Consider the following 144,179-nt stretch of genomic DNA (forward strand, 5'->3'; position numbering starts at 1 on the left):
AAAGGAGAAACTTGAAAGTAAAAAAAAAACTACGAATGTGACTAGGGAGTCTTTAGGCGTCCCCTTCGTCGTCCTCCTGCGGAACCGGCTCGGGAATGATGTCCTCTTGATCTGAAATGATTAAATAAGGAATGAGCTATACTAGCCCAGTAAAGACATCACGATATCTCACCGTCACGGAGGTAAAGGTGGGTAGAAAACACAAAAAGACCAATGGAGCATAATTTACAATAAATCCTTTTATTAATAATAAAACCTTTACCATTCACTTACCTCGGTGAAATTCATAAAACAATATACGAAAGCAATAACATCATCATCATCATGAAAACATATATATATGAACTGTATAACATAATACCTATCAAACTTTTCGTAATTCAATCGTTACACAACATATTTTCCTAATTCACCAGCCCACTAGTATCCATGGGGATCCATAGGGGTCCCGCTACCCGTTAATCCTTAACACTTGAAATCCATTCCAGGACCGTCCCCATACCCCGTCCGGTATGGGCGCCAAACCATAGACCTCATTACCCCGTCCGGTGTGAGGGTGAAACGGGCCGTCCCCATACCCCGTCAGGTATGGGCGCCAAAACACGTAAGATCTCCATACCCCGTCTGGTATGGGAGACCACAATCCCGGTAGAGTTCCATACGGACCCGGTCCGTCCACCATCTCCCAGGATATCTAGTCAGGCTGACCACATTATACCATTACCCATTTACATAATTTTTCATTCTCTTTTTCCTCAGTCAGCATCATTAATCCACATACAAGCAAGCAAACAGTAATTTATGCTAAACAGACAACATACAGTATCAATATCCCGGTCATTTAATCCATAATCAATAAAATAGTAAAATATGCACACGAAACTATAAAATGAAAACATCGAACCTCATGCTGCATTTAAAACTGTAAAACAGGCCAAATAACAGTTAACCGACAAATACACTAGACTTGGGCTCCATTAGCGACCTTAAGCAATTTCACACATTCGTTGATTCATGAAATACCGTTTTATCATTTATTGAACTTTAAAACCGTGATAGGAAATAAGGTGAGGGGTCCTTACACGTTTCGGGGTCCAAACACGGCTTCACAGTGCGCCTACAGGCTGTCCCTAATTTTTCCTGAATTTTTCTCGGGGAACTGAAACGCACTACTGGTACCTGCACGTGTTCCAAAAAATCCCAAATTAGGCCTAGGGCCCCTTTCGGCCAATATCGCAACTCCGGCACGGCGGCTCCGCCGTGCTCCGGCGACGGCACCGCTGCTGGCGGCGGTGATTCGCCTCGGGTTGGCTGTTTTCGGCCGTTTCCGGCCGAATTCGGCCACACTCGCATCGGTCCCTGCAAGAAAACAACCCTAGGGCCCTCGGGGGGCCAAAAATTCACGAAAAAACGGAGCTTACCGGCGGCGGTGCTCTCGGGTGCGGCGGCTCTCCGGCGAGGTTCGTGTTTTGGTGATTCGGCTCTGGTCAACCTGTAGAGAAAAGAATGGTGATCACGGTGATATAAAAATTGCATCAAACGGAGGTCGGGAAGGGCCTCATCGGAGGCAAAAATTGAGAAGGGGCGCGGCAGCGCCGCTGGGCTTCGGCCGTGTATTCCGGCCGTTTGGCCAGGATTTTGGCTCCGATTTGGCCACAGGAGGAATCAGCGTGGAAAAACGAGTCGGGGGTACGAAATTTACCTCGATCGGCGGTCCGAAATTTCCCCGGTGCGGCAGCGGGTGGCAGCGGCCGGCTTCTGGTTCGTCTTCTCCGGCGAGCGGCAGGCGGCTAGGGTTTGTGGTCTGGTGTGGGGGTTCTATTTATAACTCTTTGCCTTTTGATCTCAGCCGTCCATTTTGTTTTAATCTGGGCCGTCCGTTTTTAATTGAATCTGGCCCGTCCGTGCGATTGCATCTGGGCCGTCCGATCGCACGCTTGATCTGGGCCATCCGATCTCGCCTACGCGGATCGCCAACATGGCCCATTCTGGAACGACGTAGTCTTGCCACGTGGCAGGTCCCGGTTGGCCGGGACTGCTGACCGGGCCTGCTGACATGGCTTTTTCTTTTTTTTTTTCGGCCCCTTTCGGGGCGCTACAACTCTCCCCCCCTTAAAGAAATTTGGTCCCCAAATTTGCCTCATTACTCTTGATCAAACAGATGGGGATATTGGGCCCTAAATTCTGATTCCAGTTCCCAGGTGGCCTCCCTGGGCGTGTGGTTCTGCCACACGACTTTTACAAATGATATTTCCCGGTTGCGGAGTATTCTGCTCTCTCGGTCCGTGATACCGACCGGTACTTCTTCATAAGACAAGTCCTCTCGGAGTGGAAGCGGTTCATGAGCCAAGACATGAGAAGGGTCCGGATTGTACTTACGTAGCATAGATACGTGAAACACATTATGAACCCGGGAGAGCTCAGGAGGCAGTGCAAGTCTGTAGGCCGTGGTACCAATCTTGTCTAAGATTTCAAAGGGTCCAATATATCTGGGGTTTAATTTTCCCCTCCTGCCGAACCTACTAATCCCCTTGAAGGGGGTGACTTTAAGAAACACCCGGTCGCCTTTCTCAAAGGCCATGTCTCCTCCGGGTATCACCATAACTCTTCTGCCTACTCTGAGCTGTCTGGATGTTCTTCTTGATCTTAACTATCTTGGACGTGGTTTCTTCTACCAAATCTGGGCCAAACAATCTTCTATCGCCCACTTCTTCCCAACAGATCGGTGACCTGTACGGACGCCCGTATAGCACCTCGTATGGGGCCATGTCGATGCTTGCTTGGTAACTGTTGTTGTAAGCAAACTCTATCAGGGGTAGGTGGTCGTCCCAATGGCCCCCGGAGTCAAGGACACAAGCTCGGAGCATATCCTCCAGCGTACGAATTGTCCTATCTGATTGTCCATCGGTTTGGGGGTGGAAAGCAGTACTAAGAGACAGCTTTGTTCCCATAGCTTGCTGGAAACTATTCCAAAATCGAGAAGTGAATCTGGGATCCCTGTCGGATACCACTGTCACTGGAACTCCATGCAGTCTGACTACCTCCCGGATATACATTCTTGCCAACTTGTCCAAAGGATCAGTCATTCTGATGGCCAGAAAGTGGGAAGACTTAGTGAGTCGGTCAACAATTACCCATATAGCATCATGTCCCGATCGTGCCTTGGGTAGTCCCGATACGAAGTCCATGGTGATATGTTCCCACTTCCACTCTGGAATCGGTAAAGGCTGAAGTAACCCACCCGGGCGTTGATGTTCTGCTTTGACCTGCTGACATACCAAGCACTTAGATACAAAGTCGGCTATATCTCTCTTCATCCCATTCCACGAGAACCGAGGTCGCATAGTTTGGTACATTTTCGTACTTCCTGGATGCATGGCGAACCTTGAACTATGGGACTCTGTCATGATGTCTCTTCTTAACTCACTGTCGTCTGGGACACACACTCTGTCCTTGAAACGAATCAATCCGTCGGCAGAGATCTGAAATTCTGAGCTCACTCCCTGTTCTGCATTCTTCTTGCGCGTTACTAGGGCGGGGTCGACTGACTGGGCTTCATTTATTCTTTGGATTAACTCGGGTTGGACTGCTAGGTGGCCCAAACATGTGACTCTCTTCAGGTCTCGCAGGCGAACCTGCTGTGTAGCCCCAATGGACCTATATTCTGAAACCATCAGATGGGCTAGGGTGCCTGCACTTTTCCTGCTGAGGGCATCGGCCACCACGTTGCCCTTACCTGGATGGTATAGGATGTCACAATCATAGTCCTTGAGGAGTTCCATCCACCTTCTCTGACGCATATTGAGATCCTTCTGAGTGAAGATATGCTTCAAACTTTTATGATCGGTGTAGATCTGAAAGGTCTCTCCATACAAATAATGGCGCCAGGTTTTCAAGGCGTGTATGATTGCGGCAAGCTCCAAGTCATGGGTAGGATAGTTCTTCTCATGATTCTTTAGCTGTCTAGACCCATATGCTATAACCGTTCCATGCTGCATTAGGACACAACCCAGGCCCAGATAGGAGGCATCACTATAAACTGTGTACTCTCCTGATCCACTCGGTAGAGCCAGCACTGGTGCAGTAGTCAGTCGCTTCTTCAACTCTGAAAAGCTCCTCTCGCAGTTCTCATTCCATTCAAACCTTGCATTCTTCTTTGTGAGTTGGGTCAGAGGAGCTGTTAGACTAGAGAACCCTTCGACAAACCAGCGGTAATAACCTGCCATCCCTAGGAAACTGCGAATTTCCTTAACTGTTGTCAGCCTTTCCCAACCAAGTACCGCTTCAACCTTTTCGGGGTTCACTAACACCCCTTCCTTCGATATAACATGCCCTAAGAAGGCGGTTTGTTCGAGCCAAAATCCACACTTGCTCAACTTCGCATACAACTTCTTTTCCCTGAGTACCTGCAGGACTTGGGCAAGATGATGAGCATGTTCTTCCCTACTTTTTGAGTTGACTAAGATATCATCGATGAACACGATGACAAATTGATCCAAGAATTCTCTGAAGATTCTATTCATTAGATCCATAAAGATGGCCGGGGCATTGGTTAGCCCAAACGGCATAACCAGGAACTCATAGTGTCCGTACCTGGTTCGGAATGTCGTCTTGGGGATGTCTTCGGCTCTCACTTTTACCTGATGGTAACCTGATCGTAGATCTATTTTGGAAAAGACCTGTGCACCCTGCAACTGATCGAAATGGTCATCAATCCGGGGAAGAGGGTACTTGTTCTTAATTGTTACCTTGTTTATCCTTCTATAATCAATGCACAGTCTCAACGTTCCATCCCCTTTCTTTACAAAAGTAACCCCGGCACCCCATGGGGAAATGCTATGTCTAATGAAGCCACTGTTTTGTAGCTCAGTGATTTGTTTCCTTAGCTCTTCCATCTCGATGCGGCTCATTTGGTAAGGAGCTACCGAGATGGGCTGGGTTCCTGACTGTAAGTCTATGGTGAACTCGACCTCTCTGTCCCCTGGTAGACCGGGCAGTTCATCCGGAAATACGTCTGGAAAGTCTCAGACTACTGGAATCTCTTGGATACAAACTTCTTTCTTGGGTTTACCTAGTTAGAGAAAATACAATATTAAGGCATTGGGAATTAAGAAGAAAAGAATTTGCCAATAGGGGAAATCAGTACCGAATAATTTTATTAACTTGTAAATGGCTCCTCGTTGGGAGGATTAAATACAATCTTTTTGTTAAAGCAGTCTATGGTGGTGTGATACACCGCTAGCTAATCCATTCCTAGGATTACATCAAAATTTCCTGTGTCTAACCCTATCAGGTCTACCCTCAATTTCCTATCTGCTATCTCCACGGCACATGCCCTGTAGACAACCTCTCCTAGCAATGTCTCCCCCCCAGCGGTAGATACAAGCAATAATGAATTAAGTCTATCAAGTGATACACAAATTTTGGAAGCAATAACATGTGAAATAAAAGAATGTGATGCACCAGTATCAAACAAAACATGAGCAATGTGGCCAGAGATAGTATACATACCGTGTACCACGTCCGGGTCTGCGTCGGCATCCTTCTGGGTAAGGTTGTAAACTTTGCCCTGGATTGGAGGCCTCCCTTGATTCTGGTTCCTAGGGCACTCCCTCGCATAGTGCTGGGCACTGCCGCATATGCGACAGGTGTTGTTGAGGTGGTAGCAGGGTCGGTCCCCATGATCCCTGCCGCAGTACTGGTAGATCTCCCCACGTGCTGCCCCCATAGCCTGAGGAGGGGCCTGGACGGCAGGTCTGGGCCTCTTACTGGGTTGGATAGTCATGGTAGGCGCTGGCCTGCGGAGCGGGGCTGAGGGTCGGGAACTTCTCGCTAGCTGAGAACGGGTGTCGAAGCTCCTTTCTATGATCTGTGCCTTTGCCAGGACTGCCGAATATGTCTCGAGCTCCATCACCAATAAGTGCTGTCTGATCGCCGGGCGGAGACCCCACTGGAATTTCCTGGCCTTTCGGCCCTCATCCAACAATGTCTCCGGGGCATGTCGGCCCAGCTCTAGGAACTTGCGGGCATACTCCGACACTGTCATATTACCCTGGACCAATTGAGCAAATTCCATTTCCTTTAAATGTTGGATGTGTTTAGGGAGATACTCCGCATGGAAGGCCGCTAGGAACTGCTCCCAAGTAACTGGTACAGGCAGGGTGGCCCGCTTGAGCTCCCACCAGCGTACTGCTTCCCCTACCAGCATGTAGGAGGCAATGGCAGCCCTCTGCTCAGGAACTACTCCCAAGGTCTCAAAAGCTCTCTCAGTCTCTGCCAGCCAGTATTGGGCCTCTTCGAAAGAGGATCCCCCTGAAAAAGTAGAAGGGTTCAGTCTCCTGTACCTCTCTATGAAGCCGGGGTCGATCAAGGAGGGAGCGGGGTCCCGAGGTAGAGGGACTGGGGCCGGCTGAGGGTGAACTGGGGGACCCTGTGGTGGTGCCTGCTGATGTGGTGGGGGCACTGGAATGTGCTGTGGCGGCACCTGTTGGTACTGTGGCTGTGGTACCGGGTCGTACCGCAGCTGTGGTGCCGGGTGGTACCATGGAGGAACAGGCTCCTGCCGGGGTGGCTCGGGATCAGCCTGCTGTAGCGGGGGCTCAACCTGCGCTAGCGGAGGAGGTCACGGTAACTCCCTTCTCTCCTCTTGCCTTCGCTGGGCAGCTGCGAGAGCCTCCACCATCTCGAATAGTCTATCTAAATCCTCCCGAAGTGAATTATCTGGGGCCGCTCGGTTTCGTGGGGGCCTTCCTCTCCTCATTTCCGTGTACCTGCATTCACAAGGAATGATTGAGTAACGATATATCGGTGAGTATTTCTCTAAGGCACTATTGTGTAAGGGATAGGTCCGAGGAAACGCGGCTCTGATACCAACTGTAGCAGCCCCGGAAATTTAAAATGGAAATTATATTATAAATATCAAATGCGGAAGCGAAGTCAAAATTTGAATAACATCCCTTACACTAAAACTAAAAACGTGCTCACAAAATATAAAAGATTAAACTACCTAAAGGAGAAACTTGAAAGTAAAAAAAAAACTATGAATGTGACTAGGGAGTCTTTAGGCGTCCCCTTCGTCGTCCTCCTGCGGAACCGGCTCGGGAACGATGTCCTCTTGATCTGAAATGATTAAATAAGGAATGAGCTACACTAGCCCAGTAAAGACATCACGATATCTCACCGTCACGGAGGTAAAGGTGGGTAGAAAACACAAAAAGACCAATGGAGCATAATTTACAACAAATCCTTTTATTAATAATAAAACCTTTACCATTCACTTACCTCGGTGAAATTCATAAAACAATATACAAAAGCAATAACATCATCATCATCATGAAAACATATATATATGAACTGTATAACATAATACCTATCAAACTTTTCGTAATTCAATCGTTACACAACATATTTTCCTAATTCACCAGCCCACTAGTATCCATGGGGATCCATAGGGGTCCCGCTACCCGTCAATCCTTAACACTTGAAATCCATTCCAGGGCCATCCCCATACCCCGTCCGGTATGGGCGCCAAACCATAGACCTCATTACCCCGTCCGGTGTGAGGGTGAAACGGGTCGTCCCCATACCCCGTCCGGTATGGGCGCCAAAACACATAAGATCTCCATACCCCGTCCGGTATGGGAGACCACAATCCCGGTAGGGTTCCATACAGACCCGGTCCGTCCACCATCTCTCAGGATATCTAGTTAGGCTGACCACATTATACCATTACCCATTTACATAATTTTTCATTCTCTTTTTCCTCAGTCAGCATCATTAATCCACATACAAGCAAGCAAACAGTAATTTATGCTAAACAGACAACATACAGCATCAATATCCCGGTCATTTAATCCATAATCAATAAAACAGTAAAATATGCACACGAAACTATAAAATGAAAACATCGAACCTCATGCTGCATTTAAAACTGTAAAACAGGCCAAATAACAGTTAACCGACAAATACACTAGACTTGGGCTCCATTAGCGACCTTAAGCAATTTCACACATTCGTTGATTCATGAAATACCGTTTTATCATTTATTGAACTTTAAAACCGTGATAGGAAATAAGGTGAGGGGTCCTTACACGTTTCGGGGTCCGAACACGGCTTCACAGTGCGCCTACAGGCTGTCCCTAATTTTCCCTGAATTTTTCTCGGGGAACTGAAACGCACTACTGGTACCTGCACGTGTTCCAAAAAATCCCAAATTAGGCCCAGGGCCCCTTTCGGCCAATATCGCAACTCCGGCACGGCGGCTCCGCCGTGCTCCGGCGACGGTACCGCTGCTGGCGGCGGCGATTCGCCTCGGGTTGGCTGTTTTCGGCCGTTTCTGGCCGAATTCGGCCACACTCGCATCGCTCCCTGCGAGAAAACAACCCTAGGGCCCTCGGGGGGCCAAAAAATCACGAAAAAACGGAGCTTACCGGCGGCGGTGCTCTCGGGTGCGGCGGCTCTCCGGCGAGGTTCGTGTTTTGGTGATTCAGCTCTGGTCAACCTGTAGAGAAAAGAATGGTGATCACGGTGATATAAAAATTGCATCAAACGGAGGCCGGGAAGGGTCTCATCGGAGGCAAAAACCGAGAAGGGGCGCGGCGACGCCGCTGGGCTTCGGCCGTGTATTTCGGCCGTTTGGCCAGGATTTTGGCTCCGATTTGGCCACAGGAGGAATCAGCGTGGAAAAACGAGTCGGTGGTACGAAATTTACCTCGATCGGCGGTCAGAAATTTCCCCTGTGCGGCGGCGGGTGGCGGCGGCCGGCTTCTGGTTCGTCTTCTCCGGCGAGCGGCAGGCGGCAGGCGGCTAGGGTTTGTGGTCTAGTGTGGGGGTTCTATTTATAACCCTTTGCCTTTTAATCTCAGCCGTCCATTTTGTTTTAATCTGGGCCGTTCGTTTTTGATTGAATCTGGGCCGTCCATGCGATTGCATCTGGGCCGTCCGATCGCACGCTTGATCTGGACCGTCCGATCACGCCTACGCGGATCGCCAATGTGGCCCGTTCTGGAACGATGTGGTCTTGCCACGTGGCAGGTCCCGGTTGGTCGGGACTTCTGACCGGGCCTGCTGACGTGGCTTTTTTTTTTTTTTTTTCGGCCCCTTTCCCGGCGCTACAAGGAATATATTTATTAGAAAAATATAAAGCAATTATTGAAATAAATAAGATCTATTTTTCTCTCTAATAATTGAATAAATAGGAATATGGATGTTGATCCTACTGTGTATTCCATTCCCATTGTTTGCAACTTTCTAGAAGTTTTTTCTATCGAATTACCCGGTTTGCCGCCTCCGCAAGAGGTAGAGTTTTCTATCGAACTAACTTGGAACCTAACTAATTTTGAAACCTGCCTATCGGATAAGTCATACTGAGCTCACAAAACTGGAAGACCAGCTTTCTGAGCTTCTTGGCCAGATGTTTATTTACCCTAGTCACTCCCCGTAGGGCACTCCAGTATTATTTATGAAAAAGAAGGATGGCTTCCTCAAACTGTGCATGGATTACTAAGAACTCAACCAAGTAATAGTAAAGAGCAAGTATCCTCTACCTCGAATTGATGATCTTTTCGACCAATTACAATGAGTCACAATCTTCTCCAAGATGGACCTTAAATCGGGATACTACCAGCTGAGAGTCAAAGAAGAAGATATTCTAAAGACTGCCTTCCGGTGTAGATACAGCCTATACAAGTTCAAGGTGATATCGTTTGGGTTAACTAATGCCCCTTCTACCTTCATGGATATAATGAATAGGGTTTTTCGGCATGCACTAGATCAGTACGTCATCGTGTTCATTAATGACATCCTAGTGTACTCCAAGAGTCTGAAAGAACAAGCAGTCTACCTATCTAAAGTGTTGGGAACACTTCATTGGAACTAACTATTTGCTAAACTTAGCAAATGCTCCTTCTGGTTGGATCGAGTTTCCTTTCCTGGTCATGTTATTTCAAACGAATGAATTTCTGTGGATCTGGCCAAGGTTAAAACGATGATCAACTGGAATCCACCCACCAATATGGTTGAGGTACGTAGTTTCTTTGACTTGGTAGGTTACTATCGGTGACTCATCGATGGATTTTTTAAGATTGTTGCTCTATTGACTCGATTCACTCGAAAGGGCATACCATTTATCTGGAATTATGAATGTGGTGAAAGCTTTATGGAATTAAAGCATCATCTTACTTCTGCTATGGTGTTGATCCTTCACAACAACACTAGAAGATTTTAGGTCTACTATGACGCATCTCATATTGGCTCGAGATGCGTTTTAATGCAACATGATATAGTGATCGCTTATGGATCCAGATAGTTGAAACTCCATGAGTGGAACTACCCTACTCATGATGTGGAGTTTGAGGCTATCATCTTTACCATGAAGATATGGTGTCATTACCTGTTTGGTCATACCTTTGAGATTTACATTGACCACAAAAGCTTAAAGTACATCTTCTCACAGAGAGAGTTGAACATGAGACAGAGACACTGGATGGACCTCCTGAAGGACTATAACTACAAGATCATCTACCATCCCGGTAGAGGAAATGTAGCCGCTGATGCACTGAACTGAAAAAAATCTGTAGTGTTGGCCCAAATCATAGCCTCCAGTTGGAAGTTCGTAGATGCTATGCAGTCATTCCACTTTAACTACTATGGCAATGGTATTTATCTCGCTCAGATTTGAGCCTTGCCTGATCTTTTTCTGAAGATTTGGGAAGCTCAGTCCACAAACCAGGAAATCACTAAGAATTTGAGTAAGTTCTCTTCTGACGAGTTTCCTTATTTCAAGCTCTCAGATGATGGATTGTTTAGATTTTAGGACTGAATTTGGGTCTCTGTCCCTATCAGGACGAATGTTCTCAAGGCTGCCCATGCCTCCAAACTATCCATCCACCCCAGAAGTACCAAGATGTACCAGGACCTGAATCGTCAATACTGGTGGTCGAAAATGAAGAAGGACATTGTCGACTATGTCTCCCAATGCCTTATTTTCCAAAGGATTAAGGTAGAACACTAGAGACCCCATGATTTGTTACAGGACCTCCCGATTCTGGAATAGAAGTGGGAGTATGTAACTAAGGATTCTATCACTAGACTACCTAAGGCCTATTCTGGTCGTAATATTATTTGGGTCATCATTGGCAGACTAACCAAGACTGCTCATTTTTTGCCCATCAAGACCAATAACTCCACCAGCAAATTAGCCTGCCTTTATGCCTATGAAATTGTTCGACTCCATGGTATTTCCTTATCCATTGCGTCCAATCAAGATGCTCGATTCACCTCCCACTTTTTAGACAGCTTTTAAGAAGCTCTTGGGTCTGCATTGTACTTCAGCATTGCTTATCATCCCCAAACTGATGGTCAGTCAGAACATACTATGCAAACATTGAAAGACATGTTGCGTGCTTGCATCTTTGACTTTGATGATAACTGGTATGAGTATCTTCCCCTGTGTGAATTTTTTTATAATAACAGTTATCATTCCTGCATCAGCATGGCTCCATATGAAGTCTTGTATGGTAGGCCCTGCCGTTCTCCCACTTATTAGAGCGAAGTTGGAAACCAGCGTCATTTGGGACCAGACTTCATCCAGGAGACTATTGAGAAGGTCGCGATCATCTGTAGGAACTTGTCTACCACCTAGAGTCGCTAGAAGAGTTACGTTGATAATCATAGGAGACCCCTGGAATTTGTCGTTGGAGACCAAGTCTTTCTTAAGGTTTTCCCCTATAAGAAAAAAATGCAGTTGGGGAAAAGAGGGAGGTTGAGCCCCCATTATGTGGGACCTTTTCAGATCATGGAGTGTATTAGACCTGTGGTATACTGCCTTACTCTATCTCGAGAGTTTGCAAGTCTACATGATGTTTTTCACATCGCTATGCTCAAAAGGTACTACCCTGACCCTTCTCATATCATTCCTCTCGATAAAGCACAAGTACAAGCCGATATGATTTATTAGGAACTCCCTGTGAAAATTTTTGATTGGATCAACAAAGTTTTACGTAACAAGACAATCCCTATGGTGAAGGTGCAGTGGCAGCACCATACTCCAAAAGAGGCAACGTGAGAATTGGAAAGCAAGTTGAGATAGAAGTTTCTGGACCTATTCGAGACAAAATTGGGAGACCAAATTTTTTAACGTGGGGCGATGTAATACCCTGCTCCCCACCATGATAAATTGTATTTGGAAAACCTCTATTTATTTGGGCCTTAAAGCCACCTAAACTCATTTAAATTCATTTCGCAGCTTTATCGCAATTCGTAATTTCAATTTTATGCCCAACTTTATCGCAATTCGTAATTTCAATTTTATGTTGATTTGGTTATTTTATTTTGATTTTATATGTTATTATTTTTATTATTATTATTTTAAAATAATTAATTTTTCAGGAGAAAACACAAAAATGGGGGAATATCCTGCGGGAGAGGGTCACCCACACGGGCACTGTGCGCTGTGTGCGTGTGTGCGTGCATGACCAAGCACAGGACTTGCGTGCACATCTTGTCATGGATACAGACAGGTGCTGCACACTATGCGCGCATCATCCGTGTAGTAGGCCTGTGCGGAGAGGCCTGCACGCTTGGGGCTTCCGCACGCTATAGGCCCTGCGCATGGCAGGGTAGGGTAGCGCCTGCAGGCAAGGCTCGCAGTGCGCGCTGGCTGGGTTAGGTGCACTTCCACCTCAGGTAGTGTGCCAGAGTTTCTACCGTCAATTTTTCTACTAAAGATTTTAGCTTAAAATCAAGATTACCAGCAAATGCACAGGAAATAAAAGAGTGAGTAGTACCTATATCAATTAAAGACTTGACAAAATTATCATGGATAGAAAGCATACCCTGGATGAGAACAAGAGTGGGGAGAGCATCGGGTTCATCTAGGTGGTACATGTGACCCTGAGCTACAGGCCTAATATGACATCTCATATGTTAATTAAGGCAAATGGGTGCTAGATACAGATTTAAAATAACGAGTGCATGATAAAATTTTATGCAGCGGAACAATTAATGTAAATTTCTTACAAATATATATATGAGTTTCAATTACATACATATAACTGAGGCTTAAAGTGGCTACAAAATACAAAAAAAAAGACAAAACACAAAAGAATGCCACTTCTTTCACTATGTTATTGGACTCATCAGAGTGCGGAAACAATCACGCACTCAAATTTTATGGATCCATGGGATCTTCATAGACTTCCAAGGGTAGGTCAGCCTGCAGTTCCTCATTTTATTCATCATCTAGAGGGGATTGAAAGAGTGAGTTCCATATGCTCAGTAAAGAAAACATTATCAAATTAACATCGTAAGGTTTTAAAGATTAATTATTTAACTTAAAAGCTTACCATTTGGCCACTTCGTAGACCGACCTTATATTATAAAAAAAAATTATTTATTGAGAAAATAATACATTAATATGAACAAACCAAATAAACATCATGCCAGATAATAAAAAAAATCAAATAAATTATGAAATGCTCAGATTTTTGTGTCATGCTTCGCGAAGTTGTTATAATTTCCATCTCTACAAGCGTATACAGATTTTCAACTACCCAAGTGGAATAATCAGATCAAATACAGATACGACAATTTGCTCAGGCCTATTTTCGGCTGACCAAACCATGGTACGATCTACGTCCACCGCCTACCAACCATAATGACCCTATCAGATATCTACAGTCACGATAGTATTTAGCCAAGGGTGACCCCTTACAGATACTCGCATTATCACTCTCGTTAGAGGGTACGCTATCATCCACTAGGAACGATCCTCTTACATCTTTCCATACTAGATGGGGGAGGGAGAAATAGATACCTCAATGGGCTAGGGGAACAGATGTCCCTCAAAGATTAAAAAGCCTAACAAGACACTTGATGCAATATGCATGTCAATACAGATATATATTTTGGACAATTCATGCTTTATTCTACTTTTCTCTTTTTTTTCTTTTTTTTCTTTTTTTTTACAATGCAATAATACCGACTTTATATTATATTTTATTACATGCAAATCATCAAGTGTCTATATTCACACAGCATGTTTGAAAAAAATAACAATTCGATTTATCTGAACTATAAACAAAAAGGCATACAAGCAGGCAAAATCACAATCGTCATGTTTAATAATTTTATTTTATCTAAAAATATCTCTTAAGATGTTGAAAAAAATACTAAATTCCTTACCGAAACTTTAATATTTTCTCCTTCACCGTTCCTCTTTTCTTTTCCTCATTCTCTCACTAGATTACTCTCTCTCACTCCCTCTAAGTTTAAAAAATGGAAGAATGGAAGTGTGAGGAAGAATGGGGTGGGAAGGCCTATTTATAGAAAATTAGAATGTCATATTCGTGCCAAGTGGTGAAATCTGGTGAAGAGAGAGGAGAAAAAGATTTTCGGCACAAAAAAAAGAATAGGGCCTCCTCCACCGGTGGTGGTGATGTGCCACCCGAGGCGATAGCAGTGCACTACCCAAGGCCACAATGTCCTGGCCGGTGTACTATAGGCTAGCCTGCAGGCGCACAGGCCTCCTACCGTGTGCGCAAGCTCCAAGCGCACAAGGCCTATTTGCACAAGCCTGCTATGTAGATAGCGTGCGTATAGTGTGCGGCTCCTGTCTGCATGCAAGGTGACAAAACGAATGGCCCGCCTGCATGCGACAAGATGCGCACAGAACCTGTCCATGCGCCATGTGCGTTATGTGCACGTCCCGTGCATGCGTGCGTACAGATAGGATTTGCACATTGTGCGCATGTCCTATAACTATAGTGCGCGACATCTGCACGGGCAGCTCTACTTCCCCGTGGGATTTCTTCCCGTTTCCTCGTTTTTCTAATTTTTTCCAATTTTCTAAAATTCATTTAAATAAGTTAAATGTAAAATTAAATAATAAAAATTAAAATTAAATAAAACAAAAAATAATTAAAAATTAACCAGATTTATGAATTATGATAAACAATACACGAAGTAATTTAAATGAGTCTAACATGGTTAAAGGCCCGAACAAATAGGGTTTTCCAAATTAATTAAGCACAAAAATGGGCAAGGTGTTACACAAGGAATCCATAAGCTTCAAGAATCTCGCAGAATTGACACCCGATCTTATAGGACAAAAGATTCCCATCCCCTCAAGGACTCCTGGGACCTTGAGTGGAAAAGAACCAGGAAAGACGACTGAAATTCAAAATAATCAAGATTCAAGATTCAAAATTCAAGATTTAAGATTCAAGATTCAAGAAGGATATGTATCCAAGAGAAAGATAGGAAAAAGAATCTCGTCAACGTAGGATTCTCCCACCTGTTAATAGTCCTCCTTACATACAACTTTCTCTCTTGATATTTGGATGTACAAGTCCTTTTAGGACCGATACACAATTTGGACAATGAGAATTCCAAGAAGTATATGGCTTCATGTAATTCAACTAGAAAGAAATAAGAATTTATGAGGGGGTCTGATTCCTTCTCCAAATGGCATTAGGGTTGTGACATCAAGAGAAAAAACCTCCAAAGGAAGAATGCAAATTCTACACAGAATCGTCTTTGGATTTTATGGCACAAGAATTAAAGAAGAAAACAGAAACATCAAGGGAGAAGGATTTCTTCTCCTATCCAAAGTCCTCATTGGAATTCTACTTAAAGAAGGAATTTGATTTCTATTTAAAGGACTTTTATTTTTACTTAAAGAAGGAATTTGATTTCTATTTAAAGAAGGACTTTGATATCTACTTAAGGAAAGAGGATTCTTTGAACCTCTTCAACACCAACACTTGTAATAAATTAGTTAAATATTAGAGAGTCCAATCCGATTGCAACAAAGAGTGATAATTCGGCCACAACACTACTTTTTCCTCAAGAGAGAAAAATTTATGTTTTAATTAAATTTTAGTCTTTTAATTAATATTTTAATGTTTTCCTTGATGGGTAAGATTAAGAATTTGATTAATGTTTTTAATTCCATTTTTAGTAGAAATGATGATGAAAGCCTACATAAAGGCCACACCTTAGGTTGTATTCATTCATTTCAGTTCAAGTTAAATATAATATTCAAGTTTGCTTTAGTTTTGGCTATTGTAAGTGCTCTTTGAGAGGTTGACTTCAACCATTTTACTGAGTGAAGTATTGATTTTACTTATAAAGATAATCCCTAGTGGTGTTTTATCAATATATTTCTGAGTTGATTATAACTTATCAAGTTAATTCTTGCAGCGTTCTAATAAATTCAATCAATCTATTTAATAAACCTTAGTTTGCATTCACAGGTTGAATGTGGGTTAAGTAAGTAGAGTTTATTTAGGAATTTAATTTTCTATATACTATATATGTGGGGTTTTAGATTGCATGTCTTGGTCCCAAGTTCCACATCATTTGGTATCCGAGCTTATACTCAAAATAAATCTTACCATCTCACATTGCATTTAATGTTTCCATCAGTTATACATTACATAGTGTCTGCATCTTTTCATAGAAAACTAAAAACAAAAAATAAATATTTATCATATTCATAGTACCTATCCCACACCACTTTCATCTGTGTATTTGCATTTCACTGCATCTAGATTGTTTTACAATCTCCTTTTCCCTGGAATTTTTTTTTTCTTTAACGTGTCAAGCTTGAGTACCTTGATTCATGAGGAGTCAATTCTGATGCTCAACTTGAGGGGAGAAGATTGAGAGGTACATAAAACACAAGTAAATGCAAGGGAGTATTGTTTCCACTAATCTTTTCTTACAAGTTTCTCACAATGACTTATCCTGAAGAACTTAATAGAATAAAGTTCTATATATAAGGACTCCGGGAACTACTTAATGAATGGAAAGAAACAAGGAAAATATATCCTACATTTTCGAAGGAGGAGGTCCCTTCATGTGATGATATAGAGGAAAGCCTATCCAATCAAAAGGAAATCCATGATCCTACCAAGATCGAGCATCCTATCGAGGAGGATAAAAGAGAAGGGGAGGAAACCGACAATCAGAAAACATCATGTTTATTAATTAACCCTTCTTCTTCCAATAATAATGCTTTACAAGATTTTAGAAATTTCTCTCAAAAAAATTTGTTGCCTAAGGAAAGTTCATATTCGAGAATGAATTATGTCAAAGAAAAAGGGAATGATGTAACACCCTGCTCATCACTGTGCTTACTGATTTAGAAACTCTATTTATTCGAGTCTTTGGTCACGTTAAAATTAATTTACACTACTCGTAAATCTGATTAATTTTTATTTAATTTGCTTATATTTAAATTTATTTTATTTTATTTTATTTTAAATTTTATTATTTAATTTTTATTTAGCTTATTTGAATTAATTATGAAAAATTTGAGAAAAATCAGAAAATGATGAAGTAGGAAGAAAATCTGGCCAAAAAAATCCCAGGGGGAGACAAGTTGCTCGCGTGGGTGCTGGGCACTGTGTGCGTGCGAATGCGTGCAAATTAGCCACGAGATGTGCGCAGAGCGCGCGTGTCCTATCTGTACACATGCACGCACGCATGGGACGTGCACATAGCGCTCACATCCCGCGGCTACTGTGCGTGCATTCGCACGCGCACAGTGCCCAGCACACTGTGCATGCATCGTCCGCACAGCAGGCCTGCGCGAATAGGCCCTGTGCGCCTGGGGCCTGTGTGCATCAGCGCAGGCCTGGGCACTGCCACCTCAGGCAATGTGCTGTTGTTGCCTCGGGCAGCACGCTACTGCTACCTCGGGCAGTGCACCATCGTTGTTGGTAGAGGAGGCCCTCCTCCCTTGTTTTTCATGCCGAGCATTTTTTCTTCTCTCTCTTCATCAGATCTTGCTACTTGATGCGAATCTTACGGTTTCAAAGCTCTATAAATTTCCCTTCCCCTTCCCTTCCTCTCCACACTCTATTCTTCCATTTTTTAAAGATTTAAAGAGAGAGAGAGATAGTAGTCTAGTGAGAAAAAAAGAGAAAGAAAGGAGAACGGTGAAGGAAAAAATATTGAAGTTTCAATAAGGAATCTAGTATTTCTTTTGATGTCTTAAGCAGTATTTTTGGATAAGCTAATTTAATATGATTGTGATTTTTCCTGTTTTGTATGCGTTTATATTCAGATGAGTCGAATTGTTCTTGTTTTCAAGCATACTATGTGAATTACAGACACTTGATGAATTTGCATGTAATAAATATAATATGTAATCAGTAATAGTAAAAAGTATAAAAAGAAAAGAAAAAAAAAAGTAGAATGAAGCCTGTATAGTCCGAAATGTATCTGTATTGACATGTATGTTGCTTCAAGTGTCTCGTTAGGCTTTTTATCTCTGAGGGGTATTTGTTCCCCTTGTCCTTCAGGATATCTATTTCCTCCTCCCCTATCTATTATGGAAAGACGTAAGAGAACCGCTCCTAGTGGATGACGGCGTACCTTCTGACGAGAGTGGTATCGCGCTATCTGTAGACGTCACTCGTGGCTAAGTAATGTTGTGACTGTAGATATCTGTTAAGGCCACTATGACTAATACGATCATGGTCATAGATCGTACCATAGTTTGGCTAGCTGGAAATGGGTCTAAGTAAATTGCCGTATTTGTATATGATATGGTCATTCCACTTGGGTAGTTGAAAATCTATATTTGCCCTCAGAGATGGAAGTTGCAACAATTTCGCGAAGTATGACATGAAAATTTGAACGTTTCATGATTTATTTTATTTTCTCTAATATCTAGCATGATGTATGTTTGGTTTTCTGTATTAACGTACTGTTTTCTTAACAAATAAATAGTTTTTCATAATGTGAGATAGGTAAATATGGAGGTTAAATAGTAAGCTCTTAAGTCAAAATAATTAACTTTTGAAATCTTATGATATTAATTTCATACTGTTTTTCTTACTGAGCATATAAAACTCACCATTTCCATGCCCCCCTAGTGAGGAAGAAAGTGAGGAACCGCAGGCTAACCTACCCTTGAAAGTCTATGATGATCCTGGGAATCCACAAGTCTGAGTGCATAACTGTTCCCGCACTCTGATGAGTCCAATAACATAATGAAAGAAGTGGTCTTTATGTTTTGTTTTATATTTTGCAGCCACTTCTGGCCTCAGTATATGTATGTATTGGAACTTATATGTATTTATAAGGGTTTTGTAATAATTTTGTTATGCTACATAAATATTATCATGTACTCGTTATTCTGAATCTGTATCTGACACCCATTTGCCTTAATTAGCACTTGGGATGTCACAAATCCTCTTAGCAACCTGATTACATATAAGAAAATAATTAGTATGGAATTCCTAGAGCACAACATTTTCATTAACAAATTATTCAACACATTATATTTTTTTAATGTTAGAGATATGGAAGACATTGTTTGGTTTTAAAGATTTGTGAGGGTAGAAATAGAAGAAAAGCCAAAATGAGAAATTTACAAACCCATATATTACTAATATAAAGTTAATAATTATCCTCAATAATATTGTTAAAAATAGTGATGTGATGTCCCGGATACCTAATGGGTAAAAAGGAACCAAGTACTCAAGTAGTTACGAGTGGAAAATGAAAATTTTGACATTCAAGCGAATTAGAAAATCCCTTACAATCTTGTAAGTTCAGTTTCTTACAACAAGGCCATAATATGGCAATTAAATATAAGCTAGGATCCTTACAGGAAACTTCATTAGAGTACAGAGTAACTATTGTACTCGAATTATGTCCTAAAGTATTATCAAGAGTCTAGAACTACGTCTAGCTGGACTCCAAGAGGTGACTCAAAGAGTGAACCCTCAACTTTCTCAACACCTGGGGGCATAGAGTAGGGGTGAGTTCCATGAAAACTCAATAAGGGAAACAATACTTGAAATCATAAGACTAAGGTTTAAAGGGTAAGCAATTCAAATAAAACTTTTATACCTCTTACCTTGGGATTTTGTCTCAAAATAGAGTCATTTAATCATATGGAAAACCATTTTATTTATACAAATTCAGATGCACAAGTATTCAACAATGTTAAAGACACCATAAATTGACACTTATGTAGACACACCATATCCCATATATTCAAACGAGTAATATGCTAGATAAACAGAGAAGTTTAGTGAAATGATGGTCAGAGGGATGTCAAAAGGTATGAACAATGCATCATGCAATGGAAATATCATCATATAGATTAAGGATGATGCTTTAAACCTCATTTGATTTTATTTTGTCTTTTGCTAACCTTCCCGCGAAGCCATTGCAACATATATCCATTAAGGGAATAAAGAATCCCCGACTACTGCTGTGAATCACCGACCCATCCTTGAGTCCTTATTATTCCCCATCTAGACTTTTACCATGGCAATCCATTTGCCATGGTGGTCCTATATATACCTAACACATATCCTCTTTCATCATAAGGAATGTCAATCATCACAGGGAGCCATTCACCAACACTTATTTAGAGGAGGAAGAAACAGAAACCCCTCAGAGATAAGAGTCGAACGGATTTCTTCCTTCTTTTTACTTGTTTAATTCATGTTCACAATAATTTCATATTCTTTAATATGTACACTACTTGTTTAATGCAATCGTTTCCCAATACACAGGGATTCCATAACTTATCTAGTCCGTAAGCCCCTCTTTCATATATCCGACCTAAAGGCTCATGTCTGGCCCAAAAGCTCATTTCACGTATCCAGCTTGAAGGCCCATTTTACTAAGACTTGACCTTCTGGTCATCCTCTTGAACCAAGGTCCACTAGAATAACCCTCTTCACCATTACCAAGGTAAGGTGAAGGGTCGAACCCACATGCAAATTTCTAATCTTCATGTATTACGCTCAATATTCCTGTGATTAAACAATATCAAATAATATGGAGATATTAAATGTCAAATCAACAGGTCAATCATGTAAAACATCACTTTACACAAGATTTCATGTATCTCAAATGATGTAACAAACTCTCATGCATCATGCCTCAAGTTTCGAAACCCGGTGGGAGTCCAACCCATTTGGCCAAAAATCCATTATCTCCAGTCTTGACCATCAGGATATTTTTCACAGTCGGGACTCCTTAAAATACCCCTTTTTGCTCTTATTAAGAGTAAGGCAAAGGATCAATACCCATAAAACTTTTATTTTTGTCACTCGGTTGAAACAAAGTATAAAATCACCGAATTTATCAACCAACACAAATCAAAATATGTCACCAAGCAAGCATTCATAACTATTTTATGTTATCATTAATTTTTTTATCAAAAAAGAGCACTTAACGGCGTAGAAATAAGTACTAATGAATTCCTTACCGTAGCTAGGTTGAATTAGCCTTTTGGTAGCAAAGGAAAAGCTTCTAGAAATTCACTAAACGTGTTTGTGAAACTCCAAACTTTTCTTTATTTTCTTTCACTTTACTCTTCTTAAAAGCCTAATTTTTCTTTCTTTAAAAGCCTCTATTCTTTCTTTCTCTAAATTGTAGAAAAGTGAAAAAGAAAGAATGGTGTGAAAAAAATGGAGAGGAAAAGGTTTAAATAGAAAAAAGGAAGGTTAGATTTGTGCCACTTAGCAGAAATCAATGAAATAAAGTGAAAGGATGGATTTGAGGCTCACCAAACATGGCCAAAAGAAGAAAAGAAAGGCCAAGAGTGGCCATTAACTGACAGGACAAGGCTGTCCCATTAGTGATAGTGCGTTATAGTGCTACACAGGTTCACAGGCGGTCATGTCATGCATTGTACATGCGCAAGCATTGCATTGCTATGCACTGTGCCCGCGTATGGTGCACACAATCACGTGCGCCGGGTGAGCACAGTGCGCATGGGTCTGCTCATGCAGGTTATGGCTAAAGAGCTTCAACTCGCAGGTTGTAGCTAGTGAGCCATTTATTTCCTCATTGTCTTTTCTCCTAAAATGGATTAATTCAGATAAAATTTTTAGAAAAAGTAACTAAAATAAGAAGGGCTCATAACTACAACGAAAATTTCATATAGTAGTAGGGCCAAAATATCATAGTTTTGAAATCTGTTAATTGCTGAAAAATTAGGGTGTTACAAGCGAGATCTGGAGTAACATAAGAAAGGTAGCCACATCAAGGTACCAATATTGTTGTATAAGTTAAGATCCTAAAATTAATAAGCCATTTGAAGTAGATAATTTTGCTTTGTGGTTTAAAGAAAATTGTGACATCCCAAATGCTAATAAAGATATAAGGGTGCCAGATACAGAAACAGATTATGAGTGCATGATAAAATTATATGCAGCAGAGTAAATTATTACAAATTCCTTACCAAAATATATGAGTTCCAATTACACATACATAACTGAGGCTAGACGTGGCAAAATACAAAATATCAAGATACTAAAAATACAAAAGGGTCACTTCTATCATTATGCGATTGGACTCATCAGAGTGCATGACTAAATAAAAAAATGTCACTTCTATCATTATGCGATTGGACTCATCAGAGTGCATGACTAGTCATGCACTCAAGGGTTGTGGATTCACGAAATCCTCATAGACTTCAAGAGGTAGGTCAGCGACCGATTTTTCACTATCTTCCTCATCTGAGGGGGCATGGAAAAGGTGAGTTCCATATACTCAGTAAGAAAAATAATATTTAAATAACATCGTAAGATTTTAAATGTTAAGATTTTAAAGGTGAATAATTATATTATAAATACTTACCATCAGGTCACGTCAGGGGGAATCTTATTTTATGATAATATTTTATTTATTAAAGGAAACATTATGTCATAGTCACAACAATCAAAATTAAATATCATACTTGGCAATAGAGAAAATCAAATAAATTATGAAATACTCAAATTTTCGTGTCATGTGTCACGAAGTCATTCCAACTTCCATCTCTAATGGTACATACGGATTTCTGACTACCCATGTGGAATGATCAGATTAGATACAGATAACGGCAATTTACTCATACATATTTTCGACTTACCAAACTATGGTATGATCTATGACTACGGTCGTAGCAACCACAGTGGTCCTATCAGATATTCTATAGTCACGACAATACTTAGCCAAAGGTGACCCCTAACAGATATTCGCGTCACTACTCTCGTCAGAAGGTACTCCCTCATTCACAAAGAGTGGTTCTCTTACATCTTTCCAGACCAGATTGTGGAGGGAAAAAACAGATACCCCGGATGGGAATAGGGAAAGAGACATTTCTCAGAGATAAAAAATCTAACGAGACACTTGATGCATTATGCATGTCAATACAAATACATAACTCGGACCATTCATGTTCATTCTACTTTTCTTTTCTTTTTTTTGTTCTTTTATTTTTCAGATAACCCTACCGATTTCATATTATTTTAATTACATATAAATCATCAAATATCTATAACTTACATAGCATGCTTGAAATCAAGAACAATTTAACTTATTAAACCTACTAACATAGAACATACAAAACAAGCAAAATCACAGAATTATCAATTTAATCTTTTTTTTTGTCTAAAAATACCCCATAAGACGTTTAAAAAAATACTAAATTCCTTACCGAAACTTTGATAATTTTTTTTACACTGTTCTTCTTATCTTCCTCTCATTCTCTCTCTAGAGTGCTCTTTCTCTCTCTTTCTCTAATTCTTGAAAGGTGGAAGAATGGAAGTGAGGAGAAAATGGGAGGAAGGACCCCTATTTATAAAAAACGTGATCTGTTAGATTTGCGTCAAGTGATGAAATTTCGTGAAGAGAGAGAATAAAAAGATGTTTGGCACGAAAAATAGAGAAAAAAGACCTCCTCCACCGGCGGTGCAGGGCTGGTCCTACGTGCGTGTCTTCTAATTTAATGTTCTCTTTGCCATGGTAGAAGAATTTCATGTTCTCTTTGCTAACCAGAGTTGGTCTTTACTTTTAAAGCCTCCTAATTTAATCTAGTTATAAATAAATAGGCCTTTTGCATCAAAAGACATCCAGATGATAGTATTAAACACAATAAAGCTTACCTGGTAGGAGAAAGATTCAATTAAATAGAGGGGATTGACTGTAAAGATGTTTAACCTAGTCGTTAAGTAGAAAATTATTCACTTAAATTTATTGATTGTGGGCTCTTTTCCTTAGGAAATTCAAAAATGTGATGTCTTAAATTCTTTCATATATGATCTTAAAGAGGAAGTACACATGACACAACATACTAGATTCACTGATAAAATATTTCCCAATCTTTTTATTATCTTCACAAAGCTCTTCAAACCCTAAAACACACACTCAAGACCTAGTTTAATTACCTTAGTCAAATTTTACGAAAAGAAAAAATGGCTTTGTTGCCTTAAAGATTTACTACTAAATTTATCTTCAAAAGATTCTTAATTATTATTTTTATTTTAATTTATGACCCTTATGTCACCTGCGTTACTACCATCACTTCTAGAATGTTTCCATCGCCAAGTATTTTAGAGAACTCTACTATTTCTTTAGAATGGATATCTTGTATAAAATGGGTGATATCATACTGTCTAAATATAAATATTTTTTATATGTATTTAAAAGAAAAAATAATAAAATAAAGATTATTCAAGCTTGTAACCACTCTTATTATAGTAAAAATGAGTGAATAATTTTCTTTTTTGGAATAATGCATACAGGTAGTAAGAGTCTTATAATATGCCACTTTCACCAAGCTTAATCTTTCATTTTCTATTTATAAATTATACCAGTTCATCGATAATCCTATTACTAATATGAGACCGATATCAAAGAACTTATTTAGTATGTCATGCAGATCTTAATTTTTCACATTTGATTTATTCCATTCTCACTATGTCTACTATGTTTTTCTAATGCAAATTTAGGTTGCTATCCTGATTATTGCCACTCCAACAAATGGTTTTACTATCTACTTAGTACCTAATTTCATTTCATGACAAGCAAGAAACTAATCAAACTTTCCTCACTATTCAATTAAAAGTGAGTGGAAAGCCACACAAATGCCACTACTAAAATACTTTAGCTACTCTCATTATTTCATGGACTTGTGCTCTTTTTACCATCTCCTATTATTTGGTGTGATAATGTCGACATTGTGTATTGAATTTATAATCTATCTTTTCATGCGAGAGTGAAACATATTAAAATTGATTATTATTTATGTCGTTTTATCTAAAGTTTAGATTATTAATATTTTCGTTAAAACCTTTTTCAAGTCAATGTAAACATATTAAAATTGATTATTTTCATGTAGTTTTATTTAAGGTTTAGATTATTAATATTTTCATTGAAACCTTTTCCAAGTCCATGTTAATCAAGTTCATAAACAAACAAAGATTTTATCTCACACCACTCTCAACTTGGGCAGATAGTTGTTAAGAATATAAGTTGACACATTATCTTGACAAACCTTCTTATGTACTTGTACCGTAAATCTTCATTGATTGTACTTGATTCTTCTCTCTTATAATTCAAATTGTAACATATGTTTATAAATAGGTATATCATAAGGAGAATAATTAGTCTGTTAATCTGATAAAACAAGGGTTATTCTGTAAAAATAAATAAACAAATAAATAATACGTGCAAGTACATAAATGCAGAGATGAAGTAGGAGACAGCGGAGAAACATCAACGTCATTATCAGATTCAGCCATGCAATACATTTTTTGTTTTGCAGAATATTTTTTTTTTTTTTAAGAAAAAAGGAAGAGAGAAAAATGCATTCAGCTACCTTTCCCTGGGCCCCCGCCCTGTCTATATAAATGACTATGAGGTCGCGTAACGAAGATGTTAGCTATAATCTGAAAGAAGAGGAGGAGACTAATAATAATAATAATAATAAGAAGAAGAAGAAGAAGAAGAAGAAGAATAGAGGAGGAGAGAGGAGAGAGGGTCGGGAGGGATTGTACAGTGATGGCAGGGCAATCTCGGAAATGGATGATTCTAGTAGCGACAATTTGGATTCAGGCGTTTACAGGAACGAATTTCGATTTCTCTGCGTACTCATCGAATCTGAAATCCGTGCTAAGAATTTCTCAGGTACAATTGAATTATCTGGCGGTAGCTTCAGATTTGGGGAAGGTTTTCGGATGGTCGTCAGGTCTAGCGTTGATGTGTTTGCCGTTGTGGCTTGTTCTTTTCATAGCGGCTTTCATGGGGCTGTTTGGTTACGGTGTTCAATGGCTCGTTATTTCGAATATCATCTCCTTGCCTTATATCCTGGTACGCCTCAATTACTTCTCTCTCATTTCATTTTTCTGATTTAATTTGTTTCGCCATTGATGCATTGCCAAGCATATCTGTTTTTCATGGCCTTGAAAACAGGAGCTGTTTTGATTGGGTGAACCTGAAATTCGTTTAAACAAAATTAAATGAAGTTCACATGAAAATATTAGATTTTTTATCAGGCCACCAGAAACATGTACACGTGTCAATACCAGCTCACAATAAATATTTTGCCACACTCTTTGTCAGCCGTTGATTAATGCTAGATCTAGAAATTTTGTCATCAATAAAATATTATTTTTAGAAAGGGATGGGCAGACACTGAAATCTTCAATATGTTATCTCCAAAAAGAAAACTATAAATTATAAATTATAATAAATTAATTTCATTATTTTAAATAAATATTATATTTCCCTTCAATTAATTAATTACAGACAAAAAGTTAAAATTAAAGTGAGAGTATGGTAAAAAAATTTTGGGTTAGAAATTTTTAAATTTTTTTCTAATGATTAAACTTCTTTTATTCTCTTTAAGAACCTCTTTATTTCTTTTTCAAATAAATTTTTTTTTCTCATCTTTAAAAGAAAGATAACTTTATATTGTTCAAAATAAGAAAAACTAAATAGTAATTATTTCAAACTAACTAGTTGTAATTAGGCCCCAAACTTAAAGATTTATCCGTAGATTATCCTAAACTTTATTCATAATGATTATTACTTTTTCTGTTTTTGTTCTAGAAAACAACTTGAGTCTGCAATACGATTTTGGTAAAAAGAGTTCTCTTTTCCCTTAGTTATGTAAGAATTGGGAAAAAGAGTTATTTGCACAAAAAAAAAAAAGTAAAAAAATATAGAAAGCATCATGTTTTCCCTTTCGGGTTTATTCTTTTTTTTTTTTTTTGTCTAAAGAATTTTATTTTTACGACTTTATCTTTGGTAGAGGGAGATAAAAATTGGGTATTTCGAAATGTTTATTTTTGAGCTTTCGTGTAAAACACTCATAATAGAATCAAACTTCTTATCTTTAACTCCCCAAATAAAAAAACTTACCCACAATTATACCGTGAATTTATAATTTATTTTATTTGATTTTTTATTATAATTCATAATTTATAGTTTTCAACAGTTCATAATTTAATCTATTATTGTTATATATAAAATTATTACGTCCTTAGTTGTTACCTCATATTTTATGTTCCCTTTAATTTTGAATTTTTAACATTAAAATTTTTTCATGTCCTCCCAAATCTTTAAAGAGCTACTTTCTTTTTAATCTAATATTGTCAAGAAAACCATATAATTTAAAGTACTATAAGAAGAATGGTTGAGGCAAAAACTCAACTGCAATTATATCTCATTAGATAATATAACCTTTACTTTTATGTAAATTTTTCTGTTGCAATTTAGTCTCAATTTTTTTCAATCATAATTTGGTCTTGATAAAATTGTTTCAAGAATGTGGTCTTTTTCTTTAGTTTTTATAGCAAATAGTTTTCTTTATTTTGTTTGAATGATACAAAAAATAATTTAAAAACTATAGTACTTCCCATTAAGAATTAAGAATTGACTTTTTTTAAAAAAAAATTCACTATACAACTTATATATATTGTTATGAATTTTACAATGTAGAAAGAAAAATATAGAGAAAATAGAAAGAAAAAGAAAATAGAAAAGGAATCTTAGCACGATTTCTAATTGAATAAAAAATACGAAACATGAAAGCAAAATCTCAATGGCAAATTTGTAGTTAAATGGAAAATAGAAACGAAATAACTTGTAAAATTAAATCGGAAAAGATTGATAAATGCTAAAGTACATATTCTACAGATTGATTATAATTTTGTTAAAATGTTTAGTTGATTGTCTGTAAAGACTTGAAACTTAAAATGAAATAAAGATATGAATTGAATGCAGACACGGAATAATAGAGTTAGTATTTATATTCCTTACACAATAGTTTAAAATACCCAATAAGGATACAGAAATATCTATTCTAAAAAAACAAATGAAAATCAAAGAAATAAACGAAGAGTAAACAATTGAGCATCTTAGAACGACTTTCACTAGCTTTTGAATGACTCCGGGTGGTGAGTTATTCACAACCCTCTTGTTGATCGGGATCTGGGTCGTGATTTTTTTGATCTAAAATAGTTAATAAAAGGTGAATTACACTAACCTAGTAAGAATATCACACTACTCACCGATACAAAAACTGACGTTGGTAAAATTAATAGAAACAACTAATGGAGCTTTTAATTTAGGTAAATTTATTTATCATATGGAAAAATCATTTATTGCATATATTTACTGTTGCGAGATTTTCAAAATCGACCTATAGAGATACAATAATTCAAATAACACTTATTTTCAAGTGAGTAATAACAATGACTTTTTCTTTTTATTTACTTACTAGTATCCTTAGAGACCCATAGGGATGTCCCACTACGCGTGAACCCATATCTAACATTGTCAAGTAATCGACCATTTCTATACCCCGTTCGGTATAAATGCAAAAAATATCATCTCTCAATACTCCGTCCGATGTGAGAGTGAATCAGGTCGTCCTCATACCCCGTCCGTTATGAATGCCAAAAATATTATTCCTCGATACCACATCCGGTATGAGACAACGTTCATTAATTTTTCGTTTCTTATGTACCCGATCCGTCCACCATCTCCTAAGATATCCAGTAAGACTACCATTCATTAATTTACATGAGCAATCAATTTTTCGTTTGCATATCAATTACCAATTTCACAAATCAACCGTAAATTATGCAAGATAAGTCATATATATATATATCCAGAAGGCACAATTGAATCATTTAACTATTCTAGTATATCATCATGTATTTAAAGCTATAAATTCAACAATCAATTAAACAAGATAACAAATAAATGACTAACTAGTTTCCGACTCCATTGGTAACCTGTAATTATTCTCAAAGTTTTTTAAATTACACAAAATACCATATTACCAATTATTAAACTTCAATTCCATAACAAAGAATAAGGTGAAGGATTTTTATCTGAATCGGTGTCCGAAATACCGAACTTTTTACTACACCTACTGACGGTTCTCGAGTTTCTTAAATTTTCCTGCGGAGATTAAAATACGTTTCACATACTTAAAAATATCCAAAAAAATCTAAAATCGGTGTTAAAAATCTTTTTCGGCCAATTTTGGAATTCTGGCACGGTGGCACCACCGTACTCCGGTGAAGGCACCGTCGCCCGCTGCGGTGGTTTACCTCGACCTGGTCATTTTCAGATAGTTTTGGCCGATTTTATACTCATCTCTATGAGAAAACATGTTAGAGGACCTTGGTTGGCTGAAAAAAATAAAAATAAAAACAAAAACCTACCGGCAGCGGAATTTTTCGGTGCGGCAGTTTCGCCAGCTCACCTTCGTGGTTGGGTATTTTTCTTCGGTCAACCTGTATAAAATAAAACAGTAGACACAATAGTGAAAAAACCGTACGAAATAGAAAACGGAAAGAGACTCATTGAAGGTAGTTTCGAATTTTTTCCGCAGTTTCTGGCTCATCCACTGTTTCTTTTGCTTCGATTGGCCATGGGGTGCTCAGAATCAAATTTTGAGCGGATAAGAGAATTTTTTATCTTTTTTTGGTGGTCAGAGGTAGCTCCAGCGCGATAACAGGCGACGGTCAGCTCCCTTCTCCAGGGACTAGTTCTTCTTCTCTGACGGGGGAGCTGACGGCTAGGGTTTGCGTTCGGTGTGATGCGAGATATTTATACCCATCTTGCTTAAATCTGGGCCGTTGATCGTATTTGATCTCGACTGTCTAATCGTATTCAAAGAGAAAATAAATATGACTGTTCATCGCAATATGATCTTGATTGTCCGATCTCGTTTAAAGAGAGAACGAATCTGAACCGTTCATCGCGACCATCTGATTGCGCCTGAGGAGGGAACGAATCCAGACCGTTCACGCACGCGGGAACGCTTCCGGACCGTCTGATCGTGAGCACGCAAATTGCCAGTGTGACCTCCTGCGTGGCACCGAATCAATGTGTCTTGTCACGCGGCGTGCTTCGATTTGTCGGAGCTGCTGACTGAGCGATCTACATGGCGAAATTTTTCTTAATTCTATTTTGATCTCTTAATTTTCGATTTTTTTTTCAAAAATACTATCTTTAATAAATCAAAATTCATCATCAATGTATAATACACACAAAAAGAAATCTTATATTTTTAATAATATTCGAGCTCTTAAATCTTTAAATATAATATAAAAATTTTAACTATTATATTATCATAAAAGTTTTAATCACTATATTATTATTTGTTGGTTCTTCTTAAATCTTATAGTTATTCAGATAAAGTTTCTGATTGAAAGGTTTTAGTTTCATAATAATTTTTTGAATTAAATGGTAAGTAGAGTTTTTAATTATGTAATTTTAATTTTACTCAAATATTCAGTTAATAAAATTTTAAATTTTTAGGAAATGCTATTTTAATTACGATAAAGATTTTGATTAAGCAGTCAATATAATTTTTAATTAAATTCTTTCGATTAATATAGGATTTTTAATTGGATAATTATATTATTATTGATTTATTTTTCATTTTGGATTGTTTTATTTACAATTTAAATAAATATATTCATAAAGCAAACCTGACTTTTGGTGTCAGGGGCTACTTCTCCATTTTCATGAAAAGTGAAAGTTGAATGTCCAAATCTTAACTAGGACAAAATATGTTGTAATAAAAGGAAAAAGAATATTTATACATTTAAACATTTGCTTTACAAAAAAACTCAGACCAAGACAAATGCTTTTAATGAAAAGTGCTGCGAGTATACATATATATATATATATATAGAATATGATTGTGTTTTTATTTCAAATTAGAATAATAAATTGTGACTCGTGACATATTATTATTCTAATTCTATTTAAAATATTTTACTGTATCTATTTTTATTATTTTTAATAGAATTTTCATGTCTAACTTAAAGATAAGAAGTAAACGTTTATCATCAATGAATTCAAGGTAGAATATTAATAATTTAAACACAATAAGTTACATGCTAATCTATTGTTTATATAAAAAGGAGAATGAAATTGTCACATTATAATTTTTTCAAAAAAAATATTTTTAATGTTAAATTAAGCTAAACATGATAACTTACGCATGCAGGTGTGTAGTTTTTGTTTTGGTTTACATGAGATGAGTTAGTCAAAGAAACTTAGTAGCTCTTACATAGTTCCTTTAGTGCCATCACAGGAGTATATTTAGGAGGAGAGTACTTTTTGGAGAATACCTATATTACATAAAAGGGTGCATGGATGCCAGTCTCTAGCTCTGCTCTTCTTGTGATTTAGCTTATCTTAAACCAGCTCCAGAACTTAACATACATGACATAGATTAGTTGACACTCTTAAAAAATGGAGGTTCGGTTCTTGTTTAAATTATTTTATTTAACTAATTAGTTAAACATTTAAGAAAAAAGAAATAAGTTAATCAATTATATATACTCTAACAATATATTTATTAGTCTGAAAGCATGAATTACATATCACTCCACATTTTCAGAAGTTTGATCTAATCAGATTCAGACTACAAACGATTGTTTTTATCTTTTTGTGCTAAAATTGATACCACTTCGACCTAAACTTAAGAATACTTTGGTATCGTTGAATTTGAATTTTATTAGGAATGAAAATTTGGACCATAGTTTTCTTGTCCTCTGGAATTATTTCAATTCTTTTCTCTTTTGCAGGTTTTTCTATGCTGTTTATTAGCTGGATTAAGCATATGTTGGTTCAACACCATTTGTTTTGTCCTTTGCATACGAAACTTTCCTGCCAACCGAGCTCTAGCTTTGTCTCTCACAGTAAGCTTCAATGGTGTAAGTGCGGCACTATACACCCTTGCTTACAATGCAATGAATCCATCATCTAATTCCCTTTATCTTCTCTTGAATGCCTTTGTTCCTGTCATTGTTTCTGTTGCTGCTCTCATCCCAATTCTTCGCCAGCCATCCTTGGATCCACTTTTTCCTGATGGAGTTCGCCGTGACTCCGTTTTATTTCTCCTCTTGAATGTCATAGCTGTACTAACCGGAATTTATCTTCTTCTCTTCAGTGCAAAAACCTCTGATGCAACTACAGCTCGTTTTCTTTTTGCTGGAGCAATTTTCCTTCTTGTTTTTCCCTTGTGTGTCCCTGGTTTTGTTTATGCTCGAGCATGGTTTCATCGTACTGTCCATTCTAGTTTTCGGCTTGAAGGCTCTGGCTTTATTCTTGTAGATGTTGATGATCTCGAAATTCATAAAGGGTTGCTATCACGTGAAGCTAGTTACAATAATGGACTGAATAACCTTCCCTTAATGAGTGAAAATGGATCTGCAATAGGCATCAATGAACAGAAAAGTGTAATGGAAATGAATGAAGGGTGTTGCAAGACAATGATCGGGAGGGGTCAATTGGCAATGCTTGGGGAAGAGCATACACTACAATTACTTGTAGGCAGATTAGACTTTTGGTTGTATTATATTGCTTACTTCTGCGGTGGCACAATAGGTCTTGTGTACAGCAACAATCTAGGACAAATTTCACAATCACTTGGACAAGGCTCCAACACAACAGCCCTTATCACCCTTTATTCTTCTTTCTCATTCTTTGGCCGCTTACTTTCAGCAGCACCAGATTACATACGTGCGTAAGTTATTTTCCTATCACAATCTATGAAGAGTTTGTTGGAGTTTGCTCGTAAGCTGCATTCTTTTTTAGCTGTACCTTATTGTCGATTGAATTTATTTGTTTGTATATATCCAGGAAGGCCTACTTTGCAAGAACAGGGTGGCTGACAATTGCACTTCTGCCAACACCAGTTGCTTTCTTCCTGCTAGCAGCCTCAGGCGAAGCAGCAGCATTACAGGCAGCCACGGCATTGATAGGTCTCAGCTCTGGTTTCATATTTGCAGCAGCTGTTTCGATCACATCAGAACTTTTTGGACCAAACAGTGTGGGTGTCAATCACAACATTCTGATCACAAACATTCCTATTGGTTCACTCGTTTATGGCTTCCTTGCTGCATTGGTTTACGACATGAATGCAACGCCTGCAGGGATAGGAGGCAGCATGATAACAGATGCCGCAGTTTGCATGGGGAGGCAGTGCTATTTCGTGACATTTGTGGGGTGGGGATGCTTGTCTATGCTTGGACTTGCCTCCAGTGTGTTGTTATTCCTTAGAACTAGACCTGCTTATCACCGTTTTGAACAAGATCGTATTGCAGTACAACAATACTAATTACTGTTAAGTACCAATTGCTGAGACAAGAGTTTGATCAACATAGCGATAAGAGAGGATAGGTTGAGATTTTGGGGAACTCATTGTGTGTGTATATGATCTTCACTTTTTATTTATAATGTTATGCAATTTACTTAATTTTTTATTTCAATTTAAAAAGTGAAGATAAAATTTATTAATTAAATGACTGCATTAACTGAAAAAAAAAGAGAATTACTGAAAGATTTTGGCTATTACTAGTCTGTTCAAGACTATGCAATAAGGTATAAAGACAAGTTTTAAAAATATAATTTGCATTTTGATGTCAACACCCAATGAAATTTAGTGTGAAATGCTTAACATCAAAGAGTCCATTTGGTTTGAAATGCTTAGATATGAAAAATCTATCTTGTAAAGACTGTGGATTGTCCTGTAGATATTTAAAAGTAATGTAAATATAATTTTAAACAAAATGATACTTTGGTAAAAAATTTGTTAGAGAAGGTGATGTTAATATATAATATTATATTGTGTTTACTATTTATGTTATAAATGTAAATGTCTAAAATATAAAGGAAATGAATATATATTAAAATAGCGGAAGCAAATAATAATTAAAGTTTACGTTTCTTACACAATAATTTGGAATACCCAATAAAGTTACGAAAATGTCTCTAAAAAGAGTTAAAATAACAGAAACAAAAATGAAGCTAAAACCCCATGGAGTTAACCTCCACTGACAATTTTGATGGGGTCCGGGAGGTAATCTTTACTTGCAATCCTCCTACTGTTCAGAATCTGAATCTTGATCTTTTTGACCTAAAATAGTTAAATAGGGGGATCAGCTACACTAGTTTAATAAGAATATCACACTAATCATTGATATGAAAAATTGAATGTTGGTAAAAATTATAAAACAATTAATGGAGTCATTTGCTTTCTTAACTAAATTCATTTAGCACAAAATTATTTATTCCATATTTACCGTTACAAGTTTTCAAAATCGACCTATAAGGACAATAACTTAAATAACATTATGATTTCATACGCAAGTAAGCAAAAAGATCAAACTTTCTTTTTTACCTACTTACTGATACCTTGGGGGTCCATAGGAATGTCCCCCTATGCGTGAACTTACTATCCAAATTTGTCAATTAACCGGCCGTCCTCATACCCCATCCGGTAATGGGTGTAAAACATTATCGTTTCGATACCTCGTCCGATATGGAGGTGAACCATATCTCTCAAACTCTTTTAGTATGAGACTTCTCAACCCTGTCCGACTGAGGTAATGCCCACAGTAGGGTTCCCTATGTACTGGGTGGTTCGTCCACCCTTTCTCAAGGTATCTAGTGAGCTTTTCATACATAGATTTATACCATTAACCAATTACCAGTTATATGCCAATATTTCATATTTACAGATCAACTGTAAGTCATGCAAATAGACGATACGTACATCAAGAAATATGATTGAGACATTCATTGAAAAAGAAATCAACAGTTGAGGGTTATGCAGTTAGGTAAACTAAGTAATTGAGAAATCAATTTAAACTAGTAATTTAATGCACACAATATAATAGTAAACATTTTAAGCAGTAGAGGAGAAAATAAATAGTAAACTATGGCAAATATGCATTGACTGGTTCTGTCTCTACTAGTGACCTGTAATTATTTTTAAGATTTTCTAATTTTTACAAAATATAATATTATCGATTATTAGCTTTTAATTTACCGTAACAGGGAGAAGGATGAGGGATTCTTACTTTGAATCGGTGTCTGAAATACCGTACTTTTCATTGTTCCTTCTGGCGGTCATCAGTTTTCCTAGATTTTTCTTGTAGAAATTAAAACACTAGTCACAAATCCAAAAATATCCCAAAAGGCCAAAATAGGTATTTTAAAACCTTTTTGGTCGATTTTAGGATTCCAGCACGGTGCCGCCGCCATGCTCCGATGCCGATTCCGCCGCCCACAGCGGTGGCTCCCCTCGACCTAGCCATGTTTCGGCCGGTTTAGGCTGGTTTAGGCTGGTTTTATACGTAAACCTGTAAAAAAATTAGTTAGGAGGCCTTGGTTGGCCGAAAAAGGCAAAAACAACCGAAACCTACCAGTTGGGGTTCTTTGGGTGCGGCAGCTCCATCTATCCTCCTTCGCGACTGAGGTCCCTCTTTGGCTAATCTGCACCAGAAAAGGACAGTGAACATGGTGGTAAAAAAATCACGCGAAACGAAAATGGGAAGGGGGTCATCGGTGAGGGTTTTGGGTTTTGACCGCAGCAACTCGGTCAATCTTTGTCCATAGTTTTTGGCTCACTCGTCGACCCTTTGACTCCAATATTGGCTGGGGAGACTCGGGATTGAATTCCAAGTAGGAAGGAGGAAAACTTACTTGTTTTGGAATTGACGATGGCTCTTGTGTGGCAGCAAAAACGGTCGGTTTCTCTTCTAGCCGCCCTTCTTTTTTTTCTCCGGTGAGGACTGGTGTGGCTAGGGTTAGAGTTCCCTGAAATGCGATATTTAAATACCTTCTCCGAGTCAATCTGGATCGCCCGTACGGAGACATGTGGCCCTCTCCCGTCCGTTGGACCCTTCTTATTCAAAGAATGAATTTGGATTGCACGATCGGATTAAATCTGACTGTTTGATTGCACCTGAAAGAAAAATGTATCTAAGTCGTTTGTGCACGCAGGATGTGATTTGGACCGTCGAATCACTCAGGCACACAGATTGCCCGCGTGGAGTCGATGTCAGGTCCCCGCCACGCGGCGTGTTTTGGTTCGCCTCCTATTTTTAAATTTTCTTTCAAAAATACTTCTCTTATTCTAATTTCACCCAATTTTCCTAAAATTATTTTCAATTCTGTCCCTAATTCATTTTTTCTTAACAATTTAATAAAAACTAAATTAAAATAAAATTTAATTATATATATATATTCTATAAGTTAGAAAAAATTATCTCAAACCAAATTTCAGAACCGAGAGTTATAATAAATTAATTAATAATAAATATTAAAATAAATAATTATTGTCCCAAGTGGTTATGACACCCAAGAGGAGTAAATTAGTCTTCAAATTTAAATGACTTAAAGAAAAATCAAGCACCTAAGAATAAATGAAATAGGTGAGCTAAAATTCACTCATGATAATTAGCAAATTCATCAAGTTGTAAACTTAAAATTCATTTACAACTTGCAAGTAAATGCAATATATAAATTAAAGAGTTGAAATCACAAACTTGATTTATAGACATTTAATAATAAATAATGCACTTACACCCTTTAATGAAATCACAAATTCACTATATAATATATTCTTTCTACTCAGACACACATATAAAAGCTTTATCCATCTCTTATGAAGTCCAAAGAATTTATTTCAAGATTTTTCTTTCCAAAAGTAGATATTCAAAAAAAAATCTTAAGGAATTTTAGATTTGATTCAAGAAAAAATTAATCATAAACACTCTTGATTTCCAAATAGTTTTATTTTATTTTTTTTGTTTCAAAGCAACGAAAACGAATGATATTTTGTAAATACCCAGAACTTAAAGGAAAATAAATTCATAAATTAAATACAAAGGTGATTAATAGAGTTAGAGTTTACATTTCTTATACAATAATTTTAAATACCCAATAGCACTACGAAAATATCCATTTTAAAAGATAAACGAAAATTAAAGAAATAAAATAAAAAACGAATAACTAAACACCTTAGGAAAACCTTCACTAGTACTTGAAGGGAGTCCGGATAGTGAACTACTCACAACCCTCTTACTGATTGAGATTTGGATTTTGGTCTTCTTGATATGAAATAGTTAATGAAAAAGTGAGCTATACTAACCCAGTAAGAGATCACACAAATCACATATACGAAAAATTGAAGATTGGTAAAAAAAATTAAAAAAAAAAACTAATGGAGCCCTTGCTTTATTTAAATACATTTGAAACTTGAAGACATTTGTTGAATACTTACTATAACGAGTTTTTCAAAGACAACCTATGAAGACCCACGTCTATATCACTTTTAACTTTCACGCATAAGAAAATGAGAAACAATAATTTTCCTTTCTTACCTGCTTACTGGTAACTCTGGGGGTCTATAAGGATGTCCCTCCCCCCCCCCCCCCCCCAACTCGTAAACATAATATCCAATTTTGTAATTGACTGACCGTTCTCGTACCCCTTCCAATAATGAGCGCCAAATATTCCATCACCTTGATACCTCGTTTGGTATGAAGGTGAACCATATCTCCCAAACCTTTCCGGTAAGGGACTTCCCAGCCCCGTTCGACTGATGTAACATTCACGGTAGGGTGCCCTATGTACCAAGCCCATCCGCCCTTTCCGTAGATAACCAGCAAGTCTCAGTTTACCATAACGGAGAATAGGATGAAGGATCCTTATCCGAATCAGTATTTCGAGATGTTGAGCTGTCTACTACGCCTCCTAAGGGTACTGGGTTCCCTGAATTTTTCTTATAAAATTCAAAATACTCGTTGCGTACCTAAATATACCCCAAAAAATAAAAAATCAGTATCCAAAACTCATTCAAACCAATTTTGGAGTTCTGAAATGGTGGCGCCGCCATGCTCCGGTGCCGGCTCTGCCGCCGCAGAAGCCGGTGATCCGCATCGGTCTGGCCAGTTTTTGCCAGTTTTGGTTAGTTTTAGTCGATTTTGGTCTTATCCTTATAGAAAAACATGTTAGGAGCTTCAGTTTACCAGGAAATCACAAAAAGATCAAACCTACTGGCAGGGGGGACCTCCGAGTGCGGCGGCTCCGTCGGTCCTTCTTTACGGCTGAGGTTCTTTCTTTGGCTACCTTGCACAGAAATAGACAGTGAACACCATAATTGAAAAATCATGTGAAACAGGAATCAGAAAAGGGCTCATCGGAGGAATTTTAGAGTTTTAGCCGTGGCCACTTCGTCAGGCTTTGCCCGTAGTTTTCGACTCACCCGCTGTTCTTCTTTCTCTGATTTGGCCACAATGGTACTCGCAATTAGATTCCAAGCAGGTAGGGAGAATTTTTACATTTTTTTGGCTGTTGGCAGTGGCTCCGGTGCAGCAGTGGTGGGTGGTCGACTTCCTTATCCGGTGTCTTGTTCTTTTTCTTCGGCAGGGGCTAATGGTTAGGGTTTAGGTTCCCATGTGATGCGAAATATTTATAACCATCCCATGTTGATCTAGACTGTCCATCACGATCGATCTCGTTCGTTCGATCGCACCTAAGGAGGAAATGAACCTTGACTGTTCATTGCGATTTATCTCGACCGTCCGATTGTACCTAAGGGAAAAAAGAATCCGGACCGTCCACGCACACGGGATCGATCCTGGGCCGTCTGATTGTGGGGCACGTAGATCGCCACCTCCCATGTGGCACCAACGTCAATGCGCCTTGCCATGTGGCGCCCTCCAGTTCGTCGAGACTATTGACTAAACGGTCCTACGTGGCCAAACTTTCTCTATTTACACTTTAACCCCTTATTTTCAATTTTTCTTTCAAAAATACTCAAAGAATCTAAATTTTCACCCTTTTTTTTCCAAAATTATTTTCAATCTCGTTCCTAATTCATTTTTTTCCAAAATTTTACTTAAATAAAAATAAAATAAAGTAATAAATTATTTTAAATTAATAATTAAAAAATAAAAATTTTGTCTCAGGTTATTCTTCGGGCCTGGGTATTACAACTATCCCCCTTAAGAAAATTTGATCCCTCAAATTAGTCACTCTCTCACTCAATCGAATAGCTGGGGGTACTGGGCCTAGAAGCTTGATTCCAGTTCTCAAGTGGTCTCTTTCTGCATATGGTTCTGCCATAAGACCTTGATGAATAAAATTTCTCGGTTGTGGAGTACTCTTCTAGGCTATAATACTTACCGGTACCTCCTCACATGATAGATCCTCCTGGTGTAAAAGGGGTTCATAGGACATGATGTGTGAGAGGTCTGGGTTGTACTTGTGCAACATAGATACGTGGAACACATTATAAACCCTGGATAGCTCTGAAGTTAGTGCCAGTTTGTAGGCAGTCATACCAATCCGGTCTAAGATCTCAAATGGTCTGATGAATCGGGGATTTAATTTTCCCATCTTACTAAACTTACTGATCCCTTTGAAAAAAGTAACCTTAAGAAAAATTCGGTCTCCTTTCTCAAATTTTAAATCTCTCCTCCGGGAGTTTGCATAACTTTTTCGCCTACTCTGAGCTGTTTGGATATTCTTCATAATCTTAACTATCTTGGCTGTAGTTTACTCCATAAGATCTGGATCAAATAATTTTCTATCACCCACCTCTTCCTAACAGATCGATGATCTGCATGGATGGCCATACAATGCCTCATACGGAGCCACGCTGATACTTGTCTGATAGCTGTTATTGTAGGCGAACTCTATCAGACGTAGGTGATCATCCCAATGGCCCTTGAAGTCTAGAACATAGGTTCGGAGCATATCCTCAAGTGTATGAATCGTCATCTCTTATTGTCCATCGATTTGAGGGTGGAATGCGGTACTAAGGGACAGTTTCGTTCCTATAACTTGCTGAAAACTAGACAAAAATTGAGAAGTGAAATTGAGGTCTCTGTCGGATACCACTGACAATAGAACTCCATATAACTTGACTATCTCTCGGATATACATTCTTGATAGCTTGTCTAAGGAGTCGGTCATCTTGATAGCCAAGAAGTAAGAAGACTTAGTGAGCTGGTCGATAATTACCCAAATGGCATCATGTCCTGTACTTGCCTTAGGCAACTCTATTATGAAATCCATTATGTTCCCACTTCTACTCCGGGATCGATAATGGCTAAAATAACCAGTCTAGGCATTCATGCTCTGCCTTAACTTATTGGCATACTAGACACTTGAAAACAAAGTCGGTTACCTCTCTTTTCATCCTGCTCCACCTAAATCGGGGTCGCATACTTTAATATATTTTAGTATTTTTGGAATGTATATGAACTTGGAGCTGTGAGCCTCTGTCATGATGTCCCTTTTTAGTTCACTGTCATCTGGAATACACACCATGTCCTGAAACCTGAGCAATCCATTGGTAGAGACTCGAAATTTTGGATGTACTCCCTATTCTGCATCTTTCTTCAGGGCAGTTATGGTAGAATTGGTTAATTGGGCTTCTCTTATTCTATGGATCAATTCGGGTTGGACAGTCAGGTGGGCCAATCATGTAACTCTCTTTAAGTCCTGAAGTCATATATCTTGTGCGGCCCCTATTACCCTGCATTTAGAAACTATTAGGTAAGCTAACATACCTGCACTTTTTTTATTGAGCTTGTCAGCTACTACATTGCCCTTGCCTAAGTGATACAAGATATTATAATCATAATTCTTCAAGAATTCTATCCAATGTCTTTGACATATGTTTAGATCTTTCTGAGTGAATATATGCTTTAAGCTCTTATAGTTAGTAAAAATTCAAAAGTCTCCCAATACAAGTAGTGGCGCTAGGTCTTCAGGGCATGGATAATGATAACAAGTTCCAAGTTGTGGGTGGGTAATTTTTCTCATGACTCTTTAACTAGGCTATGACCTTGCCATGCTGCATTAGAACATAACCCAACCTTAGTAGGAGGCATCACTGTACACTGTATATCCACCTGTCCCACTCGGTAAAGCTAACACGGGTGCAGTAGTCAACTACTTCTTGAGTTCTGTAAAGCTCCTTTCGCAATTCACATTCCATTCAAACTTAACATTTTTCTTTGTGAGTTGGGTCAAAGGAGCGACTAGGTTGAAAAATCCTTCTACAAACCTGTGGTAATAACTTGACATTCCTAAAAAGCTACAAACTCCTTAACTGAGGTCAATTTCTCCCATCCAAGTACTACCTCAACTTTTTTGTGGCTCACTGATACTCCATCCCTTGATATGATGTGTCCTAGAAAGGTAGTCTGCTTGAGATAGAACCCACACTTGCTCAATTTTACATACAGTTTCTTCTGCCTAAGAACCTACAAAACCTGAGTCAGGTGGTGAGCATGTTCATCTATGCTCTTCGAATAAATCAGGATATCATCGATAAATACAATGATAAACTGATTCAAGAATTGTCTGAAAATCTTGTTCATCAAGTTCATAAAAATGGCTAGTTCATTATTTAGTCTAAAGGGCATGATTAGGAAGTCATAATGTCTGTACCTGGTTTTGAAAGCTATCTTGGGAATGTCCTCTGCCCTGATCTTTATCTGGTGGTAACCCGAATACAGATTTATTTTGGAGAAGACTTGAACACCCTGCAACTGGTTAAAAAGGTCATCAATTCTGGGGAAGGGGTATTTGTTCTTGATCGTGACCCTGTTCAATCCCTTGTAGTCAATACATAATCTTAATGTCCCATCCTCTTTCTTTGCAAATGTGACTCCAGCACCCCAAAAAGACACACTATGTCGAATGAACCCACTATCATGCAATTTATTGATATGTTTTTTTAGTTCTTCTATCTTAACACAGCTCATGCAGTAAGGGCTGGGTGCCGAGTTGAAGATCTCAGTAAATTCAACTTCTCTATCCACCAGTAATCCTGATATTTCATCAGGGAACACATCTAAAGAATCTTGGACCACAGGAATTGCTTGTTCTGTATCACATCTGGGTTGACTACAATATCCTGCTGGGTGAGGGTATAGATTATGCCCTAGACTATAGGTTTAGCCTGATTTTTGATTCCGTAGACCCTCTCTCGTGTACTGCTGGGCACTTATGCAGATGTGGCAGGTGTTATTGAGGCGATACCATAGTCCTTGTCGTGGTTCTTGCAAGTTCTATTGAAGATGACCTAAATTATGTTGGGGAAGGACCGGGTGACCCTGTGGTGGCACCTAATTGTATGGTAGGCCACCAGATTGTACTATGGCGGTGCCAGATGATAAGGTGGAGGGGCAGGGTTGTATCGAAATGACACTGAATCCTCTCGTTATAGGGGTGGCTCATACTGTAGTGGTGGTAGAGGGTCAAACACCTCTCTCATCTCTTCCCTAACCCTCTGGCAGAGATGAGTCTCTAACATCTCGAAGAAGCATCGACATCCTCTTGAAACGACCTATCTCAGGCTGCCTTGTTCAGTAGGGGCCCTCCTCTCCTCATGTCCTTGTACTTACTTTTCACAACGAAGGCTTAAGAGTGATAGTTTCTATTTTGATGTTTTTAAGTATTTGTATAAGGAATACTTTCGAGGAACGCGGCTTTGATACCAATTATAAAGGCTTGAAACTTAAAGAAAAATAAATTCATAAATTAAATGCAGAAGCGATTAATAGAGTTAGGTTCACATTCCTTACACAATAATTTTTAATGCCCAATAGGACTACAGAAATGTCTCTTCTAAAAGATAAATGAAAATTAAAGAAATAAAATATAAAACGAATAACTAAGTATCCCAGGACAACCTTCACTAGCACTTGAAGGGAGTCCGGATAGTGAACTACTCACAACCCACTTGTTGATCAGGATCTGGATCTTGATCCTCTTGATCTAAAATAATTAATGAAATGGTGAACTATACTAGACTAGTAAGAATATCACACTAATCACAGATATGAAAAACTAAAGATTGGTAAAAAAATAAAAAAAATAGCTAATGGAGCTCTTGCTTTATTTAAATACATTTGAAACTTGAAGACATTTGTTTAATACTTACTATAACGAGTTTTCAAAGACAACCTATGAAGACCCATGTCTATATCATTTGTCACTTTCACGCATAAGAGAACGAGAAATAATAACTTTCCTTTCTTACCTGCTTACTGGTACCCCTAGAGGTCTATAGGGGTGTCCCTCCTACTCGTGAACCTAATATCCAATTTTACAATTGACCAGTCGTCTCCATACCTCGTTTGGTAATGGGCACCAAATATTTTATCGCCTCGATACCCCGTCCAGTATGAGAATAAACTATATCTTCCAAACATTTCCGGTAAGAACTTCCTAGTCCTGTCCTACTGAGGTAACGTTCACGGTAGGATTCCTTATGTAGCGGGCCTGTCTACCCTTTTCTTGGATAACCAACAAGTCTTTCACATACAGATTTTCATCAATAAACAACCAACAAACTCAAACTAATATCTCATATCACATTCACAGATCAATTAAACTACATTCATATTGACGGTATATAATTAAAATAACTAGATAAGTCAATAAGACTATTGAACTATAAATTAAAATATGTACTATATGAAAATCAAGCAAGTAAGACAGTAGAGGAAAATAAATAGGAAATCAAGATAATTGTGAACTAAGCGGTTCCGACTCCATTAGTAACCTGTAATTATTTTTAGGGTTTTCTAATTTTTTACAAAAATATAAAATTATACATCGTTAAGCCTCAATTTATGATAACAGAGAATAGGTGAGGGATCTTTATCTCGATCGGTGTTTCGAGATATCGAGCTATCTACTAGGCTTCCTAATGGGTATTGGGTCCTTTGAATTTTTTCTGTAGATTTAAAACACTCGTCACAACCTAAAAATACCCCCCAAAAATAAAAAATCGATGTCCAAAACTCATTTTAGCAAATTTTGGGGTTCCGACACGGCAGTGCCGCCGTGCTCTGGTACTGGTTTTGCCACCCATAGTAGCGGTTTGCCTCAACTTGGCCAGTTTTGGCCATATCCTTGCAGAAAAACATGTTAAGGCCTCTGTTAGTCAGAAAATTACAAAAAGATCGAACCTACCAGCGTGGGAGACCTCCGGGTGTGGTGGCTCTGTCGGTCTTCCTTTGCGGTTGAGGTTCTTTCTTTGGATACCCTACATAGAAAAAGACAATGAACATAATGATGGAAAAATTATGTGAAACGGGAATCGAAAAGGGGCTCATCGAAGGAATTTTGGAATTTTAGTCATAGCGGCTCTGTCGGGCTTTGTCCACAATTTCCAGCTCACCTGTCGTCCCTCTTGCTTTAATTTGGCTATAGGGGTTCTTAAAATCGAATTCCGAGCGGGTAGGAGGAATTTTTACATTTTTTTGGCGGTCAGTAGTGGTTTCGGTGCGGCAGTAGTCGGCGTTCGGTCTCCTTCTCTAATGTTTGGTTCTTCTTCTTCAGTGGGGGCTAGTGGCTAGGGTATAGGTTCTCATGTGATGCGAAATATTTATAACCATCTCGCTTTGATATGGGCCATCCATCGCGGCTAAGGAGGAAACGAATTTGTACTGTTTATCGCGATTGATCTGACCGTCCAATCGTGCCTAAAGAGAAAACGAATCTGGGCCATCCACGCGCACGGGATCGATCTTGGGCCATCAGATTGCGGGACACACGGATTGCCAGCATGGCCTCTCGCGTGGCACTGACATCAGCGCGCCTTGCCACGCAGCGCGCTTCGATTCGTTGAGTCTGCTGACTGGACAGTCCTACATGGCCAAACTTTCTCTATTTGTATTTTGATCCCTTGTTTCAATTTTTCTTGGAAAAACACCCCAGAACCTAAATTTTCACCGCTTTTTTCTCAAAATTATTTTCAATCTCGTCCCTAATTTATTTTTTCTCAAAATTTTACTTAAACAAAAATAAAATATATTAATCAATTATTTTAAATTAATAATTAAAAAATAAAAATTTTATCTCGGGTCGTTCTTCGAGCCGAGGTATTACATATTTAAAGCATAATGAGTACTTCAACTATTACTCATCACAAATATTTGGTGGTTCAAGGCATTACAGCCTCTTCTGATAGTCAAAATATGAAATAAAGCATCTATATATTGTTTTGTATTACATTATTCACGCGATAATTTTTTCTTAAAAGAGCATAGAAAATCCTATACGTGTGGCAACTTTGTGACCATTTAACACACCTGTGTACCACACATTTGAAACTTTGTAATTTTGTTTTATTTTTTCCACACTTCTAAAAATCAATTTAAGTATATACATATTTTTAAAAAAATTTAAACAATATAAGATACAAATATTGTATCTTGAATTTTTTAAGCTCCGATTAATTAATTGTTTTTTTGAATAGAACTTAAAATTTAAGTATAACAATGAAAGAAATATGCAATTTGTGATCTCTAATAGCTCAAATATTTCATTAAAAATATAGTGGATTAACAATGTCCTTTTTTTCTGGTGATAAAAATTAATACATTGGAAAGAAAATAACCTTTAAATTAGTTCAAGGAAATTAAATATACTTAGTCACAAAGCTCATCTCAATATATGAAGTTATTTTTACGTTTTTTGTTTTTTTTCTTATATTTATAAAGGCCCGGAACTTAAAAGGTAATACTCCATCTGGTATGAGTGCCAAAAATACCATTCCTCGCATGTCCGGTATGAGGCAACGTTCACAATTTGCATATTAGTTTTTAATTTCATAAATTAACTGTAAATCATGCAAGACAATAAATAAATATACATCAAGAAAGCACAACTGAATCATTTAACCATTCTAGTATTCTTATGTATTTAAAGCTGTAAATTCAAATAATCAGTTACATCTAACAAGCAAATAAATGACTAACCGGTCCCTGCTCCATTGGTAACCAGTAATTATTCTCAAGGTTTTCTAAATTATACAAATACCATATTACTGATTATTAAGCTTCTATTCCATAACAGAGAATAAGGTGATGAATTCTTACCCAAATCGGTGTTTAAAATACTGAACTTCTTACTGCACCTAGTGGCGGTCCTCGAGTTTTCTGAAATTTTGTGAGGAGATTAAAACATGTCTAATGTACCTAAAAATACTCCAAAAAACTTAAAATCGGTGTTAAAATCCTTTTTGGCTAATTTCAAAATTTTAGCACGGCGGCACCGCCGTGCTTCAGCGATAGCATTGTCGCTCGCGACAGCTATTTGCCTTAACCTGGCCGTTTCTAGCTAGTTTTGGCCAGTTTTGGCCGATTTTATACCCGTCCCTGTGAGAAAATACGTTAGGGGACCTCGGTTGGCCGAAAAATTCAAAAAACAAAAATCTACCGGTAGCGAAAGTTTTTAGTGTGGCGGCTCCACCGGTTCTTCGGTCAATTTGTAGAAAATAGAACGGTGAATATAATGGTAAAAAAAACGTACAAAATGGGAAACGGGAAGAAGCTCATTGGAGGCGATTTTGGGTTTTGCCCGCAGTTTTCAACTCATCAGTCGTTCTTTTTGCTTTGATTTGGCCATGGGGCTGCTCAGAATCAAATTCCGAGCAGATAAATTTTTTTTACCTTTTTTGGCGATCGGAGGTGGCTGCGGCGCTACAGGGGACGACGGTTAGCTCCCTTCTCTGTCGACTTGTTCTTCTTCTCTGGCAAGAGGTTGGCGACTAGTGTTTGGGTTTGGTGTTATGCGAGATATTTATACCTGTCTCGCTTAAATATGGACCATTCATCGCGATTGATCTCGACTGTCCGATCGCGTTTAAAGAGAAAATGAATATGGACTGTTCATCACGATTTGATCTCGACCGTCCGATCGTGTTTTAAGAGGAAATGAATCTGGACCGTTCATCACATTTAATCGCGACCGTCCGATCGCGCCTGAGGAGGGAACAGATCTGGATCATCCACACGTGCGGGAACGCTTATGGGCCATTCGATCGTGGGCATGCGGATTGCAAGTGTGGCCTCCCGCATGGCACCGAGTCATCGTGCCTTGCCACACGGTATGCTTCGGTTAGTCGGGACTACTGACTGGGCGGTCCTACTTAGGGTAATTTTCTTTAATTTTGTTTTGACCCCTAGTTTTTTATTTTTCTTTCAAAAAGACCATCCGAAACAAAATTTTCACCCTTTTTTTTCAAATTTTTTTTTAATTTCATCTTCAACCTATTTTTTCTCCTAATTTCACATTAAATAAAAATTTATTAATGTCAAAATTATATTTTTATAGATTTTTAAATTTTAAAATTAATCGTGAGCCAAATTCTGGGCCTGGGTATTACAACTCTCCTCCCCTTAAAAGAAATTTAGTCCCTCAAATTTGTCTCCCTCTCATTAAATCAAACAGTTGGGGATACTGGGTTCTGAAGTCTAATTCTAGCTTCCATGTGGCTTTCTCTGTGTTTGATTCTGCCAAAAAACCTTAAGAAAGAGAATTTTCCAGTTGCGGAGTACTCTGCTCTTTCGGTCCACAATGCCCACTAGTAGCTCCTCATAGGATAGATCCACCTAGAGTGAAAGGGGCTCGTGGGCCAAGATTTGAGAGGAGTTCGAGTTACACTTGGGTAGCATGAACACGAAACACATTATGGACTCTGGATAGTTCTAGAGGTAGTGCAATCTTTTGGCGGTGGTACCAATTTTGTTTAAGATTTCAAATGGTCCAATAAACTAGGGATTTAGTTTTTCCCTCTTGCCAAACCTACTGATTCTCTTGAAAGGAGTGACCTTAAGGAATACTCGATCACCTTTCTCAAATTCTAAATCCCTCATCTGGGTGTTCGTATAACTCTTCTACTTGCTCTAAGTCGTCTGGATGTTCTTTCTGATCTTAACTATTTTGGCTATAGTCGCCTTCACAAGATCTGGGCCGAACAATTTTCTATCACTCACCTCTTCCCAACATATCGAGGTTCTGCATAGACTACCATATAACACCTCGTACGAAGCCATGTCGATACTTGCATGGTAGTTGTTATTGTAGGCGAACTCTATTAAGGGTAAATGATCATCCCAATGGCCCAAAGATCAAGAACATAAGTTCAGAGCATATCCTCTAGTGTGCGGATTATCTTTTTTTCTTGTCCATCGGTCAGAGGGTGGAATGCAGTATTAAGAGGCAATTTTATTCCCACGGCTTACTGGAAACTAGACCAGAACCAAGAAGTGAAGCTGGGATCCCTGTCGGATATTACTATCACTAACACTCCATGTAACCTAACTATCTCCCGAATATACATTCTTGCTAGCTTGTCCAAAGGGTCGGTCATTTTGATGGCCAAGAAGTGGGAAGACTTGGTGAGCCGGTCAACAATTATCCAAATGGTATCATGTCCCCAGCGTGCCCTAGGCAATCCTATCATGAAATCCATTGTGATGTGTTCCCACTTTCACTCCAGAATTGGTAATAGCTGAAGTAACCCGCCTAGGCGTTGATGCTCTGCCTTGACTTACTGACACACTAAACACTTAGAAATGAAGTTGGCCACCTCTCTTTTCATCCCGTTCTACCAAAATTGGGGTCACATACTTTGATACATCTTAGTGTTTCTGGGATGCATGAAAAATTTTGAGCTATGAGCCTCTGTTATGATGTCCCTTTTCAACTCACTATCACATGGAACACACACCCTGTCCTGAAATCTGAGCAACCCATGGCAGAGACTCAAAATTCTGAATTTACTCCCTATTCTACATTTTTTCTGAGGGCTACTAGGGTAGAATCAGCGAATTGAGCTCCTTTATTCTCTGAATCAACTCAGGTTGAATAGTCAGGTGGGCTATGCATCTACCTCTCTTCAAGTCCTGAAGTCGTACCTGTTGTGCGACCTCTATTACCCTGCATTCTGAAACCACTAAGTGAGCTAATATACTTGCACTTTTTTTGCTGAGTGCGTCATCTACCACGTTATCCTTGCCCAGGTGCTACAAGATGTTGCAATTGTAGTCATTGAGGAGTTTTATCCATCGTCTTTGACGCATGTTGAGATCCTTTTTAGTGAATATGTGTTTCAAGTTCTTATGGTTGGTATAGATCTGAGAAGTCTCCCTATACAAGTAATGGTGCCGAGTCTTCAAGGCATGGTAATCGCTGCAAGTTCCAAGTCATGGGTGGGGTAGTTTTTCTCATTACTTTTCAACTACCTAGACCCATAGGCTATGACCTTCCCATATTGCATCAAAACACAACCCAACTCCAAGTAGGAGGCATCACTATAAACTGTATATCCACCTGTCCTGCTTGACAAGGCCAACACAGGTGCAGTAGTCAACTACTTTTTTAGTTCTAAAAAGCACCTTTCGTAGTCCTCGTTCCACTTAAACTTGACGTTTTTCTTTGTAAGCCAAGTCAAAGGAGCAGCTAAGGTAGAAAATCCTTCTATAAACTTGGGGTAATAACCTGCCATCCCCAGAAAGCTACAAATCTCCTTGACCGAGGTCAATTTTTTTTAGCCGAGCACTGCCTCAACTTTTTTGTGGTTCACTGACACTCTATCCCTTGATATGATGTGTCATAGGAAGTAGTCTGCTTGAGCCAGAACCCACACTTACTCAACTTTGCATACAACTTCTTTTATCTGAGAACTTGCAAAATCTGAGTTAGATGGTGAGTGTGTTTCTTTTTTTTTTTAATAGACCAGGATATCATCGATAAATACAATGACGAACTGATCCAAAATTTTTTTGAAAATCCCTGTTCATCAAATCCATGAAGATGGCTGGTGCGTTGGTTAGTCTAAATGGCTTGACCAAGAACTCACAGTGTCTGTACTTGGTTCGGAAAGCTATTTTGGGAATGTCTTCTGTCTTGATCTTTACCTTATGGTAACTTTAACGCATGTCTATTTTGGAGAAGACTTGGGCATCCTGCAATTGATCAAAAAGGTTATCAATCCTTGGGAGGGGGTGCTTGTTCTTGATCGTGACCATCTGTAGTTAATACATAACCTTAACATCCCATCCCCCTTCCTTGCAAATGGGACTCCAGTCCTCCAAGGAGGAACACGGTGTCAGATGAACCCATTGTCCTGTAATTTCTTGATCTATTTCCTCAACTCTTCCATTTCTACATGACTCCTGTGGTAAGAGAAAAATGAGATAGACTGCGTGCCAGGCTAAAGGTCTATGATGAACTCAACTTCCCTATCCACTGGTGGTCCGAGAAGTTCATTAGGAAACACATTCAGGAAATCTCGGACTACAAGAATCTCTTGAATACAATTTTTTTTTAAGTTTGTATATTATAGAGGAAACAACCTAGTTAAAGTACTATGTAATAAGGAATTTACTAGGGGAGAATAATATTTAAAGCTTTTTATTAGTTTGTAAATGACTCATTGTTAGGAGGCTTAATTACAAGTTTCTTGTAGGAAAATCCACAGTGACGTGATACGCCGCTAACCAGTTCATTCGTAGGGTTACATCAAAGTCCCCTATGTCAACCTCTATCAGGTCCATCATGGGTGGAATCGAGTCCTGTGGAAGAGGGGTTAAATGTTGCTGGAGAGGGACTGGGTGGCCCTATAACAGTGCCAGATGATATGATGGGAGCTCCGAATTGTATTATGACCATGTCGGATTATACGACGGAGGAGTAGGGTTGCATCGAGGTGGCATTAGATCCTCTCGTTGTAGGGATGGCTCATATTATGGAAATAGTGGAGGGTCAGACAGTTCTCTCCTCTGTTTCCTGGCCTACTGGGCAGATATGAGTCTCTCTAAAATCTCGAAGAGCCGATCGACATTCTCTCGAAGGGACCCGTCTCGGGCTATCCTGTTTAATAAGGGACTTCATCTCCTCGTGTATTTGTACTTATTTTTTACAAAGAATGGTTGGGTGATAGTTCATATTTGGTGTTTTTAAGTCTTTGTTTAAGGAATGATTACGAGGAACGCGGCTCTGATACCAACTGTAAAGGCCCAGAACTTAAAAGGTAATAAAGTCATAAATTAAATACGAAAGCAAAATAATAGAGTTTAGGGTTTACATTCCTTACACAATAATTTAGAAGGTCCAATAGGGCTACGGGAATGACCCTTCTAAAAGAATAAATGAAAATTAAGGAAATAAATAAAAGGCAATAACCTGAGCATTGTAGGACGACTTTCACTAGCTTCTGAGGGGAGTCCAGGTGGTGAACTTATTCACAAGTCTCTTGTTGATCAGGATTTAGGTCTTGGTCCTCTTGACTTAAAATAGTTAATAAAATGGTGAGCTACACTAACCTAGTAAGATATCACATTCTTACCGATACAAAAACTGAAGATTGGTAAAAATCATAAAAATAACCAATGAAGCTCTTGATTTAAGTAAATTCATTTATCATAAGAAAAACCATTGATTACATATATTTACTGTTGCGAGATTTCCAAAATCGACCTATAGAGATATAATAATTTAACTAATTTTCCAATCTCATTTTCAAGTGAGCAATAGCAACCAGTTTCCCTTTTTATTTGCCTACTAGTATCCCTAGGAGCCCATAAGGATGTAACACTACACGTGAACCAATATTCAACATTTTCAACTAACCGGTCGCTCCCATACCCCGTCCGATATGGCACCAAAAATACCATCCCTCAATACCTCGTCCAGTATGAGGGTTAATCAAGCTGTCCTCATATCCCGTCTGGTATGAGTACCAAAAATACCATTCCTTGATACCCCATTTGGTATGAGTTATCGTTCACGGTAGGATTCCCTATGTACCCAGTCGATCCACCATCTCCTAGGATATCCAATAAGACAACCATTCATTAATTCACATAACCAAACGATTTTTCGTTTGCATATTAATTTTTAATTTCATAAATTAACCATAAATAATGCAAGATAATCAATAAATATATAACAAGGAAGTACAACTGAATCATTTAATCATTCTAGTATATTCTCATGTATTTAAAGCTATAAATTAAAATAATCAGTTACACAGGACAAACAAATAAATGACTAACCGATTCCGGCTCTATTGGTAACTTGTAATTATTCTCAAGATTTTTTAAATTACAAAAATACCATATTATCGATTATTAAGCTTCAATTCTATAACAGAGAATAAGGTGAGGGATTCTTACCCAAATCGGTGTCCGAAATACTGAACTTTTTATTGCACCTACTGGTGGTCCTGGGGTTTCCTGAATTATTATACGGAGATTAAAACACGCTTTACGTACCTAAAAATACCTCCAAAAACTCAAAATCTGTGTTAAAAACTCTTTTCGACCAATTTTGAAAATTTGGCACGGCGGCACCATAGTGCTCCGGCAACGGCACCGCGGGCTGCGTTGGCAGTTTCCTTTGGCTTGGCTGTTTTTGGTTAGTTTTGACTGGTTTCGCCCGATTTTATACCCATCCCTACGAGAAAACACATTACAGGGCCTCGGTTGGCTGAAAAAGTTTAAAAATGAAAAACCTACTAGCGGCCGAATTTTTTGGTGCGGCGGCTCCGCCGGCTCACCTTAGTGGTTGGTCTTTTTCTTCAATCAACTTGTAGAAAATAGAACGGAGAACAGAATGGTGGAAAAATTGCATGAAATAGAAAACGGAAAGGAGCTTATTGGTGGCAGTTTTGGGTTTTGCCCGCGATAGCACCGCCGAACTTTGCCCGCAGTTTTCAGCTCATCTGCTGTTCCTTTTGCTCTGATTTGGCCATTGGGGTGCTCAGAATCAAATTCCAAGCTGATAGGAGAATTTTTACCTTTTTAGCAATCAGAGGTGGCTTCAGCGCAACGGTAGGTGGCTGTCGGATCCCTTCTCTAGCGACTGATTCTTCTTCTCTTGCGAGAGGCTGGCGGCTAGGGTTTGTGTTTATTGTGATGCGAGATATTTATACCCGTCTCACTTAAATCTGGACCATCCATCGCGATTTAATCTCGATTGTCCGTTCGTGTTTTAAGAAGGAACGAATTTGGGCTGTTCATAGTATTTAATCGCGACCATCCGATCGCGCCTGAGGAGGAAATGGATCCAAATCATCCACGCTTGTGAGAACACTTCAGGGCTGTCTGATTGCAAGCATGCGGATTGCTAGCGTGGCACCGAGTCAGTGTGCCTTGCCACACAGAGCGCTCCAATTCATCGGGGCTGCTAACTGGGCGGTCCTACATGGTGCAATTTGCTTTAATTGCGTTTTGATCCCCAATTTTTTATTTTTCTTTTAAAAACACCATCTGAACCAAAATTTTCACCTCTTTTTCCCAAAATTATTTTCAATTTCATCCTCAACCTATTTTTTTCCTAATTTCACATTAAATAAAAATTTATTAATTTCAAAATTATATTTTTATACATTTTTAAAATTTTAAAATTAATCCTGGACCAAATTCCGAGCCCAGGTATTATAATATTTCTTTCCCTTTTTTGTTTGTCCAAAATTACTTCTCTTTATTTCATTTTGTAATCAATTCAAAAGGGAACACTAAAGATGGAAGGAAAATAGTTAAATGTACTCCATCCTAATTCATGTGTAAAAGAAAAATGTCTGTGATGTTGCAAGATTTAAAAAAGTAACAATAATGCACCAATTTATGCAACTTTAAATCACTACATTAATTACAACTTGATAGTAAATGAGCATACCATTTAGCTCAAAGTTATTATCCACTTTCAAAAATATTTAAAAAGCATATGATAATCAACACATCCAAAAAAAAAAGTTCAATATGCTTAAAATATCCAACTGACTTACTCTAGATATACAAGTCATAGCTTAATAATTAATCATCCTTAAAACTATTTTATCTAAAGATGTACCAATTAATCATCCAGTAAGAAACCCACCCATTATTAATACCAAGAGAGATTAATAAATAAAATTAATTCAACTCATATCATCTTCTTTATTTTATCTATTATTTATTCATAAAATCTCAGTATGAGTATGCAAATTAAACTCAAAATTTGTAAATATCCTTTAGGTTGCAAGATATGCTTATGACATCAGTTATTGATTGGCAATTGAATTATGTATCATTTTTAAATCAATGACTTTTTCATTGACTTTCTTTTCAAGAACTATTTAAATGATTTTTTTTAATGTTTTTTAAATACGAAATTTCAAATTTATTTTTAGAAATCAATTAAGTAAACCTTTCAAAAGTTCTTCTTAAAATCAATCACCACTTTCAAGTTTTTGAAGGATCAAAATTTATGTGAAGAAAAATATACTAAAAAATAGCTTGACTTAAGATATGGGTATACTGCTTGTATCCTATACAAGATGTTAATCATTACCGATGTAAAAAATAAAAAAAATCATCTATATAATTGACAAGGATCAAGCTGTACATCAGTTATATAGTTGACACGGGGTGAAGTGCGTTTACTCTACAAATTGAAAATCATTAATCTCGAACTCACTATATTTAACAAATCAAAACTTAATTACCTAAAAGAAACCCTCCCTATTGGAATCACAGTCGATTAAGAAAAAGTTTATCCAATTAATTAGAAAAAAAAAAGAAAGATGCCATAGACTTACCCGATAAGTTAATCCATATTCTCTGCTCAACGAAGCAGTCTGAAACTCCTAACTTGAGGATGCCTGAAGAACTTAAAATTAGCAAAGCTAATTTAAGCAAAATCTTATTTATTGATGTTATGAATTATATGTTTACAACCTATGGGTAAAGACCTTTATATAGACTTTTCATAAGATAATTTTAAATGATTTTAAGTACTTAGAAATTAATAAAATAATTAAAAGATAAAAGTCTATTTCAATCTATAATTTAAAATACTAATTAAATATTTATATTAAAATAATAATAAATTAAATCAATAAAATAATGTAGATTTTAGCTCATGTGAATTTTGCATAAAATCACATGGAAAATATGCAAAAAGGACTTTAAAATTTGGATAGGTTACTGCAATTTCAAGCCACACATGTGACATGTGTAGTTGGCATGCCCACATACGCGTCGACAGAACTCAGGCGCGCTCAAGTGAGCACAGCCAATCCTTCTGCGCGGACCTTCCTTCTGAGCATGCGTGAAACATGATGTGGCCAAACTTTTCCTATGTGTGCACGCAGGCTCCCTTGCACAGGTATGCATCGCCTGGGCATGTGACTTGCTCCCGTTGCGCGATGGGATGTCCACGTGTGCATGCCTTCTTTACGAGTGTGCCGGGACGTCCCGTACCTGCGTGTGTCCTGACGTATGGCCCATGGGCCTTTTGCACACCCGACCTATTTCTTACTCGCGACCTAAAATCTCCTAGACGTGGACTCTTCCAGTGGTGCTGATACCTTTCCCTTTCCGCAGGTTAGTACGCCAGGCGCCCAATCCGTGCCCAACATGTACATAGTAGGCAAGCCTTTGCACACACGGCCAGCCCGTGCAAACAACACAACAATGTGTCTAGCGCGTCTAGTGCAACCACACACACTACCCACATGTCCACGAATAGGCCGACCCACGCAATGACTCGCGCGGCCCAAGAGGATAAACTTTGTGCCTCATCTAAAGTAGCCCGTGTGCCTACTCCTTAAGACCTACGTGCCACTCTTGGGCTAATTCATGCACCAAGTTCGACTAACCCGCACCTTGAGTCCTTTTTGGACTTTCCCTCTTCAATTCCCTATGTATTTTACATGGCAAACACATGGGATAAATTGTTACGTTTTTAAATATTATTTTGTAACACTCCACTTGTCGTTGTGCTTAATTAATTTGAAATTTTTTTTTATTTGGGCCTTTAGGCCGCGTTGAATTCATTTAATTTACTCCACATATTGTTTATCGTAAAACATAAATCTTGTAAATTTTTAATTAATTTGATTTTATTTAATATTATTTTATTTTAATTATTTTCAGTTAATTTTAATTTAATTTCATTTATATTATTTATTTGTTTTAGTAAAAATTGGAAATTTTGAAAAAAAGGGCGAAACAGAAAAAATCTTGGGGGGAAGCTGCCCACGCGAGATGTCTGTGCATTATGCGTGCGCACACACGCACATAGAAGACGTGGGACACGCCCACAATGCGCTCGTCCCATCTGCATGTGCAGTACGGGACCCTGCGCACGTCCTATCAAGCGCAGGCGGGTCATCCGCGCATCACCTCATGCACGGACAGGCATTGCACATTGTGCGCGCGCCATCCGTGCAGTAGGCCTGCGTAGATAGGCCCTTGTGCTCCTGGAGCTTGCACACAGTAGGCCAGCATGTGCGAAGCCTAGAATGCCTAGGTCTCGCGTGCGCGCAGGCTAGCCCCTGCGCATGTGGCAGGTGGCCTGTGTGCCTACAGACTAGCCTGTAGTGCGCCGCTGTCGCCTCAAGCAATGCGCCGCCACTGCCGGTGGAGGTGGCCTTCCTCCCTTGTTTTTCATGCCGAGCATCTTTTTCTTCTCTCTCTTCATCAGATTTCACCACTTTTTGTGAATCCAGTGGTTCCCAATTTCTATAAATAAGTCTTCCATTCCCACTCTTCCCCACACTTCTCTCCTTCCATTTTTCAAGACTTAGAAAGAGAGAAAGGGAGAGAGAGTGATTTAGAGAGAGGAAAGAAAAAAAAGAAGAATGGTGAAAGAGGAAATATCAAGGATTCGGTAAGAAATTTAACATTTCTTTCGATGTCTTAAGGAGTATTTTTATGTAAAAAAATCATTAAATTATGATAATTATGACTTTTCCTATTTTGCATGTTTGTGTGTTTATAAGTCTTATAAGCTGAATTGTACTTGTTTTCAAGCATGCTATGTGATTTATAGATACTTGATATTTTGCATGTAATAAAATTAATACAAACTCGGTATTGTTATCTGGAAAGATAAAAAAATGAAAAAAAAGTGGAATGAAGCATGAACGGTCCAAAATATGTATTTGTACTGACACGCATAATGCATTAAGTGTCTCGTTAGCCTTTTTATCTCTGAGGGGTATCTGTTCCCCAAGCCACATCTGAGGTATCTTTGTCCCCCTCTCCCATCTGGTCTGAAAAGACATAAGAGGACCACTCCTTGTAGATGAGGCGTACCCTCTGACAAGAGTGCTGATGCGAATATCTATTAGAGGTCACCTTTGGCTAAGTACTCTCGTGACTGTAGATATCTGATAAGACCACTATGGTTTGTATAACTGTGGTCGTAGATCATACCGTGGTTTGGCCAGCTGGAATTCGGTCAACTGGAATTGTCGTTGTTTGTATCTAATCTGGTCATTTCACATGGGTAGTTGAAAATTTATTATGCCTTTAAAGATGGAAGTTTTAATGATTTTGCGAAGTATGACATAAAAATTAGAGCATTTCATGATTTATTTTATTTTATTTATTATCTGGCATGATGCATGTTTGTTTGATTATATTAACATACTATTTTCCTAATAAATAAATTATTTTTATAATGTAAGATAAGTCTACGAAATAGCCAAATGATAAGTATTTATGTTAGAATAATTTACATTTAAAACCTTATGATGTTATTTCAATACTGTTTTTTTTACTGAGTATATGGAACTCACTCTTTCCATGCTCTCTCACAGATGAGGAAGAAAATGATGAACCACATGCTGACCTACCCTTGGAAGTCTATGAGGATCCTGTGGATCCACATAACTTGAGTGCATGACTGTTCTCGCACTCTGATGAGTCCAATAACATAGTGAAAGAAGTTACCTTCTTTTCTTTTTTGATTTTGTAATTGTAGCCACTTCTGGTCTCAGTAATATGTATGTAATTGGAACTCATATATATTTGTAAGGGATTTGCATTAATTGGTTTTGCTGCATAAACTTTTATCATGCACTCGTTCTTCTGTTTCTGTATCTGACACCCATTTGTCTTTATTAACACTTGGGATGTCATAGATGGTATCAGAGCATAATTATGCGGAATAAATCCCTTACACTGAGGCTTAGGTAGAAATACCCTTAGAAGTACTTAGGAAGAATAAGTCATCTTATTAAAAATGTTAGACCACCAACTCGTATCTCCCTTTCTTTTGTAGGAATTACGCGAGGAAGACCATCCATAGAGCGTATTGACTGACCTAAAGCCCCGGATCACTCGACCAGGGCTGAATTTTCCAAACTCTTTTGAGCCGCCTAAGGATCAACTGTGGCCATAGGACAAAATCAAGCCAACCCTTGTCCACCTCCTACCCTCGAATACTGAACAGTGAAGAAGTCTATTTCCCACAATATAGCGGAGTTTAGGAAAATCAACTTGTCATATTTTGAAGGTGGCCCTGACCCTTTAGTAGCCAAAGCCTGTATCCTACAGATAGAGAAGCTTTTCTCTGTCCTAGACCTGACTGAGGAACATAAATTTCCCTAGTAGCTTTTATGCTAAATGGTGAAGCTGAACACTGGTGGTGATTTAAGAAGGACATCCTACCTAGCCCTACCACCTGAGAAGTTTTCATGGATGCATTATTTGGTAACTTTTTTCCTGCTTATGTCCAAGAAAAGAAGAAGGAATTTCAGGACCTCCGCTAAGAAAATTTGACGGTTGCCTAGTATGTAGCTCGTTTTGTTCAATCGTCTAAGTTTGCCCCTCTAATGGTCACTCCTGAAAGTCGAAAAGGTAGGAAGTTTCTAAAAGGCCTTCATGCTAACTACTATGACCGAGTCGTAATGCTAAGACGCAGCTCGTATTCGTAGGTGTTAGAACATGACCAGCTGGCCTCGGCTAAGCACCAATGCATTTCCTGACTCCATACCCAACAACAACCCCAACAGTTTAAGAGGAGATTGTCTAATCCAATAAGTAGCCACCCCAATAAATGAACTAGATTTGCTCTTCCCCCTACCTTGCCTCCACCTATAGTTCAACCTACCCAACCTAACAAACCTTGTCAGCATTATGGTCGCCCACATGGTGACCTGCCCTATCGGCATGTCAATCACGCCTGCTATCGGTGCAGAAGCACCCAACATCTTATAAAAAACTGCTTTCAGTGACCAAAGGGCATGGCTAGCCTGTTGCTTAGGGTCGCGTGTACCACTAGATGAACCTGGTGTTCTCTCCACTCCTGTTCTCATCCAGGGTATGCTTTCTATCCATGATACTTCTACCAAGACTTTGATCGATACTGGTGCTACTCACTTTTTTATTTCCTGTGTATTTGCTAGTAATCTTGATTTTAGGCCAGAACCTTTAGTAGAAACATTAACGGTGGAAACTCCCTCTAGGGGATTATTAGAAGCTCACTATGTGTACAAAGATTGTAAAATAAAAGCTTCAGGAATAGAAATATTTATGAATATAATGTTGTTAGATTGTAGAGGATTTGATGTGATATTAGAAATGGACTAGTTAGAGAAATACAGAGCAATAATCAATTGTGAAAGTAAAATGATAACTTTACGATCTCCGAAAAGGAATAAAATTATTGTTATTATTTTTTTTAATAACCGAATACACAAGAATATGAGTGTTGATCCTGCAGTGTGTTCCATACCGATTGTTTGTAACTTTCTGGATTTTTTTCCCATCAAACTTCTTAGTCTGTCTCCCCCACGAGAAGGAGAGTTCTTAATTGAGTTGCTGCCCGAAACCCAACTAATTTTGAAGCTCGCCAATCATATGTATCGAGCTGAGCTGATAAAGCTGGAACATCAGCTCTCTGAACTTATTACCTAGAAGTTTATCCACCCCAGCCATTCTCCTTGGGTCGCTCTAGTGTTATTCATGAAAAAGAAAGATGGTTCTCTCAGCCTCTATGTGGATTACCGAGAACTCAATCGAGTGATAGTTAAAAGTAAGTACCCCTTACCTCGAATCGATGACCTATTTGATCAACTGCAAAGAGCCATGGTCTTCTCTAAGATTGACCTCAGGTCGGGATACCACCAGCTGAGAGTCAAAGAAGAAGATATTTCAAAGACTGCCTTTCGATACAGGTACGATTTATATGAGTTCAAGGTAATGCTATTTGGGTTAACCAATGCTCCTATAGTCTTTATGGACATCATGAACAGAGTTTTCTGGCATGTACTAGATTAGTACATTATCGTATTTATTAATGATATCTTCGTGTACTCCAAGAGCTTGGGGGAGTATGTAGTGCACTTGACTGAAGTGTTTGAGACCCTTCATCGGAACTAACTGTATGCTAAACTTAGTAAATGCTCTTTTTGGTTGGATTGAGTTTCCTTTCTCAGTCATATAATTTCAAGTGAAAGAGTTTTCATGAATCTGTCCAAGCTTGAAATAGTAGTCAACTGGAATCTACCCACCAATGTGGTCGAGGTACATAGTTTTTTTGGCTTGGCATGATACTATTGATGCTTCACCGTTGAATTTACTAAGATTGTTGTTCCATTGACTCGACTCACCTAGAAGGGCGTACCATTTGTCTAGAACTATGAATGTAGTGAAAGCTTCATATAATTGAAGCATCATCTTACCTCTGCTCCTGTGTTGATCCTCCCTGAGAATACAAGAAGGTTTTAGGTCTACTATGATGCATCTCATATTGGCTTGGGGTGTGTCTTGATGCAGCTTAGTAAAATAGTTACTTATGGGTCCTGATAACTGAAGCTTCATGAGCAGAACTACCCTACCCACGACCTAGAGTTGGCAGCTATTATCTTTGCTCTAAAAACATGGCATCACTATTTATTTGGGCAGACTTTTGAGATTTATACTGATCGCAACAGTTTGAATTATGTCTTCTCGTAGAGGGAGCTAAATATGAGACAGAGACACTGGATGGATCTCCTAAAGGATTATGCCTGCTAGATCATCTATCACCCTAGTATAGGAAATATAGTCGCTGATGCACTAAGTTGAAAGGAGTCCACAGTATTGGATCAAACCATGGCCTCCAATTGGAAATTGAGGGACACTATGCAGTCTCTTCGCCTTAGCTACTATAGTAAAGGAACCTATCTTCCTCATATCTGAGCCCTAGCAGATCTCTTCATGAAAATCTTGGAAGCTCAGTCCATGGACCCAAAACTCTCCAAGAATATAGGTAAGTTCACTTCTGATGAATATCTTGATTTCAGGATTTTAGATGATGGACTGTTCATATTTCAAAATCAAATTTGGGTCCTCGTCGCTCTTAGGGTGGATGTTCTCAAGACCGCCCATACTTCTAAGCTATCAGTCCATCCCAAGAGTACCAAGATGTACTGGAACTTGAAGTGTCAGTACTAGTGGCCGAGAATAAAGAAGGATATAGTTGACTACGTCTCCCAATGCCTTACTTATCAAAGGATTAAGGCAGAACATCAGAGACCCAGTGGTTGGTTACAAGATCTTTGATTCCTAAATGGAAATGGGAGCATGTAACTATGGATTTTATCACAGGATTGTCCAGAACCTATTCCGATCGAAATGCTATCTGTCATCGTTGACAGACTGAACAAGACTGCCCACTTTCTACCTATCAAAACCATTAACTCTACCAATAAATTAGTCTGCCTATATGTTGATGAGATTGTTCGACTTCATAGTGTTCCTTCATCCATTGTGTTCGACTGTGATCCCTGATTCACCTCCTACTTCTAGGCTAACTTTTAGGCAGCTCTAGGGTCTTAATTATATTTTAGTACCGCTTATCATTCCCAAACGGATGGTCAGTCAGAATGCACAATCCAAACATTAGAAGACATGTTGCGTGCTTTCATCCTTGACTTTGGTGATAACTAGTATGAGTACTTTCTCCTATGTGAATTTGCTTATAATAACAAGTATCATTCCAGTATTGGCTTGGCTCCGTACGAATCATTGTATGGAAGGCCTTGCCATTCTCCTACTTATTGGAGTGAAGTCGAGAACTAGCGCCATTTGGGACCAGACTTCATTCAGGAGACCATTGAGAAGGTCGCAATCATCCACAAGAACTTAGCCACTGCCTAAAGTAGTCAGAAGAGCTACGCCGATAATTGTAGGCGACCCTTGGAATTTACCGTGGAAGACTAGGTTTTCCTCAAGGTTTTCCCCTACAAGGGAAAGATGCGGTTTGGAAAAAGAGGGAAGTTAAGCCCTTGATACGTGGGATCGTTTCGGATCATTGAGTGCATTGGACCTGTGGCATACTACCTTGCTCTATCCTGAGAGTTTATGGGTCTACATGACGTCTTTCATGTCTCGATGTTAAAAAGGTACTACCCTGAACCTTCTCATATTATACCTCGCGATGAGGTGTAGATACAAGCTGATATGACTTATGAGAAGGTTTCTGCAGAGATTCTTGGGTGGACCGATAAGGTCTTGCGCAACAAGACAATTTCCATGGTGAAGGTGAGATGACAGCATCATACTCCCAAAGAAGCAACATGGGAGTTAGAAAGCGAGATGAGGGAGAAGTATCCGGACTTGTTCCAGACCAATTTGGGGACTAAATTTTTCTAAGGTGGGGAGAACGTAACACCTCACCTGTCGCTGTGCTTAATTAATTTGAAAAATCCTATTTATTCGGGCTTTTAGGCCACATTAAACCCATTTAATTTACTCCGCATATTATTTATCATAAAACTTGAATCTTGCTGATTTTTAATTATTTTGATTTTATTTAATATTATTTAATTTTAATTATTTTCATTTAATTTTAATTTAATTTCATTTATATTATTTATTTTATTTTAGTAAAAATTAAAAAATTTGGAAAAACGGCAAAATGGAAAAAAACTCTTGCAGGAAGCTGCCTACGCACTATGCCCCGCACACAGCAGATGCAGGACATCACACAATGCGCGTGTCCCACAGCACGCGCGACGCAAGGTCAGACCCTCCGCGCGTCACCTTGCACGTGGACAGGCATCGCGCACTTTTCGTTGGGGGCCTGTGTGCAGTAGGCTTGCGCACATGGCACTCAGCGTGCCTAGGCCTAGTGCACGCGGCAAGTGGTCAGCAGTGCATCGCCGGAGCTGATGGAGGAGGCCTTTCTCCCTCATTTTTCATGCCGAGCATCTTTTTTATCTCTCTCTTCATCGAATTTCGCCACTTAGCACGAATCCAACAGTTCTAAATTTCTATAAATAGGTCTTCCCTTCCCACTCTTCCCCACACTTCCATTCTTTCATTTTTCAAGACTTAGAGAGAGAAAGAGAGAGAGAGTGATTTAGAGAGAGAAAAAGGAAAGAAAAGAAGAACGGTACAGGAGGAAATATCAAGATTTCAATAAGAATTTAATATTTCTTTCGACGTCTTAAAGAGTATTTTTAGTTAAAAGAAAAATTATTAAATTATGAGAATTATGACTTTGCTTGTTTTGCATACTTGTATATTTGTAGGTCTTATAAGTTGAACTGTTCTTGTTTTCAAGCATGTTATGTGATTTATAAACACTTGATGTTTTATATGTAATAAAATTAATATGAACTCAATATTGTTATTTGGAAAGATAAAAAAAACAAAAAAAAATTAAAAAAGTGGAACGAAGTATGAATGGTCCAAAGTATGTATCTGTACTGACATGCGTAATTTATCAAGTATCTCGTTAGCCTTTTTAACTCTGAGGGGTATTTATTCCCCTAGCCCCATCTGGGGTATCTTTGTCCCCCTCTCCCATCTAGTCTGGAAAGGCGTAAGAGGATCGCTCCTTGTGGATGACGGCGTATCTTTTGACGAGAGTGGTGACGCAAATATTTGTTAGGGGTCATCTTTGGCTAAGTACTGTCGTGACATAGGTATCTGATAGGACATATGGTTGGTACGGCCGTAGTCATAGATCGTACTATGGTTTGGCCAGCCAAAATTGTGCCTGAATAAATTATCATTATCTATATCTGATCTGCTTGTTCCACATGGGTAGTTGGAAATCTGTATCTACCTTCAGAGATGGAAGTTGTAACGATTTCGCGAAGTATGACACAAAAATCGAAGCATTTAATGATTTATTTAATTTTCTCTATTATCTGGTATGATGTATGTTTGTTTGATTATATTAACGTACTGTTTTCCTAATAAATAAATTATTTTCATAATATAAGACAGGTCCATAAAGTAGCTAAATGGTAAGTATTTATGTTAGAATAATTCACCTTTAAAATCTTACAATATTATTTAAAAACTGTTTTCCTTACTAAGCATATAGAACTCACTCTTTCCATACCTCCCCTAGATGAGGAAAAAAATGATGAACTGTAGGCTGACCTACCCCTGGAAGTCTATGAGGATCCCTTAGATCCACAAAACTTAGTGCATGACTGTTCTCGCACTTCGATGAGTCCAATAGTATAGTTAAAGAAGTGCCATTCTTTTGTGCTTTGATTTTGTAATTGTAGCCACTTCTGGGCTTAGTTATATGTATGTAATTGGAATTCATATATATTTGTAATATTGTTTATAAATTAGCATTCAAATTTATTTGATTATTAATTTGTTCAGCATATTGCTTGAATCCATATTATCTGTTTGATCTGAGTAATTTCGTGTTTCTTTTATTAGTTGAAAAGAAATCAAAACTCAAAAATATCTCAATTGCAGCCCTTAAGATAATTGACACGTTGTTTTACATCCTTGCATGAGAAAAGTAGAGCAACCGTCTATTAATGTGATTGAAAAACCTATGAGAAATCAAAGGCAGAGTACCTCACCTAATAGGTGCAAGTGAAATCATTCCATTACGTCATTTCACGTTTAAATTTCAAATTGCATTCTATAACCTTGCCTTAACATTGCATGAAGAAACTTGACTAGTTGTAGAGCGTAGTCGACATTGGGGGTAGTATAATTAGATACACTTTCCAGTTAAATACATTAGGATTGATCAGATCCCTATGCATTAGTCTGCATTGTCATTCTTTGTGATCTACGTTTCTATTATTTTATTGTGCTTCTATTCCAATATAAAATTAAGTGACTAAATTTTTGCTAGTTACTTAACCATAAGTAGAGGCACACCATTCCTTCTTCTATGTGCTTGCTTATGAGTTTCAGTGGAAATTAGATTCCGTTAGGGTTCTTTGTTGTATCACAAAGACTGATGCGCAGACCTCAATCCAAGTGATTCTAATTTTGAACACTCAACTTGACAGAACAAGTTATAGAGTGAGAGACTGTAAGGTAAACACGAGAGAAAGTGAGGGAGAGTTAATTACTTTCACTAACCTTTGCCTTTGCAGGAACTCCACAATGTCTCACCATAGTGCAACACCAGACCCGTAACCATAGAAGAGAGAGTCATGGACACATTGAACTAATTAAGCATCCAGTTGGGGAATATGGCTGCATGCATGGACCGCATAGAGCAAGGTAGCAAACGTAGGCGTTCCCGATGCCAAATAGTGTAGGAGGAGACATGGTCTTATGGTGATGATGCTAGTGACAGACAGGGGGGTTTTTGTGAAGAGACAAACTGGGATCTTCATGATTTGAAGTTCTAAATACCAGCCTTTTGAGGAAAGAATGACACTGAGGCCTACCTCAAATATGAATTTTATCACTTTAATCTCCCACTCTAGAGGCTTCTAGATTTATCCAGACTCCTCTCACCACTTTATCCTCCTTTGAGGTGCTTCCATACCAAATTTAGGCTCCATTCCAACTTTTTTGGGCTGCCTTAGGCCCACTTAAACCCTTAAGGCCCAAAACCACACTCCATGCACATACCTTCTCTTCTAACAGCTATAACTCCCTCGATTCTTATAAGTTTTGGCCTATTTTACCTTCTGCTTGCCATGTTTCAGCTACTTATAGACAAAATTTGGACTCAAAACAATCATATATTGCCCATCTAAGGTCCATTTAAGGCCCGAAAGGTCTAAATCGCACTCAAAGTTAGGCCCATGCAAAAACCTTTATATCAAAACTTTATAACTTACTCAATTCTTAATCTTTCTGGGCAAACGTATGCTTCACGTGTTCCTCAAGCAAACAACTATCACATGGTTTTTGTTTGGGTTTTTTCTGAGTTCATTTAGACAACTTATGGCCCAAAGAGTCTTAAAAGGTCAAAATTATTATTCATGTGTATACTTCACAGGTTTGACCTCATATCTCCAACATTTGCTTCTATGGACATTTTTCTTTTTCCAAAAACTTCTTCCTTAATGGCTTGGCTAGTTCTCAGCCAAATATGAGACTTCAATGCCAAGTATTTCACTCTTAGAACATAAATCAATTTAAATGGGTCAAAGAGAGCTCCTCAGGGATTTTTTTTCTCACTCGAGAGATTTTCTCCCGCACATGGGGGATTTCTCTCCTGGTTCTTCATCCAATTATTTTCACACTTTTACAAAGTATTTTTCTTACCTTCTATTAGATCATTCTAGTCTCGAGAAGCATTCTCGAACCTAAAAACTCGACTTTCCCTTGTTGGAAGAAAAACTCTTCTTAAAGGATTTTGGTTATCCGAATCCCATCGTTTTTGCTCCGCTTGACTTAAAACTCTTTGACCTTATTACATCTTTCTACATACATATACATACTTAAATAGCCATACAAAACATGAGAAATTCATCTATAAAAAATATGGGTCATTACACTAGGCTTCCCAAATTCTTTGAATGAGAGTGGACTTGATCCAAATTTAGGTAAGGTATGCATCCTCACCATAATGGTTCAATCAGAGACCTTGAATCATTTCGAGCATTCTCCACTTAGAAACCATTATCCAAGCCAATTAAGTTGAGTTTTTTCTGCAAAGAGCATCTACAATTACATTACCCTTACTAAAATGGTATAGGATCTTGCAGTCGTAGTCTTTTAAAAGGTGCATCCAATGCCTCTGCCTCATATTAAGTTCCTTCTGTGAGAATAAGTACATTAAACTTTTTTTATCAGTGTAGATCTCAAAAGTTTGGCCATACAAATAGTGACACTATATCTTGAGGGTGAAAACTATGGTTGCTAGCCCAAGGCCATGAGTAGGGTAGTTTCATTCATGCGGCTTTAATTACTGGAAATCATAAGTGACTACCTGACCATGTTACATAATCATGCATCTAAGACTAATGTGAGACGCATCATTATAAACATAAAACTGATCGATGTTGTTAGGAAGAATTAGCACCAAGGCAGTGGTAAGTCGATGTTTCAATTTGACAAGACTTTCTTCTTGGTGAAGTGGATGAGTGGGCCAATAATGCGAGGAAAAACCCTTAATAAAATGACGATAATAACCCACCAAGCCCAAAAAGCTACGAACTTCTATGACATTAGTTGATTGACTCTAATCAATCACTGCCTTAACTTTCAAGGGATCCATAGAAACACCTTCACCAGAAATAATATGACCAAGGAAAGAGATCCAATCCAACTAGAAGGAACACTTACTAAACTTGGCATACAATTTGTCTCTTTTAAGTGTTCTCAGAACTTGAGTCAGGTGAACAACATGCTCTTGGTGATCTTTGGAATACACTAGGATGTCATCGATGAAGACAATGATATATTGATCTAGTATAGACTTAAAAATCCAGTTCATGAGGTCTATGAATACTGCAGGAGCATTGGTTAACCCAAAAGGCATGACCTTGAATTCAAAATGGCCATCTCAGCAGCGGAACTATGACACCTTGCTCACCATCGCGCTAAATTTGTATTTGAAAAACTCCTATTTATTCGGGCCTTAAGGCCACCTGAACTCATTTAAATTTATTTCGCAACTTTATATCATAAATTGTAATTCAAATTTTATGCTAATTTTGTTATTTTATTTTATTTTGATTTTATTTAATTTCATATATCATTATTAATTTTATTTTATTTTGATTTATTATTATTATTATTAAATAATAATTTTTAGGAGAAAATGGAAAAAGGAGGAAAAATCCCGTGGGAAAACACTCGAGGGAGATGGTCTCCTGCATGGCAACCGCGTGTGACCAAGCACAGGACGTGTGCACAGTGCGCACAATGCGCACGTCCCATCCACGCGAGGCATGGGGCCAGTCCTACGCGCATCACATCGCGCGCAGACAAGGCCAAGTGCCGCACACTGTGCACGTGCCGTCTGCGCAGCAAGCTTGCATAGTTAGGCCTGCGTATAGTAGGCCTACACATGGTGCCCCGATGCGCAACAAGGTAGGCCGACGCTTGTAGGCTAGGCCTGCAACCCGCATTGGTCGGGTGAGGCACACTACCTCCTAAGGTAGTGTGCCATCGCCCTCTTTAGGTGATGTGCCACCACCGGTGAAGGAATTTTTCCTTTATTTTCTGCGCTGCCATTGCATCACATCAAATCGATCATCTTCCACTCAACACTCTCTCTCTTCACAGGATTTTGCTACTTAGCACAAATCTAACAGTCCCCATTTTCTATAAATAGGGACCCTCCCTCCCATTTTCTCATCACTTCCATTTCATTCTTTCACTTTTCAAGAGTTTAGAGAGAGGAAATGGTCTAGAGAGAGAAGGAGATGAGGAGAAGAAGAACGGTGTAGGAAAAACTTCGAGGTTCCGATAAGAAATTTAGTATTTCTTTAAACATCTTAAGAAATATTTCTAAAAAAATTAGAATTATAAATATGTGATTTTGTATGGTTTGCATGTTCTATGTTTAGTAGTTCTAATAAAGTGAATTGTTCTTGATTTCAAGCATGTTATGTGGTTTATAGGCACTTAATGACTTGCATGTAAATAAAATAATATGAATCTTGAGATATTATCTGGAAAATAAAAAAAAAAGAGAAAAAAAAAGTGGAATGAAGCCTGAATGGTCAAAAATATGTTTGTATATGTATTGACATACATAATGCATCAAGTGTCTCGTTTAGGATTTTTATCTCTCAGAGATATCTGTTCCTCCCTCCCCCATCTGGTATGGAAAAACGTGAGAGGACCACTCCCTGTGGATAACAGTGTACCCTCTGATGAGAGCGGTAATGCGAATATCTGTTAGGGGTCACCTTTGGCTAAGTACTGCCATAGTTATAGAATATCTGATAGGGCCATTACGGTCGGTACGACCGTTGTCATAGTCGCACCATGGTTTGGCAAGGCGAAAATGTGCCTAAGCAAATTGTCGTTATCTGTATCTAATCTGGTCATTCTACATGGTTAGTCAGAAATCCGTAGCTGCCCTCAGAGATGGAAGTCAAAACGACTTCGTAAAGCATGACACAAAAATATGAGCATTTTATGATTTATTTTATTTTCTCTATTGTTAAGTATGATTTTGATTTGATTGATATGACTATGATATGATGGATATAATGTTTTCTTTCATAACTAAAATTATTTTTATAATGTAAGATAAGACCCCACGTGACCTGATGGTAAGTATTTATGATATTATTATTCACCTTTTAAACCTTACAATGTTATTTAAATGCTATTTTCCTTACTGAGTATATATGACTCACTCTTTCTATGCCCTCCCCAGATGAGGAAGATAGTGAGGAACCATCCCCTGATCTACCCCTTGAAGTCCATGAGGATCCCATGGATATGCAAACCTTGAGTGCTTGATTGTTGCCGCACTTTGATGGGTCCAATAACATAATGATAGAAGTGGCCCTTTTTGTATTTGTTGCTACTTCTGGCCTCAGTGATATATATATGGAACTCACATATTTTGCAAGAGATTTGTAATAACTTGTTCGCTACATACAATTTTATCATACACTCGTAATATATTTTTGTATCTGACACCCTTATATCTTAATTTGCATTGGGGATGTCACAAGAACGTCTTAGGAATGTTTTTGGCTCTAACCCTCAACTGGTGATAGTTAGACTTGAGATTAAATTTTGGAGAAGACTGAGGTCCCTGTAACTGGTAAAACAAGTTGTCAATGCGGGACAATAGATACTTGTTATTGATTGTCACCTGTTTGAGCTCCCTATAATCAATACACAATCAGAGGGTCCCATCTTTTTTCTTGGAAAACAAAACTAGAGCACTCCAAGGAGAATTGTTTGGTCTGATAAACCTTGTTTCTTGTAGTGTTGCAATCTGATGACCCAACTCTCGAAGTTTTACTCTACCCATCAGATAAGTGGGTTCAAAAATGGGTTGGATCCCTAAAACTAGGTTGATGGAGAATTCGATTTCCCACCTGGGTGGCAGACCTAGAAGATCCTCAGGAAAAACATTTTGAAAGTTACAGACAATTAGGATTATTTATATAGAGTGCTCATAATCCATTTGCTTTTACATCATAGGGGTTAGGAAAAAGACAAACAATTTATTTTCGAAATTCCTATCATGAATTTTATGTAAAACATTAGACACATTCAATTTTAAACATTCAAAAATTCATTTATAAAACATATATTTACACAAAACTAACTTTTCCATTTGTCTTTGTCCGAAGATTGTTTCCTTTTAGGGGGACAAAGGCAGTTTTATCATAACAGTAAATAATGGCACGATAGGCCTCTCATCAGTCCATGCCCAAAATCACATCAAAACCAAAAAAGTCTAGGAGTATAAGGTATATGGTTAATTCTCTACCTGAAACCTTCACCTTACAAGCCTTATACACAACATGGGCTTCTAAAAGTCCCCTAGGCAGTGTCTCTACGATTAAGGTTTGTCCTAGAGTTGCTCATCATAGCCACTCGGATGAAAATGTCAGCCCTTAGACCTTTGAGAAACTTTTGTGCCTTCTTATTTTTGGTAACGATGGACTCTGGGGCAAACTGGGACAATTAAATGAATTTGGTCATATACTGGCTCACTGTCATGCTTCACTACCATAGATCTTGGAACTCCTATTCCTTATTCTCTCAAACATACACTGAAAATAATTATTTGAGGAAAGCGTCGATGAATTAGTCACAAGTTGTTGGAGTGGGCAAGGTGTCATTTTTGAGGTGTCACCAGTGTTTGGCCTCCCTAGTGAACATGAAGGTTGCCAGGGGAACCTTATGCTCTTCGGTGAGTTCTAGTACTGAGAAGAGCTTTTTGATCCTCATGATCCACTCTTTAGCGATCATGGAGTTAGGTCCACCATTGAAATGAGGAGGGTTCAACTTTTAAAATTTTGATATGTTATGCGAAATGACATGGTTGGGGTAACGGTAATCATCCACAGGAAATGAGTGGCCGGCGTTGTGAGCAAAGTTGTGGCCCACAACAGTCAAACCCTAAATTGCCCAAAACAACTCGATAAACTCTGCTTAGGTTGGATTGTCTTAGTTATCAAGTCTTTTTATGGAAGGTCTCCCTCGAGTCATATCACTTAAAAAGGGGAGACAAGGGTTTAGAAATGATGTCGTTCACTAAGTACAAATATTATTTCTAGCTCTAAGAAAATTTTTAAACTTCTACGACTAAATCTTATGCCTCAATGTATAGGATGTCTGAGAATCCTGCTCTAATACCACCTATGACGTCTTAATACCCATTGGGGGTAAATCCAATAACAGAAACAGAAATGAGTGCATAAAATAATATATTCAATGAAATAAATTCATCCCATATAAAATATGATGTCCATACACACATGAGGCTGAGAAGATGGCTCATAAAAATATATACAAACATTGTTCGAGCCACTTCTATCATTACAAAATAATTTTTCATTAGAGTACAGTCATCCACTTGCACTCAAATATCAACTATTAATTCATGAATGGATCCAAACAAGCTTTGAGTGGCAGTTTGGAGAGATTCTTCGATTTCCACATCGTCTTTGGGGGGAAATGAATTGGGTTGAGTTCCATAAAACTCAATAAGAAAAATAGTATTTAAACTATACTACTAAATTTTCAAATGCTATTTGTTTTCAAAAACGTATCATTACTTTTATCATCAGTGAAACTTATCATTAGAGACCATCGCAGATTAGGTTTATTTTAAATATTATCGAAAATGTTGTATCTTTAATTAATCGAAATACATGTGGAAATACCAACATCAGACATAAATAATATAATTAAACAATGAGGAATACATTAAAACTAGTAGAACCTACAAGAACATGGCATGACAAAGACAGAACAGTGAGAAACATATTCAACTCAATAAGAAATCTAAAGCATGGATAACCAATCAATAGTCCAAGCTAAACTATCAAACTATTTAGTACAATTACAAATTTTATAGATCTTTACGCGAAACCTATCAACAGAGGGTGGAGGAGATCATACACTACCATTGCGAATGGAAAAAGATTAGTTCAATATTTACTTATGCAATTAGAAAACTATGATCACGGACGTACTTCGCCATAATTACTCCTACAATCAATGGAAATCTGCTCTCATCAGAGGGAAAGTCAGTACCATTAATAGGGAGTGGTTCACCAATAGTCAGTAGCAATCATATTCAGTCACCTCTTACCGATAATGATTAAACAAATTTTGGTTTTTTCATTTTTCTTAACGGTTTTGGAATCACAGTCATATTTGCAGTTCATAACATTCACTTGACCCATTGGGTCCGTAATTAATCCTAATACCTACCTTTAGACCGGGACCCAACCAAGGTAACAAAACCCAACCCATAAGGGGTCCATTGACTGACCCGGCCAAATATGGGCCTAACACAGAAATCAAATTTTCTCGGGTGGACAATAACCAACTCGGTCCATTTGGGCCCACTTGCCCGATTTGGACTTGATGGGTCCTTTGAACCGAACTAGACTCGACCTAGGGTCCTCTAAACCTAAACCAAACTAGGTTGGGGTCCATATATTAGACAAGCCAAATAAGGGCCCACTCGATCGAACCTGACCCAAAGGTGAGGTAGAGGGCCAAACTCGCATACACAGCAAGTCACGCGAGCGTCGTGCCCAGGTATGCCATCCCACGCACATATGAGTGTGCGAGGACATGCCCCTTATGGGCACTGTGTACAAGCACACGCGTGCGCTCGGTCAGGCAATGTAGCACAACAGGTTGTGCATTCTAGGCCTCCCTCACGTGAGAGGAGGCTTCTCGGCGTGCAGACACGGCTAATAAGCCCCCCGCGCACACACCCTCACAGTAGGCCCCCTTAGTGTGCTGACATGCTTAACAGGTCCTATGTTACTACGCACGACTTTTACACGCACACAGCAAGCCAGGGATTGTGCCCCTCATGCATGGTCATGATATAGTCGTAACTCATGTCTCCTTCTTGGCACCTTGGTGCCCCAAACCAATTCCAAGCTTTTTCTCACCTCCCAAATCAATTTATTTCTAAATTCCATATCCCATTTCCCACATACATAATCTTAAAATTAATATAACTCTAAAATAATCACCTCAAATTAGTCGAATGTTCGATAAAATATGATTACCAAATAGCACACATGCATGCATGAAACCCGATTAAAAACAAACATGTGATTTTATTATTTATAACATTTTAAAATCTAGAAAGCACATTTAAAGGGTAAGGAAACACTAAAACCCTTAGTAATTAGGTTTGATGTTTGGGTTCCCAAAGAAACGAGGTTAATTTGCAATATCAAAGGAGAGAGAAAGTTTATTGTAGCAACCCATAGATTTTTAGAAGATGTTCTGAAAATTTTACGAAAAAAAAGAACTTAAGGGAGGAGCTCTTGTCACCTTAAGTGAAGAAAGAAATCAGGAAGAAAAAGTAAGAAGCTTACCATATAGAGGAAGAAAGCTCTCAAGAGTCCTTAGTTTGTTGTCCCACTCTCTCTCTTTAGCCTCTCTCTCTCTGCCAAGTGAAGAAGAAGAAGAAAAAGAAGAAAAAGAGAGAGAAAAAGGACAATCTTGGCTTAAATAACCAAATAAGGCCGCATGGGATCTATTGGATCCCATGCGGCCTTATTTGGTTATTTAAGCCAAGATTGGATCCCATGCAACGACCTTAGTTATTGACCGACCATCTCATCATGGTGTGCATGAACATCATGTGGCAACTATGGCATGCTAGGTTGCAAGCGAACTTGATTTGGTCCATGATGGGACATGCAGCACTGTTCTCAGACGTAGTGCTACAAGTGCATGGCCACGCGAGCTTGCGGGTGTGTGGGCTCTCATGTCTGCGCGCATACCTACAAGTGTTTTTCCCCCGCAAGGCTTGCCCGTGAGTTATGCTTTCCCCTCTTTTTTTTTCTTTGGAAAAAATTCAAAATTTAAAAGAAAATAATTTTAAAAAAAATTAAACACACCAACATTCATGCTTAAAAAAATTAAAACATAAAATTTCAAATATAGTCCTCTAGTAGGTTTTAACGGTGTTCCACCTTAAAAAAAACATGATCACCCACTGCAAATTCTAGGTCTTTTCTTCAATTGTCGGTATAACTCTTTGATGGCTCTAAGCAGTGGTGAGATTTTTGTAGATGATGGCAATCTTCTCTATTGCCTCCTGAATGAGATATGTTCCCAGGACACATATATTCCTGACTTTGTTCCAATAAGTTAGGGATTGGCAAGGCCTACCATAGAGTGCTTCACATGGGGCAATCCCAATACTGGAGTGATAGTTGTTACTGTAAGTAAATTTCAGTAGCGGTAGATGTTTGTCCCAACTATCACCAAAGTCCAGCACACAGCCTTTTAACATATCTTCTAGCTTCTAAATAGCTCTTTAAGACTGGCCATCAGTTTGGGAATGGTAAGTAGTGTTGAAGAAAAGACTAGTACCAAAGGCTTCTTAGAAGTTTGTCTAAAACTGTGAGGTGAAACGAGAATCTTTGTCGGATACCATGAAAACTAGAGTACCATGGAGTCTGAAGATCTCTTGAACATATAACCCAACCAACTTGCTAATAGAATTAGTCGTCTTTACTTCTAGAAAATGGGCTTACTTAATCAATCTATCAACCATGTCCTATATAGCATTATGACTTGAAACAGTCCTTGGTAATCCCGTGACGAAGTTCATGGTCACATGCTCCTATTTCTATTATGGGACAGGGAGGCACTGTAAAAGACCACTAGGTCTCTGATGTTTCACTTTAACTTGCTAACAAATAAGGCACGAAGAAAAAAAGTCAATTATGTTATGCCTCATACTGGGCCAACAAAAATGGAGCCTTAAATCCTGGTAGATTTTAGTTTTACCTGGATGGATAGCCAACTTGGAGATATGAGCTTCTTTCAAAATATCCAATCTAAGTTCGGGCTCATCAGGCACCCACAAATAGTTTTAAAACCTAAGGGTTCCATCATCGGATACTCTAAAATCATACTTAACCCCCATTTCTAATTTTTCCTTATGTTTCTCCACATTAGGATCTAAAGATTGGGTTGGATTTGAATTTGAGCAAGATAGACGCCTTCACCATAATGATTCAATTAGGGGTTCTAATAGCTTCGAGCATCCTCTATCTTGAAATCATCATTTGTGCTAAGAGCATTAGCAACTACATTACCCTTATTGGGTATGGTATAGAATTTTACAATTGTAGTCCTTTAAGAGATCCATCTAACGTCTTTGTCTCATATTGAGTTCCTTCCACGTGAACAAGTACTTCAAACTCTTGTGATCGATATAGATTTTAAAAGTTTTGTCGTACAAGTAATGTCACAAGATTTTGAGAGGAAAGACAATGGTTGGCAATTCAAGATCATGAGAGGGATAGTTTTGTTCATGGGGCTTTAACTGCCTTGAACTATAGGCTATCGCCCTACTATGTTGCATAAGCACACACCCCAGACCAAGGCGTGATGTATCATAATAAACCTAAAATCTACCAGTATTATTCGGAACAACTAATATTGGAGTGGATGTCAAACAAAGCTTAAGGTCGAGAAAACTTTCTTCACACTTTAGAGCAAAGAAACTTTGCACCTTTCCTGGTGAGTCTAGTCACTAGGGCTGCAATCTATGACAGTACAATAGCCTTCCAACATATCCATGCGTAATGTCACATCGAAGCCTTGAAAGTCTAAGAGTACAAGATCTATAATTAACTTTATCCTTGATATTTCTAATTTGCACGACCTATATATATCATGAGCTTTTATGATGGATTTGGAAGGAGTTTCTATAATTAATGCTTCCTCTAAGGAGTCTAGTTTAGCTAACAGATTTCTAGCAAACTACCATAAAACAAAGGAATGAGTAGCACCAATATTAATCAAAGCACAAGCTATGGAATCATGTATAGAACGAGTATTCTAAATGAAGGGTGGTGTGGGGATGACGTTTGGCTTATCAAAGTGAAATACTCTTCCTCTAGCAATAGGTCTGGCAGCATCTCTTGGCTTATGAGGGAAGTCTTTCATGAAGTGCTGAGTACTCCCCCACTTATAACAAGCAGTGCTCAGCTTATAACATGGGTGGTTAACATGATTTCTATCGTAGTGTTGACACATTGAGCAAGATTAGTGTTATTACCTAGAGGCGGGGGTGGTGGTGGAATAGCTACCATAGTTGAGGCCACTCTAGGTCATTTATTGGCACGACCCTGATCAATCCGCTTCCTCTTTTGTTAGTTATGTGCTTTGGCATGGTGGATATGCTAGTAATGGATAGTAAGGAGTTCTTCAGCCAATTGGGCATTTTGTAAGGCCTCAACATAGGTAACAGGTTTCATCACGGCTAGTTGGTAAAAAATGTCAGCCCTTAGGCCTTTAAGAAAATTTTTGGCCTTTTTGCTCTTGGTGGTTATGACTCTGGGCCAAATGATACAACTGAATGAACCCGAAAGCATATTAACTCACAAACATGCTTTACTGACGTAGGTCCTTAAATTTTTCCTCCTTTTTCTCTCGAACATACACCGGGAAGAAAATTTTAAGAAATGCATCAAGAAACTGATCAAAACTGGAGGTAGAGTCTCCTTCTTGAGATGCCATTAGTGTTTAGCCTCTCTTGTAAACATGAAAGTTGTCTGCTCCTCAATGAGTTTGAGGACAGAAAAGAGCTTTTCCATCTGCATAATCCATGCTTTAACTACCATGGAATCTTGTCCAGCATCACAAGGAGGGTTTAGCCTTTGAAATTTTAAAAATACAAAATAACATGATTCTGGTTATATTGTTCCTCTATAGGATGAGGACGACCACTGTTGTGAGCAAAGTTGTGGCCCACAACGGTAGTCAAATTGTGAATAGCCCGAAGTAACTCAGTGAACTGTGCCTGGGTTGGGGCATCCTAGGCATCAAATCTTTTAATCGATGGTCTCCCTCGAGTCATGTTTGCCTACAAAAGGTAGACAAGGTTTTAGTAAAATTTCTTTAACTAGATCCCTAGGCTACTACTATTTTTAAGAAAATGTTTAGGTCTTATAAGTTTAAGTCCTAGGTCTCAGTAGAAGGGATGTCCTTGGAATCTTACTCTAATACCATATGTGATGTCTTTCCATCTGATGGGAACTGGTGTCTAATATAAAGCATATATGCATGCAAATATACTTGCATTATTTTTTATTTGAGACTGCTGAAAACTTCATTATAAAATACCAACAAATTATTCTTTAGAATAACAACCTCTGATCTATTTTTAATAAGATGTATGACAACAATCATTCACAATGACTTATTTGTAACCAATGACCGAACTAAAATACAAGATGGACTGTTATAATTACTTTGGCTTTTTATGGTTTCAATGGGTGCAGATCTTCATGCGAACCTGTTTAGACCTATATCAACATAAGACAAAGGTGATCCCCAACCACCACTATGAATGGGAATAATAGTTAAGTCAGTAAACACTAATACGGAAGTTCTATGATCTCGGCGTTACTTCACCATTGTGACCCCTATAGTTAGTCACAATCCACTTTCGTCAGAGGGAAGGCCAATACAATATCCATTCATAAGGAGTGGTTCACCAACAGTCGATAAACATATGAATAATAATAAGCCTTTAGTGATAATTACTAAACGGGATTAGTGTTTTGAAGTTGATCTACACTTTGATAGTAGACTAGTTGCCTTAAAAGAAAATCCCAATCTATTAAGTCATTTCAGGCATCCTGAGAATCCTTACTATTCTGCCAGTTTGGCCTGCCAATATACTTTCTCGTCATTCCTACTAGTAAGGCCCACTTATCTTGTCCCTAGCCCATTGGGCCTATTACAACTTAAACAGAACCCGACTAGGATCCACGAAAATAACTTGTGGCCCATTGGGCCTTTCAAACTCAATTTCAAACCCTATGGGAGTCCATTTTTCGAGCTTAGCTAAGCCCAACGATGGACTTAAGCCAGGCAAAGGCCCAACAAGTGTGTTACAGGCTTCTTGAAGCCTTCTAAACAACACAAGCCCATTTAAGGCCCATTATCAGTTCCAAAACTCGCGAGGAAAAATCCTATCTACACCCACCAAATAGGAATGGCAGGGGCCCGCAATGAGTCCTATCGGCACATGGGTGCCTGACAGGGTCACATAACCTACCGAACCATGCATTGCCATGACCATGGGTAAACAAGCCAGACATAATGGGTGTGTCGAGGACTAGTCCTTGTGTATGGAAGTGTAGGTCGCTGTGCGGGGCATCATGTTATTGTGCTTGCAAGGCGCGGGTGTCCGTGTGTGTGTTTGCACAACATGGCATGCCTGCACGCACTCGCACGGGTCAACATGTCCGCGTGCACTCGCACAATACAGCATGTCCATGTGCACTTGTGTAATGGGGCGGTCTGTGTGTGCTGTTAAGATGTGGTGTGCTTCCTGGTCTCTTTCACATGACACAACGTGCTTATGTGTGCGTTCGTCCACATGTTGGGTGCTCAAGTGGAGCACACCATCACGTGCACACCGTGTATGCCTGGGGATTGGCTGCCGCACTACTGGTGTGTAAAAGCAACCCTCGCATAGGCACGCTCATGGCATTTGCGAGCTCCCTCTTCATGCATGGACGCTTAGTGAAGCCTGCATACGAGTGCACTGTTATGTGCTTGAACCGCATGTGCGGGGCCCTGTCTATGCACATATGCGTGCCTTGATAGTGTCTTTTGTATGTCTGGTACGTGGTGGTGCCCGTGTTGTGATTCCTTTTGGTACCTTAGTGCCCCATTTTTCTTATTTCTTTCCAATCATTTCATGCAATTTAAAATCATTAAAACCACCCACTAAACAAGCTTACATAACCTTCAAACAATGAACCAGAGTAAACTAAAATTTATGAAACATTTGACACAAACCATTTCCAAATCAAATCAGTTCATACATGCATATTTGGGGCCCTTTAAACAAGCTAGAAATTTCATCAAGAGTATGAAAACACTGCCCTAATCCTTACTAATAGCTAAATAGAGTTTGGTTTCCAAAAGAGGGATTGGAAAGTTGTCGTTTTCAAAGAAAAAAGCCTACTGCAATAGTCGGACTTGTAAAACCTATCTGCAGTAAGCACAAAGAACGAAAATTGATTTTAGGGGATGTATTGGTTTCAGAAGAAAAGAAGGATAAGGTAAGTGAAAGGCTTACCTCTTATAGAAGGGAGGAGTAGCTCAGTGACAAGCTTGCTGCAGTAGAGCAACTTGTTTTTCTCTCTTCTCACTCTCGGGTTTCCCTTGTCTCTCTCTCTCTCTCTATAACTTAAAGTTTTCTCTCTTCTTTCGAATAGTGGAATGGAAGAACGAAGAAAATAGAAGAGAATGAAGGTTTAAATATGGAGAGGCGGACGAACGTGATCCATTGGATCACATCAAGCATGCACAGCCGTTGATAGGTTTAATGGCCGACCATGGATGTCTTGAAGCTGCCAAGTGTTGATCGGCTGTAGTGGACATGAAAGTAGCCTGGGCGAACGGTGGCTGGTTGGGTTAATGGGCGTGTTTGTTCGCATGCACATAGGTTCTATCGTGCGGGTGGAGAATTTGCCTGCGAGGCACACACAGGCCCACGTGGCATTGTATGCATGGTTTGCCTTCCCGGATTTAAATCCTGTGAGGTGTTTTTCCTTCCATTTTTTAATTTCAAATTTAAAATATAAATTTTTACACATAAAAGAAATTTCAAATCAAATTAAAATCTGAATTAATTCCAAATACAACAATATGAGGTTTTCTCAATAAACTTGGGGATGTCACACCTTTCTTGCGGAGTCTTTTCACAATGAGTTTTCATGAAGAACTCCATGCACTACGATATGATATGTGAAAAAATCTAACATATATTTGATGAATGGAAGGAAGTACTGCAAGAGGCATTGAGGAAAGAGGTGGCCCGATCATGTTATAATGTGTTAGAGAACCTCCCTAGTTAAGAAGAGATTTGAGCCCCCACAAAGGTAAAAAAAATATGGTGGATTGGTCATGAAAAGCTGATCTGAATCTCAGCAGAATCATGATCTAATTCATAAGCCATGTTTACACAACCCCAAGCACACAAAATACTCAAGCATATGACAATGACACATCATTTCAAAAAGGAAAGGATGATAGCATCGATATTTTTAACCTATTACTGCAAAGATGGGAAAGTTACCAGTGGATGTCACAAGCGGCACACGTGACTTGCCTTCGACATGTGTGCAAAGCCTCCCACATGCAGATGGACTCACCTGCACACGCGAGCATGCAGAAGGACAGCTTTGCATGCCCTGTGCATGAGCAAGCTTGCACGCAACATATGCGAGAATCCAATGGATCACATACACCTTCCCTTGGCTATTTAAAGCAAATTTTCCTCTCATCTCTTTCATTTTTCTTCATTTCCTTTTTTTTTCTTCACTTGGCTGAGAGAGAGAGAGATGAAACCAAAAGGACCCAAAAAGATTTCCTCTTTCACATGATAAGCTTTCTTATTTTCTTTTTGATTTCCCTTGTTCAGAAAACTTCCAAGAGCTCACCTGTAACACCCGAAAACTTTCATGCTTAATTTATAATGTAAACCCCTATTTATTCGGCCTTATGGCCATTTAAATTCCTTAATATTTTATATTTTATATTTTTAGATGAAAATCATATTTTTTATTTTAATTCGTATTTATTCAGTTTAATAATTATTAAAATTATTTATTTTAATTATCTTGTAGGCAATTCTATTTTTTTAAATTAAATAAAATAATTTCAAGGAAAAAAATGGAGAAAAGGCAAAAAATTCCTGCGAGAAAAAACTCGCACGGCAAGCATAGGAAGCGCGTATTGTGCGCTCATCCCATCTTTGTGCAGTGTGAGGTGCAGTCTGCACATGGCTCCACATGCCCTATGCACGCGTCGTTCACGTGAGGCTGCATGCACTACCCCAGCATGCTACAGGGCAATGTGTGGCGCCGATTGTGCAACGAGCCTCGCCAACTTGGGTAGCATGTCGTCGTCGCTTGGACGACGTGCCACCATCGATTGGGTGGCGTGCCTCTAGTTTTTGTGCCATCGTTACGTCGCATCATCTATTCGTAAGTCACATACATTAGTTGTCACATCTCACCTTTTTCATTGACTTTTTCTCTCATCACCAGATTTTACCACTTGGCGCAAATCCAATGGTCCCCATTTTCTATAAATAGGGACCCTACCTTCACCATTTTTTTATCACTTCTATTTCCATTCTTCCATCCTCCAAGAGCTTTAGAGAGAGAGGGAGATGAGCAAAAGAAGAAAAGGCGTAAGAAACATCAAGACTTCGGTAAGGAATTTAGTATTTACTTTTAAAAATCATAAGGAGTATTTTTAGAATAAAATTAATAAAGTTTAAATTAACATTGCATGGTTAAAGTTTATGCCAAAAAGAAGTAATTTTACGTGTCAATGCATATTTTATGATTGTACATGAACTTATTAATTTTTATGTGTAATTTGAATGATTTAATACTTGAAAGGAATATTGATATGTGATGCAATTGACAGTGGAAAAAACGATTAAGCATGAAATGATGTATAGACATGAGAAATATGTATTGGTATTGGCATGCATAATTCATAAAGTATTTCCTTAGGCTTTTTATCTCTAAGAGATTTCTGTTTCCCCCCCCATTTAGTCTTAAAAAACATGAGATGGCCGTTCCTTGTGGATGACAGCATACTCACTTATGAGAGTGGTGACGTGATATGATTGTAGGGGTCACCTTGGCAAAGTACGTTTGTGGTCATAGTTAACATGTTAGACCACTATGGTTGGCATGACTATAGTCATAAATCATGTCATGGTTTGACAAACTGTAAATGTGTTGATGGTTTCACAAGCCGTAAATTGTTGTTATAAATGAAATGAATTAGTCATTCCATAAGGTAGTCGGGAATCTGTATTGCCCTCAATAAATAGAAGTCTGGACGACTTCACGTGAAAAATAAAATAAAAGACAATGCATATCATGATTTATTTGATTTTTTTTTATTTTCAGCATGATTGATTTGATTGATATGATATGACCATGATATGATGAGTTTAATGTTTTCTTTAAATAAATAAATTGTTTTAATAATTGAATAAAAACCTTGATGTGACTCTTGATGGTAAATAATGATCATACTTTTAAGTACTTTTAAAATCTTATGATGTTATTTAAATACTGTTTTTCTTACTGAGTATATGTTACTCACCCTTTTCCATGCCCGCTCCAAATGAGGAAGATAGTGAGGAACCAATCATGACCTACCCTTTGAAGTTTTTGAGGATCCCGTGGATCCATAAACTTTTATGAGTGCATGACTTGTCCCGCACTCTGATGAATCTATTTACATAATGATAAAAGTGGCCTTTTTTTTATTTTGTTATTTTGTATTTTGCCACCACTTCTGGCATCACATATATATGTAATTGGGAACTCATATATTTTGTGAAGGATTTGTACTTAATTGTTCCACTGTATACATTTATCTATCATGCACTCGTAATCTGTTTTTGTATCTGGTACTCTTATACTTTAATTAGTATTTGGGATGTCACAAATGGTATCCGAGCAGTTACGTAGAATAATCCCCTTACAATTGAGGTTATAGTTAGGAAACCCATCTAAGATAATTAATAAATATGTCATCTTTCAAAAACTAGACCACCAACTCGTATCATCTTTTTCTTTTATAGGAATAACGCGATGAAGACCTTCTATAGAGCGTACCGAAAAACCTAAGGCCCAGGATCATCCGACTAAGGCGAGTTTACTGAACTCTTCCGAGCCATCCAGGGTCTAACCGCAACCGTAGGAAAAACCCAACCCAACCCTTATCAATATCCTCCTGTCCCTGACTACCAACTAGCTGAGAGGTTTATCTCCTATAACATAGTAGAATTTAGGAAACTTAACGTACCCCATTTTCAAGCAGGCTCCGATCCCTTAGTAGTTAAAGCTTGGATCTTGCAGATAGAGAAACTTTTCTCTGTATTAGACCTAACTGATGAACAAAAAGTCCCCCTAGTAACCTTCATACTAACCGGTAAAGCTGAACATTTGTAGCGGTTTAAAAAAGAAGTCCTACCTACCCCTACCACTTGGGAGGTTTTAATGGATGCATTCTTTGAGAATTTCTTCCCAGTCTATGTTCGAGAGAAGAAGGAGGAATTTTCGAACTTTCACAAGGAAAACTTAACGGTTACCTAATGTGTAGTCCAATTGTCCAGTTGTCTTGGTTTGCCCCATTAATGGTCACCCCTGAGAGTTACAAAGGTAGGAAGTTTATGAAGGGCCTTCGTGCTGATATATATGACCGGATTATGATACTGAGACCTAGCTCGTATGTTGAGGTGCTAAAACATGCTTAGTTGGTCGAAGACCTTATCTCAGTAAGGCACTAATGCATCACCCGAGTTCGTACCCAACAATAACAACATCAATCCCGATAATGTAGAAGAAGATTGCCTGACCCAGTTAGTATCCATCCTGATAAACAACCCCGAGCTGCCCTTCCCCTTACTCTGCCTCCACCTACTGGATAACTTGCTCGACCTTCCCAACCATGCTAGCATTGTGGTCACTTGCATTGTGATCAGCCCTGTCGGCATTTGAACAACGTCTGCTGTAAGTGTAGAACCACTCAACATTTTGTGAAGGATTGCCTCCAGTGGCCAAAAGACATAGCCAGACCAGTAACCTGGTGCCTTCATCACTCTTATCCTTATCTAGGGTATTTTTTCTACCCATGACATTTTTGCCAGATATCTAATTGATACAAGTACGCACGTCCCATCCGCGCGCAGCGCGAGGTCAATCCTGTGTGCGTCATGTCACACGGGGACAAGGGTCCTACACTATGCACACGCTGTCCGCATAGCAGACTTGTGTGGATAGGCCCCTGCGCGCTTGAGGACCACGCGCAGTAGACCTATATGCGCGGCACCCAGCGCACCCAGGCCTTGCGCCTACAGGCTAGCCTTGCAGCACGCCCAGGCCCTGTGCCTGCAGGCTAGCCCTGTAGCGCACCGGGCACGTGAGGCCACTATCACCTCGGGCAGTGTGTCGTCGCCCCCCTCGAGCAACGTGCCGCAGCTCCTAGCGCCACCACCGGTGGAGGAGGTCTTCCTACTTCATTTTTCGTGCCAAGAATCTTTTTCTCTCTCTCTTCATCATATTTCGCCACTTGGTGTAAATCCAACAGCCCCCCATTTTTTATAAATAGGGGTCATTCCTTCCCATGTTTTTCACACTTCCATTCTTTCACATTTCAAGAATTAGAGAGAAATAGAAAGAGAGAAAGAGAGAGAGTAATCTAGAGAGAGAAGGAGAGGAAGAAAAGAAGAACGGTGTAGAAGAAAGTATCAAGATTTCACTAAGAAATTTAGTATTTCTTTAGACGTCTTAAGGGGTATTTTTAGACAAAAAGAAAAGATTAAATTGATAATTTGTTATTTTGCCTGTTTTGCATGCTTTGTGTTTATATGTTTAATAAATTAAATTGTTCTTGATTTTAAGTATGTTATGTGAGTGATAGACACTTGATGATTTGCATATAATTATAATAATATGAAATCGGTAAGGTTATCTAAAAAAATTAAAAAAAAAAGAACAAAAAAATAAAGAAAAGTATAACGAAGCATGAATAGTTCGAAGTATGTATCTGTATTGACATACATAATGCATCAAGTGTCTCGTTAGACTTTTTATCTTTTAGAGATATATGTTCCCCTAACCCCATTCGGGGTATCTGTTTCTCCTTCCCCCATCTGGTTTGGAAAGACGTAAGAGGATTGCTCCCTGTGGATGACGACATACTCTCTGACGAGAGTGGTGACGCGAATATTTGTTAAGGGTCATCTTTGGCTAAGTACTATCGTGAGTATAGAATATCTGATAGGAGTACTATGGTGGATACAGTCGTGGTCATAAATTGTACCATGGTTTGACAAGCCATAAATGTGCTTGAGAAAATTGTTATTATCTGTATCTGATCTGTTCATTCCACATTGGTAGTCAAAAAATTGTATATGCCTTCAAAGATGGAAGTCGTAACGACTTTGCGAAGCATGACACAAAAATCTAAACATTTCATGATTTACTTTATTTTCTCCATTATCTGAATGCTGTGTGTTTGTCTTGATTATATTAATATGATGTTTTCTCTAATAATAAATTATTTTCATAAGGTAAGATAGGTCTAGAAAGTAACCAAATAGTATTTATATTAGTATAATTCACCTTTAAAATCTTACGATGTTATTTGATACTATTTTCCTTATTGAGTATATGGAACTCACTTTTTCCATGTTCCTCTCCCAGATGAGGAAGAGAATGATGAACTGTTAGTTGACCTACCCATTGAAGTTTATGAGGATCTCGCGAATCCACAAAACTTAAGTGCATGATCGTTCCTGCACTCTGATGAGTCCAATAGCATAGTGAAAGAAGTGGTTCTCTTTTGTATCTTGACATTGTTTAGCTACTTTTGACCTCAGTTATATGTATGAAATTGAAACTCATATATTTGTAAGAGATTTGTATTAATTTGCTCTACTGCATATAATTTTTATCATGCACTCGTAATTCTGTTTCTATATTTAACACCCATATACTTTAACTAGCATTTGAGATGTTACAAAGAATAAGATGAGAATATTACACCTATTAGAAGTAAGGGATGAAGTTATACAATTCACTCTTTCCATGGGCTTTATTCAAGTGACAACTCCCGAGTTATAACTCCTTTTTCTCTAATTTTTTGCATTCATGAGTTTATATCATACTCTCTAGGATTTAAAGCCCATATAAGTCATTATAGGTCAAAAGCTTAGGTGTGTTTGTACCAAGTTAAACATACAGGGCACTTATGGCCATCAATTGTGTACGTCTTAGGATTTTTCATGTGTTCGAGTTTGTTTCTAAATACTTTAATACATCTTGAGACATTTTTGGACATTGTAGGAATCAATAAACACTCTAATAATTATTTATAGTCATTTTTAGGCATTCAGACATTTAAAGCATTTAGGTACATTTCTTTTATGTAAGTATATTTCTTATAATATTTTACGTAACTTGACTTGTTTTGAGATAATTTGATATACTTTTAACAAATATTAGTGGAAATTGATAGTACTAGATTTTTAATTTATTTTTTTCTTCTCAATGCAACTCCAAAGAAGAGAATTAGATATTCTAGACAATAATAGATTCTCTATCTGAAATATAAACTTCCAAATAAAATGAATTTATTTCCTTTTTCCTTCAAGTTTTCTCTTATCTCTCTATCCAAACATAAACTGAAGGAAAATATGAAACGATTTTCTTGTTAACCACAAAGGGGTTCAAAATGTTTCAACCCTTGTTGATTAAGATGACAAAATATAACCAACTCAACTAAGATGAGTTGGTTTCTGATAAGATTATTTTACAAATTTTACAGGAACTTCAGTTATTCTTACTGATATCTAGTGTGAAATTGGAAGAGCCAACTATAGTCTAAGAAATATTTGTAAATATGCTTATTTTTCTTAAACTCTTTACATTAATTTTTTGAAGTAAAATATGTATATGCATAAGAACACTCATAAATCATTGAAATTTGTGTTCATTCCAACGAGTTCAAATCCATTATGAAGTGAAAAACTCGGATCAATCTTGAACCCAATATGCAATCTAATTAGATAAAGAATTTATGGCTATTAATTTTTCAATCTGAAAAGTTTCAGTCCTTTAGTCATAACAAATAATAATTGTCTATTTTGTTAAATGACACTCATGGCAGGTTGCTTTTATGGTTTTTGCAACTTGGAATAAGCCACAAAAAGAAAATGTTTACATACTAAATTAACGTTCACTAAGGATGATTTCAGCAAACTAAATATCTAGGAGAGAAAAAGCAATATTCCTTGGGAAGTATTTTATTAGAAAGAATATTTTACTCAATCTGGTACACTAATGAGGATCTCTAACTGTCCCGATAACATCATACTTTTAGCGAAAGATTTCCTCTATTCAAATCATTTCTTCCATCTCCATTTCATTCCTTTCTTCCAGAGAGGTTAAGAAGCATGCACTGCATCACATGTGCTCATCAAATTTTTAACGAGATGAATTTTGAAGTGTTTTTTTTTTAAAGAAAATAAAAATCCATTCAAAATGAACTCACCACAAATTGAGAAAGCAATTACACCAACCAATCAGGTAGGACCTGTGATACAAACAGATGGGATTAAGTATGAGCACATCTGCAAAAAAAGACATGAGTTATAAGATTATGAAATCTACGAATTCATGAAGGAAAAAAACATCAAACAATTGTTTAAACAAGAATAAAGTTCAGACCACATAAAGTTCAAAAAATAAAACTTATACCGTACCACAACAGAATCTAGTTCTCATTGAAGTGAAATATCTGCAACTTACCAGAAAGATTTTGAACAGCATAGCTTCTTCAGGAGAACACTAATAATTAAATCTGTTATTCCCTGGTGATCTCAAACTCAGCACCAATTGGTAGATGATCACTTGGGTGGCTGTAATTTGGTAGTCCACTGACTACATCTGGCAATCCTGGTTGAGGTAGTTCGAGGAGACTGACTGGTTTTATTACGTCAGTTGGAGAGAATAGTATGTAGTCCAGAGTATTTGTGAAGTCAGGCGTGCAATTAGTAAATGAGGGTTCTCCCCCTGTAAATGCATAGACACTGCATAAGGGAACAGGTGCCTCTTCCAAACATTCGGGCAGTATCGCTCCCGAAGGATTACCAGAGACAAGGTATTGATAAACCTGAACCAAAAGCCACTTAAGAATGATTGCAAACATTTGAGGCAGTAGGAGATCAATTTATTTATCAGACCATAAAAGGAAACACATTATATCAAATGTTACAAGCACTCAACCCTTTTTTACTAGCCAAAGGAAGCTCAATGATGTCATCCTAGACTGCATGGAGGAGAGTCCCACCCAAGAGGGAACTCTCTCCCACGAGAGTTTCCCTCATGCCATCCTGTCTTCATGGAATGCGGCAATATGAATCCTAAATTAATTAGAATTTGTGGCAAGGGAGCTTTAAGAATACCGAAACTCTTTATTCTAGAGTCCTAATTAGATTTCTTCTACATCAATTAATATTTGAAGGAGTTGGAATCATACTTGACAAATGAAAGATCAAAGGAAGGGGAGTCCTTTTCCTAACCAAAAATCTCCCTTCATTTGCTCATGGAGATAAGTTTGTTTTCAATTTCAAGTTGGTAACTTTTTAAGACATCTTCAACACAACTTTTTTATAAAAAATTAATTAATTAATTAATTATTGACGTCTAACTCCGATTAAGATAAGGAGTAAGGATTCGACCACAAGAATGAATCCTATTCAAGAAAAAAGAATTCTATTTTCTTCATGTTTATGCACTTTTAATTTAATTTTTTAATTAGAATCCTAAATAAAATGTATTTAGAATTTTCTTAAACTTTAGTTTCCATTTTCTACTTGGATTAATAAAATTTATGTCTATATAAAGGCCTTATTCATTAGGTTATAAACACTTCAATTCAAAGCATCAATAAAATTATAAATTTCTTTACTTTAGCTTTCGGCTATTATGAATGCTCTTTGAAAGGGTTTCTCAACCATCTTATTGAGTGGGGAATTGATTCTACTTATTAAAGGTAATCTCGTGATATTTTATCAATTTTTATTATTTATTCCAATTATCTTAATTTTTAATCACGAGTTAATTATGAATTAAGTAGGAGGAATTTGTTTAAAAATTAAGTTTTTGTACTAAATTGTTAGTTACGTTTTTTATCATATTGGTTGATCTTAGGTTATGTATCATTTGGTATGAAAGCTTAAACTTTAAATAGATCTTACTATCTTACATATTTATTCTTTGTAGTAAAAAAAAAAAGCAACATATTTTGCATCAATCTTTTTATTCATACCTGTAGTGTCTTTTCTTACACTCTTAAGTCTTTTTTTTTTTCATTGTGCTTTCATTCCATTACATCACTAAGTAGCTAATTGCGTCCTATTTACTTAGTATCATGGCGAATTCTTCAGAAAAAATTGTGTCTTCCACAATGGAATCTGATAAGTGAGATTTCGAGTAAGTGTTTACATAATCTTCTCCTGTCCGAAGAAATGATTCATCGAAATAATGAGTCACCATTGATATCGACCGATCTGAGATCGCCAAATGTTGGGGAGTTCCTCTATTCAATCCTTTTCCTTCTTCTTTGGAGAGTTTGTCACTCCTCAACCTCGAGCTATAACTTATATAGCTACCTTGAAGCAATCATTGGCGGCGATTTAGTCTTGTTCAGCGCCGATTTCTTTGATTGACCTCAGTCCATGCTTCTAAAAGCCCCGGATTAGCACACATAGGATTCTAGAATTGTGTTGCAAATTTCTAAGGTTCCTTGCAATGTCTTAATTTAAATACCTTAATTAAGTAAGAATCGATTCTGACATTCAACTCTAGGGAAGAAGATTGTGGTGAAACACTAGAGATCTGCAAGAGAGTGTTATTTTCTACAAATCTTTTCTTGTAGGGATTTCATAACGTCTCAATCAAGTGAAAGGAACAGTCCAGCGGACCTAAGGGGCATATAGACACCATGTTTACATGGCTCAATCTGGCGATTGAAAATCTAGAAGCAAGAAATGATGGAAGGAAGAGAAAAAACAACAGCCCACCCCAGGCAAAGAGCCTACTCCCACGAGATGATGCTAAATCTTGTGATAAGAATGAAAGAGATGTTGACCAAGATTACCAAAGGAAGAATAGGAGAGATAGCAACATCAGCTCTATCACAATGCAGATTCCACCTCTCAAGGGGGTGCAATGATGTTGCAATCTACCTATAATGAAAACGGAAAGCATATCTCATTTTCGACTATCATAATTAAAATGAAGACAAGGTACACTTAGCCACCATAGAATTCACCGACTATGCTCTAGTATGGTGAGATCAGCTGTTATCTAGCAAAAAGTGCGATGGAAACAGACCTATCTCAACCTAGAGGGAGATGAAATCTATCATGAGGAAAAAGTTTGTATCATCTTACTATCACAGGGAGATGCACCAAAAATTGCAACACATAACCTAGGAACCTATGCCCATGGAAGATTACCATAAGGAGATGGAAATGACAATAATCAAGGTCAACATACACAAGATTCCGAAACCACCATGGCATGATTCTTAAGTGGTCTAAACCAAGAAATTGACAACGTAGTAGAATTGCAACATTACATGAAGTTGGAAGACATGGTGCAAATGGCCATGAAAGTTGAGAGGCAGCTAAAACATAGAGGGGGCAGCATGGGGATTTTCAAATTTTCTCCCTAAATGGCCAATTAAGAATGCATTTGAGGGCAAGAGGGTTTAAGTGAAGACAACCGACACAAAAGGTAAACACTTCCTTCTAATCCGAAGCATAGCATCATCAACTATTTCAGGTGCTTAGGTTCAGGGCACATTGCATCACGACGTTCTAACCAAAGAATCATGTTGCCAAAAAATAATGGTGACATCAAATATTTTGGTTGTTTGAAGAATATTGAATGTTTAAGTCAAGCAAAAAGATAGCAATCAAAGAGATAATATCTTTCACACTCGTTGTTTTGTGAAGTAGAAGATATGTAAGCTTATTATAGATGGAAGAAGTTGCACCAACATTACCAGCAGTACCGTAGTTAATAAACTTGGGTTAACATGCATGAAACATCTTGATCCCTATAAATTATAGTGGTTGAATGAATGTGTGGAAGTCAAGGTGACCAAGCAGGTGTTGGTATCTTTTTCTATTAGGCAATACACTGATGAAGTCCATTGTAATATTGTGCCCATGTATGTCAGTTATATCCTACAGAGAAGACCCTGATAATATGAAAAACATACAGTCATTATGGCTATTGGAAATCGTTATTCCTTTAGCTTGAATAGTGAGAATTTTATTCTCGTACCACTATCACCTAATAAAGTATTTGAAGATCAAAAGAAGATCAAGAATTCTCTTGAGGCAAAATCAGGAGGAGGAGAAAAAATGTTTATTAACTAACCTTAATCCTTCTTTATCCAGCGATGTTGTTTTGCAGGACTTTAGAGATAATTTTTTTAAATAAGACAAGACTAATAAAGCTTTTACATAATAAAGTTACTGGTTCAAGAACGAATCCTTTGGAAGAATGGATAAATAATGTGATCCTAGACATACATAGAGGAGAGTCCCACCTAAGAGGGGAACTCTCTTCCATGAGAGTTTCTCTCAAGCCATCCTCTCTTAGTGGAGTGCGGCAATATGAATCCTAAATTAATTAGGATTTGTGGCAAGGGAGTTTTAATAATGCCGAAACTCTTTATTTTAGAGTCCTAATTAAATTTCTTCTTCATCAATTAATATTTTAAAGAGTTGGAATCATGCTTGACAAAGGATCAAAGGAAAAGTAGTTCTTATCCTAGCCGAAAATCTCCCTTTATTTTATCATGGAGAAAAGTTTGTTTTCTATTTCAAGTTGGCAACTTTTTGAGGCATCTTCAACACAACTTTTTCATAAAAAATTAATTAATTATTAAAGTCTAAATCCAATTAAGATAAGGAGTAAGAATTCGACAAAACAAGGAATCCTATTCAATAAAGAAGAATTATATTTTCTTTATGTTTATGCTTCTTTAATTTAATTTTTTAATTAGAATCCTAAATAAGATGTATTTAAATTTTCCTAGACTTTACTAATTTCTATTTGAATTAATAAAGTTTATGTCTATATAGAGGCCCTATTCATTTGGTTGTAAACACTTCAATTCAAATCATCAATAAAATTACATGTTTTTTCACTTTAGCTTTCAGCTATTGTGAGTGCTCTTCGAGAGGATTTTTCAACCATCTTGTTGAATGGAGAATTCATTTTATTTAGCAAGCTAATCTTGTGACGTTTTATCAATTTTTATTACTTATTTTAATTATCTTAATTCTCCATTACAAGTTGATTGTAGGTTAAGTAAGGAGAATTTGTTTAGAAATTAAGTTTTTCTACTACTGATGTCTGTTATAGTAGAAAATCGCATCAATAGGCATTTTCAGAATGATGGAGGAACTAAAAGGAAAGACCTTGAAGAAAAAACAACCAAAAAAGAAGCACAGTAAAACATGATAACTCAAAGTAAAAACAGAAAGTACTGTAAAACCTTATCCCCTGGGATTGAATTGAAGTCACCAGCCAGGATTACTGAGGGTGCGCTCTCATATCTCTCTGACACCAGCACTTTAAACTGAGCTAGGCGTGATAGCAGATACTTTGCTTGCGCAAGCTTGACATCAGCCCATTCTGGGTCCCTGCAGCAGTAAGTATTTCAACATACAGATAAAATTTTGCATATCCAAAAACCATTTGGCCAATGATTTTTACTAAATCAAGAAATGCCAACCAATAGCAAAGTAATAAGAAAGTGTAGTATTCTTTACCAATAAAGGTGAGTGTTTGCCACAATAAAAATGCAATGAAAAGGACCCTTGATTTTAAATGCAGCCATAATTCCCACACAATCACGTTTGAGTCTCACACGAGGGTCATTGGGATCTCCATGATTCTCTCGAGTACCTTTAAGTGATGAACCTGTGACCACTAGAAAGGTAAGTTAGGTGCATGACATATCAAGGGGAAGCAGAATTTAGTAAAAAAATGTTCTTAAGCATAATAGTTTAATAAATCGAACTTGGGAAGGCAATCAAAAAAGGAAGAGAAAAAGGGTGGGTAGGGGGAGACTAATGGATGCAAATGATGCATATATAGATGCATTACTAGTGATGTGTTGAATAATGTATGCCAAGTACTAGAAACTAATACCTTATGTATGTGATTGAGATAAATATTTAAATATTTCTCGATCGGATATCCATTTGCTTTGAAGAAATTCGGGGTTAAAGATGATGGGATTTCTTTTCGTAGGCTTTAATCTGAACAGTATTAACAACAATGACATGCTCCAAAGTGGGAGACTTCAAAAGGCCTTATGCTACATGTTTGATTTGATTCCAGAGTTCAGAATATAATAAATATAAACAAAAAATTTGTAATATATAATTTACAAAATATTAAAAAATTTGTAAGCTACTACAGAAGGCATCAAAAGCAAATTGAATCTTAACCAGACCAAGTTATTTTTGTTTTGTTCAGTACGGTTGATATCCTAAATTGACTCTGTTTCACTTCTACCTTTTAGAAAGCGAATGCATTGATTTTGTTTGGAACTAATGTCCAAACAAACCAAGCCAAACCATTTAAAGCCCCAGTTAAATAGTTATTTCTTTCCTATTTTCCTATGTTAGGTTCCAGAGATTGAGATTGGATCATGGATCTGTGAGTGGCGAAATCCTCTAAGAAGCTTTCAAGAACCTAATGATTCTGTGAAAAGGAATACCTGACTAACCAAATCTTGTCCTTGCAGTTTCGGTTTTCTGTGGGAAATAATTGCTGTAGTACCAGGTCTGCCAGAAGGGTACTGGTTGTAACACCGGCTGTTTACATAGGGAATATTACTGTTACCATTGTACCCATGATTAGAACCAGTCCAAAATTGTACCACATGATGTCAAAGGCATGAGATAAAAAATTATCAGATACTTTCTACTCCGAACCTTCTGTCGACCCTCTCCTCTTTTGTCTCTTCTCTCTTCTTCCTCCCCTGTCCTCAACCTTTCTGCTATTCTCCCCCAATAACCCGCCAACCTACCTTATACCAGCACCAGCCTGTGTGGACCATCTAATGAATCAGCATGCTGACAAACTAGTATTAAAAAAGCACATCAATCTTGGTGAACCAGCATCTTCCACCGTGGAACTGCCAAAGAGCAAAGGAAAAGCAGCCATGATAAAAGCACAGAAGGTGACCCAGAAGAAGGATTCTGTTTGTGGACAGGATCAACGATTATAAAATTTTCTGACTGAAATCTATGAGACCATCAATACCTGAATGGAGACAAATTGGAGGCCGAGCTTGCTGAAAATGACACACAGGTAAGCACTCAACGCTCACCATGCAACAGTCAGCTTACAAACTTTCAATGTCTCTCAGAACATTTTGGGACAGGTGTATCCTCAAAGCCCCCACCATTCTAGAGGAATGCTGTGTACACCTAGAGTGGGAAAGCTGGGAATGGCAGCCATACACAGGCGTCGATTAAAGAGTACACATGGCCATAACACACCAAAGATTGATATCCCTCTTTTGAAGGAACCAATTCTAAATCATGGGCAAGGAGGTGCAATCAAATATTTCCAAGTGTATGATATTGCAAATGAACAAGAGCAGAAGTCCACCTCATTCTTTGGAGAAAAACCTGATACTTGGTATCAAGGGTGACAAGCACAAAACAGAGAAATAGACTGACTTGCTTTTGAGAAAAAAGAAAAAGTAAGAGAGCACCATCATAGAATATCATGAGAGATACGAAGAGCTTAAATCAGTTATGCAAAGGGATACACTCATCTAATAAACCATACTTTACATCTAGCTTCATTAGTGGTTATAAGAGGAGTTAAGGTCGATTATAAGTTGTAAAACCCAAACCTTAAACGTAGCATATGAGCAGGCTCAACCATAAACTTAGCACATCGAGGATATGTTTAAACACCAAAGAACATCAAACGACTTTCCTCCATCAACCCAAAACTATCACACAGAGACCAAGCCTCTCTTCCAATCGGAGTCAGCATAAGCAACTCATGTGAAAAGCCTCATGCCCATAGTTTTTAGAATAAAGGTCCAACCTCTACTTGCACCTGCTAATGCTTGCTATAAACATGAGGGGTAGCACTTTTGAGGGCACAAATGCAAGACTAAGCAGCTGGCAATGTTAGAGACCACAGAGGATAAGAAGAGTGATGATAACAAAAGAGATCAGCCCATTGAAGACACAAACTAGAAGGAGACATGAGGGAGATCTCATTACAAGCCCTGGAGAGGCAAGACAACAGGTTCACTGTCAAGATTTGTTGATCAATAGACTCCAACCTATATTGACTTTAACTGATGGTGGAAGCACCAATACATTTATCAAATACTAAGATAGCTAAACAATGCAAATACTAGACTCATCAAGACCTCTCCCTTGAAAGTTTTGATAGCGGATGGTCAAAAGATGCTAAGTCAGCAAAGCCCCTAAACTGAACTGTGTGATGCCGAAGATAGGGTTTCAGTGTTCACTTCAGGTGATGGAATCAGAGCATTATGATGGTGATACTTGGCATGGATTGAATGAACAACCATAAATCTGGTGCTATTTCATATCAGAAGGTTGCATGTGGAAATGTTTAAAGAAGAAAAGAAGGAACCATCTCAGTCTTGTCCTCCCACAAAGCACTAATTTGAGACAGCCATACTCAGTTTTCCAACTGTTGCATCTCCCCCCCTCAGGTATGCTGTTTCAGGACAGCTTGTGGTATTTGAATAATTTCACTTTCCCGTACTAGAGTTAGTGTAGGATCCACTTACTTGTTCATCCTTCAAGCAGAGTATGTGGAAAACGATGTGGATAGGAGCTGCTGGTGGTAAGTCCAGTTCATAAACTACATCCCCTATTTTTTCCAAAATGTGCAGTGGACCATAAGACTTTGAAGCCAATATTTAGAACTCTTGCAGTTGGAGATAAGTTCTGGTTTGGATGAAGCTCTAAAGCACCTGGTCCCAACCTTGAAATGCACTTCTCTATGCTTGTGATGTAAATTAGAGTGGGCTTGGAAAAGAAGATTCTGTAAGTCATAAGAACATATCCTCATTTCCCAACTCATAATCAACAGCTTCCAACTTTGCCATCCCTGGATAGTGAGGGCAGCCAAGGGGGTGGCCAGCCATACACAACCCTAAAACAGGTTGTTGCTAAGGCAGTAATAACTAGTATTATACAATATTCTTCCCCAAAAATCTAGTCTAAACAATTACAGATGGTCACATCTAAACCATTAAATTTACATCTTGATTGAATGGGTGACCACTTCCATTTTAGCCATCAGATTAAGGATGGTGTAGAGTACTGAAAGAGAGCTTGGTGTTATATAACAAAATGTTTAAGAAGTTCCCGCCAAAAGGTACTTGTAATAGTGAAGTCATGGTGGCCCACTTTGCACTCCAGTAAGCCACAAAGTTTAGAAATGGTTTCAAGATATAATCTAGAGATGGCACTGCTGTTTATGGATGAGCGAGAGAAAGTCAATGAACATATTAGGAGAATAGGTCCACGATGACATGAAGAATCATTTTGTTATGGGATGGTGGAAGAACATCTATGCAGTTTATAGACAGATCGGACCAAATGCGTCAATGAATCAAAAGGGGCTGCAACAATCTCCATGTCTCAAGTATTCAGCCTTGTACCACTGCAGGTTGCACAGGTTACAGATGAAATCTTGGATCTGTTTTTGTGCTTCTAAGTGAAATCGTTGACAATGTGTTCATGGAAAAAAATGGTCAGAAGTTTAGATAATTGCATTCAAATTGGGAGAATGGTGGCAAAAATACCCTTTTACGTGAAGAGTCAATCCATCCTGGAGAACCCATTTTTATTTTATTTTCCCTCCTGGGAGTTAGCTGCGAAGCTCCTGCAAGGGTGGATCTTAATGGAATTTAAAAATCAAGTTGTGGGACTGAGATGGCAGTGACTCTTCTTGGACTTTATGTAGTATATATTTCCTATATAGTTGATTTCCCTTACAGGTCCCTCTTCTAAGTTAATTTTCCTTTTCATCATTCTACTCTTCTTCTCATGGGGATTCTTATTAGTTCATATGAATATTTCTTTTCTAATATAGAATAAAAGTCCAAATTATTTTGTCACAACATAGTAACAGAGCAAGGTTAGTAAAAGAAAAAGAACAGAACAAGCAGTTGATGCCAAAAACTAGGAGGCAATCCTTTTCATTATTTCATGAAAAAGCCACCTCTTTGAAATGCTGCCCACTACTCCCAGACAGAGAAGGATAAAGGAAACAAAGGACATTGGCCAAACTAGATAGGACAAGGCGATCCTTTCCATGATTTGGTGAACAAGATACCTCTTTGAAATTCTGTCCGCCACTCCCACACAGGAAAGGAAAAGGTAATAAAGGGAAACATTGGACAAACGAGTTAGGACAAGGGCAATCCTACCCTCAAGGAGAAAAGTGCGCCATTCCAGTTTTAACCGTTTTCAAATCTTATAGATCACCAAAATCACAAAAAGCACCTGCAGGATTTTCCTGTTGCGCAAATCCTAGCTAAGTGGCTAACTTAAGATTGCATAACAAATAACTCCCAACAGACTGCAGAGACCTTGGTCAACATTGATGTTCCAACAATCCACTTTTCACTAAATAATGCGAAGGCTAGAAATAATCTCAGAAAATTGGAACAAGGAGATCGCATCAACTGTTGTTTCTAATTGTTCATGGAGGATATCTTATTCTCCATTTCTGTATTCTCTTTCTTTCAACAACAATCTTCTTTTCCTATCAAAAACTAAATAAAACCCAACCATCTTCTAGAATAGGCTACATATCATGGCCGTCCCTGCCTTGCAACATAGGGTCCCATGGTCATTTCTGGAATGAATCCAAAAGTTCACATGATTTTGTGAACAGGAAACCTTCAAGACCACAAGAATTTTATTTCTAGTAATGCAGTACAAGGAGCTTACAAATGGATGCTCATATCAGTTAACCTCCCATATGATACCTAAGTTGCGTTCTAGACATCAGAGTCAGACTAAACTAGACTTCAAATATTGTTGGGAACTCATTGTGTTCAGTTATAACTTCAAATATTAGTGGGTCTTCTTTACATCAGACGAGAGAAACTGATGTGAGTAAAAGGGAGACAACTCACACTAACATCAAATGACCAAGATGATTACAACCAAACGGCCAAAAGAGTTCTCCCAATCGTGGACTCTCAGGTATTTCACATGAGGGAGTCGTCTACTCTTTTTGGAAGAATCATAATTGAACACTCATCTCTTCTAGGGCATATTAATCATGTAAATAAAAAAAAGTCCTAAAGATCTTGTACAATTAATTATTCATTCTTTTACAATCTTAACCGAACACAAATCTTCTCATGAATGGTTTCAAATTCCAGAAAGTCTCATAAAGATTCAAGAATCCTTATCCTACCAAATAAGCTCGGGTTTCAAGCGATCTATGTCATAAAAACCTAGAGTCTTCATCAATTTAGAATTCTTGTCAAGATAAGAGCGAAAGAATCCTATTATATGTTTTTGTCGGGATTACACTCTCCTTCATCTCATGGTGGAAATTGGTTTTATGAGTCCTATTTCAAGTAGGATTTGTGTTTAAGTTTCCTCAAGAAATCTGAAGTCAATCTTGCAAGAGTCCTAATCGGTTTCCTCTTCATAAATTAATATTTTAAACACTTCATGTAGGATTTGTTAAGAATTAGAGTCCTAGGTTAAAAACTCCAATTTCTTTTACAAACCTTATTTAGCCTTCATTGTTGAAATAAGACACAAAACCTTATGGGGTCAGCCTTCATTGCAGCCACCGCCACCTAGCCGCCGGCCACTACCACAGGCCGGCCACCAATGCCAACACCAGCTTTCAATGCTGGCACCAGAACCCTACAGCTATGTTCATCTCTGTCTAACCGCCCACTCAGCCTTTAAGCTCGACAGCCAGAAGCAGCCTGGAGCAGCCGCCAGAACCCAGTGTCATGCCTCCCCGTGCACATTCCCTTGTCTAGCCAGCCTCCAGTCATTACTCCCCTTGGCGCAGCGTCCGGCCAAAATCAAGTTAGAAACAGTTGTGCATTACTATTCTAGCCGCGTGCCTACCACCATAGCCACCCTCTACTACAACCAGCCATACAGACCAGCCAGTGTTAGCCACGCCTGCAACCAGCCATACAGACTAGCCAGTGTTGGCCACGCCGCCACCTTTCCACCCAGTAAAACCCTCTCTGTGACTTTGTAATTAGCCCTAAGTTTTTTCCAAAGATGTTGGAGGTTACATCTCAATTTACCAACACAAACTTTCCAACGGGAGACTCAAGAAAGAACAATGACATATTTCAGCTAATCCTGACTACCTACCCCTTTAACAGCAAAGCTTACTTGAGTTGATCACAATCGATTTGGACTACAATCAACGGCAGAGGTAAGTTAAACCATCTCCTTGGCACTGATCAGAACTAGGAGATCCCACTTTTGATACCTGGGATGAGGATGATTAAATGATAGTAGCCTGGTTATGGAACTTTATCACACCATAGATTAGTAAATCAGTTATGTATCCGCCTGTAGCAAAGGCGAACCAAGAAACTTATTCCAAGCAAAAAAATGTTGCACAGATGTATGATTTGAGTGTCAATATTTAGACAACAAAATAGGAAGCAAGAGCTTGATCAATATAATAATATCACTACGGAGAACAACAAAGATGCAGCAGTATTAAAAAGATTCCTTGAGAAAGATAGATATACCAATTTATGACAGATCTCAATGACGAATATGACTAAGTGAGACTTTAGATACTAGGAAAGGAAGAGATATCATGTAACACCCTAAACTTTTGTGATAGATCGAGATGTCAAAATCTGTTATTTTAGGTCCCATTGGCCATTTATATTCTGTAAATATTTAAAACTACCGATATTTTAAACTACGTTAATTAAATAATCTTATTCATTTTTCTATTTTCTATAACGTTTTCAAAGAGAACGGGAAGAATCGGCAAATCAGTACAGCGGAATGCAGGAAAAATCTCTGCAATTTGCGACCCGCACTCGCGTGACCGCGGCCCTGTGTGTGGTCAGCACGCGGGGGCACGGCTGCATGCACGGGCTGCGCAACTGTGCACGTGCACCATGGCTGCTCACGGCAGGATGCCTGTGTGCAGGTCCTGTGAGCACACACGCACAGCGCGCGGTATGGCGCGCACAGCGCCAGTCACAGGCCACTCCGACGTGACTGATTGTCACGTCGGATGGCCTGCCATGCCATGTGGGGCCCACGGCCAGCTCCACGTGGTCCCTCTGATCTTCGCCAAGTGACACAAATCCAGCCCTCCATCTCTCTTTAAAAAACCTCCCTTCCTCTCTTCATTTTCACTGTTTTTATTTCTTCAACTTTAGTAAATTAGAGAGAGAGGAGATTTTTTGAGCGAGAAGAAGCAGAAAAAGGTAGGGAGCTCACGTGTCCTTTTCTTCTTCACCGAGCAATGAATCTAAACACTATGGTCACGATAAGGGATTTTTCATATTTTTACCTACATTTCTACATGCTCTTTTTAGTTAATTAATTTGATGAATTGAAGACTAGTTAAAATAGATTTTTCCTGCTTGGTATTTATTTAGATTCATGCTTGTTTGTCGATTTATTTGGATATATAAAATTTATTCCTGAGAAAAATAATAGACTGACGATCTAAGATAAAAATGAGATTGATCCTTTGTCTTACCTTTGGTAATGACAAAAAGGATTGTTCTAAGGAGCTTCGACTTCAAAGAATACCCCAATGGTCAAATCCGGATATAATGGGCGGTTAAATGTGTGGTTGAGCCCCACCAGGTTCTGGATATGAAATAGCTATGAATATGTGACGGATTTGAAAACTTGACGGTCATAAAGGGATATTAAGTATGAAAGAAAAAAGAAATAAAAATTCGTTTGATTGTTATCTCTGATGGGTTTCTGTTTCTCACTCCTCCAAATAAATGTTGGCGAACCACTCCCTGTGAATGATCGGCGTTTGACGAGAGTGGATTCGCGAAATGATATGTAGAGCCATAGTGGCAAAATATAATCGTGATCATAGATTATGTGACATTTCAAATGCTAATTAAGGCATGTGGATGTCAAATACAGAAACAGAATTACAAGTGCATAATAAAATTTTATGCAGTAGAACAAATTAATACAAATCCCTTGTAAATATATACGAGTTCCAATTACATACATATCATTGAGACTACAAGAGACTACAAAATACAAAGTCAAAATACAAAAGAGAGTCACTTCTTTCACTATGTTATTGGACTCATCAGAATACAGAAATGATCATACACTCAAATTTTGTAGTTCCACGAGATTCTCATAAAGTTCAATAGATAGGTCAACTTGTGGTTCTTCATTTTCTTCCTCATTTGGAGAGGGTATGGAAAGAGTGAGTTTTATATGCTCAATAAGAAAAACAGTCTTTAAATAACATTATAAAGTTTTAAAGGTGAATTATTCTAACATAAATACTTACCATTTGACTACATCGTAAATCTATCTTACATTATGAAAACAATTTATTTATTAGAGAAAACAGCACGTTAATGTAATCAAATAAACACACATCTTACCAGATAATAAAAAAAATCAAATAAATCATGAAATGCTCAAATTTTCGTATCATATTTCGCAAAATCGTTACAATTTCCACCTTTGAAAGCATATACAAATTTCTGACTACCCATGTAAAATGACTAGAGCAGATACAGATAATGGTAATTTACTCAAGCACATTTCCGGCTGGTTAAACCATGATACGATTTATGACCACAGTCGTACCAACCATAATGCCCCTATCAGATATTCTATAGTTATGACAGTACTTAGCCAAAGGTGACCCCTAACAGATATTTGCGTCACCACTCTCATCAGAAGGTACGCCGTCATCCAAAGGGAGCAGTTCTCTTACGTCTTTTCAGACCAGATGAGGGAGGAAGGAACAGATACCTCTCAGAGATAAAAAAACCCAACGAGACACTTGATGCATTATGCATGTCATTACAGATATATATTTCAAATCATTCATGCTTTATTCCACATTTCTCTTTTTCTTTTCTTTTTTTGTTTCTTTTATTTTCCAAGTAACAATACCGACTTCATATTATTTTTATTACATGCAAATCATCAAGTGTCTATAAATCACATAACAAGCTTAAAATAAAAAACAATTCAGCTTATTAGACCTACAAACACAAAAGCATGCAAAACAGACAAAATCACATATTATTAATTTAATAATTTTTTTTTGTCCAAATATTCTAAAAACGTTTAAATAAATTTCTTACCGAAATCTTAATAATTTCTTTTATACCGTTCCTCGTTTCTTCCTCTCCTTCTCTCTCTAGTTCACTCTCTTTCTTTTTCTCTCTAAGTTTTAAAAGGTGAAAGAATGAAGGTATGGAGAAAATGGGAAGGAAGGGCCCCTATTTATAGAAATTGGGAGCCGTCAGATTCGTGTTAAGTGGTCAAATCCGGTGAAGAGAGAGAGGAAAAGATACTTGGCACGAAAAACGAGGGAAGAAAATCTCTTCCGCCGGCAACGGCGGTGCGCTGCCCGAGGTGACAATGGCGCACTGTTCGAGGCAACAATGGCCCACCCGGCGCGCTGCATGCGCACAGCCCTCCCTGCCGCGCACGCAGGGTTGATCCCGCACCATGCGGGCAGCTCCCCTTTCCCGCGGGATTTTTTTGCAGGATTTCTCCTATTTTGCCGTTTTTTATGAAACTTATGTTTTAATTGTATTGAAATAAAATAAAATTAATGCAATTAAATTAAATTAAATAGAATTAAATAAAATTAAATAAATCAAAATAACTAAAAATTAACAAAATTCACGAATTACTATAATAATTTGAGTAACTTAAATGAGTTCAATGAGCCTAAAGTCTCGAATGAATAAGGTTTTCCAAATTAATTAAGCACAACAATGAGCGGGGTATTACATCCCCCACATTCTCTATGTTAGACCTGACTGAGGAACTGAAAGTTTCCCTAACAGCCTTTATGTTAAACGGTGAAGCAGAACACTGGTGGCAATTTAAAAAGGAAGTTCTACCTACCCCTACCACCTGGGAAGTTTTCATGGATGCATTATTTGATAACTTCTTCCCTGCCTATATTCGAAAAAAGAAGGAAGAGGAATTTCAAGATATCCGCCAAGGAAACATAACGGTTGCCCAATATGCAGTTCGTTTTGTGCAACTGTCTAGATTCACTCATCTAATGGTCACTCCCCAAAAGGCGAAAAATTAGAAAGTTTCTAAAGGGACTTCGTGCCAACATATATGACCGGGTCGCAATGTTGAGACCCAACTCGTATGCGGAGGTACTAAAACATGCCAAGTTGGCCAAAGACCTCATCTCGGCCAAGCACTAATGCATTGCACGAGTCTGTACCCAATAGCAACAACCCCAACAGCTTAGAAGAAGATTGTCTGATTCAGTAAGTAGCCATCCCGATAAACGAACTAGAGTTGCCCTTTGCCCTACCTTCCCTCCACCTACAGCTCAGCTTGCGCGATTTAACCAGCCCTGTCAGCATTGTGGTCGCTCACATGGTGACCTGCCCCGTTGGCGTATCAATCACACTTGCTATCAGTGCGGAAGCACTCAACATCTTATAAAAGACTATCCCTAGCGACCAAAGCACGTAGCCAAGCCTATTAGCCTAGGGTCGTGCATACCACCTAGATGAACCTAGTGCTCTCCCCACTTCTGTTCTTATCCAGGGTACGCTTTCTATTTATGATACTTCTGCCAAGGTTTTGATCAATACAGGTACTACTCACTCTTTTATTTCCTGTGCATTTGCTTGTAATTTTGATTTTATGCCAGAACATCTAGTAGAAATATTAACGGTAGAAACTTCCTTTAGGGGAATTTTAGAAGCTTACTGTATGTATAAAGATTGTAAGATAAATCTTCAGGGATGTAAGTGTTTGTGAATCTTATGTTGTTAGATTTTTCAGAATTTAATGTGATATTACGAATGAAATGGGTAGAAAAGTATAGAGCAATAATCTATTATGAAAGTAAAATTGTAACTTTGCGGTCCCTGAAAAAAAGAATAAAATCTATTGTTATTATTTTCCTAACAATTGAATAGACAGGAATATGGGTGCTGATCCTGTTGTGTGTTCCATACCGATTGTTCGCAACTTTGCAGATGTCTTTCTCATCAAATTTCCTGATCTGCCTCCCCCGCAAGAAGTAAAGTTCCTAATTGAATTACTGCCCAGAACCTAGCCAATCTTGAAGTCCGCCTATCGTATGGGTCGTGCTGAACTTACAGTGGTAAAAAATCAGCTTTCTGAACTAATTACTCAGAAGTTTATCCGCCCTAATCCTTAGGGCGCTCCTGTATTGTTCGTGAAAAAGAAGGATGGTTCTCTCAGACTCTGTGTAGACTACCAGGAACTCAACCGAGTGACAGTTAAAAGCCAAGTACCCCTTATCTCGGATCGACGACCTCTTTGACCAACTACAAGGAGTTATGATCTTCTTTAAGATTGATCTCAGGACGGGATATCGCCTGCTGAGAGTCAAGGAAAAAGATATTCCGATAATTTTTTTATATATAGATACGGTTTGTACGAGTTCAGAGTAATGTCGTTCAGGTTAACCAATGCTCCTGCAGCCTTCATGGACCTCATGAACAGAGTTTTCCAACACACACTAAAGCAGTACGTCATCGTATTTATTGATGATATCTTAGTGTACTCCAAGACCCTGGAGGAACATGCAGTACATTTGACTAAAGTGTTGGAGACCCTTCGTCGGAACCAACTGTATGCTAAATTTAACAAATGCTCATTCTGGTTAGATCGAGTTTTCTTTCTCGGTCATGTAATTTCGAGTGAAAGAGTTTGTGGATCCGTCAAAAGTTGAAATAGTAGTCAACTGGAATCCACCCACCAATGTAGTCGAGGTATCTAGTTTCCTTAATTTGACAGGTTATCACCGACAATTCATCGACGGATTTGCTAAGATTGCTGCTCCATTGACCTGACTCACCCGAAAGAGCGTACCATTCGTCTGGAATTATGAGTGCAATGAGAGTTTCATGGAATTGAAGCGTCGTCTTACCTCTGCTCTTGTGTTGATCTTTCCTGACAATACGAGAAGATTTCAAGTTTACTGCGATGCATCTCATTTTGACTTGGGGTGTTTTGATGCAGTATGGTAGAGTAATCCCTTATGGGTCCCGACAATTGAAACCTCATGAGCGAAACTACTTTACCTACAACCTGGAGTTGGCGGCCATTATCTTTACCCTAAAAATATGACGTCATTACCTGTTTAGTCAGACTTTTAAGATTTACACTGACCACAAGAATTTGAAGTGCATTTTCTTGCAGAGGGAGTTAAATATGAGACAGAAATGCTGAATGAATCTTCTGAAGGATTATGACTGCAAGATCATCTATCACCTTGGTAGAGGAAATGTAGTTGCCGATGCATTAAGTCTAAAGGAGTCCGCAGTGTTGGCCCAAACCATGACCTCCAGTTGGAAATTGATGGATACTATGCAATCCCTCCGTCTTAGCTACTACAGCAAAGACACCTATCTTACTCAGATCCGAGCCCTGCCGAATCTCTTCATGAAAATCTAAGAAGGTCAGTTTATAGACCTGGAACTCACCAAGAATAGAGATAAGTTATCTTCTGACGAATCTCCTAATTTCAAGATTTCAAACGGACTGTTTAGATTTCATAACCGAATTTGGGTTCCCATTGCTGTAAGGGCGGATGTTCTCAAAACTGCTCATGCTTTCAAGTTGTCCATCCATTCCGGGAGTACCAAGATATACCAGGACTTGAAGCATCAATACTAGTGACCGGGAATGAAAAAGGATATAGTCAACTACATCTCCCGATGCCTCATTTACCAAAGGATTAAGGCAGAATATCAGAGACCCGACCATTTGTTACATGGCCTCCCGATTCCAGAATGGAAGTAGGAGCATATAACTATAGGTTTTGTCACAGGATTGTCCAGGACTTATTCTACTCGGAACACTGTGTGGGTCATCGTTGACAGACTAATCAAGACCGTTCATTTTCTGCCTATCAGAACCACTGACTCCACCAGCAAATTACCCCGCCTATATGTTGATGAGATTGTTCGATTTCATGGTGTTCCCTCATCCATTGTATCTGATCGAGATCTTCGATTTACCTCCCACTTCTGGGAAAACCTTCAAGAAACTCTAGGGTTTGGATTGTATTTCAACACCGCGTATCATCCCCAAACGGATGGTCAGTTGGAACGTACAATTCAGACATTGAAAGACATGTTGCGTGCCTGTGTTCTCGACTTTAGCGATAACTGGTATAAGTATCTTCCCCTATATGAATTTACTTATAGTAACAATTATCATTCCAGTATCGGTATGCTTTCGTATGCAACATTGTACGATAGACCTTGCTGTTCTCTCAGTTGTTGGAGTGAAGTCAGAAACCAGCGCCGTTTGGAACTAGACTTCATCCAAGAGACTATTGAGAAGGTCGCAATTATCCGCAAGAATTTGGCTACTGCTGAGAGCTGTCAGAAAAATTATGCCGATAATCGTAGACAACCCCTGGAATTCGCCGTTGGAGATCAGGTTTTCCTCATGGTTTTTCTCTACAAGGGAAAGATGCAGTTCGGGAAAAGAGGGAAGTTAAGCCCTCATTATGTGGGACCTTTTCAGATCATTGAGCGCATTGGACCCGTGGCATACCGCCTCACTCTATCCCCAGAGTTTACGAGTTTATATGACGTCTTTCACGTCTTGATGCTTAAAATGTACTATCCTAACCCTTTTCATATCATTCCGTACATTGAAACGCAGATACAAGCCGATATGACGTGTGAAGAAATCCTCGTGGAGATTCTCGGATGGACCGACAAGGTTTTGCGTAACAAGATGATTCCCATGGTGAAGGTACAGTGACAACATCATACCCCGAAAGAAGTAATGTGAGAGTTGGAGAGCGAGATGAGGGAGAAGTATCTGAACTCGTTCGAGACAAATTTGGGAACCAAATTTTTCTATCTGTAGGATCCAGACTTCGACTATTAAGTTATCAGGGTCACCTTCGAAATGTGGCTGGTTAAGCGTCCTAAACTCCGCTGTGTTGTGAGAAATGGACCTTTCGGTTGTTCAGTATTCTAGGGCAGAAGGTGAACAAAGGTTGGCTTGATTTTGTCCTACGACTACAGTCAACCCTTAGATGGCTCGAAAGAGTTCAGCAAATTAAGCCCTGATCAGGTGATCCGGGGCTTCAGATCGCTCGGTACGCTCTACAGATGGTCTTTCTCGTGTCATTCCTACAAAAGAAAGGAAGATACGAGTTAGTGGTCTGATTTTTAAAAAGAGGACTTATTCTTCCTAGGTACTCTAATGATCTTTCTACCTAAGGCCTGAGTGTAAAGGATTTGATCTGCGTAATTCTACTCTGATACCATCTGTGATATCCCAAATGTTAATTAAAGCATGTGGGTGTCAGATATAGAAATAGAATTACAAGTGCATGATAAAATTTTATGTAGTGGAACAAATTAATACAAATTCCTTACAAATATATATGAATTCCAATTACATACATATAACTGAGACCACAAGTGACTACAAAATACAAAGTCAAAATTAAACAGATAATTACTTCTTTCACTATACTTTTGGACTCATCAGACAATCATGCACTCAAGTTTTGTGGATCTATGGGATCGTCATAAACTTCAATAGGTAGGTCAGCTTGCGATTCCTCATTTTCTTCCTCATCTGGGGGGAAGCGTAGAAAGAACAAGTTTCATATGTTCAGTAAGGAAAACAATATTTAAATAACATCGTAAAGTTTTAAAAATGAATTATTCTAATATAAATATTTACCATTTGACTACTTCATAAACTTATCTTACATTATGAAAATAATTTATTTATTAAAAAAAACAGTATGTTAATATAATCAAACAAACACACATCATACCAGATAATAGAGAAAATCAAATAAATCATGAAATGCTCAGATCTTCGTGTCATATTTTGTGAAATTGTTATAACTTCCATCTCTGAAGGCATATACAGATTTCCGATTACCCCTGTGGAATGACCAGATCATATGCAAATAACGGCAATTTGCTAACGCACATTTTCGACTGGACAAACCATGGAATGGTCTATGAAAACGACCGTACTAACCATAGTAGCTCTATTAGATATTTTATAGTCACGACAGTACTTAACCAAAGGTGATCTCTAACAAATATTTGTGTCACCACTTTCGTTAGAGAGTACACCGTTATCCACAAGGTACGTCGTTATCCACAGGATACGGTTTTCTTACGTCTTTCCAAACCAGATGGGGGAGGAGAAAACAGATACCTAAATGAAGTTAGGGGAAAAGATACCCCTTACAGATAAAAACTCTAACGAGACACTTTATGCATTATACATGTCATTACAAATACATACTTTAGACCATTCATGATTCATTCCACATTTCTCTTTCTCTTTTTTTTTTTTGTTTTTTCTATTTTTCATATAAAAATACCGACTTTATATTATTTTTATTACATGCAAATCATCAAATATTTATAAATTACATAGCCTACTTGAAATCAAGAACAATTCAGCTTATTAAATCTACAAACACAAAAACATGCAAAACAGGCAAAATCACATATTATTAATTTAATAATTTTTTTTTGTATAAAAATATTCCTTAAAATGTTTAAAGAAATATTAAATTTCTTACCGAAATCTTGATAATTTCTTCTACACCGTTCTTCTTTTCTTCATCTCTTTCTCTCTCTAGTTCACTCCCTTTCTTTCTCTCTCTAAGTCTTGAAAGGTGGAAGAATGGAACTATGGAGAAAATGGGAAGGAAGGTCCCCTATTTATAGAAATTGGAACCTGTCAAATTCACGCCAAGTGGCAAAATCCGGTGAAGAGAGAGAGGAAAAGTTGTTCGGCACGAAAAACAAGAGGAAAATCTCCTCCAACAGCGGTGGCGGCACGCCGCCCAAGGTGACGGTAGCGCGCTGCAGGTGTGCGACCCTCCCAGCGGCGCGGGCAAGGCCTAGGCGCACTGGGCGCTGCACACGTGGGCCCCAAGCGCACAGGAGCCTATCTGCGCAGGCCTGCTGCGAGGATGGCACACGCACAATGTGCAGTGCTTGGCCGCGCGCAAGGTGATGCGCGAACAGCTCGCCTGCGCGCGGATGGGATTTGTGCACGCATAGTGCACAGGCCCCTGCGCCGGCAGCTCCCCTTTTCCGCGGGATTTCTCCCGTTTTGCCATTTTTTCCGAAATTTATTTTTTAATTATACTAAAATAAAATAAAATTAATGCAATTAAATTAAAGTAAATAGAATTAAATAAAATTAAATAAAATCAAAATAACTAAAAATTGACAAAATTCACAAATTACGATAATAATTTACAATGAGTTCAATGCGGCATAAAAACCCGAACAAATAGGATTTTTTAAATTAATTAAGTACAAAGATAGACGAGGTGTTACAGATTATACTTAATTTCGTTATAGAACTATCCAAAATAGTTATGTAACTGACCCAATATCATTGTGGAACTGTCCCAATACGAGAAATGAAATGACTCCAATAGAAAAAAAATGAAAAGATTTGGTCATTCACAGTAGTAATTGGGAATCCCCGCTATCTTCAGCATATGTTGGAACAGATTCGTGCAAAAGTCAATAAAAGACTTAATAAAAATACGGATCTAGTTGGGGTTAAATAATGATTGTGCTCTTACTATGAATCTTAGTTTGAATAGATTCTGTTAGATTTCTTGTTCATGATATGTTCTATGCTTTCACTGTCTTTACTGTGTTGCTATAGTCACTTGTTACATAAGTCAAATGATGATTTTTTTTCTAAGTATTTAAAATGTGCCCGTTCGTGGAAACTTATGAGGTAAGTCAATTTTATTGTGAAATTTATACTTTTTTCTTCAAAGGTTAATTACTTTTAAACCTTAGCAGCGTAGTTTAAATATTGTTTTCCTTACAAATTTATATGAAACTCACCCTCAATCAATACCTCCCTCCCCTTGAAATGATGAAAGCAATGACGCGCTCAATGTGTTGCCCCTTGCAGCTTTTCTGGATCCCTTCTCGGATCCTTAGGATAATTACGAATGTTTTGTATCGCTTGCACTCTGATGACTCTTTGTAAACATTTAGATGACTTTTCTTTGTATATTCATATTTTGGTAGTCAACCATTGGCCTCAGGTGTAATGTGAACCTTGAATTTTCTGTAAGGAATTTCTATTTTCCGCTTCAATCTTAATTTAATCATTAGCACTCGTAAATGTTTTTGTTATCGGACTCCCTTCTACCATCAGGTATTTGGGATGTCACAAATCACATCCCTCAATAAAGTGATACCCGTAATTAGTGTAGATGAAAGTAGAATAGAAGTTATACTTGAATGTCCTAATGGCTCTCCAATGGTAACTAAGGGTTTCAAACCACGTCAACTAGGGAAGAAACCAAATCACACTAAGTTCTTAGCTACCCATGGGAAGAATAGAGAAAATATTCAATGCACCTTGCACATTAAGGAAAAGAATTGAAAGTTTCATGGCAAGCCAACCACCTCTAACAAGGATGGGGATACAAGAATAATCAAGGACATGCACATGTAGTCTAGGAGGAAAAGAATACAGAGAACTTTAGTTTCAAGGCAGAAATTAAGTGATTATAAATCTCATTTAAGAAACTTGAAAAACTTAAAGGTACAACGTTAGGGTATATTTCCTTTTTCCTGTTGTTTAAACAATTCAAATAAATTCTTTGCTTTATCATGGATTGTGGACTCATAAGCTACCAACCACGTGACCAACTCTTTTAAATTGTTTAACACTTATGCTCTATGTTCTTGCAATAGGAAAATTGTCATTGTTGATTGTTCACTAACTACGTTAGTAGGAATAGGAACCATAAATCTTGATCTCTACCTCACGCTTAGGAATATTCTCCATGCACTTAAATTGTGTACAAATTTTATATCGGTAACTAAATTGTCTCATAACTTTAATTGTTAAGTGATTTTTTCTTTTTCTTTTTGTGAAGTTTAGAACCAGAACTCGGAGAGAATGATTGGACATGTTACAACTTGGGATAAGTTATACTTCCTGGATACTCTTGATATACTCAACACCGTTCTCTTTACCAGGACATTAGATAAGTTATGGTTTTTTTTTTTTTTGAAATATAGATAAGTTATAGTTGCACCATGAGAGACTAGGATACATTTTTTTACCCGTAAGGTCATATTTTCCCTCTTTATTTTCTAATTGAAATAATGAAAGTTTAAGTTGCAATGTATTTGAAATAGTAAAATATCATAATGTAATCTTTACACCTAATAATAAAAGAAGTGATTTTTTCTTTTAAATTAATTCATATTGATGTTTTAGGGTCCCTCTAGTATTCCTAATATCTTTTGGGCACTGAGTTTTTTTCTTTTATTGATAACTGTACTCGAGTTATTAAGCTTTTCTTATTAAAATTTAAAATTGAATTTAGTCATATTGTTCCCCTATTCAATACCATGATTAAAATACAATTCAGGATCACAATTAAATATCTTAGAACTGATAATGCGCGAGATTACTTTAACCAACTCTTACCTTTTTTCTTTCAAAATGAAAGAATTATTCATTTGTTTTCATGTGTCTATACTCCACAAAAAAATAGTGTGACATAACAAAAAATAGTCACTTGCTTCCTACTACATGTGTCTTCCTATTTGAAAACCATGAACCTAAACACTATTTGAAGGAAGGTCATTTTAACCGTCATATATTTTATTAACCGATTATCACTAGAGTACTAGACATTCGAAATCCGATGGAAGTTCTAGCTACATTCTTTTTAAAAGTATAAGCCACTAATAAATTTATCTTTCGTATCTTTATGTGTAATGCCTATATTCACAATACATTAGTACCAAAGAGGAAAACTTAACCTCTATGGCTATTAAGTGTGTTTTTGTGAGATACTCATCTATTCAAAAAGAATACAAATGTTACCATTCGTTTACAAAGAAATTTTATGTATCCGCCAATGTGACCTTTGTTGAGACTGAATATTTCTTTAACCAATCATATCTTCAGGGAGAGATTATCTTAGAAGTTAAGGGAGCCTCAAGACGCTCATTTGTCCTCTATCCTTAAACATTTTGCCTATACTATATAAACATTTTGAGCCTCTGCTCGAAAGGATTACCAGATGGCAAAGTCAGGGTATGAAGACCTCCTTAGGCCGGGATATATTGAGTGGACCCCCATCGAGTTCTAAATTCATGATTTTCTGTGAATTGAAATCAATAAAAAAAAGAAAAGAATTGAAAATCTATTTGACCATTGTCACTCGAGGGTTTCTGTTTCTGTTTTTGTATCTAAATCTGTTGATGAACCAATCCCTATGAATGGTATTGACATTTCCTCTGACGAAAGTGGATTCGCAATCTAATCTGTAGTGATCATAGTAGTGAAGTACAGCCGTGGTCAATAGTCTTATCTAATCTGTAGGAGCCACAGTGGTAAAATACAACCGTGATCATTAGTTTATCTCTGAGACATCTGATATTTAAATAAATCTGTTTACCTATTTACAGTGGTAGTTGGGGATCCTTTCTGCCATCTGCTGATATAAATTAGAACAGTTTCGCAAGAAAATATGTAAAAGACGTAAATAAAATGGAAATACTTGAGAATATGACTAGAATAGTTGACTGATTTCTCATACTTTAGTAGTTCTTTCAAATGAATATGTTTCTCACTCTTCCATCATAATTTTGTCATGTTTTTAGTTGGTTTAACTAGTTTCTATTTCATTACCTTCTTGTATTCTTGACATATTATGATTGCGCTGCTATGTCTTTACTTCCTATTGTGATTTAAATACCGATGTTTCTGATTTAGTTTAAAAAAATTAACATTTTCTCAATATTTCAATAAATATGTTCTCCGACAAGTTCAAGAGGTAAGTCACTTGATAATGGTATATTTGAAACTAAATAACTTCTGAAAATTTTGTTAATATTGTTTAAATATTATTTCCCTTACTGAATTAATTGGAACTCATTTGAACCCATGTCCCCCTTAGATGATGAAAGAAATGATTCGTTCGCTGAACTACCCATTGAAACTTGTTTGGATCAATTCTCGAATCTTTAGAAGAATTTTGAGTGCATTATCTGTTCGCACTATGATGAAACACTTTTGTAATAATAGAAGTGGCTCTCCATAAACTGTGTATATTCGTATTTTGGCAGCCATCTTCTTAACTTCAGATGTTAAAATTTGAAATTCAAATTTTGTTATAAGGGATTTTATTTTCCGTCGCATATATATATATTTGTTTATTTTCATGCATTCGTATTTGTTTTGTTATCAAGCTCCCTTTTACCCCACCAGGTATCGAGATGTCACAATGGACCCCGAAGTGTCTGAACTCCTATGGTTCAATATGATTTTGGAGGACTTGAAGATTCATTGGAATGGACCTATTAGACTTTATTGATGATAATAAGTCAACAATTAACATTATTCACAACTCTATATAATATGATAGGACAAACATATTTGAAGTTGATTGACATTTGATCAAAGAAAAACTAAATATTCGATCGATATGCACACTATACATACTACTTTACAACTTGCAAATGTATTGACTAGTGGATTAAGTAATCCTAAGTTTCAAACTATTATTGTCAAGCCGAAAATAGATAATATTTATTCACGAGCTTGAGGGGGAGCATTGGGAAGTGTATTTGTGTAGTAAGTAAAATAAAAGGTATAGTAATAATAGACACCTCTCATACAAATAAGAGTGTTTCCTTCTACTGTTCATAAAACGTGTATATATATACCGCTATTATTCAATAAGATTTATACTTCATTCTCCACAATATCCACTACTTCAAATAAACCCTACCAAGATATGAAAACCAAAACTAGTAAAACATTAGCAGCTAAATTAGGCTACAACCAAAAAAGTAGTTACCATTCTTTGGATCATCTTTAATTTCACTAACAACCACTGTGTTCTGTTTGTCACCAGAAGAAATGGATATATCTTGTATCAGATCCACAAGATCATTATATTCTATTCTTTCTTCTATCAGCAACTCTGCGCTGAATCAACATAACATTGAGTAGACAATCACTGATATATGTAAACTGATAATTTCTGAAGCTATCATGTAATTGAAGAAATACATATCTAAATTACTAATTACATATATTTCTCATTTGAGCAGATAGAGATGTAGGTTTTTAGAACAATTTCTTTTTATCCCAATTTCCTATAATAAACAAAATACAACTTCCATAATGTATTTCATACAACTGAATTTTAAGTGTACCAAAAATAATCATGTCTCCTTATTATGCTAACCGTAGAATGACATGAATTACATAAAAAAGTACAATTCTTGAAAATTTTAATGGATTCCATCAACAAGAAATAGTTATAAAAAATTTATATAAAAACTGAAAAAAAAAAAAAAAATAGTCCACTTAACCGTTGGGATGAACATTTTCTCAACTTAACTAACTAATTAAATTTCAAAATGCATGTGTGTTTATTCCAGTCTAATTTATGATATCTAGTATGTGGCTGAATATTTCTCAAGCCAGGCCTCCATTTACTATCCCATGAAAAAAACTCTCAAGAAGGTTTGTGATACCAGTCAGCCTTAAAGAAAATTCCACAGCCATCACGCTTTTGCCCACTTCTTTGGATATATATACTGGAATAGCCAAGACTTTCCATGTTCACTTTATAAAAAGTATCATACTCATCCACTTCCTGGCAAAGTTTTGTAACAGAACGTAATAAGAAAAGCATTACAACCACAAAGCTGCTAGAAAAACGTTGATGCATGCACACAGAAAAGGTTTCAGTCTATGAAAAAGAGTTTCGTTGGTTGGGTTACTGTCAAAAATATAAAGTTACAGTAAGAGTTGGTTCTGTAGTTCCTTCCTTTATAGTTTTCACAAAGAATGACATCAGCCAACCATTAATTAGTGGCCCTCTAACTCCTCTCAAACCTTTCATTTACCTCTAAACATGGTAAGAGGATTGATATCCAGACAAAAGCTCTCAAAAGAAAAAAGAAAATATATACTATGAGAAATAAAAGAGGAAAACAGAAACCTGTAGGCAGAGGAATTCAGCATCAAGGCTGTCAAGAACAGTTAAAATGGCCTGTGAACGAGCTTTCCATCTGCCATCAGCACAATGTTCAAAAAGAAATATTTTTACCAGAAAAGAAAACAAATTTCCTAAGATCTGCACCAAGGGGTGCTAAATAAGGACATAAACTAATATCATTTAAATGTCGATAAATTTGCTAGCACCATTTATCACAATAGAAAGCATACGAACTACAGTGCAAATATGTCATCAGCTCCACTAGTAATACTGCCTATTAGTTATGTTAACCATATAAGATTGATTCTAATGATAAAAAGCTTAATACCATACTAACTCATCGAGCATATGCTTAATGATAAAAAGAGATATCTCAACAACCAAGCTTGGAGGCAAATCATCCTACAATGAATAGAAGTAAAGCAATGAGAAAGGAACAAACCTCAAGATCTCAGACTAGGTAGTTCTTTTGTTAGTAAATACCATTTATGCCAGCAACTTAGCTTCTAAATGATAGATACTTGTATTCCTAAATATTTCTGCATATTTTTTCAAATTTACGGGCAGTTTATAATTTTACTTACACAATGTTGTACACATACAAATATATACATACATATATAGAGGTACAATAAAATGATAGAAGTATTATATTTATCAAAAAAAGTAACAAAACTTTTAATTTGAAAATTAACAATAAACATCAAACAAGATTTTCTTCTAAATTATCTAACAGAAATTTTAATGAGTTTAGCTTATAGGTCAAGAGTATAAAACAAGAATATCATATTAAAAATGATAAATACTAAATCAAACATTGTCATCAAGTTGTCCTACATAAAAATGAATCTTAACTTTTAACTTCTAAGTGAAAATTAACATATTAACTCTATAAAAGTATTAGGTTTCAATTTCAAAAAGAAAAATATAACTATTAGTATTTTCGCCAGGCAATTCAATTTTGACCAATTTCACTAGTTTTAACAAGCATTTGACCCGAAATGAAATTCTGCATATACCGTACCACTTATAGCATCCAGTATTGTGTGATACAGTAGGCTATGATATTTGTTACAATGATTCAGTAAAAAGTTTTATTTTGGATCTTTTAAAAAATATTAGGTTTTATATGGTTATGAAGTATATTGTATGGGTTTTCCTTTGAATGTTGGCTCTGATATCATACAAAAGAAATTAGGGAGAGAGGAAGAAAACAGTAGATCCTGCATTTTATTATATCCTAGCAATTTTAATTCATAACCCATGGACTTTTCCTATGTGTAGGACATTTACCACATGTTTTTTTTTAAAAAATAAAGGACATTTACCACATGTATTATCTCTGTGTGTGACTTTAAAATCAGAACATTAATAAGAAACAAGCAACACCATGTATTTCCTACTACACATGCAAATCATTTAGTCCACAAGAATTTTAGAAGAAAGTACAATTCCAATCCCATCTTCTATTTGGGACACATAAGAAGCACAAAAATCAGCATAGAGATGACATTTTCCATCCAAAGTTATTGTTGGAGTAAAGATGGAAAATAAACATGGAATTTTCTTTTAATAGAGGTATAGAGAATTATTATCATAGAAATTTTACCTGAGGCAACCAGGTGGAGAATGTGGAAATAGAGAGCTCTTCACATAAACCTAGAAAATGAGGGCAATTAATGGTTATAAATGTGATTTTGACAGGTTAGAGAACACAACAAATGTCATAAACAATATAAAGAAAAAGATTAGAACTTGGAAGTTAGAATGTCCAAAATCCATAAATACAAAGACTCCAATTTTACACTAGAAATGCTTAATGCCAGAAATGAACTTGTGTTCATAAATTCTCTATAAATTGGATGATGAATTTTCCTTCACAAGATGAGCAATCATTCAGGTAACATGAAATATTTTATTACTTTTCCTGGGAAGCCTTCCATAGATAATAGTAACATATAAATGAAAATTCCATAAAGACGAATAAGATAATTACAAATTAGAATTGAGTGGGAAGTTCATAACAGACAGAATGTGATGGTTACAAACCTGAGCCAAAATGTTATATGAGACAAGGCGAAATCTGATGCCTGCAAAATAAAACTCAATAACGTTTAGATCTTGACCACAATCTTAGCATCAGTTTCTTAGTTGATACAGTTTTGTCTCGAATTAATAGATTAACTTATAATAAATATTGGAAAAATAATTCTAGCAGGAAACTCCAAGCAACAACAGGAAACACTTGATCTTAGCCAAAAGGCCGAGAAAGATATAAGCAAAAACAGGAAACACAAGATCACAGAAAAAAAAAAATTTAAAAAAAGCAATCGTAATATGCCAAAAGACAAAAAAGGAAGAAGAGCATTCTTTAACACCATGCGTACATAAACTTATTAAAGTCTGAAACAGCAAAGAGAGAATACAAATATACCATCAGATTTACTTCTTGAACAAATGTCAGCCCCTTCTACGGATATGAACTTCAGGCATATTGGATCTGGGTTGGTGCTCATTTTGGCAGAAAAGTACCTGCTGTAGATTTGAATGATAACAAATTTTACTTGAGAAAAACAAAACATACATCTTTCTTACAGAATAACATATTTTACTTAAGAGAGTAAAAAAAAGGCGAAGATCTTTCTCATAGAATAACAAATTTTATTTAAGAAAGGCAAATAAAAGGCATAGATCTTTTTTATAGAATAACAAATTCTCACATTCTGCTTTCAGAGAGCAAAAACGTAAGATTTAGAAATGAAGCATGTGATAAAAAGACATATAAAAATTCAATTCCAAATAAAATTGAATTTTGAACAAACACTATGGTTGCAAGAAATAATTTTATGTTTAGAATTTATTTGGAAATTTCCACTTTTTTTAACCATGAGAATGCAATTCTCCTATTGAATGACTGAAAACAACTTTCTAGATAATTCAAAATGGAATTTGGATAATATATTTCAAATTCCACTAATTTTTATGGAGTTTGAAAGGTATTATCCCAATTCCACTTTACATCATCTAGAAGGTCATCCTTTTATTATTTTGAAACAGATTTAAATTTTCTATAGTCAAAATAAGTGTAAGTTTCTAAATGAATTAGATAAGTTAAATTTTTTGGAACAAATTGAGAAGTTAGTAAACTTTATCTTAAAAAAACCCATACTTAGCTTAATTAGTAGATAATAAAATGACTTCTTACAGAATTTTGATTAAAATTAAAACAATGAATTCTAAATTCTATCAAAATCGATGAAATTTGAAGTAGACTACTTCCAATTTCACCTGCTGTTTTCCTCTGAGATCATTCTTTATTATTTTAAATGAGACTTTCACCCTTCAGTAAATGAGATTTTTACTCACTATCAATTAAATTATATAAGAATTTCCAATAGAAAATGTTACTTTAACATAACCTGAACATACATTTTCAGTTAAATTCCATTAGAAGAATCAGTTTGTTCCAACAATAGGCAAAGCTTATACTATTAAACTCTTTTTATACGTCCAAATGCCAATTCAAAATCTTTAGACTATAATAAAGTAATGGCCGAAAATCAAAATGAGGCAAATAATAAGATGACTTGAACAGTAACTTGGATTAGTACGCCAAGCTAATTTCAATTCTAAGAGACTATACGTAACTCGCTAACAAGCTAGATGCTCCCTAAATTTAAAGGTATAAGCATATATAACCAGATAATCAAAAACCTAATAACCAGAGAGAGAGAGAGAGAGAACCATACCGGGGGATGGAAAGAGATGGCAAACGAGAAAGTGAATTTAAAGCTTTTAGCATTTGAACGAAAAAATGACGGTGCTGCGTTTCAGTGTCTCCCATGAAGCGTACAAGAATCCCTGAATCGAAGCTAATAAAAACTTTGAATTGCCAGGCTTCCGTTCTTTTATAGCCCAAATATGTGCTTCGGCCCAAATATGTGCTTCGGCCCATTCACCCTCCACAAAAGTGGGTTGTGATTTTGATTTATCAAAAGATGACTTAAGAAAATATATAAATTTTTAATGATATTTATAAAATTATTATATATTATTTTATTTATTAGAATAATAAAATAAGCTTATATTTATTAATTTTATTACTTTAAATGTTAATTAAGAGTAATCAATGCGAATAAATAATTGATTCATCTACACATGGTACTTCTCCTCTACAAATTGGAGATTGGAGATTGGGATCATGCCTAAATGCTTCTCTCTTTAGTGTTAGACTTGAATGAAAAAAATAAATGTTAGAATTTTTTAATTTATATCAAAGATCTTTTTTTATCAAATTTTATCTTCTAAAACATGATTAACTTGGAAACTATGATGAATTTTTTTTTAGAAAGATTCTTCTCGGTTTTAATTAATATAGAATGAATATTTTTTTAACACAAGTATTTGTAATTAAAATTTTTTATTAAATAAAATTGTTATTATTTTTTATATTTTATTCAAAAATTATGAATTTAAATTTTATTAAAAATGTAAAGTTCGTTATTTTATGAATATATTATGGGTTAAAATGACATTCTTATAATATTTGATTCAGTGTCATTAAATATTTAGCTCATTAGTATGTTGGTGGAGCTGTGATTGCTCAATTAAATTAAGTCTTAATAAGTTTATTATATCTTTAAACAAAAAAAAAAAAATTGTAGTAGTTAGATTTTCTGAGTTGAAATAGTTATAACATATTAAAAAATTTGATGTGACATTTTTATTTGTATAAAAAAAGTAAATAAAATTATTAAAACCTACATTACTTTTGTTTATTAATTAAATTAAAATATATTTGTAATTTTTTAAAAATTAATTCATTGAAATAAAAAAAAATTAAAAAAAAAAACAATGGTAAGCGAAATAGAGAAAATGAAAATTAAGAATTTCATATAAACTATCATTTAGTCCCCAAACCATGAAAAAAAATTTAATTTAATCATAAATATATTTTTTCTCATAAAAGAAAAACTATGAGCCTTCAAATTTTTTTTAAAATAAATAGTTAAAGTAAACAATATCTCGATTTCAAATAAACAAATACTTAACCCTATACACAAACTCGAAACCCATCTAACATATTCTTAAACTCAATGAAAATAGGGTCTCATTTTCTGGAAAAAAAAAAGTGCTAGAGGAAAGAAATTATAGAGATAGTGAAGGATTTCTTGCAATTTTCAATAACAAAATCTGTACCTAACATTTCTAAAAACCTTAAAAGGACCCTTCTTCTAGATAAAAGAAGGAAACTTACAACTTTAACTAGGAGTACCTGAAGAAAGGACAATTGCAAACTTGAGTTGACTTACCATATTTGTGACATCTCAAATGTTAATTAAGACAAATGGGTATCAAATATAGAAACATGATTACGAGTGCATGATAAAATTTTATGCAACAAAAAAATTAATACAAATTCCTTATATATATATATGAGTTCCAATTACATACATATAATTGATGTCAAAAGTGGCTATAAAATACAAAGTCAAGATACAAAAGAGGGCCATTTCTTTTACTATGCTATTGGACTTATTAAAGTGCGGGAACGATCATGCACTCAATTTTTATGGATCAACAGGATTCTCGTAAACTTCAATAGGTAAGTTAGCTGACGGTTCCTCATTTTCTTCTTCATCTAAAGGGGGAGGTATGGAAAGAGTGAGTTCCATATGCTCAATAAGGAAAACAGTATTTAAATAACATCGTAAGCTTTTAAAGGTGAATTATTTTAACAAAAATACTTACTATTAGGCTACTTTGTAGACCTATCTTTTATGATGAAATAATTCATTTATTGGAGAAAACAACATATTAATATAATCAAAACAAATACACATCATACCAGATAATAGAGAAAATTAAATAAATAAGGAAATACTCATATTTTCGTGTCATACTTTGTGAAGTCGTTACAACTTCCATATCTGAAGGCAGATACAGATTTTCAACTACCCAAGTAGAATGACTAGATCAGATACAAATATGGTAATTTGCTCAGGCCCATTTCTGGCTGGCCAAACCATGGTATAATTTACGACCACGGCCGTACCAATTATAGTGGCCCTATTAGATATTCTACAGTCACGACATTACTTAGCCAATGGTGACCCCCAACAGATATTCACGTCACCATTCTCGTCAAATGGTATGCTGTTATCTATAGGGAACGGTCTTCTTACATCTTTTTAGACCAGATGGGGGAGGGAGAAATAGATACCCCGGATGAGGTTAGAGGAATAGATATCCCTCATAGATAAAAACCTAACAAGACACTTGATGCATTATGCATGTCAATACAGATACACACTTTGAACCGTTCATACTTCATTCCATATTTCTCTTTTTCTTTCTTTTTTTGTTTCTTTTATTTTCTAGGTAGTAATACCGACTTCATATTATTTTTATTGCATGCAAATCATCAAGTGTCTATAAATCACATAACATGCTTGAAATCAAGAACAATTCAACTAATTAAACTTATAATCACAAAAGCATGCAAAATAGGAAAAATTACAATTATCATATTTAATAATTTTTTTTTATCTAAAAATACCCCTTAAGAGGTTTAAAGAAATACTAAATTCCTTACCGAAATTTTGATAATTTCTTTTATACCATTCTTATTTTTTTCTCTCTTTCTCTCTCTAGATCACGCTCTCTCTTTGTCTCTCTAGATCACGCTCTCTCTTTCTCTCTCTTTAATTCTTGAAAAATAGAAGAATGAAAGTGTGGGGAAGAATGGGAAGGGAAGACCCTATTTATAGAAATTAGGAACCATCGGATTCACGTCAAGTGGAAAAATCCAGTAAAAAGAGAAAGAAAAATGATGCTCAGTATAAAAAACGAGGGAGGAAAATATCCTCCGTCGGTAATGATGGCGCACCACTCAAGGTGATAGCAGCGCACTGCCTAAGGCGGTAGTGGCCCTCTTGGTGTGTTGCAAGCTAGCCTGCAAGCGCATAGCCCTCCTTGCCGCGCGTACAGGGTTTTGGCGGGCAAGGTGTCGCGTGCGTAGGCCTACTGCGCGTTGGTCCCAGACGCACAGGGGCCTATCTGAGCAGGCCTACTATGCAGACAGTGCACGCATAGTGTTCGACGCCTGTCTGCATGCGAGGTGATGTGCGGACGGCCTGTCTGTGCATGACAGGATACGCGCAAGGTCTAACCCCGCGACGCGTGTGCGGATGGGGAGTTCATGCTATATGCATGTCCCGCGCTTGCTGTACGTGCATGCGCACCCACAGTGCGTAGATGCCCGTGCAGGCAGCTGTCCTTCCATGTGGGATTTTTCCCGTTTCGCCACTTTTCTAAAATTTCATTTTTTTTGTACTGAAATAAAATAAAATAAAATTAATAAAATTAAATTATAATTAAATAGTTTTAATTTTAATTAAATAAAATCAAAATAATTAAAAATCAATAAAGTTCACGAATTACGATAATAATTTGTGAAGTAAATTAAATGAGTTCAATGAGGCCTAAAGGCCCGAATTAATAGTATTTTCTAAATTAGTTAAGCATAGCAATGGGCAGGGTATTACTTCTCCCCCACCTTAGAAAATTTTGGTCCCCAAATTTGTCTTGAATAGGTCTGGATACGTCTCCCTCATCTCGCTCTCCAACTCTCATGTTGCTTCTTATAGGGTATGATGTTGCCACTGTACCTTCACCATGGGAATCGTTTTGTTGCATAAGACCTTGTCAATCCATCCGAAAATCTTTATGGTGATTTGCTCATGAGTCATATCCGCTTGTATCTATATTTCAGTGTTATGAATGATATGAGAAGGGTCAAGGTTTTTAAACATCGAGACATGAAAGACGTTATGTAAACCTGTAAAATCTCGGGATAAAGTGAGGCGGTATGCCACGGGTCCAGTGAGCTCAATAATCCACAAAGGTCTTATATAACGAGGGCTTAACTTCCCTCTTTTCCCGAACCACATTTTTCTCTTGTAAGGAAAAACCTTAAGGAAAACTTGGTCTCCAACCGCGAATTCCAGAGGTCGTCTACGATTATCAGCATAACTCTTTTGATGGCTTTGGGTGGTAGCCAAGTTCTTGTGGATAATCGCGACCTTCTGAATAGTCTCCTGGATGAAGTCTGGTCCCAAATGACGCTAGTTTCTGACTTCACTATAACAAGTGGGAGAATGACAAGGTCTACCGTACAATGCTTCATACAAAATGATGTCGATACTGGAATGATAACTGTTATTATAACCAAATTCACATAGAGGAAGATACTCATACCAGTTATCATCAAAGTCAATGATGCAAACACGTAACATGTCTTCCAATGTCTGCAGTGGACGTTTCGACTGACTATCCATTTGGGGATGATAAGCGGTGTTGATATATAACCCAGACCTTAAAGCTTCCTGTAGGTTGTCCCAAAAGTGGGAGATAAATCGAGGATCTCAATCAGATACAATGGATGAGGGAACACTATGAAGTCGAATAATCTCATCAATATAAAAGCGAGCTAATTTGTTAGTGGAGTCAGTTGTCCTGATAGGTAAGAAATTGTCAGTCTTGGTTAGCCTGTCAATGATGACCCAAATAATGTTCCGACCAGAATAAGTCTTAGGCAATCTATGACAAAATTCATAGTTACATGCTCCCACTTTATTTTAGAATCGAGAGGCCTTATAACAAACCGTCGGATCTCTGATGTTTTGCCTTAATCCTCTGGCAAGTGAGGCATTGGGAGACATAATCGACTATGTCCTTCTTTATTCCCTGCCACCAGTATTGACACTTCAAGTTTCGGTACATCTTGGTACTCTCGGGATGGATGGATAGCTTAAAAGCGTGATTAACCTTGAGAACATCCGCCCTTACAGCAACGGGGAACCAAATTCAGTTCCAAAATCTAAAAAGTCCATCATTTGAAATCTTAAAATCAGGAGATTCGTCAGAAGAGAAGTTACCTAGATTCTTGGTGAGTTCCGGGTTTGTAGACTGAGCTTCCAAGATTTTTATGAAGAGATCCGACAGGGCTCGGATTTTGGCAAGATATGTGTATTTACCATAATAGGTAAGGCAGAGAGTTTGCCTAGTATCCATCAATTTTTAACTTGAGGCCATAGTTTGGGCCAACACTGCGGACTCTTTTCTTCTTAGTGCATCAGCAACTACATTTCTTCTTCCAAGATGATAGATAATCTTACAATCGTAGTCCTTCAGGAGATCCATCCAGCATCTCTATCTCATATTTAACTCCCTCTAGGAGAAGATGTACTTCAAACTATGACATTCCAAATGCTAATTAAGGTAAATAGGTGTTAGATATAGATTTAGAATAACGAGTGCATGATAAAATTTTATGCAGCGGAACAATTAATACAAATTCATTACAAATATATATATGAGTTCCAATTACATACATATAACTCAGGCTTGAAGTAGCTACAAAATACAAAAAAATAAAACAAAAAAAATACCACTTCTTTCACTATGCTATTGGACTCATTAGAGTGCGAAAAAAATTATACACTCAAATTTTGTGGATCGATGAGGTCCTTATAGACTTCCAAGGGTAAGTCAGCCTGTGATTCTTCATTTTCTTCCTCATCTGGGGGGATGAAAAGAGTGAGTTCCATATGCTCAGTAAGGAAAACAATATTAAATTAACATCGTAAGGTTTAAAAGGTGAATTTTTTTAACTTACAACCTTACCATTTTACCACCTCGCAGACTGATATTACATTATGAAAGTAATTTATTTATTAAGAAAATAGTACATTAATATGAACAAATCAAACATACATCATGTCAGATAATAAAAAAAATCAAATAAATCATGAATTGCTCATATTTTCGTGTCCTGCTTCGCGAAGTCGTTACAACTTCCATCTCTGAAGGCAGATACAGATTTTTAACTACCCAAGTGGAATGATCAGATCAGATACAGATATGGCAATTTGCTCAGACCCATTTTTGGCTGGCCAAACCATATGATCTACAACCATGGTCGTACTAACCCTAGTGACCCTATAAGATATCTACAGTCACAATATTACTTAGCCAAGGGTGACCCCTAACAAATATTTGCGTTACTACTCTCGTCAGATGGTACACTGTCATCCATTGGGAGTGGTCCTCTTATGCCTTTCTAAACCAGATAGGGAGGTCCTCCTCCCTCATTTTTTATGCCAAGAATCTTTTTCTCCTCTCTCTTCACCAGATTTTGCCACTTATCGCCAATCCAATGATTCTAAAATTCTATAAATTTCCCCTTTCCCTTCATTTCTACACTTCCATTTCTTCTATTTTTTAAAGGTTTAGAGAGAGAGAGAGATTATAAATTAGTGAAAAAAAAGAGAAAGAAAGGAAAACAGTGAAGAAGAAATCATTGAGGTTTCGGGTGAAGAATCTAGTATTACTTTCGACGTCTTAAGGAGTATCTTTAGATAAGCAAATTTAATATGATTATTATTTTACCTGTTTTGTATGCCTCTGTGTTCAAATGAATCAAATTGTTCTAGTTTTCAAGCATGCTATGTGAATTAAAGATACTTGATGAATTTGCATGTAATAAATATAATATGTAATCTATAATAGTAAAAGTAAAAAGAAAAGAAAAAGAGCAAAGTAGAATGAAACCTGTATAGTCTGAAGGATATGTATTGACATGCATATTGCGTCAAGTATCTCGTTAGACTTTTTATCTCTGAGGAGTATCTATTCCCTTTGCCCTTCAGGGTATCTATTTTTCCATCCCCTATCTGGTCTGAAAAGACGTAAGAGGACCGCTCCTAATGAATGATAGCGTGTCCTCTGACGAGAGTGGTATCGCACTATTTATAGGGGTCACCTATGGCTAAGTAATATCGTGACTATAGATATCAGTTAGGACCACTATCGTTGGTGTGGCCGTGGTCATAAATCGTACCATGGTTTGGCTAACTAGAAGTGGACCTGAGCAAATTGTTGTATCTGTATCTGATCTGGTTATTCCATTTGGTTGTTGAAAATCTATATCTACCCTCAGAGATGAAAGTTTATAACGACTTCACGAAGCATGACACTAAAAATCTTTGCATTTCATTATTTATTTTCTCTATTATCTAGCATGATGTATATTTGATCTTCTGTGGTAATGAACTATTTTTGTATTTAAACAAATGGTTTTCATAATGGTGAGATAGGTAAACGAGAAAACTAAACGATAAGATAAAATAATAAACTTTTGAAATCTTGCGATGTCAATTTAATATTATTTTCCTTACTAAGCATATGGAACTCACTCTTTCCATGTCCCCCCCAAGTGATGAAGAAAATGAGGAACCGTAAGCAGACCTAACCCGTGGAAGTCTATGAGGATCCCTCGATCCACAAATTTGAGTGTATGACTGTTCTCGCACTCTGATGAATCTAGTAGCATAGTGAAAGAAATGGCCCTTATGTTTTGTATTTTGTAGTCACTTCTGGCCTCAGTTTATGTATGTATTTGAAACATTATATATATTTGTAAGAGATTTGTTATGGTTTGATTCTGTTGCATAAATTTTATCATGCACTCGTTATTCTGAATCTGTATTTGACACCCATTTACCTTAATTAGTACTTGAGATGTCACAAAAGCCCTTTAGAAACTTCTTCCATTTTCGACTTTTGGGTGACCATTAGAGGGGAAAACCTAAATAGTTCGACAAAATAGGCTGCATATTAGGAAACCGTTAGATTTCCTTGGCGGAGGTCCTGAAATTCCTTCTCTTTATTTTTTTGGACATGAGCAGGGAAGAAATTATCAAAGAATGCATCCATGAAAACTTCCCAGGTTGTAGGGGTAGGCAGGACTTCTTTCTTAAGTTGCCACCAGTGTTCGACTTCATTGTTGAACATAAAAAATGCTAGGGGAACCTTTTGTTCCTTAGTCAGGTTTAGGACAGAGAAAAACTTCTCTATTTGTAGGATCCAAGCTTCGGCTACTAAGGGGTCAGGCCCATCTTCGAAATATGGCAGGTTAAGCTTCCTAAACTCTGCTATGTTATGGGAAATGGACCTTTCCGTCGTTTGGTATTTGGGGCAAGAGGTGGATAAGGGTTAGCTTGATTTTATCCTACGACTACAATCAGCCATTGGATGCCTCGGAAGAGTTCAAAAAATTCAGCCCTGGTCGGGTGATCTAGGGCTTCAGATTGCTCAATACGCTCTACAGATGGTATTTCTCGAGTCATTCCTACAAAAAAAAGGAAGACACGAGTTGGTGGTCTAATTTTTGAAAAGAGGACTTATCTTTCCTAGGTACTCTAAGGGTCTTTCTACTTAAGGCCTCAATGTAAGGGATTTGATCCGCGTAATTCTACTATGATACCATCTGTGACATCCCAAATGCTAATTAAGACAAATGAGTGTCAGATACAAAAATAGAATTACGAGTGCATGATAAAATTTTATACAACAGAATAAATTAATATAAATTCCATACATATATATATATATGAGTTCCAATTATATACATATAACTGATGCTAGAAGTGGCTACAAAATATAAAAGGTCACAACTTCTTTCACTATGCTATTGGACTCATTAGAGTGTAGAACGATCATACACTCAAGTTTTTTGGATCTACGGGAACCTTATAAACTTCAATAGGTAGGTCAGCTGGCGATTCCTCATTTTCTTCTTCATCGTGGGGGTGGAGGGAAAAGGGAAAGCCATGGAAAGATTAAGTTCCATATGCTCAGTAAGAAAAATATTATTTAAATAACATAAGATTTCAAATGTGAATTATTCTAACATAAATACTTACCATTTGGCTACATTGTACACGTATCTTTCATTATGAAAATAATTCATTTATTAGAGAAAATAGCACGTTAATATAATAAAAAAAAACACACATCACACAAGATAATAGAGAAAATTAAATAAATCAGAAAATGCTCAGATTTTCATGTCATGCTTCACGAAGTCATTACAACTTTTATCTCTGAAGGCAAATACAGATTTCTAACTATCTATGTGGAATGATCAGATCAGATACAGATAACGGCAATTTGGTCAAACACATTTTTGACTTGCTAAACCATGGTACGATCTATGACCACGACCGTATTAACCATAGTTGTCTTATCAGATATTCTATAGTCACGATAGTACTTAGCCAAAAGTGACCTCTAATAGATATTCGCGTCACTGCTCTGGTCAGAGGGTACGCTGTCATCCACAATGAGCGGTCCTCTTACGTCTTTCCGAAGTAGATGGGGGAGGGAAAAAAAGATACTAGATGGGGTTAGGAGAATAGATATCCCTCAGAGATAAAAAGCCTAACAAGACACTTGAGGCATTATGCATGTACAAACTTCGGACCATTCATGCTTCATTCCACATTTCTCTTTTTCTTTCTTTTTTTGTTTCTTTTATTTTCTAGGTAACAATATCAACTTCATATTATTTTTATTACATGCAAATCATCAAGTGTTTATAAATCACATAGCATGCTTGAAATCAATAACAATTTAGTTTATTAGACTTATAATCACAAAAGCATGCAAAACTGGCAAAATCACAATTATCATATTTAATAAATTTTTTTATCTAAAAATACTCTTTAATACATTTAAAGAAATACTAAATTTCTTACCAAAAACTTGATAATTTCTTTTACACCGTCTTCTTTTCTTTCTCTCTCTCTAATTCTTGAAAAATTGAAGAATGGAAATATGGGGAAGAATGTGAAGGGAAGACCCTATTTATAGAAATTAGGAATCGTTGAATTCATGCCAAGTGGCGAAATTTAGTGAAGAGAGAGAAAAAAAAGATGCTCGACATAAAAAACATGGGAGAAAAGTCTCCTCCGCTAGCAGCAGCGGTGTGCCGCCAAAGGTGACGACGGCCCATTGCCCGAGGCAGCAGTGGCTCACTCGGCACGCTACAGGCTAGCCTGCAGTTGTACAGACCTCCTTGTTGCATGCGCAGGCCCCAGGCGCATGGGCCTATCCGTGCAGGCCTGCTGCTCGGACGATGCATGCACAGTGTGCTGCGCCTGTCCGCATGCAAGGTGTCGCGCAGACAACCCTCCTGCGCATGATAGGACGTGTGCGGGGTCTAACCTTGCGCCGCGCACATGGATGGGACGTGCGCACTGTGCTCACATCCCGCACCCACATAGGCAGCTTCCCTTCCCTGCAGGATTTTTCTTGTTTGCCGTTTTTCCGAAATTTCTTTTTTTGGGTATTGAAATAATAGAAAATAAAATTGATGCAATTAATTTAAAATTAAAAAGTTTTAATTAAAATTAAATAAAATCAAAATAATTTAAAATTGGCAAAATTCAATAATTACGATAATAATTTGCGGATAAATTAAATGAGTTTAATGCAGCCTAAAGGCCTGAATAAATAAGGCTTTCTAAATTAATTAAGTTCAGTGATGGGCGGGGTGTTACAATGTTTACCACGGTTACTTGAGTGTACTTGATGTGATCTTTAGAGGACTATTAAAAATTGGATGGCATCGTTGGAAAGAGAACTTCATAGTTAAGGATAAAAACTACATTTTTCATTTTTATAAGTGTGAGATATTTATACTATATATCCATGACTAATTGTAAACATTTTTTTAAAATATCAAAATTTATTTTATAACTGTTGTGTCATCTGAGAAGTTGGGAATGCTAATGATATTGGTGAATGCGTGACCATGAAGAGAGAGGGTGATGGTGGTAAATTAAGAAGATTATGGTAACAAATGAGGAAAGGAAATGACAAATTTTAAGTGGATTCAGGCCTAGTTCAAAAAGATCAATCAAAGAGCCCTCCAAAAAGCCCAACCCATGAGCCCAAAGAGGATCCCAAAGAGAATGAGTCTTTAACAGTCCACAAAGAAGCAAGCCTAAGGCCTCTCGGCCAAGGAAAGCCGCACATGTGGGAGGTCTTGCCTACATGTGCAGGCATACGTGTGTGCAAGAGAGAGAGCCTAAACATAGGGGAAACTCCCATGCGTGAGGATCATCCTCACTTATTCACTCTCCAATTACAAGTGAGAAGAAGAAGACAACAAAGATCAATATAGAAAAGTGTCCAATTGCAAGTGATGCTTGTAAGAAGAGAAACCCACAAGGAAGGAACCATCATGTGGTGTGAAGACTTCCACCCATACAAGGAGTCCTACTCGCAAGGATTTCCTCATGTTTTCATCACATATTTCTTGTGTTTTAATTTGTTTTCAGGTAAAGAGTCCTATATGAATTAAGTACAAGAATTCATGTTCAAGAGTAAAAAGAAAGGAAAGATGATTGGAAAAGAGGAGTTTTGATCAAGGAGGAATTCAGCTTTAACCGAATCTCTATATGGAAATAAGTCCTGATTTTTGCATTCTTCTTCAAATTTACTTCTTTAAATTGATTATTTAATTGAAGGACGATCAAATCAAAGCAACCAAGAGCAGAAAGAAGTCTAGAATTGGTAAAAGAGGGAGAACAAGTTATTTGACTTAATACTAATATTTTAATGATAATTTTAATGTTTAATTTTACCTTTAGGAATATTTAATTATTATTTAAGGTTAGGATTAGGCTAAAGTCTAGACATCAGCTAGAGTTTAAATTAAACTTAAGTGTTTGAGTTTGTATAGAATTAATCTGGTGAAAGCCTATATAAAAGCCTCACTTTACACTATAACAATATTCAAGTTCAAGAAATCAATAAAACTTCAGTTTTTTTTCTTTTTAAATTAACTTTTGTTAATTTGAGAGTGATATTCTTCAAGAGAGATAATTTCAACCATCTTGTTGAGACGGATCATCTAAATCGACTTATTGAGTAAGCCGTTGCATCTTTTATATTCCTTCTATTCTAATCCTAGTTATCTTACGTTGCATTCAAATTATTGGGTGTGATTCATGTAGGGAGGGGTTTAATTTAGGGAATTAAGTTTATGCATGCTATTGTAGATGTGGGTTCATGATCAAGGTGTTTTGATCCTGGAGCTCCCAGCATCACCATATCTCATATTTTTCAAAACCATTACAAATAATCCAAAGCAAAATCTCTTTATAAAGAAATGAAAAATAAAAAAAAATAAGAAAGATAAATGAACCCTAGCATTCCCCATACTAGTAGATCTATATCTAACACCTTATTGGTTCAAGGCTATATGATATTAATTTCAAGTGATTGGCTAGTGTAAGCAACAAAAATGAAGAATAAACCACAAAAAGGTCCTAATTAACATATAGAGATTCAAAATCTAAGATAAGGAGGAGACCATGATTATATATTCATTTAAAAGAAAAAGTTGGCAATAATTTATGCCATCTTTTTTATTTTATTGAATGCCTAAGGACAATTAGCTAAGAAAAAACAAACTAACCTAACAACTACATGAAATGAGATTAGTCCTATGGGATACTATTTTTTAGCATGAATAATTGCTAGACATGCATTATCAAAACAAACATATCAAAAATAGAGAGGGGAATATATCATAGTAACAAGAATTGAACAAAGTTCCTTAACTACTTCACCAGATCAACGAATGTAACCTAACTTTTACTAACAAACATGTAGTTACTATTCATTCTAAAAAGAATGGCATAGAGTTTTTTGTTTTTTTCAATTACATAAGAGTATATATATGATTGTAGTCCCTTGTTTAGATACTAAATTAGTGCTTATATACCATAAATGGTTATCTACATTTTTTATACAAAGATGAGATGAATAAGAAAATATTAAATAAATATAGGTTGTCATAATGGGATTTATGCAATCCGTTGGCTCTGCAATCCTTAGTACTATTGGAAAATTTTAAATAGACATGCTACCTTATATAATACTTTTTTGAAAGTAGTAAGAAGAAATAAGAGAGACTAGTAGAAAGATTCAAGTTTTTATTTGTCGCTACTGCTAAAAACTTGAAAGTACATGGATATATATAGGCATTAATACAACTCTTAAAATTTCAAATACATGAATGATAATTAACTCTAATTTATAAATCATAACCACCTAAGAAAACTTAAAAAAACTCATATTGCAGTCTAATTCGTGAACCATAACCAATAAAAATCAAAAGACACATATTTACATCATTAACTCCATATAAGATAAAGAGTCCCTAAATTATTATTTTAAACTCCTTAATTATGTCTTCTTAATTTGTAAATTATAAATTTTAACTCCTTAGAAGACAAAGAGTCTCATTAACTTATAAATTATTATTTCTAATATTCCCCCTTAATTTGCAACTTTCCTTTTAACTCCAAGATTAACATGTAGTCTTTGAAAAACTTCAAACTTGTGTGGCTTGGTGAAAATATCTACAACTTGATCTTGAGTCTTCACGTACTTGGGGTAATCTTCCTTTTTAGCAATGTAATCCCTAATAAAATAGTACTTTGTATCTTTATTCTTGCTTTATTCATGAAACACTAGATTCCTGGTCAATGCTTGTATGGACTTATTGTCAATAAAAATTTCAGTAGCTCTGTCTTGTGTCAAATAAAGTTCCTTTAACAGTCTTTTAAGCCATATGGTATGACAAATTGAAGAAGTTTATGACATTCCAAATACTAATTAAAGCATAAGGGTGCCATATATAGAAACAGATACGAGTGCATTTAAGATAATTATAGGTAGCAGAATAAAATATTACAATCTCTTACAAAATAATAATATATTTCCAAATCTTACAATATTGAGATGAAATAAAATTAAATACAAGCCTATAAAAAAGTTGGACTCATAAGAGTGCAGAAGAAAGCATGCACTCGTAACGGTACACGGATCCACAGGATCCTCAAAATTTTCAATAGGTAGGTCAATGATTAGTTCCTTACTATTATTCTCATCTAAAGGGGGCATGGAAAGGGGTGAGTTGCACATAATCAGTAAGAAAAATAGTATTTATATAACATCACTAAGATTTTAAAAGTAATTAAACTTAAAAATGGTACCTTATTTACTCACCATCAGGAATTGTGTCAGATGTCCATTTTAATAATTATAAAAATAATTTACTTATTTAAAGAAAAATATTAAATCAATCATGTCAAATCATGTCATAATCATATCAAATCCTATCAATTATATCATGTTAATCATATCAATCATGCTCAAATTAAATTGAGAAAATCAAATAAAGCATATCATGCTTTTGTCTTATTTTATTCTTCGTGTGAAGTCGTTTCGACTTCCATCTACTGAGGGCAATACAGATTCCTGACTATTCATGTGGAATGACCAATTCATTTCATATCATATCGACAATTTGCGGCTTACTAAACTATCATCACATTTATGGTTTGCCAAATTATGACACATTTTATGACTACGGTCGTGCCAACTATAATGGTCCTACATGTAAACTATAGTCATGGCTATACATTGCCAAAAGTGACCTTTACAACCATATCGCATCATCACTCTTATCAGAGGGTATGTCATCATCCATAGGGAGCGGTCCTCTCATGTTTTTTCAGACTAGATAGGGGAGAAACATAAACCCCTTAGAGATAAAAAGCCTAACAAATTAAGTCATTTAAATACCATGCATGCCAATATTGATAAATGTTTCTCATGTTTACGATATAACATCATGCTTCATCATTTTGTCATGTCATCATATACGCTTTATTTGTTTATCTATATAAAATATAAACATGCATTATCATTTATCATATGCGTAAATAATCATAACAATAATTAAGCATGTAAAGAACCAATTTATATCCGTTAAATATTTTTAATTAATTAATCTAGAAATACTCATTAAAATGTAAAGACAAATACCAAATTCCTTACGAAAAACTTTAAGTTTTTCCTATGTCTTTCCATCCTCTATCCATACGAGGTCTTGGCACTCCTCTTAGGGTGGAATTTTGAGGCCCAACCTTTCTTTAGTCATGAGGCCCAATAACTTCCTCGTCTCGGGCACCTTCTAATTCTTCCTCTTTTTTAGTCAACATCCAATTTTAGGTATCGATTTCGGGCCTTAGGCAAGCCTTTCAGGAGTGTTTTCCATACTATTGCATAGTTTCTTTTTATCTTTGTTGAGATAAGGTTGTTCTTCATTCTGTATTACATCATCCTGACTTAACAAGACTTCTAAAAGCTTCCTACCTTGAAGAACACTCACAAAATTAGCTTGCTAATTTTAAGAAGCAAGCAAAAGCTTGAAACTTCATTAATTTTCTGAATTCTTGGATTGTGATTATTAAGGACTAGAGTTCTTATAAAAAATTTTATTTTCTATTCTGACTTGTAGGATTACATATTCCTACTTGAAGTCTTAAACACTAATTTAACTACGAATTTTAAATTATTTTATTTTATTTTATTTTATTTTAAATGAATTAAATTTAATTAAACTAAATTGAAAATGAAAATTTAGAAAAAAATTGGAAAACAGCGAAACAGAAAAAAAAAATTCCCACGGAAAAAATACCGCGAGAAGGCTGGTTACCCGCATGGGCGCGCACAGTGGGCATGTCCCTTCTGTGCACATGGCGCGGGGTCAAGACCTGCACATGCGTCCTGTCAGGAGCAGGCAGGCCGTCCACGCGTCACTTCGCACACGGACAGGTGCTGCACATTGTGCTTGAATCATCTGTGCAGCAGGCCTGTGCAGATAAGCCCTGTTCGCCCAGGGCCTGTGCGTGCAGTAGGCCTGCTCGCACGACCCCCAGTGCGCCTTGACCCTGCACGTGCCCAGGTAGACCTTACGCACGTGGCAGGCGACCTGTGAGCTTGCAGCGCGCCGACCGGAGCACTGGCACCTCGAGTAGTGCATTGTCGCTGCCATGGCTGGCACGCCACCGCTGCTGGCGGATGAGGCCCTCCTCCCTCATTTTTCATGCTGAGCATCTTTTTCTCGTCTCTCTTCATCGAAGTTTTCCATTTAGTGTGAATCCAACGGTTCTAAAATTCTATAAATTGACCTCCCCCTTCCCTTCTTCTCCACACTTCCATTCTTCCATTTTTCAAAGATTTAAAAAGAGAGAGAGGGAAAAGTAGTAGTCTAGTGAGGGAAGAAGAGAAATAAAGGAGAACGATAAGGGAGAAAACATCAAGGTTTTGGTAAGGAATCTAGTATTTCTTTCGACGTCTTAAGGAGTATTTTTAGATAAACTAATTTAATATCATTGGTAACTTGCCTGCTTTATATGCCTCAGTGTTCAGATGAGTCGAATTGTTCTTGTTTTCAAGCATGACATGTGAATTACAAACACTTGATGAATTTGTATGTAATAAATATAATATATAATTGGTAACAATGAAAAGTACAAAATACAAAAAAAGAGATAATAGAATGAAGTCTGTATGGTCCAAAGTGTATCTGTATTGACATACATATTGCATCACGTGTCTCGTTAGGCTTTTTATCTCTGAAGGGTATTTCTTCCCCTTACTCTTCGGGGTATCTATTTTTCCCTTCCCTATCTAGTCTAGAAAAACGTAAAAGGCCGCTCCAAGTGGATGACAACGAGTACTCTAACGAGAGTGGTGTCACACTATCTGTACGGATCTCCAATGGCTAAATAATGTCATGACTGTAGATATCTGTTAGGACCACTATAGTTGATACGGCCGTGGTCATAGATCATACCATGGTTTGGCCAACCAAAAATAGGACTGATCAAATTATCGTATCTGTATCTAATCTGGTCATTCCACTTGGGTAGTTAAAAATCTATATATGCCCTCAAAGATGGAAGTTATAACGACTTCGCAAAGCATGACACGAAAATTTGAGCATTTCATAATTTAATTGATTTTCTCTATTATCTGGCATGAAGTATGTTTGATTGTCTGTATTAACATATCATTTTCTTAACAAATAAATGATTTTCCATAATGTGAGATAAGTAAACGAGGAAGTTAAAAAGTAAGATAAAATAATTAACTTTTAAAATCTCACGATGTTAATTTGATACTATTTTTCTTATTGAGCATATAGAACTCACTCTTTCCATGCCCCCTATAAATGAGGAAAAAAGTGAGGAACCGCAGTAGCATAGTGAAAGAAGTGCCCCTTATGTTTTGTATTTTGTAACCACTTCTGACCTCAGTATATGTATGTATTGGAACTCATATATATTTGTAAGGGATTTTTAATGATTTTGTTTCACTGCATAAATTTTATCATGCACTCGTTATTCTGAATCTGTATTTGACACCCATTTGCCTTAATTTGCACTTGGGATGTCACAAAAGGCAAAAGGAGAAAAATCATATTTAAAGTGGGTAGCAGGTTGTCCGTGTGCATGTAGATGGCAAGCCTACTAGGTTCAGGCATCTAATGTGTGGAAGGTTCCAACCACGTGCAGCTTGCTTCGTGCGTACAGCTAGTGCTGCTCGCACATGTGTGTTTTTCTGTGCATGTCCCACTAAGGCCAATGTGTGCACTTACACGCTGCTGTGGCATGTGACTGTTACTATCCCGCATGCCTCGTATCCTCCTTCATGTGGGTGAATAAAGGCCTCCCAAGGCGCGGGCATGGACTACCCCACTTCTTTTTGGCTTAAATTAGATTAAGCTTGGTCCTCTCTCGGATTGGGCTTCCTTATGATTATTCAAATTCGTTAATCTCATTTGGACCTTGAGCTTCCTTTAAACAAACATGACACACTCCATAAAATAACCCCAATTTAGAAACAAATCAAATCTTGAACATCATCCCTTTTTACAATGGGATCTTCAAGAATCTAAGCAGTGAGTGTGTGCGACATCCTTGGGCTTTCTCATGCATACTACATGTCCTTTTCTTATGTGATTGCGTAATTGAAGGTAATTACCATACAAAGATTTTTCTTCCTGCGGGATACCTCCTTGATGCGAGATTACATCCTTGGAAATAAATTTGAGCCTACTGGGATCACATCAAGATGGCTTTAGGGGAGAAAGAGAGGGAGAAGATGGAGTCAAGGAAGAAGACAAGAGAAAAGAGCTAGCATCGAGGGAAAGAGAGAGAAGAAGAGGATCGCAGCAAAGAAGAAAAAGGAGAGAAATGACCACTGCAGCAGTGAGTGATCCAGACTGCACAAAAGATATGAAGCACTGCTATCAGTCTGAACACATTGATGTTAAGAAGGCCTTAGGCACATTGCAAGAGGAAAGATGCAAAACCATATATGCATTTACAATACAGCACGATGGCAAGCTGAGGTACAATTGGCTATGCGCGTGGTGGAAGAAAGGAAGTGGCATGGTGAGACGGGTGAAGAAGAAGATCTACACGCGACAAGGAATAAGCAATCAGTTCCAACTTCGGTTGGTGCGTAATCATAAAGTTAGAAGATCCATTGTAACGGCCCCGAAAATTTAAATGAAATGTATGTATTAAAAATCTCAAATGCAGAAGCGTAATAAAAAAAATTTGATTAACATCCCTTACACAATAACCAAAACATACTCAAAACATGAAAGAACAAACTAACTAAAAGAGATACTCGGAATAAGAACTATAAATATAATTATGAAGTCTTTAGGCGTCCCCTTGGTCGTCTTCCTGCGGAACGGGCTCGGGAACAACATCTTCCTAATCTGAAATTGTTAAATAAGGGATGAGCTACACCAGCCCAGTAAAGACATCACACTATCTCACCGTCACAGAAGTAAATGTGGGTAGAAAACAAAAATGACCAATAGAGCATAATTTATAACAAACTCGTTTATTAACATAAAAACCTTTACTATCCACTTACCTCGGTGAGATCCATGAAAACAACATATGAAAGCAATAACATTATCATCATCATGAAATCATATAGACTTTATAACATAACACTTACCACGCCTTTGCATTTCAATCATTAAACAACATATTTTCCTCATTTACCAGCCTACTAGTATCCATGGGGATTCATAGGGGGTCCTCGCTACCCGTGAACCATTAACATTACAACCTGATTCCAGGGTCGTCCCCATACCCCGTCCGGTATGGGCGCTAAAACCATCAACCTCAATACCCCGTCCGGTATGAGGGTGAAACGGGCCATCCCCATACCCCGTCCGGTATGGGTGCCAAAACGCATAAGGTCTCCATACTCTGTCCGATATGAGAGACCATGTTCCTGGTAGGGTTCCCTACAGACCCGATCCGTCCACCATCTCCCAGGATATCTAGTCAGGCTGTCCATATTATCCACTTATCAATTCACATAACCTTTTTACCCTTTTCCTTGGTCTCAATCATTCAATTATACACAACATGTAAATCAGTAATTGACACCAAGCAAGACAACACAGTATCGGGTTCACCATAATACAAACCATAATAAAAGAAACTATGATTCATGCATACGAGACCATAAAATAAATACATCAAATATCATACTGCATTTAATACTGAAAAATGGATCAAACAACAACTGACCAACAATATATCAGATTCGGGCTCCATTGGCAACATTAATCAATTATACATCTATAAAGTCACAAAACACCGTTTAATTATTTATTAAGTTTTAATACCGTGATAGAAAATAGAGTGAGGGGTCCTTACTTATTTCGTGGTCGGAAACTTCTCCAGTGCGGCGGCGGGTGGCGGCGGCCGACTCCTCCGGTGTTTGGTTCTTCTTCTCCGGTGAGGCACTAGCGGCTAGGGTTTTGTGGTCAGGTGTGGCTGGGGTTATTTATACCCTTTGCCTTTTAATCTCAACCGTCCATCAAGATTAAATCGGGACCGTCCGATCGTGATTTAATTGGGATTAAATCTGGACCGTCCATCGCGATGCAATCTGAGCCGTCCGTGCCTGATTGAATCTGGGCCGTCCATACGCCTGAATCTGGGCCATCCGTGCGCACGTTTGATCTGGGCCGTCCGTGTGCACGTTTGATCTGGGCCGTCCGTGCGCATGTTTGATCTGGGCTGTCCGTGCGCGGGAGAACGGATCTGGGCCGTCCGATCGCGCGCACGCGGATCGCCCATGTGGCCCGTCCCGTGTCAATGTTTCCTTGCCACGCAGCGTGTCTTGGTTGGCCGGGGTTGCTGACCGGGCTGACGTGGCTACTGACGTGGGTGCTGACGTGGCACAACTTTTCTAAATTGCGTTTTGACCCCCGATTTCTGATTTTCTTTCCAAAAACACCTCCATAGTCCAAATTTTCACCCCTTTTTCCCAAAATCAATTTCATTTAAATCCAAATAATATTTTTACCCAATTTTATCATTATTTTTATTTTTATTTTCATTAAATTAAATTAAATAAAAATCTAAAAAATTCAAATAAATAAAAATAAAAATAATAAGATAAAATAAGAAAAAAAACACTTGGGTGTTACATCCATGATGACCGTCGAACTACGTAAAAGCCATATCCTGACAATTCCAGTAGAAATTTGTCCCGATTCTGAATTCACTAATGTTTACAATGAAGTTGGGCAAAAGCACGGCGCCACATGACGATTTCGATAACAACACGTGCAATAATGTATGGTAGTTCCAACGATAACACGTTATAGTGCATGGTGATCTCGATAACACGTGTGTGGCAGTGTATCTGGAAGTGTGTGGTGACTTTAGCGACTAGGAACACATGTCCAGGGTAAATTTCAATTTACCTTTCGTGTTAGATTTAGTTTTGAAAGTATTCGTTGTTTAACATATGTTATGTTTTTAAACAAGGAAATTAATCGAGCAATAGATCAAACACTGTAAGAATCCCAATATTGTTTATGACCAAACTCCGAGTAAGATTTGGGTCAGTTTCGTTTCGAATATCAATCATATGCTTTTAGGCTTTATTTTTAAATTTCTCTTTGAAAAGATTTACGTGGATTAAATTTTTATTATGTTGGTTATCATTTCTGTATATACCAGTTAAGATTTATTTTCAGTTTATTATGCAAAAATTGATTTTTACATATTTGTGATATGTATATATACAAGCAGGTTTTCGAACCCTCATTTATGTGAAGGAAGATGTGTTTGTATATATGAATCTATGTAGAAAAGTGTGTAATATATATTCTATATAGATGTTTAAATGTGCATGATTATATGTATTTAAGTGTGTAAGAGGAATCTACAGATTGATATTGTGTGTGTTTTATGTATGTATGCATTTAAATGTGTGTAAAAGAACTTAAATGCATGTAGATATATATAGGAATATATATGTGCCAATAATTATATGAATGTAAGTTATATGTGTGCAGGTGGGTGACTCTGTACGTAATTTATATATTGATATACTTAATGTGTGAAATAATATATTGTTATTTAAATGTAAATGTTCGTTATGAATATGTAGATTAAATAAAATTATATGTGATGTAATACTAAACGAAGAACAACTCTATCTCCCCAAAGATAAAAAGCGACTAAGCAATAGTATGGAAAACACTCTGGAAAGGCTCAAAGTCAGGAATCAGCAACTAAACTTGGACGTTAGTTAAAAATGAGGACGAACTAAAAGGTGCCCGAGATGAGGAAATTATTGGGCCCCACAACTAATGAAAGGTTAGGCCTAAAAATTCCACCTCAAAAGGAGCGCTAAGACCTCGTGTGGATATGAATACTTATCGAGTACACTTATGCAAGTAGGTCCATGAAAATCGAGGAGTACCTACACCGGCGGGATTTCAGAAAGAACCAGCGCTTGAGGGATTTTTGGGTCTAGAGAAAAGGCAAACAGAACGTGCAAAAAGACTTTCCCCAACACAGTAGACTGCACGGATGTGTGAAACACTCAGTTGTACACCCGCAGGGCAACTACACATGCAGATAGTTTGTCACTCGTGAGCAAGAGTATGTGACAAGCCAGAGAAGGCACATACACATGAAGAATCATTCACGTACGCATAAAGAAGTCTCGCACGTGGACATGCATCACATGCGTGCAGGAGGCGATCACGGATCAACACGAGCGAACAAATGTTGCTCGCATGGAGCAGCAGTGCCTGTAGTACACATGCCTATAGCCTAGTGCACATGCAGGCATTTCTCCCGCACATGGGACAAGCTTGGCTTAATTTTACAATAATCTTGATGAATTTCTATTATTTTTCTTCTTATTTTCCATGAAATTTTATGCAAAAACCACATGTGATAATTGTTGCGTTATTTTAGTATTTTTATTTATTATTATTTTAATATAAATCTGTTCCTTAAGATTATTTAATTAATATTTCTAGGATAAGAATTGGGATAGAGTTTTATTTTATTATTTTTAAAGTATTTGTATTCTACAAAAAATGTTTAGGCAAAAGCCTACAAAAGGGCCTCACCATAGATTGTAAAAAACACGTTTTGAGATTTCAATAAAATAAAGCGTTTGCTTTAAATTAGCTCTGCTAATTTTCAAGTTCTTCAGGCGTCTTCAAGCTAGGGAGCCTTCGTCAAGTGAGGAATCGAGATCGAATTATAGGGTAAGCCATAGCATCTTTCTCTATTCTTTTTATTTTTCTAGTCACGTATATAAGTCTTCAATACATTGGTAGTGATTCCAATAGGAAGGGTTTTAATTAGGTAATTGAAGTTTTTTATGCTGAATATATTAGGTTCATGATTGAGGTGTTTTACACATATCGTCATATACAAGTTGAAGTCATTTGGTTGCTCTTGTAGTGCCTTCTTTTAGAAAACTCCTTTAATGCTTCTTAAGTAGACATACTTCACGTAATTTATTATGATGGTTTATTGAAGGCATCTCTTTCACCATCTTTTCTTTTGAAGAGTCTCCAAAAGAAATATTGTCATTGATCTTCTCATCAAGCTCCACAAACTTTTCTTCATAACCGCACATGTGATTGGTTGCTCTATTATTCAAGTATCACAAACTATTGTTATCACTATCTCCATCTTTACATGCTAGTAACAAAATTGTTTCCTCCTCATCTTATTTATCGTTGACAAAATTGACTTGTTCCTCCTTTTCATTAGAAGTGTTATAACATTTCCAAGCATAATGGTCATATTTGTGACAGTTGTAACATTTAATTTTGGCTTATTAGAATTTTTGTAGTTACCTTTCTTCTTCATCTTCCTCTTCCATAACCTCTACTTGACTATTGGGTTTTGTCCTATTTTTGGCATCATCTTGAGTGTCATTTCTTTTAGACACTTGACCTCAATCACGACCATGTCCTCTACCTCTTCCTCGTCCTCTTTACCTTCCAGCGTAATTCAAATAAACATTTGATTTGAGAATTTCATGCAAACACTCTTTTTATCTTCTCTTTATTTTGTCTTCATGAGCCTGTAATGATCCCTCTAATTGCTCAAAAATAATAATATCTAGATTTTTTAACTCTTCAATGGCTAATACCACATTATCAAATTTTGCTGGCAAAGATCGAAGAATTTTCTGCACCACACGAACATCTTTTATTGTCTCACCATAACTTCTTATTTGGCCCACTATAAACTTTACTCTTGAGCAAAAATATGAAATAGATTCGACATCATTCATTTTTAAAACTTTAAATTCACCGCATAAAGTTTAGTGCCACAATATCTTGACCTTGTCAGCTCCTTAGAAGGAATTACGTTCATAACATCGGCCACCATTAAAGAGATAGATTTATCCAAACCTTAATTGATGAGAGCAAGGGCTTATTGATCCTTCTTCCTTGTTTTTCCAAAGCATCTCTCTCATTTTGAGTCAAGAATGCTTCATTTTCGAGTGGAGTAAAGTCTTTGTCTACAATATTCCACATATCTTCTTAACCAAGTATGGCTTTCATGCGAAGACACCATGTAGCGCCCGAACCGGGAAAAAAAAAATGCCACGTCGGCATGCACGTCAGCAGGCCCGATCAGCAGTCCCAGCCAACCGAGACCTGCCACGTGGCAAAACCACTTCATTCCAAAAAGGGCCACGTTGGCGATCCGCGTGGGCGCGATCGGACGGCCCAGATCAAGCGTGCGATCGGACGGCCCAGATTTAAATGCACGGACGGCCCAGATTTAATCAAAAACAGACGGCCCAGATTAAAACAAAATGGACGGCTGAGATCAAAAGGTAAGGGGTTATAAATAGAACCCCCACACCAGACCACAAACCCTAGCCGCCTGCCGCTCGCTGGAGAAGACGAACCAGAAGCCGGCCGCCGCCACCCGCCGCCGCATCGGAGGAACTTCCGACCGCCGATCGAGGTAAATTTCGTACCCCCGACTCATTTTTCCACGCTGATTCCTCCTATGGCCAAATCGGAGCCAAAATCCCGGCCAAACGGCCGGGATGCACGGCCGAAGCCCCGCGGCGCCGCCGCGCCCTTCTCGATTTTTGCCTCCGATGAGGCCCTTCTCGGCCTCCGTTTGATGCAATTTTTATATCACTGTGATCACTACTCTTTTCTCTACAGGTTGACCGGAGCCGAATCACCAAAACACGAACCTCGCTGGAGAGCCGCCGCACCCGAGAGCGCCGCCGCCGGTAAGCTCCGTTTTTTCGTGATTTTTTGGCCCCCCGAGGGCCCTAGGATTGTTTTCTCGCAGGGACCGATGCGAGTGTAGCCGAATTCGATCGGAAACAGCTGAAAACAGCCAACCCGAGGCGAATCACCGCCGCCAGAGGCGGTGCCGTCGCCGGAGCACGGCGGAGCTGCCGTGCCGGAGTTGCGATTTGGGCTGAAAGGGGCCCTGGGCCTAATTTGGGATTTTTTGGAACACGTGCAGGTACCAGTAGTGCGTTTCAGTTCCCCGAGGAAAATTCAGGGAAAATTAGGGACAGCCTGCAAGCGCACTGTGAAGCCGTGTTCGGACCCCGAAACGAGTAAGGACCCCTCACCCTATTTCCTATCACGGTTTTAAAGACCAATAAATGATAAAACGGTATTTCATGAATCAACGAATGTGTGAAATTGCTTAAGGTCGCTAATGGAGCCCGAGTCTAGTGTGTTTATCGGTTAACTGTTATTTGGCCTGTTTTACAGTTTTGAATACAGTATGAGGTTCGATGTTTTCATTTTATAGTTTCGTGTGCATATTTTACTGTTTTATTGATTATGGATTGAATGACCGGGATATTGGTGCTATATGTTGTCTGTTTGGCATAAATTATCGTTTTGCTTGTTTGTATGTGATTGATAATGCTGACTGAGGGAAAAGGAGAATGAAAGATTATGTGAATGGAAATTGTATAATGTGTTCAGTCCGACTAGATATCCTGGGAGATGGTGGACGGACCGGGTCCGTAGGGAACCCTACCGGGATTGTGGTCTCCCATACCGGACGGGGTATGGAGATCTTGTGTGTTTTGGCACCCATACCGGACAGGGTATGGGGACGGCCCGTTTCACCCTCATACCGGACGGGGTATTGAGGTTTATGGTTTTGGCGCCCATACCGGACGG

General features: G+C 37.5%; 2 protein-coding genes and 2 long non-coding RNA genes across 7 annotated transcripts; 2 read left to right on the forward strand and 2 right to left on the reverse strand.

The window, feature by feature from the left end:
- Positions 1-25,697: 25,697 nt before the first annotated feature.
- Positions 25,698-33,535, forward strand: LOC110825645 (protein NUCLEAR FUSION DEFECTIVE 4-like). 4 transcript variants are annotated; one of them, XM_088216309.1, is made up of 3 exons: positions 25,698-26,112; positions 31,863-32,803; positions 32,920-33,535. In XM_088216309.1, the coding sequence occupies exons 1-3, from the start codon at positions 25,804-25,806 to the stop codon at positions 33,395-33,397; spliced, it is 1,728 nt and encodes a 575-aa protein (XP_088072435.1). In that variant the 5' UTR covers positions 25,698-25,803; the 3' UTR covers positions 33,398-33,535. The 4 variants fall into 4 exon arrangements, with proteins under 4 accessions (XP_088072435.1, XP_088072436.1, XP_088072437.1 ...); XM_088216310.1 differs by having other exon boundaries at positions 31,863-32,799; positions 32,920-33,086; XM_022056218.2 differs by lacking the exon at positions 25,698-26,112 and having other exon boundaries at positions 31,863-31,991; positions 32,228-32,803.
- Positions 33,536-33,980: 445 nt separating this feature from the next.
- LOC148266848 (uncharacterized) lies at positions 33,981-80,098 on the reverse strand. Its single transcript, XR_015817947.1, has 3 exons — positions 79,120-80,098; positions 54,467-54,529; positions 33,981-34,195 (listed from the first exon to the last, which is right to left on the reverse strand). It is a non-coding gene; the product is annotated as an uncharacterized LOC148266848 (long non-coding RNA).
- Positions 80,099-81,014: 916 nt separating this feature from the next.
- Positions 81,015-85,519, forward strand: LOC148266849 (uncharacterized). Its single transcript, XR_015817497.1, has 2 exons — positions 81,015-81,261; positions 85,286-85,519. It is a non-coding gene; the product is annotated as an uncharacterized LOC148266849 (long non-coding RNA).
- A 1,152-nt stretch (positions 85,520-86,671) lies between these two features.
- LOC110818493 (DNAse I-like superfamily protein) lies at positions 86,672-118,796 on the reverse strand. Its single transcript, XM_088216312.1, has 12 exons — positions 118,669-118,796; positions 117,354-117,454; positions 116,969-117,009; positions 116,529-116,578; positions 114,923-114,992; positions 114,453-114,574; positions 113,768-113,898; positions 92,440-92,590; positions 92,163-92,310; positions 87,392-87,755; positions 87,135-87,213; positions 86,672-87,041 (listed from the first exon to the last, which is right to left on the reverse strand). The coding sequence occupies exons 1-10, from the start codon at positions 118,761-118,763 to the stop codon at positions 87,447-87,449; spliced, it is 1,218 nt and encodes a 405-aa protein (XP_088072438.1). The 5' UTR covers positions 118,764-118,796; the 3' UTR covers positions 86,672-87,041; positions 87,135-87,213; positions 87,392-87,446.
- Between the last annotated feature and the right edge of the window lie 25,383 nt (positions 118,797-144,179).

The sequence above is a fragment of the Carica papaya genome, chromosome 3 (genome assembly GCF_054855325.1).
Source record: "Carica papaya isolate Zhongbai chromosome 3, ASM5485532v1, whole genome shotgun sequence".
Classification (NCBI taxonomy): Eukaryota; Viridiplantae; Streptophyta; class Magnoliopsida; order Brassicales; family Caricaceae; genus Carica; species Carica papaya.

Coding starts and splice junctions, on each gene's coding strand:
- LOC110825645 (XM_088216309.1), top strand. CDS start 25,804: ATGGCAGGGCAATCTCGGAAATGGATGATTCTAGTAGCGACAATTTGG. Junction 26,113..31,862: donor TCTCCTTGCCTTATATCCTG/GTACGCCTCAAT, acceptor TCTCTTTTGCAG/GTTTTTCTATGCTGTTTATT. Junction 32,804..32,919: donor GCACCAGATTACATACGTGC/GTAAGTTATTTT, acceptor GTATATATCCAG/GAAGGCCTACTTTGCAAGAA.
- LOC110818493 (XM_088216312.1), bottom strand. CDS start 118,763: ATGGGAGACACTGAAACGCAGCACCGTCATTTTTTCGTTCAAATGCTA. Junction 114,575..114,922: donor CTGAATTCCTCTGCCTACAG/GTTTCTGTTTTC, acceptor AAACTTTGCCAG/GAAGTGGATGAGTATGATAC. Junction 92,591..113,767: donor TAAAGATGATCCAAAGAATG/GTAACTACTTTT, acceptor TAGTGGTCACAG/GTTCATCACTTAAAGGTACT.